Below are 133,095 nucleotides of genomic sequence, written 5' to 3'. Positions count from 1 at the left end.
CCCACACACTGCGCGGCCCGGCGGCTCCCGGGCAGGCTCCACGCTGACCATGCTGCCGCGCCCCCTGGCCGCCCTCCTGCTGGTGCTGCTGGGGCGCGGGGCGCGGGGGGAGAGCGGCGGGGACACCCCGCCCCGCGCGCCGCAGCTGGAGACCCTGGTGAGGGAGCGGAGCGGGGCGCTGGGCTCGTGTCTGAGCCCGCGGGGGGCGGGGAGAGACGGGGGGGACCCCGGGGCCGGAGCTGTGACCCCCCCCACTTTGCTCTCGCCCCGCAGGTGGCGCCCCCCGAGGACTGCGCGGCGCGCTCGGCGCTGGGGGACACGGTGCAGATCCACTACACGGTAAGGGGGGGTGCGGGGGGAGCCGCAGGACACGTCAGCACGGGGGGGCGGCTCCTCCCTCCCGGGGCGGGGCCGGCCACGGGAGGGCGCCGCCGAGCTCCACACGTGGCCGTGCCCGGGGTCCCGGGGCGGGGGGCGGGATGTGACTGAGCCCCCCCCCCGCCCCCCGGCTGGGGCAGGGGAAGTGAACCACCCCCGTCTCCAGGACATGGCGGAGGGGGTTGGCGGGAGTGCCCCTGTGTCTTGGCGGGGGGGGGTAGGTGGGTGGGAACGGGACCGTGCACAGTCTCTTGTGGGGGGGAGGACATTGCCCCCGTGTCTTTGGGGCGTGGGGATGGCAGGGGGACAGTGCCCCTGGGTCTTGGAGGGGGGAAACGGGACAGTGCCCCTGTGTCTGGGGGGGGACGGACGGGACAGTGCCCCTGTATTGGTGGGGGGGGGTTCTGCAAGTTGTGCCCCCTTCCCAGGAGCGGCAGAAGGCAGAACTCCAGCCCTTCTGCCACCTTTGCCACGTCTGCATCCCGCCCTGCGGTGCCCGCTCGTCCCCGCTGCCCCCCAGGGAGGCCTAGGGATGGTGCCGGTGTCTCCGGGGCAGGGCCCTTTGTGTGCGTCAGGGGTTCAGCAGCCTCCCCGCCACAGGGCCCTGTGCCTGGGTGCCCGGGCTGGGGGCTACCCGCGTGTGTCAATGTCCCCCCGCAGGGCAGCCTGGAGGATGGGCGGATCATCGACACCTCGCTCTCGCGGGACCCCCTGCAGGTGGAGCTGGGTAAAAGACAAGTGATCCCTGGTACGTTCGCCTGGGCCCCGATGGGCCTCCAGAGATCTGGGCTCTGTTCCTGCCTTTGCCATCGACTCCGTGCGTGCCCTTGGCCAAGTCACTTAAACTCTTTGGGCCTTTTCCCCCACCTGCGAGAAGCCATGCCCGGCTCCCGCCCTTTGCCATGTCTGCACAGAGCCGGAGCTCCTCGGGCCGGGACTTTGTCTCCATTTGTGCCGATGCAGCACCTGACGTGACAGGCCCCCTCCCCCTCTCAGTCAGGGCCTGTGCAGCGGTGGGGGCCCCCTGATCTTGGTTCGGTCCTGTGCAGTGATTTCCCCCCCCCCGATCTTGGTGGGGCCTGTGCAGTGCCCAGCAAGATGGGGGCCCCTGCTCTCAGTCAGGGCATGTACAGCACCCGGCGCGCCAGGGGCCTCTAGGCACTACTGGCATACTAATTGCAGTGGAAGGTGCAGGAGTCTCTTCTGGCTGGTTTCTGTTGGCAGGATCCGGTGCCCCATGGGCCCCCTGCACTGATCCGATCCAGCTGCCCCCTGGAACGCACTGACATGTTCCCCTGCCTGGCCACTCTGCAGCCATGCAGTGAGTCTGTGAAGGGGCCACTGGCCCTTGCTCTGGTGTTTGCATGACAGAATCTCTCTCCCCCCACCCAAGTCCAGCCCTTGTCGACGTTCAGCAGGGTCTGGGGGTGGCTGGGGGGGAGTATTGGGAATTCCCCAACTTGGCCCGGGCTCCGATTGGGAGGCTTCTCTTGTTACCCGGCGGAATGATCAGAACCTTCCAGACCCTTGGCTCCCACTTCCCTGGCACTCCGGCCTGCACTGTCACTGGCTCATTGTTGCAGCTTTCGGTGGCTTAACCCCTGGTGCCGTGAGCCTGCCGGAGCTCAGCGGGGTCGGGGGCTCGGAAGGGAGGCCTCCTGGGATAGGGGGTGGGAAGATGAGCGATCCCAAAGTGGCCCTGTCATCCAGGAGGGTGGGAAGCCTTTCAGAGAATCCCCCTGATCTGTCTGTTCTTCTGTGGTTTTTCCCTCCTCCCAGGCTTGGAGCAAAGCTTGCTAGACATGTGCGTTGGGTAAGTGAGGCCCTGGCTTGCTAGCAAGAGTGGTGTGGCTGGGGAGAGGCATCCTGGGTCAGTGCTCTCCGCCAAAGCAATAGACAAGATGGGGATCCTCGGCACTCCCCTTCTGCTCCCGGTATGGGCTTCCCATGGGGCTGGATCAGCAGAGTGGGCAGGGGGCTGGAGACACAAACATGGTAAAAATCAGGTCAGAGCCTAGGCGGGGGGCCCAGCTCTTTGCTGCATCTGCATTTTTCTCTCCAGGAAGCTGGGCCTGGGGCCTGGCTGTTGGTGTGTGCTCATCTCCTGGAGCAGGAAAGGGCTCTCTGCCTGCCCTCTGGGCTGGGCTGCCCGCTGGGGGCAGGGGCAAGGAGCTCCCTTCATGCGGACTGGGTTTCTGCAGCCAGGTGCACCTGGCTGGGATTTAGCCACAGGCCTGCAAGCACTTGGAGATGAGCATTCGGCTCTGACACTAGACCACCCAGGGCTGGACCGGGTCAGGGGCTGGATGTGAAACCTCGCAGGAAGCTGCTCTCAGTCACTGAGCCAGTGCCCCCCAACCACCTGCTGCTGGACGTGCTGCCTTGGAGAGGAGGCCCGAACGCGTTCTGTTTATTCAAACACCTCCAGGCCCATCTCCTCAGACATGGGCTGGTACCCTCAGCATCCTGCCCACCGCTCAGCTCTGTCGGTTACGTTCTACCCATGCCCAATTTCCGTTTGATGCGGCATTAGGCACTTCTGGTCCTGTGCTGTGGTCGCACTTCCCTGCTGGATGGGATGCTTTGGGCAGGGGATGCTGCGTGCAAACGGCAGGGCTGTGGCTATGCTGCCAAAGGGCAGAAGGTTGGGCCCTCGCTCTGATGTGCCTCTCCCTCTGCCTGGCAGGGAGAAGCGGAGGGTGATCATCCCGCCTCAGCTGGCTTATGGCAAGCGAGGATCCCCGCCTACTGTCCCAGGTAACTGCCGCCTCCTTGTCTACCCAGCCTCGCTGGACATGGGAACTTCCTTCATCGGCCTGAGTCTCAGAGCCATGCCCTGGTGTCGTGTCCCCCCACCCCCCCTCCAGGGCAGAGAGCACTAGGCTGCTGTTAGGTCCCCCCAGCCCTCTGGTTACCCAGCAACACCTGCTACAGATTCTGCTCCCTGGTGAATTCAGTGCCAGGCTGACGGACAGCCCCGGAGCTGGACCTTGTGCCCCACACGACCCGCCAAGGAGCGAGGGAGCTTCGCCCTGTAGCCCCTTCAGTCCTTGGCCTGCCTGGAGAGGCTGCCGGAGCTGACGTGGCAGGGCTGGGACTCCCCAGAGCTGCAGCTGCCTCTGGTTTGCTCTGGGTGGGGCAGCGTGTGGGTGCCCTGCTCCGGGGGAGCAGCGCTGTCTGGTGCCCTCCCAGAAGCTTGGGCACTGACCACATGCCCTGTGCCAGGACCACTCCCACCTCTGCCATGTGTGTGGGAGAGCCCAGCTCAGCTGTGCCCCCTCTCTCCCCAGCCGACGCCGTGCTGCAGTTCGACGTGGAGCTGGTTGGCCTCTCCCAGGCCAGCTACTGGCAGAAGCTGGCGAATGACGTGCTGCCCCTGCTCTGCATCGGGCTGATCCCGGCTCTGCTGGGCCTGATTGGCTACCACCTCTACCACAAGGCCAGCAGCTCCCGGGGGGCCAAGAAGAGGCTCAAGGAGGAGAAGAGAAACAAGGCCAAAAAGAAATAAACCTCCCCTCCCCACAGTGTCAGCACCTGCTCTGTGGCTGCTTTTGTCAGGGTCCCTGGGGAAGAGGGTGTGGGGGAAGCCCTTTGGTCCCCTCCTGAAGGGGGGGCTGGAGCAGCAGGACCAGCTTGAACCCTGCAGGGCCAAGCCAGCTCCCAGGACTTAGACAGGGCAGGAGAGTGAAGGCATCCTGCTCACAGTGGCCACCTGCCTGCCCTTTCCCAGGATCAGGCAATCCCAGGGCTGTGCTTCCCTGGGGCAGGGCCTGGCCTGGAGGCTGCAGAGCTGCACCAGGGTTACCAGCCTGGCTTGGCAACGCTGGGGTAGAGCCATGTGCCTGGATGGCCCTCGGCTCCCCTACACTTCCCTGTCAGGCGTCACCACTACGATCAGTTCAACCCTTTAATGGCAGCTTCCTATGGGCATGGAGTTTCCCCAGCAAGTGGGACAGCACCGCTGGGGAAGCGCTCGCCGCTCCTCACGGCCGACTCTCCCAGCTGCACGCACCAGGCACGAGCTGCCACCGCTCGCAGAGCGCAGTTCCCAGCATGGCCTGGGCTGGGCAGGTGGGCGGCTCACAGGATGTGTGGCACCTCATGGGCAGCCTCAATGACATTGTGAAGGGGCCGTTTGCAGTGGGCTTTGCCAGCGGGGCCCAGGCGCACGGGGCTTGGGGGCTGAGGATGAGCAGTGGATTGAGCTGGCTGAGCACCTCATCGCTCACCGAGATCCCAGTCCAGGTATTGCTTGAGGAGCAGGCGCAGCTTCTGGTTCTCCTGGCGCAGTGCTGCCTTCTCCCGCTCCAGAGACAGCTGCTCCAGCTTCACCTTGTTGTACCTTTGCCAGAAGTGCTCCAGGCCCAGGTAGTCCTGCATCAGCTGCAGTTGGAAAGGGCAGAGGGGAGTTGGGGGGGGGGGCAGTACTGGTTTGGGGGAAGCTCCCACAATACACCCCATCTAGTTCTGCTTGTCCCCTCAATTAAAGAGTGCACGGTTCTCAGCAACCTTCTCCCCAGCCACCCGGTGTGGCACACGCTCTCCACCAGCTATGCCAGCCTGCCCTTGGTGCCCCCAGCATCTGGGCCCCCGCCCTCCCTTTCAGCACCCTGATGGGGAGGGAGGGGCTCCAGGACCAGGCCAAATACTTTCACCCCTTACCCGGGCCAGCTGCTCCCCAGGCTTCTCCAGGGAGATTTGCTCCACCTCCTCCTGCTCCTCCCTGCTCAGCGAGGAGGCGTAGAATGGCAGCACCTTCTCCTCCTCGGTCTCCAGCTTCCGACACATCTCAGCCAGCCTCAGGGTGAGAGCTCTGCCTGTGGGGCAAGCGATGCCTTAGCGGGGCCGGTTGGGGACAGCTCGGCGAGCAGTGGAGAATGGCTGCGTGCTCTGGACACCAGGAAGGGACGCTTTTCCTGGAGGATGCTGGACTGTGTTGACAACCCAAAGGGATGGCAGGAGAAGTGTTTCCCTGGGGCCAGGAAGGGACAATGGGTTTGGGGGAAGCGAGTCTCCCATGAGCCGGGGCCGCAGGGCTGGGACTTGTCTGCTGTCTGTCCTGGACAGGGGCAGCTGTGAGCTGCATTTGGCCAGTGCTACTCCAGGTATGCATGGGAGGGCAGGACAGAGGCCCCCTCCTGCAGGGTTAAGGGAACTCCGGCCTTTACCTTTTCTATGATGCCCCTTAGCTTCTTCAGGGCAGTGCTGCTCTCCAGAGTGAGCTTGGCCAGGTTGCTCCTGGCCTTGGCCCTGGTCTGGTTCATCTGGCTCTTGAGCTTCTGCAGCTGCTTGAGCACGACCTCCTTCTCCTCTCGCACGTGCCGGTTCTGCTCCTCGGCCTCCCGCATGTGTGCCGTGATCTTGCCCTTCAGGATGCCAATGGAGTCCTGGCAGGGAAATGGTGCCCAGAGCAGTCAGTGAGGAGCTCAGCACACAGGGAATCCCATGACCCTCCAAGAAGGCCTGTTCCCTACAGCCAGGGCTTGGGGTGGGGCAGCCTCACTGACCTGAATTTTCAGCAGCTTCTTCATCTGCATCTCAATCTCCTTGGAGCTCTTCTCATCCTTCAGCTTGAGGGCCTCAAATGCAATCTTCCGGTCCTCTGTTGCCTCGGTGTAGTTCTTCAGCGCTTGCTGGAACCGCTTCCACAGCTCCTCCACTGTGCCCTCCAGCTGCACACGCAGATAGTGCTTCTCCTCTAGGTTCTGTGGGGAGACATATGTTAGCTCTTCAGCCACCCTGAGCCACCTGACTCCCCAGGCCAGCCATGCCTGCAGAGCCCACCCCAAGGGCAGGAACCCAAACCTCAGGAGGGGAGCTCCCTGCCTTTGGTCCCACTGAGACTGGGCAGCAGCCCCTAAGCTGGCAGTGGGAAGGACCTTGTGGTAGAGATGGACTCTTGCCCATACCCTGTGCCTTAGCAAGGCCTGCACACATAAGAGTGTGAAGAGGAGGGGCTCCTCACCAGAGTCAGCCACGAGCTGCTGGCTAAAGAACCAGAGGAAGGCTGGTGTCACCAAACCCCTCCCCTGCCCCAGGCTGGCATGGAGCAGCCTCAGCCCAGACCTTGTTCTTGACGTCGTCCCTGGTGCTCTGGAAGTCCAGCTTGGCCTCGTACTCGCTCTCACTGAAGTTCTGCTCCAGGGCCAGCAGCACGTCCTGCAGGTAGCGGCTCTCCTTGTCATGGTGCTCGATGATCATCCTCCTGGGGAAGCCGCAGGTGAGCCGCCAGGGCTGAGCCAGCATGGCACGCGGAGGGGAAGGGAGAGCAGCTGATAGTCCTTGGAGCTGATGGCTACGCAGAGAGCTTTGGGGAGCTGCTCTACAGTGGGGCTGCAGTTGGGGCTCAGCACAAGAGCCTCGTGGCCAGGGATGAGGGCTCATGGCTCTGGGGCACCATCAAGCTGCCTCCCCATCTCTGTGTTTATCACCTGCCTGCCTGTGTCCTCCCCCAAAGCAGGCAATCCTTCCCCCTGCCCCAGTACCTTTCTGTCTCAAACTCCTTCTTCAGGGCCTCCAGCTCAGTGTTGTAATCTTCATCCAGGTACCCGAGGCGGCACCGCTGGAGCTGCAGCAACTGGTCGATGTTGTGCAGGTGGCTGCACAGGGCATGAGTGTACTGCGCCTCTGCCTCAGACAGGTCCCTGGCCAGCGACTGTACGGACGACAGAGAACGCTTGGGCACTGCAGCGCCGGCCCCAGAGCCTCTGAGTGCAGCAGTGCAGAGCCTCTGAGTGCAGCTTCCCTGGCCCCAGCAAGCTCAGCGGTAGCAAGGGCTGCAGGGTGCATGGAACCCTGGTTTGAGGGTGTTTGCCCTCCTGCAGCACTTCCTCCCCTGGGGGGGGCATTGCTAGCCACTCTTCCAGCCCCGTTCATGGGCCCACAGAGCTACACCCCCCTCCCAGCTCATCCAGCTGGGACCCCCGCTGCTTACTCGGATGACGCTGTCCTTGCAGTCCACCACCCGCTCAAAGGTCTGGCTCAGGATCTCGATGTCCTTGCGCAGTTCTCTGGCCTTGACTTCCCGCAGCACTGTGCGCCATTGCAGGTTGATTTTATTCATGTTGAGGGTGCTGTTATGCTCCTCCTTCGCCAGCTTGTCCTGCGGGGTGGGTCACAAGGTTACAGGGGCTGGGTGGGAGCACAGGCCAACCACCTACAGGAGTGCTTCTCTAACTTTTCTACTGGTGACCCCTTTCACAGAGCAGTCCTCCGCGTGTAACTCCCCCTTATAAATAAAAACCCTTTTCTATAGATTTAACACCAGTATAAATGCTGGAGGCAAAGGGGGGTTTGGGGTAGAGGCTGACAGCTCACGACCCCCCATGTAATAATCTCGTGACCCCCTGAGGGGTCCCGACCTCCAGTTTGAGAACCCCTGACCTACAGGTATATAACTAGCTCAAGCGGAACCTGCAGGCCAAAGCGCTGGGCAAGCTCCAGAGACTTCGCCATCTCCCAGCAGCGTGCGACAGAAACTCTGAGATAGCGCGACTGGGTCTGCGTTACGAGGGGAGAGCCCGGCTCACGCGGGAGAACGAGGCACCAGAGCGACAGCTCCCTTGAGCACTGGGGTCGGGGGGGGGGAGTGTTTCAGAAGCAAAATTGTAGGATTTTGATTTTTGGCCTCAAAGTCGACATTTTTCTGTCAAAGGCTCCCCCCCCCCCCCCGCCCCGGCCACTTTCCTGCCCAGCTCCAGGATCCAGCTCGGCGCCCAGGGGGCAATTGGCAGCTGGCATGAAGCCGGGATGAACGGCCGGGCCCTGGAGCGGGGTGGCCCCGCCTGCGCCCCGGGCCTCGCCTTCAGGAACTGGGTGAGCATGTCCTCCTTCTTCTTGCTCAGCTCCTCCTCCGCCAGCATCTTCTGCTGCATCAGCAGCAACTGCTCCTCCTCGCTCAGGGGGGCCGCCTTGCGCCCCTTCTTCGGCATGGCTGCTGGGCTGGGGGGGAGCCCGGTGAGATGCTGCCAAGGGGGGTGCCCCCCACACAGCACAGGACCCTCCCTCCCCCTGCAGATGGCCCCCTCCCCCCAGGGGCCCCCTCTCCCCTTGGTGCCCCCCATGACTCCCTGCTCCCAGGGGGCCCCTCCCCCCATGGCCCCCCTCCCCCCCCTTGGTGCCCCCCATGGCCCCCCTCCCCCCATAGCCCCCTTTCCCCTTGGTGCCCCCCACGGCCCCCTCCCCCCATAGTCCCCTCCCCCCATGGCCCCCTCCCCCCATAGCCCTCTTTCCCCTTGGTGCCCCCCACGGCCCCCTCCCCCCATGGCCCCCTCCCCCCATAGCCCCCTTTCCCCTTGGTGCCCCCCATGGCTCCCTGCTCCCAGGGGGCCCCTCCCCCCATGGCCCCCTCCCCCCCTTGGTGCCCCCCATGCCCCCTCCCCCCATAGCCCCCTTTCCCCTTGGTGCCCCCCACGGCCCCCTCCCCCCATAGTCCCCTCCCCCCATGGCCCCCTCCCCCCATAGCCCTCTTTCCCCTTGGTGCCCCCCACGGCCCCCTCCCCCCATGGCCCCCTCCCCCCATAGCCCCCTTTCCCCTTGGTGCCCCCCATGGCTCCCTGCTCCCAGGGGGCCCCTCCCCCCATGGCCCCCTCCCCCCCTTGGTGCCCCCCACGGCTCCCTGCCCCCATAGCCCCCTCCCCCCTTGGTGCCCCCCCAGGGCCCCCCTCCCCCCACAACCCCCTGCCCCCAGGGGCCCCCCTCCCCCCTTGGTGCCCCCCAGGGGCCCCTCCCCGCGGTACCTCTTGCTCCTCCCACCCTGCAGCAAGTCGCGTCCCCCCGTCTCCTAGCAACAGCCGCTTCCGTTGGACGGGGCGGCCCCTGAGGCACCGGCGCTGACGAGCGGCCGCTCTGGGGAAGAGGGAGGGCCCCGGGCGGGAGAGAGCGACCCCTGCGCCTGGAGGACCCGGCGGGCGCGGCGACTGCGGGGAGCGCAGGGGAGGGGTTATTGGGGGGGAGGGGATAGTGGGGGGGTGGGGGGTGGGGAAGGGGATAGTGGGGGGAAGGGTTAGTGGGGGGAGGGGGTTGGGGAAGGGGATAGTGGGGGGAGGGGTTTGGGGAAGGGGATAGTGGGGGAAGGGTTAGTGGGGGGAGGGGTTTGGGGAAGGGGATAGTGGGGGGAGGGGGTTGGGGAAGGGGTTCGTGGGGGAGGGGGTTGGGGAAGGGGGATAGTGGGGGAAGGGTTAGTGGGGGGAGGGGATAGTGGGGGAAGGGTTAGTGGGGGGGAGGGGGTTGGGGAAGGGGTTAGTGGGGGAAGGGTTAGTGGGGGAAGGGTTAGTGGGGGAAGGGTTAGTGGGGGGAGGGGGTTGGGGAAGGGGTTAGTGGGGGAAGGGTTAGTGGGGGAAGGGTTAGTGGGGGAAGGGTTAGTGGGGGTTGTGGGTTGGGGAAGGGGATTGCAGGGGAGGGGTTCGTGGGGGAGGGGTTGGGGAAGGGGATAGTGGGGGGAGGGGGTTGGGGAAGGGGTTCGTGGGGGAGGGGGTTGGGGAAGGGGATAGTGGGGGAAGGGTTAGTGGGGGGAGGGTTAGTGGGGGAGGGGGGGTTGGGGAAGGGGATTTCAGGGGAGCGGGGGGAGGGGGTTGGGGAAGGGGATAGTGGGGGGGAGGGGGTTGGGGAAGGGGATAGTGGGGGAAGGGTTAGTGGGGGGAGGGGTTTGGGGAAGGGGGATAGTGGGGGGAGGGGGTTGGGGAAGGGGGTTCGTGGGGGAGGGGGTTGGGGAAGGGGATAGTGGGGGAAGGGTTAGTGGGGGGTGGCGGGGGGGGGAAGGGGATTTCAGGGGAGCGGGGGGAGGGGGCTGGGGAAGGGGATTGCAGGGGAGAGGGAGCGGGAGAGGGAGGAGGAAACACTTCCCTGACCCCTTGCACATGCAGCCTGGCCCCCCTGGCTCCAGGCCCCTTTCCCACCTGTGGGCGTCCCTGCACCTTGCAAGCCCGCCCTCCCCCCTGGACACACACTGTCCTGTCCAGCCCCCCTGGACATCCCTCCCCCACCTGCCACTCCCCTCGCATGCTGCCAGCCTCTTCCTGTTTTTGGGTGGAGCCTGTTCCCATGGTGGCGCTGGGAGCCCTGTACCCAGCTCTGGGGTGTCAGCATCAGCTGCTGCTGGAACCAGCCCAGTGCCAAGCCTTGCAGAGCACAGCTCCACATCCCGGGCAACTGCCCGCTCCACCATGGGCACAGAGGGCTCCCGGCCAGGGCAGACGCCAGCAGGGGCCAAGGATCCAAAAATATCAGTAATGTCCAGTTCCAGAGCTCCCTAGTGGGAAGGAGCCTGGGCTAGCGAGTCAGAGCAGGGAGCCAGGACTCCTGGGTTCTCTTCCCATGCTTTGGTAGGGGAATGCTGCCCAGTGGTTAGAGCAGAGGATTCTGTACCCTGCTCTGGGAAGGGAGCTGTGTCTAGTGGTTAGAACAGGGGCAGGAAACCAGGACTCCTGGGTTCTACTCAAGGCTCGGCCATTGACTCACGATGTAACCTTGGCGGAGGCTCATCTCCTCTCTCAAGGGGGGATCAGCGTCTCCTCGCGCCCTACAGAGATGTCTGTAAGGGCCCCCCAGCTAGGGTGACCAGACAGCAAATGTGGAAAATTGGGATGGGGGTGGGGGGTAATAGGAGCCTATATAAGAAAAAAGACCCCAAAGTCAGGACTGTCCCTGTAAAATCGGGAGATCCGGTCACCCTACCCCTGGCCATATGCGCCTCTCCACCCCCACCCACTGCCCTGTCCCAAGCAAGTGGATGCTTTGGCATTGCAGGTGCTTGACAAAGGACAGGCAGTAGAAAGCACAGTGCCCATGCAGAATGGGGCGGGGGTGTCTCATAGTGTGTGTGTGGGGGGGGGATTCAGGGCCCAGGCTGTCCTGCAGCTGAGAGCCATGAAGCCCAGAGGGAGGCAGGTGGGTTTGAGGCCGAACAATACTGGTGGCTGTCGCTGGCTGGCCCTGCAAAGCACTAGGAACCCACTCAGCCCCTTCTGCGCTGAGCCCCCGGCAGGCAGGGCTGGAGCTGGCAAACCAGGTGTCAGGCTGTGACGATGTGACGCAGCAGGGAGGGGGAAGTGTTGACCTGGGAATGTGCCCTGGGGATGGGAGACCTGAGAGCCTGTCACCTGAGCCAGGAGGGGGAGGGGGAGGTGGTAGATACGCTAGAGGGGAGGGATAGGATACAGAAGGACCTAGACAAATTGGAGGATTGGGCCAAAAGAAATCTGATGAGGTTCAATAAGGATAAGTGCAGGGTCCTGCACTTAGGATGGAAGAATCCAATGCACCGCTACAGACTAGGGACCCGAATGGCTAGGCAGCAGTTCTGCGGAAAAGGACCTAGGGGTGACAGTGGACGAGAAGCTGGATATGAGTCAGCAGTGTGCCCTTGTTGCCAAGAAGGCCAATGGCATTTGTGGGATGTATAAGTAGGGGCATAGCGAGCAGATCGAGGACGTGATCGTTCCCCCTCTATTCGACATTGGTGAGCCTCATCTGGAGTACTGTATCCAGTTTTGGGCCCCACACTACAAGAAGGATGTGGATAAATTGGAGAGAGTCCAGGGAAGGGCAACAAAAATGATTAGGGGCCTGGAACACATGGCTTATGGAGGAGAGGCTGAGGGAGCTGGATTGTTTAGCCTGCAGAATGAGAAGAATGGAGGGGGATTTGATAGCTGCTTTCAACTACCTGAAAGGGGGTTCCAAAGAGGATGGCTCTAGACTGTTCTCAGGGGTGGCAGATGACAGAACGAGGAGTAATGGTCTCAAGTTGCAGTGGGGGAGGTTTAGATTGGATATTAGGAAAAACTTTTTCACTAAGAGGGTGGTGAAACACTGGAATGCGTTACCTAGGGAGGTGGTGGAATCTCCTTCCTTAGAAGTTTTTAAGGTTAGGCTTGACAAAGCCCTGGCTGGGATGATTTAACTGGGAATTGGTCCTGCTTCGAGCAGGGGGTTGGACTAGATGACCTTCAGGGGTCCCTTCCAACCCTGATATTCTATGATTCTATGATTCTATGATTCTACACCTCTGCCCAGAAAGAAAAGGAGGACTTGTGGCATCTTAGAGACTAACCAATTTATTTGAGCATAAGCTTTCGTGAGCTACAGCTCACTTCATCGGATGCATACTGTGGAAACCGATGAAGTGAGCTAGCTCACGAAAGCTTATGCTCAAATAAATTGGTTAGTCTCTAAGGTGCCACAAGTCCTCCTTTTCTTTTTGTGAATACAGACTAACACGGCTGTTACTCTGAAACCTCTGCCCAGGAATGTGAAGAGAGGCCGCAGAAGGGAACCTGCTGGGTGGGTTTAGTTTCAGTTTGGGGCTGGCTGGGACGTGGAGTGAAGGGCAGACGGGGTTGTCTGTCTCACTGCCCCCCAAAATGGTCCTGGCTGAGGGGTCCTGTTCTCTGCACCTACAAGCTCTGTGTTAGACCATGTTCCTGTCATCTAATAAACCTCTGTTTTACTGGCTGGCTGAGAGTCCCGTCTGACTGCAGAGTTGGGGGGCAGGACCCTCTGGCTGCCCCAGGACCCCGCCTGGGTGGACTCGCTGTGGGAAGCGCACAGAGGGTCAGAGGATGCTGAATGCTCCGAGGTCAGACCCAGGAAGGTGGAAGCTGTGTGAGCTTCGTGTCCTGAAGACAGGCTGCTCACAGAAAGGAGACTTCCCCAGAGTCCTGACTGGCTTCATGGGGAGCAGTTCCAGAGCATCGCCCAGGGACTCTGTGACACAGGCATTCCCCTGCCAGGCAGCGAGCAGCCTTGAGTTCAGACTGGCTGGCTCATGGGGGTAGGGAATGGGGCACAGGGTCACTCCTGACCCCAGCCCCAGATCAGGAGTGACCCAAAGTCGTCCCTGTCTGGGGTGCGGAATGGTTTTGGAGGGTCTTAAGTGAGTTCCCACTTCGTAGGCACCCGCGTCACAGTCAGATCCTTCATGGTTAGTCACCTTGTCCACTGCCCCGGTGTAAAAGTCAAGCTGGGGAGACCAGTACACTGGGGCGTGGGGCAGCTCTGCTCTTGGCCCCACACCCCATCAATTCCCCCCCTCCCCCCAGGCTGGCTTGGTTCCTTGGTACGGGGACACCTTGCCCCATGGGTGGGGTAACCATGTAAATACACCTGCCCGGGGTGGGGGGGAGCGGGGGAATTGGGGTTATTCTTTTACTATTGTTTTAATATGGGGTGGGTTTTTTGCAGCACTGTTGTCATGGTAACTGGCGTGGGTTTAATTATATGAAGAGAGGCCAAATCCTCTCCCTCCCTGCATCGTTTTATGCCCTCGCCTCACCTGCCCCCCTTCCCCTGTTTGGGGCAGGTCCAATCCAGTCCGTTACAGAGTCTGGGCCGGGAAGGGAAGAACCAAGAGCTGACCTGTCGTTGAGGTGAGGGGTACTTGGATCCCACATCGGGATCTAGGGCAGGATCCCATCTCCCCATAGCTCCCAGCCAGCTCGCCTCCCAGAACACAGGGGACTGGAGCCTGAGCTGCCCCCTCCCCTCCATGGCTGTGCATGGCAAGGGCTCGCTCTCCAGCGTATCCGCATTTCCTCCTGCTGGGAAAAGCAGCGCAGGAAGCAGGAGTCCTGGAATTTCTTAGCCATTCTGTGCAATCTCTGGACTTCCCCCAGCCCCACCCCCAGCTGCATGGCTCACTCATGCCTCCCCCTCCTTTTTCCACCTTAGGCGCTTGCCATCGGTCCCAGCCAAGGAGCGGGCCTCATGGAGGGAGGGGGCATTTGAGGACCAAATGGCCAGGACTGGCACAGGCAACTCCATCCTGATCCCTCCAGGGTCTGGCTTGGCCTGGGCACCAGCGCCTCCTGCTGGGAGAGGGCCTGCAGCCCCCGCCTCTTTCCTGCTGACCTGCTGGACACGGGGGACTTTGGGGTCTTCACAGGGGCCTCATCAGCCCCCGCCTCTTTCCTGCTGACCTATGTTACTGAGCAGACAGGCAGCGGGGGCAAGACAGCAAACCAGGGCGTCCTGTCCCATGGCTGAGGAGCAGCCCTAAAATAACCACCCCCCTCCTGGCTACTCCAGTCCCAGTCTCTTCCAGCAAGAGGCGCTGTACGGATACAGACATGATAGCACAGGGCACGGGGTGCTAGGACAAGCCAGACCCTGATGTGTTCCAGGACGGCAGTTCCAGTGTCTAGACCAGGATCATTATGGCCTGGAAGAGACCCCATGGAAACAGTCAGGTTCAGATCTGTTCTTCTGGAGGCTGCAGAACAAAAGGTGCCACCCTGCCAGCCCCTAAGAGAGCCACTCCCCAGCGCCTGCCCCCAAGCTGCCAGCTGGGGATTCATTGCCAAGGGATTTGCCTGGCTGAGTAGCAGCAGCGCTGTTTACCACCCAGGCTGGAGAGTACCTGGCAGGCCCCAGGTATCTCGCTGTCCCTGCTTGTGCTAGGGGAAAGTCCCAGGTCCCCTTCCCAGCAGCCAGGCTCAATCACACGGAATCCGGGATTGGAAAATGCTTCCTCTTAGTCTGCCACAAAATAGCACGGAAGCCAAGAGCAGGAGCCAGCTTAAGTCCTGCTGCCTCCTAAAGGGCCTAGAGGCGCTTAGAATCATAGAATCATAGAATATCAGGGTTGGAAGGGACCCCAGAAGGTCATCTAGTCCAACCCCCTGCTCAAAGCAGGACCAATTCCCAGTTAAATCATCCCAGCCAGGGCTTTGTCAAGCCTGACCTTAAAAACCTCTAAGGAAGGAGATTCTACCACCTCCCTAGGTAACGCATTCCAGTGTTTCACCACCCTCTTAGTGAAAAAGTTTTTCCTAATATCCAATCTAAACCTCCCCCACTGCAACTTGAGACCATTACTCCTCGTTCTGTCATCTGCTACCATTGAGAACAGTCTAGAGCCATCCTCTTTGGAACCCCCTTTCAGGTAGTTGAAAGCAGCTATCAAATCCCCCCTCATTCTTCTCTTCTGCAGGCTAAACAATCCCAGCTCCCTCAGCCTCTCCTCATAACTCATGTGTTCCAGTCCCCTAATCATTTTTGTTGCCCTTCGCTGGACTCTCTCCAATTTATCCACATCCTTCTTGAAGTGTGGGGCCCAAAACTGGACACAGTACTCCAGATGAGGCCTCACCAATGTCGAATAGAGGGGAACGATCACGTCCCTCGATCTGCTCGCTATGCCCCTACTTATACATCCCAAAATGCCATTGGCCTTCTTGGCAACAAGGGCACACTGCTGACTCATATCCAGCTTCTCGTCCACTGTCACCCCTAGGTCCTTTTCTGCAGAACTGCTGCCTAGCCATTCGGTCCCTAGTCTGTAGCTGTGCATTGGGTTCTTCCGTCCTAAGTGCAGGACCCTGCACTTATCCTTATTGAACCTCATCAGATTCCTTTTGGCCCAATCTTCCAATTGGTCTAGGTCCTTCTGTATCCTATCCCTCCCCTCCAGCGTATCTACCACTCCTCCCAGTTTAGTATTTAGATTCCTGTTTCCATCCACAGAGCTGACTCCCTGGCTTCCTTCTAGCTGCATCAGCTCCATGTGCCTGCCCTGCCTGTCTGCCCCAGTCAGCCTTTCTGAGTGGTTCGTAAGTGCTTACCCAGCGCTGTTCAGCCGCCAGCCCAATGGGGAAACTGAGACACAGAGCTGGCTGCAAAGTGACTGACCTGTGATCACACAGCCAGCCAGTCCTGACTGCCAGTCCTCCACTCTAACCACTAGACAGCACTCTCCTCCCACTCCTAGGGCTAGAACCCAGGAGTCCTGACGCCTGCTTTACTCACATGTCCCCTACCAGAGCTGGGAACAGAATCCAGAAATCCTGACTCCCAGCACCCCTGCCAACTGCTAGACACCGCTCTCCTCCCAGAGCTGGAAGTAGACCCCAGGAGACCAGGCTCACAGATCTCCACACCCCACCCCGGACTCATTTCATGGTGACGTGCCTGGTGTGTGTGTTTGTGGTGGGGGTAGTTTTCCTTTCAGGCCATGAACAAATTGGCGATTAATCCCGAGAAGCGGGGGCGTGGGGTTGTTATCAGACCAGTGTCCGCTCTGACCTCCGCTGGGCAGGAAGGGCAGAGCGCTGAGTAATGGAGAGTTTGGAGCAGCGCCCGCGGGAAAGCCCAGATCCTTCCTCCAAGCTGCCCTGGACAGCCAGGCCTCCCTGCTGCATGGAGACTGCTGAGGGTGGCACAGAGTCCCCGTGGCTGGCTCCAGCACCTTGTGGACACCCAACAATGTGCAGAGCCGCATGCGCAGCCCGAGGAGCCGGGGTTCGGCTAGTCCGTGCTGCCACCCTGATTGCTCTGAGAGGCTTTCCCTGTTTGCCCACCAGTTCCCAGATGCTGCAAAGACAGAGGGGGTTCCAGCTCCCTGATTCTTCCCCTGCCCCTCTCTGGGCTCAGTCAGGTACCCCTCCCTGGAGCGAGTCTGCAGAGCTACCCCTGGCAGCTGCAGACTACCACAGGCAGGCTGGCACTTAGCATCATCTGGTGGGCTGAAGGGCTCCCAGGGAAATGCCACCACACAGCACAGGAGTCCTGTCACCCAGGCACAGAGCTGGCTTTGCAGCTGTGACTAGTGCAGGGTCCCCTCCATGGTGGAGGGAAGCTGGGGGCGGGGGGCATGGCCAGGTTTGCAGGATGGAGAGCGAGCTGGGAGCTGCTGCGGCTGAGCAGGAGGTTGGGCCCAGGCAGCCTGTGCCCAGCTCACAGCTGGGGCTGTGTGGAGCCCCTTCCCAAAGGGGAGATCTGACAACGCCCAGCCCCAGCAAGAGCCCCGGGTGCAGAGGACATTCCAGGGTGTCTCAGGAGTAGGGCGCATGTTGAGGGCAGGAGGGGGTTGGCTGGGTTTCTGCTGCCTGCCAGCTATTCCCTGGATAGGGGGCTGGGGCAGCCAGTCCCAGGATCAGGAAGCTGAGGCATGGCACAGGGGGTCCTAAGCAGTGCCCAAGGGGACCCAGGCTCTGAACAAAGGAGCTTGCCCCTGGCTACCCCAGTGCCCAGCCAAGAGGACCTGACGTTCACCCAGGGAGCTGTGTTGCAATTTCCATGTTAAGCTTTTAGCCAGGTCGGGGCTGTCCAGCATTTCCTAACAACCTAGCCTGCTGGGCAGATGGCCCTCAATGCGGTGAGCCGAGCCGTGGGGTGGGGCTGGTGGGATTGTGGGACACAGCCGGGACCCCCAGGAGACAGCAACAGAGCCTGCTGCTTTATCTGTCCTGGCACTGCTAATCACAACACAAACCGACACGGTTACCCTGGCAGAACGTCCTACTGCAGCCCAGTCTCAGAGGGTTGGGGGTGAATCGGGGTGGGGGGCCCTGCCGATGCTGCCAATTCAAGTCTGCCCCAAAACATGACATTTTTAAAATATATTTCACACGATTCAAAGAAAAACATCCAATAGAAACAGCTGGTTTGAAAGGAATAACCAGCCTGCGTCCCCCACCTCCCTGGCAAATATTGCGACACGAAGACCGAGGGACAATGGTGGCCTCTGCGTATGGTTGTTTGTAGTTACAGCTGCCGCACCCTGCCCCTCCCGGGGTAGTTGGCTCTCAAGGGCAGGTGACGTGATTCTGAGCCAGGGCTGGGTCTTGCAAAACCGCCGGATGGCAGGGTTGGGCTGGAGACGGGAATGGGCTTTGGGGATGAGAGGCCAGGCAGAGTTCTCCCCACTCCTCTCCTGTCACTGCCCCATCTCTTCCTGCCCCCGACCAGCTCCCTCCCAAACTCCTCTGCACGTGATCCCACTCGGTGCTCCTGCCGTCTCAGCCCCCATCTATCCCTTACATCCATGTGCCCCCCATTTCACACCTTTTCCCCCCCAAGTTCTCATGTTCTCCCTCTCCGCTACCCTAGGCCTCTGCAGCCCCTCAGTCAACCTCCCGCTCCCCCTCAAGAGCCTGCATTGAGGTCACGAAAGGGCTACTATCAATTTTAGGAATCCAGTATTGTCAACGGACACATCTGTCTACTCAGGTTGGTGAGCCATCCGCAAATAGATCATCCAGACCCAGAGGGTTTCAGCTGGACACAAGAACGTCCGTACTGGGTCAGACCAATGGTCTATCTAGTTCACTGTCCTGTCCTCTGACGATGGCTGGTGCCAGATGCTTCAGAAGGAATGAACAGAACAGGCCACTTATTGAGAGATCCATCCTATCGTCCAGTCCCAGCGTGTGACAAACAGAGACTTAGGGACACCCCCAGTCTGCGTCCCTGACCATCGTGGCTAATAGCCATTGAATCTGAGTGACTTTGCCCCTTTGATTTCTCTCTTGCAGGACTGTGAAAAGCAGTGGTTACAAAACACTGTTTGGCTGATGCCAGAATCTGGTGAGGTGCTGGGTGCTGAGCACCATGGAATCAGCGCCTGGCGTTTGAGGGGTGTTGACCCCCCCCATGTGCTGAGTCACCTCCCCTTACTGCAGGGTGACCAGACGGCACCTGTGGAAAATCAGTACGGGGGGGCGGGGGGTAATAGGCTTCTGCATAAGAAAAAGTCCCGAATATTGGGACATCTGGTCACCCTGCCTTACGGCCACCCAACGGGACCCGCAATCCGAGAATTTCCAGCCGGGAGGGCGGCCAGGCCAGCCAGGGAGGGAGGGAATCTCCCTGATTTCACTGGAACTATTTTTCTGCATCACGATTTGGGGGGAGAAGTGGGAACCCTTGCAGGCCCGTTAATTGGCTGGCAATTAAGTCAGTTAACAGCCCTCCCCAACAGCTCAGCTGCTGCCCCAGGCTCTGCCCCGCGCACCCCTGCCCGGGCCCGTCCCCAGGCGGCTCCCACCCGGGAAGGTGAGGCGGGGGGGGTGTCCTTCTAAGGGGGGGACCTCTGCCATTGGCTACCGGGCAAGAGCCCCGCCTGTCTGATTGGTTAAGGGGAGACCCGCCTCTGCCTGTGAGTGGCTGGGTAAATGCTATATAAAGGCAGCGCCGGTCCTTCCTCCCCAGTCCCCACTACTGCAGGGCTGCGTCGGTCGGAGCCTGGGGCCGGCGCTGAGCCCCCTGCGCTGGAGCGGAGCCGGGACGCCCGCCCCGCCGCTCGCCATGCGGGAGAGGAGGAGCCCCCAGCCGGCTGTGGCCAGGTGTAAGCTGGTCCTGGTGGGGGACGTGCAGTGCGGGAAAACGGCCATGCTGCAGGTGCTGGCGAAAGACTGCTACCCCGAGGTGAGGGCGCGGCCCCGGGGGCTCCGCGCGGGGCCTCGGCCCGGGGCTGGTCGCCCTAGGCGCTTCCACCCCCGGCGAACGGTCCTGGCACGCCTTTGCCCAGCCTCCCTGAGCCGTGCTCGGGGCCCCTCCAGCGCCCCGGGCACCGCTTTCCTAGGGGCCCGCTGGGAGCCTGGCAGGGGGTCTCTGCCCGCTGCCTGTGGCCCCTGTCGGCATGGGGCAATTGGCGGCCGCTTCTCCGCAGGAGAGGCCGGTGCGGGGGGGGGGGTTAATATGGCTCCCCCTCCCCGCACTGCACAGCGTAGCCTGCCAGGCTCTGGCTGGCTGCTGGGCTAGTGCGAGGGGTGGCTCTCCGGGTGCCCGGGCAGCACCCCCCATTGCCCGGGCTGGGGGCTCTGGGGGCCCGGCGGTGACGGGTGCCCGCTCTCCATCGCAGACCTACGTGCCCACGGTGTTCGAGAACTACACGGCCTGCCTGGAGACGGAGGAGCAGCGCGTGGAGCTGAGCCTCTGGGACACCTCGGGTAAGGAGCCCCCTGGCTGGGCTGGCGGCGGCGGGGGGGGGGTCCCCTGCAGATCCAGCCCTGGCCCCCAAGCCTGGGATTCGTTGGGTTCTGTGCAGGGGGCTCCTGGTGCAGGGTGTGGGGAGCGCCCACTGCAGGGGAGCGTGTGAGGAATTGAACAGGGAGCTCTTGGGGGAGGGGGTCGGTTTAAGGCATGAGACCCCCTGTGGGTTGCTTTAATTCTTTCAGTACGGGGGGGGGCGCTACCATTGCAGGGGTGGGTTTGGATTTGCCTTGTGCAGCCCCCCCTCCCCCTGCAAATCCTGCCTAAAGCCAGCTGCAGCAGCTCACTCGGCCCCCTGTTGACACTCCCCACTGTGGGGATGGGCTTTCCCTGGCATCTCAACACTGGGGGCTTGTCTGGTGGGAGGGGGGACCATGTGCCAGCTCGGACTGACCCCCTCCAAAGACAGAATCCAAATACAGTTGGAGAAACAGCAGTAGGTCTAAGAACTGCTGTCCCCCAGACTGCTCCCATCTGCCCGGGTCCCATGGAGACCCCTGCCCAGGGGCCCTGTAGCCCAGCTCCCCAAGCCCCTGGTGACCCCAGGCAGAGGCAAACCGCAGCCCACTGGGGGCTCCTGGCTCTGAGGACAGGGTGTGCTCCTCCCCTCAGTGAATCGCTGCAGCTTCCCTGTGGTTGCGGGGGTGGGAGGCAGGGGTATTACTGGGGGAAATCCTAGGTCAGGAGGCTCCTGATTGTTCTCTGGGGGAAGGGGGGGACAAATCCCCTAAATAAGGGGGGCAGGGGGTGGTGTGGGAGTTGGGGTGGGGGAGCCTTGGCTGACTCTGGAGGTTGGGAGGCCTCATAGGGGAGCCCCTGCAGCAGGGATGCAGCCCCCTCCCTTGCTGCTGCAGTATCTCCCCCCCTCCAGAGGGGGGGTCCCAGTCTTGCTTGGATCCCCCTTGTTGCTATGGCGATGTTCTGGTGCAGGGAGCAGGGCTGTTTGCTATTCTGAGCACAGAGCGTCTGGGCTGCAAAGCCCTTGGATGCTGCTTCTGGGGGTGGGGGAGGGCACCGGGCCTTCCCTCCCCTGTGCCCATGGGGTGGAGGAAGCACCGGTGCCATCCTTCTCCCCAGGGGTACATGGCCCCCTCCCCACCAGCCTGCATTCTGCCACCCCCGGCTCCCTGACACTGCTCGCTCTGGGGGGGGGAGGCGGCTGGTTATATAAACAGCTCCTGGACGCTTGGATCAGAGGAGCCTAGGATGCTGGGGTGGGGGAGAACTGGGGGCTGCAAGGGCCCTGGCTGCACAGCTGTATTCAGTGGGGGAGTCAGTCCCCCCCAGCTTCATATGTGGGGGGTAGGGAGGTGTGAGCGGACCAGGCAGCGCCCCCTGCCTGGGAGGGTCCTGCTCCCCCCATGGGACAGACCATGGGTGCTGGTGGATCCTTGATCACTGCAGCTTCCCCCTCCTGGCTCAGCGCCGGGTGAGGGGGTGACATGGACTCACCTGTGACCCCCTCCCACAGGGTCCCCATACTACGACAATGTACGCCCCCTCTGCTACAGTGACTCGGACGCCGTCCTGCTCTGCTTCGATGTGGGCCGTCCCGAGACCATGGACAGTGCCCTGAAGAAGGTGAGGACCCCCCACATCCCCTGCCTCTCCCTCTCCCCCATGACAGAACTGACCCCTGTGTAAAGCAGGGGGGGCCCGGGGGCAGCCAGCCCCCAGGCAGGGATGGGGTGTTGTGCTCCCAGCCAGGGGTGAAGAGAGCTGGTTACAAGACAAGGCACTGGCCCCTCATTGGCTCCTCCATGCGCCGGGCTGCACCACCAGGGTGGTCTGAGGGTCCTTCAGTGCAGGGCAGTTGGACACCATCCCCGGCCCCCTGGGGTCTCTGCACCCTGCTGGCCTCTGAGGCCCAGACACCCTGGGGTCTCTGATTGCAGGGGTAGGGTATTTTATAATGGGAGGGCTGGGCCCCTCTCATGAGGAGCCAAACACTCCTGTGCCCCCTGACCTGCTCTACAGCTGTGGGGGGGACAGAGGTTAACCCTTAGGGGTGAGCCCTTGATTTCCTTCTCCAAGACTTTCTGCTTGGCTTAAACACTTGGGGGGAGCCTCTTCTGCCCCACTGGCCAAGAGCAGTGTGCCCATGCCGCTCCCCTGGGCATCAGTGCTGCATGTCGTCCTGCTCCTTCCACTTCTGGTTGTGCTAGGGCAGGGTGGGGGGATGACCCTGGGTTTTAAACCCGGGGTGGGGGGGAATGGTTCTTTAAACCCCTTTGCCTTTTGTATAAAGGCTCAGACCTGGTGGTACTACCCAAAATGGACACCCTCCCCAGCCCAGTCATTCCTGGCTCCCCATCCTGTGCTCAGGCCTAATCCTGAGGGGGGAGGGGAGGTAGCTCTGACAGGGTGTTGGCTGCAGGGTCCAGCCATGGGGTGAGGATCCCACTGGGCTGAGCTGTGCTGTCACCAGGCCAGGGTGGCACTGTGGGACCCACACCCTTCCAGTGACAGGCACCCAGAGGGGCAGGGCAGCTGATAAGCCCTGTGGGCAGCAGCCAAGTCACCCCAGGGGACTCCCCTGCAGGCTCTAAGCCCAGTGATGTCAGCTCTAGGCGCCTGACTCACCCCAAGTTTCTCTACGCAGTGGAAGACAGAAATCCTGGACTACTGCCCCAGCACCCGTGTGCTGCTGATTGGCTGCAAGACGGATCTGCGGACTGACCTGAGCACCCTGATGGAGCTGTCCCACCAGAAGCAGGTGCCCATCTCCTATGAGCAGGTGAGTGGGCTCAGCTAGTCCCATCCTGTCCCCCGGCCAGGGATCCGCACAACCACAGTGCAGCCTGGGGGTGTCCCAGGGTCCAGTTCTGATCCATCCCCAGAGGGGCTGGCTTTCTGGTTCCAGCATGGCTGAAGCTCTGAACCAGTAACTCAGCTGAGCCTCAAATCCACCTGGGATGTGAGCCTAGCCAGCAGCTGCAGGCCTCAGTGCCCGGCTCCATCTGATGGCACTTTCCTTGGCTGGCTTACAGGGCTGCGCTGTGGCCAAGCAGTTGGGAGCAGAGAACTACCTGGAGTGCTCAGCCTTCACGTCGGAGAAGAGCGTGCACAGCATCTTCCGGACAGCATCCACCATCTGCCTGAGCAAGGCCAGCCCCCCGCCCCCCAAGAGCCCTGGGCGCAGCCTCTCCAAGAGACTCCTGCACCTGCCCAGCCGCTCCGAACTCATCTCTTCCACCTTCAAGAAGGAGAAGGCTAAAAGCTGCTCAATCATGTGAAGGGGCCAGGCCCCAGGGCAGGGACGGACGGACCGAACCCCCGACTCTTGCCTCTGGATGTTCTCGTGCCGATGCTGTGGAGGGGCTGCCTGAAGGCCCAGGCCAGATGGGAGGAGGGTGACACCTTGGCCCACAGAGAGGCCTTCAGTTCCCGACTGGCCTCAGCATCCCTGGGATCATCCCTTCACCATCCCAGCGCTTCGCACGCAGACTTGGCACATCTTCTCCGAGGAAGAGATGGAGGCGGGGTGACGAGAGGGCCCTCGGGCATCTCGCTGCAGAAGGACCTTGGCAAGCAGCTGCTCTCAACGACACCACCCCCCCACCCCTGGAGTCAGGAGGCCCCATCAGCAGGACCCATCCATTTAGTTGAATGCCCACGGGGTGTCTGGCTGCAACCCATCCCCTCCATCTGCTGCTTGTCTCCAGAGCTGGCTGCTTCCAACCTTGCCATTATCTGCCTCCCAGCGCGGGGGCAGCTCTGCCTTCGCCTGTCTCAGTGGGAAGGAGGCAACTGGTTTATAGACTTGTCTTGGGGGGTGCAACTGTTCAATGTTCAGTGTTATTAAAAAGCTTATTTATTATGGAGACTAGAATGGCTCAGCCATGTGGCAGGGGCTGCTGTGGTGTCTGTGAAACATCAGGTTGAAAACACCCCCCTCCCCCCACCACACACCTGGTACAACTAATGATTTGGCCCCAGAGGTGCCATCTCCTGCCACAGACAGGGTTGCTAAGGTGGGGAGGGACTTGCCCCAGCATGTGGGCAGACCAACAGAGCTAGGAGCAGAACCCAGGAGTCCTGGCTCCTAGCCTCTTGCTAACCACTAGTCCCTACTGTGGGGATCCAGGGGCCTTTGACGAGCAGCCCTCTCCCTCCAGAGCCACGTTACCTCCAGCAGGGCCACGGTGACACCCAGTTCCTGGCTCTACCTGGGTGAGCAAGCACAGAGCTGCATCTGGCTGGATACTCAGCCCCTGGCTGACACCCCGGGCAGCAAATGAGTCATGCTCCCAGCAGTGGGAGTCTTGAGGCAAAGTCCAGCCCCAACAGTAGGGGTAGGACAGGCCAGATCCCTGGGGGCCTGAGCAGTGGGTGCGGTACCCCCTTGGGGCAGAGACAAGATGAGACCTGGCTTCAAGGAAAGTGCAGGAGCCTGGTGCTGCACACAGCACCCTTGCTTCCCGCTCTCCTGCAGGGGCATCCCAGGAGGGCTGGGGCTGGGATGAATTTCAAGGGGTGGAGCGCGTTTCAAGCCCTGTTACCTGCTGGGGGGAGTATGCTGGCCGCAGGGCCCTCTCCTGAGCTGGGCTGAGCTCGCCTCTCGGTAGCGGAGGAGCAGGAGGGGATGTGATCACCCTGTAGGGAGCCACAGGGCCCAAAAGGGTTTGTTTGCCTGGCCCGGGGCAGAGCTGGGTGTGAGGGCACCAAGCTAAAGCTGGGCCCTTCCCCCTAGAAGGGGGGCGTCTTGGCATCTTTGGGCACTGCCTAGGGCTGCAGTGATGGGCGTTCTCTGGCCTTGGGGGATGGGGGTCAGATGAGATTATCTATGTGGCTCAGGTGAGGAGGGCAGGCCCCACCCAGGCGGTCCTGGAAGGCCTCCCCCAAAGGAAGAGCTCTGTGGAAGTGCCTGGCTGTGGAGGGGGGCGCGCAGGGGCTAGCGGGTTCCAGTCAGGCCAAGGGGGCAGCTAGGCAAGGCCAGCTGGGGCTTGCAGCAGCAGCTCCTCCTGGGGCATAGACTGGAGGGAGGTTGGGTTAGCCACGGCGGCCTGCCCCCTCAGCCCGGCAAGCCTTTGGGTCTGAGGGATGGAGGGTGTGCTGGGGAGCTGGGCGCATCCGGCCCTAGGAAGGGCCCTATGGCCCCTGGAGCTGAGACTGTGGGTGGCTAATGGATGGAGGGGCAGGGGAGCCCCTCCTTAGCCCAGCTCGAGGGTGGGGGCTGCTGTTGAGGCTCTGAACCACAGGCCCATGTTGGGCCAGGAGCCAGGGGTTGCCCCTCCGTGGTCAAGCTCTGGGGCTGCAGAACCGGCTGGCTCAAGAGAGGGCTGGGAGCCCAACCCTGGCCTGGCTGGGGGAGGGGCTTGAGGGGGCTGCCCCAGCTCCGGCCACCGTGTTGGGGAGCGTCCCGAGCGCCCAGGCGGGGAAAGGGCTCGGTGCCTCCCACAGGGCCCAGCAGCGGGGAGCCGAACCCACGGAGGCCGATTGGCTGCGGCAGAGCTGGGGGCGGGGGCAGCAGTGAGGGAGGAGGCAGCAGGGCAGGTGGGGACAGCAGTGGGGCTGGGGCAGTAGGGCAGGCTGGGGGCAGCAGTGCGGGAGGAGGCAGCAGGGCAGGCTGGGGGCAGCATTGGGGGAGGGGGCAGCAGTGGGGCTGGGGCAGTAGGGCAGGCTGGGGGCAGCAGTGCGGGAGGAGGCAGCAGGGCAGGCTGGGGGCAGCAGTGGGGCTGGGGGGGCGGGGGCAGCAGGGCAGGCTGGGGGCAGCAGTGGGGGAGGAGGCAGCAGGGCAGGTGGGGGCAGCAGTAGGGCAGGAGGAGGCAGCAGGGCAGGCTGGGGGCAGCAGTGGGGCTGGGGGGGCGGGGGCAGCAGGGCAGGCTGGGGGCAGCAGTGGGGGAGGAGGCAGCAGGGCAGGTGGGGGCAGCAGTAGGGCAGGAGGAGGCAGCAGGGCAGGCTGGGGGCAGCAGTGGGGGAGGAGGCAGCAGGGCAGGCTGGGGGCACCAGTGGGGGCGGGGGCAGCAGGGGGGCCGGGGGGGCTGGGGGCAGCAGTGGGGCGGGGGGCAGGCTGGGGGCAGCAGTGGGGGTGGGGGTAGCAGGGCAGGCTGGGGGCAGCAGTGGGGGCGGGGGCAGCAGGGGGCAGCAGTGGGGGCGGGGGTAGCAGGGCAGGCTGGGGGCAGCAGGGGAAGGAGGCAGCAGTGGGGGAGCAGGGCAGACTGGGGGCAGCAGTGGGGCTGGGGGGGCAGCAGGGCAGGCTGGGGGCAGCAGTGGGGGAGGAGGCAGCAGGGCAGGCTGGGGGCAGCAGTGGGGGTGGGGGTAGCAGTGCGGGAGCAGGGCAGGCTGGGGGCAGCAGTGGAGCTGGGGGGGGCAGCAGGGCAGGCTGGGGGCAGCAGTGGGCTGGGCAGTAGGAGGCGCTGTCTCGGACTCAGCCCCTGGAGGACGGGCGGGAACTACATTTCCCAGCATTCCAGCGGCGCGCCGCGCGGTGCCTGCTGGGAGCTGTGGTTGCGGCGGGGAAGCTCCGGCTGCCGGCCGGGACGGCCCGGACTCGCGTTCCCGGCATGCCGCGCGGCACCTCCGCCGCTCCGCGCAGGGCCCGGCGCGAGTCGCTAAGATGGCGGCTGCTGCGCAGGGGCTGTGAGGCCTAGTAGGATCCGGGAGGTGAGGGGGGCTCGGACTCCGGGGTTCTCAACCGGGGCGGGGGCGGGGGCGGGGGGGAGCCCGGACTCCGGGGTTCTCTCCCGGGGCGGGGGCGGGGGGGAGCCCGGACTCCGGGGTTCTCTCCCGGGGCGGGGGAGGGGGGGAGCCCGGACTCCGGGGTTCTCTCCCGGGGCGGGGGGGTTAACCCAGAATTAAAAGGGTCCACGCCCCGTGACCCGCCAAGGCCCCCCACTGCTCTGCCCAGCCCATAACATGGAGAGACCCTGGGCCCGTTCCCAGCCCCCCCCGCCCTGGGGCCAGCCCCCCATGCTGTGCCGCGTGTGAGTCTTGCCGGGGGGGCGGTGCTAGGCCTGAGGAGCCCAGGGGAGGTGGGTCCGAGCCAGGGGCTGGTCCCCCCCACTGCTAAGAGCTCTCCCTGCCCCGTCAGATGGCTGGGGAAGTGCCCGACAAGAAGGAGCGGGACCTGTCGCCCCCCAAGGAGGAGAGGAAACGCTCGCGCTCCCCGGACCGGGATCGCGACCGGAAGAGCTCCCCGTCCAAGGAGAGGAAGCGGCACCGGTCCCGGGAGAGGAGGCGGGGCAGCCGGTCCAGATCCCGCTCCAGGTCCAAGTCAGCAGAGAGGTGACAACCCCTGGGTGGGGCGGGGCGGGGGGGCATGCGGTCGCACCAGAAGGGGGTGCGGGGGGAAGGTGCAGGGTTTGCGGGAGGGGCTGGGGCTCTTTGTGGCTCTGATTTGGAGGAGGTTTGGGGGGGCTGCTGAGGAGGGGGTGGGGGGCTGCTCGTGGAGTTAGGCTGGGCTGTAACCGATTCCTGGGGCTCTGCCCTTGCAGGGACCGGAGACACAAAGAGCGTGAGCGCGAGCGGAATAAGAAGGATCGCGAGCGGGAGAAAGATGGACACCGGCGAGACAAGGACAGGAAACGCTCCAGGTAAATCCTCGTGCCCCCACTCCTCCTGCCAACGCCTGCGGTGTCACGGGAGTGTCTCTGGGAGTGCAGCCACCTCTGGGGCTCAGCACCATACAGCAGCACGGCACAGGCGTCTCTGTGTGTCCGGTTAAACCGGAAATGAGCAGAGTCCAATGGACCCTGCTGGGCTGAAGGGGGACGTTGGGGTTCTTGCTGTCACGCTGTGGAGCCTGTAACAAGGGTGAGTGGGGAAGGGCTCTGGTGTCCCTTCTCCTCCATGAGCAGCGTGATGGCTTCTGCCCCTGAGGTGGGGCGCTGATCAAGGTCCCCTACTGAGCCAGCAGCCCCACTTCCTGCTGCGTCTGGGCTTTGCCTGGCTATGGCCTGCTCTCAAAGGCTGGAGCTGGCCGGAGCTTGCTCAGCTGAGAGCCCAGCCCGAGTGGTCCTGCACCAGGAGGAAGCTGGGTGGTTTCCCAGGCCGTTTCAGAGTAAGGGGAAGCCATGGGGCCTCGTCTGTTCCTAGAGCCCTTGCCGTGATTGCCGAGTGTGGGACCAGGATCAGTGGGCTAATGGCCTCCAGCCCCACCGGATGCGGGGCAATGGAGGTGTCAAGCCGGGGTTGGGGGAGAGTTTGGTCGGGGGTGGAGCTAGAAGCGTGTCTCATGTCCATTTTTTCTCTCACTCAGAAGCTTGTCCCCGAGCCGAGGCAAAGACTCCAAATCACGGAGGGAGCGAGACTCACGGAGGGGGGAGGAGGAGGAGGACGTGGCGTTGAAGAAGGAGAAGGTGGGAGTGGGGGTGGGAAGGCAGGTAGAGCTCTGCCCGCCCCCCAAAGGGCTGAGGGGCCACAGGAGCTGTGCTGGGTGGTGGTGGTGGCTATCTGCCGGGGCTGGCTCCTTGCAGCGGGCAGGTGGCCCCCGCTCCTGCGCCTCGTTGGTCCTGATGTGCAGCCTCTGCGCTCTCCCTGTGTGCCTCCCCTGTGTCCCTCCCCTGGTCTCAGGCACAGTGACACCCCCCCACGGTAACAGTTGGGGCCCTCCCTCAAGCCTGGCTATTCCGTCCCTGTCCCCCAAGCGTTTCTGCTTTGGAGCCCAGGGCTGAGCATGGATCCCGGACAGGTCTCCCCAGAGACCCCGGGGGGCTACCCCCCAGAGACCCCGGGGGGCTACCCCTCTGTGGGTTGGGAGGTGTGTTCCCTGCACGAGCAGCCATAAGATTGATTCCCCGTCCCATCGCAGCCTCATGTCTGGCTCAGTCTCCTGGTATCTCGGATGGGCACGGTGCGTTCCAGGTTGGTGCAGGAACCCCCAAGCACTTAGACACTCCAGGGGTTTGCTTGCTGCCTCCCCCCCCGGCACAGCTTGGGGCAGCTGGGCTGAAGGGTGTGCCAGCGATCCTGGATGGGGACGGGGCAGGACGGGGGTTGGCTCTGGGGATGTTAACACCCTGTGTTTCCAGGCCCAGCCTCTGTCTCTGGAGGAGCTGCTGGCCAAGAAGAAAGCTGAAGAGGAGGCCGAGGCCAAGGTGAGAATATGTCCCCACCCCCACCCTAATTGTAGGGGCATCTTCCCCTCCCCCCACTGCTGTGGTGGGGCAGATGTGGCCCCCTTTCCCCTCTGGGTCCAGAGGCGGTTCGGGCACCAAGCAGTTAGTTCTCAGGCTGATTCCTGGTGGGTCTATTGCCCCCCAAAGTTGGCTGTGATGCCCCTGGGCTGGCAGCCTCACCAGAGCGGGCCAAAGGGTCCAAAGCCGCTCCTCTCCCCGCCCCCCTTCCAAGGCAGGCTGTGTGGGTGCTGGCCTATGCTGCCCTGGCTCTGGGGACAGGCCTGGTGCCATGCTCACTGCCCCCTCTGCCCTCCAGCCCAAGTTCCTGTCCAAGGCCGAGCGGGAGGCCGAGGCGCTGAAGCGGCGGCAGCAGGAGGTGGAGGAGCGGCAGAGGCTGCTGGAGGATGAGAGGAAGAAGAGGAAGCAGTTTCAGGATCTAGGGAGGAAGATGCTGGGTAAGTTCCCCTCTCCCCCAGGGTGCTCTGGGTGGCCCTCCTGCTGGGGGTGAGGCTGGGAAGGAGCACCCTTCCCCCTCCCCGGGTGTGTGATGTCCTGTGTCTGCCCCCCCTCCAGAGGACCCCCAGGAGCGCGAGCGCAGGGAGCGTCGGGAACGCATGGAGCGGGAGACCAATGGCAACGAGGATGAGGAGGGGAGACAGAAAATCCGTGAGGAGAAGGACAAGAGCAAGGAGCTGCACGCCATCAAGGTACCCGCCATGCCAGGGGCTCCTTGGGAGTCACAGCGCTGCCCCCACCCACTCAGGACTCGAGGGCCTGACAGTGCAGGAAGAAGGGTCTGGGGCCAGAATGGGGGTTGGGGGGCCAGGACTCCTGGGTTCTATCCTGGCCCTGGGAAGCTAGTGGTTATAGCAAGGGGTGAGGCTGGGATTCAGGACTCCTGAGGTCAGAGAGAATCCAGAGGGAAGGGAACCCAGATCAGTCCCTCCCCTTTTACAGGCCTCATTTTCCATGGGTTCAGTGGGACTGAGCCTCTTTTCTGGGGTAGGGCTGGGCTGGGGGCTGAGCTGGTGGGGCTGACGGCTGGGCTCCCCTCACAGGAGCGGTACCTGGGCGGGATCAAGAAGCGCAGACGCACCCGGCACTTGAATGACCGAAAGTTCGTCTTTGAATGGGACGCGTCAGAGGACACGTCCATCGACTACAACCCACTGTGAGTAGTGCGGGGCAGGGCAGATCGGACGATCGCTGCTGGATTGTGGCCCCCCTGCAGACTGGGGTCTGTAGGAGGCAGGAAGGGAGATGGAAGCACACAGAGGCTGTCTATACAGGGGTGGGGGGAAATATCTAGCGTTGCTGGGATGGGGGGGTAGTTAAATAGAGCAGGGAAGGCAAAGAGGCAGGACTCCTGGGTTCTTTTATCCATTCTGGGAGGGGAGTGGGATCTAGTGGTTGGAGTTGGGGGGGGTCAGAACTCCTGGGTCCAGGAGGGGAGTCAGGCTAGTGGTTAGCGCAGGGCACGGGAGAGTGTGGGAGTCAGGACGCAGCAGTCCCAGGGAGGGGGAACTCCCTGCCCCTGAGGGGTGTGAAATAGCAGGTTGGCTAGCTGCACTGTGGTAATGGGGACTAAGCCTGCTCTGAGGGGCGCCCCCGTCTGCCAGGGGGCACTGAGGGGGGCACACTGCGCTGAGATCTGCCAGGAGGTCCTGTGCCAGCAGGCTAGTTCTTCTCCCACAGGTACAAGGAGCGGCACCAGGTACAGCTGCTGGGCAGGGGCTTCATTGCCGGCATCGACCTGAAGCAGCAGAAGCGGGAGCAGTCACGCTTCTACGGGGACCTGATGGAGAAGAGGCGGACACTGGAGGAGAAGGAGCAGGAGGAGTGAGTGACCCACTGTGGGGTCAGGTTTGGGGGCCAGGATGCCAACACCTGCACACATGGCTTGGCTGGGGCTGGGTTACCCCTTCTCAGAATTGGCCATTGCTGGGCCGGAGATCCTGGGCTGGGTAGGTGCAGGGATGGGTTAGGGTTGTGCAGGGAAGGCTTGGGATGCTGGGATGCGGAGCCTCTGTGGGTCTTAGGGTGGCCCAGTGCATGCTGGGACGTGTAGTCTCTGGGCTGGTTGGCAGAGTTTGGGTGAGACCTGAGCTGCTCCCCTCCCTGGTGCCAGGGCCCGGCTGCGCAAGCTGCGGAAGAAGGAGGCCAAGCAGCGCTGGGATGATCGGCACTGGTCCCAGAAGAAACTGGACGAGATGACGGACAGGGACTGGCGTATCTTCCGTGAGGACTACAGCATCACCACCAAGGGGGGCAAGATTCCCAACCCCATCCGCTCCTGGAAGGACTCCTCCCTGCCCCCGCACATCCTGGAGGTGATAGACAAGTGTGGCTACAAGGTGAGAGCCGGGGCCTGCCCCGCAACCTCCTGGGTCAAGTGGTGACTGGCCCTTTGTTGATGGGGATCCAGATCTGAACTAGGCTCTTGTGGGTGCTCGGCCTGGTGGTGGGGGCTGGGTCCGGACCTAGGACTCTAGTCTCTGGTTGGGGCAGGGGGGAGTGCAAACAGGGAGCCAGGACTCCTGTGTTCAGTTCCAGCCCTCTGATCTCTCCTTGGTGAAGCCAGACTTGGGCACAGGGGTCCTTCTCCGTCCTAAGCGTCTCTGTTCTCCATCCATCCAGGAGCCCACCCCCATCCAGCGCCAGGCTATCCCCATTGGCCTGCAGAACCGCGACATCATCGGCGTGGCTGAGACCGGCAGCGGCAAGACGGCTGCCTTCCTGATCCCACTGCTGGTGTGGATTACGACACTGCCCAAGATCGACAGGTGAGGCCGACTGGCTGCTCTGCCTTCCCCAAACAGGGGAGGAGTGGCTGGCCCTGGTACACCAGGGGCCTGGGGGACAAGAGGGGCTTCCCAGGGTGTGGGAAAGGTTGGCTCATGGGGGGAATGGTCCCACATGTGCTCCGTCGCCTGCAGGATCGAGGAGTCGGACCAGGGCCCCTACGCCATCATCCTGGCCCCGACCCGTGAGCTGGCCCAGCAGATTGAGGAGGAGACCATCAAGTTTGGGAAGCCTCTGGGTATCCGCACAGTGGCTGTAATCGGGGGCATCTCCCGGGAGGACCAGGGCTTCCGGCTGCGCATGGGCTGTGAGGTGAGTCCCGAGGCTGCGGGGGGCGAGGGGCTGGGCTCTGCGGGCTCTGACCCTCCTGCCGCCCCCTGCAGATCGTCATCGCCACGCCCGGGCGGCTCATTGATGTGCTGGAGAACCGCTACTTGGTGCTGAGCCGCTGCACCTACGTGGTGCTGGACGAGGCGGACCGGATGATCGACATGGGCTTCGAGCCTGACGTGCAGAAGATCCTGGAGCACATGCCTGTCACCAACCAGAAGCCCGATACCGATGAGGCCGAGGACCCCGAGAAGATGCTGGCCAACTTCGAGTCGGGCAAGCACAAGTACAGACAGGTCAGCAGGGCTTGGACGCTGCAGCCAAGCACAAGCCCCAGGGAGGCTGGGGCCAAGGGGAGGGGGACAGACATGGGGCTGGGAGCCAGCTGCGGGGGGTGAGGTCCTGGGCCCCAAGTGGATGCTGTGTGAGCACAGACAGGCCAGTCGAGGGGCAATTCAGCCCTTTCTCCCCTGAGTCCCAGTGTGTCCTGGACCTGCCCAGCTGGGTCCCATACCCCTCACTGCCCAGGACCGGCCTGCAGGGAGGGGCGGCAGGGGAGCCCCCGGAAGCTGCTGCACTCACGGGCCCTCTCTTGCAGACTGTGATGTTCACGGCCACCATGCCCCCGGCGGTGGAGCGCCTGGCCCGCAGCTACCTGCGCCGCCCTGCCGTGGTCTACATCGGCTCAGCCGGCAAGCCACACGAACGCGTGGAGCAGAAGGTCTTCCTCATGTCCGAGGGGGAGAAGAGGTAGGAGGGTGGGGGCTCTTGCTGGAGCTGGGCTGCAGGGGCGGGCAGGGCAGGGCGTTGGGGTTCCTACGGGGGGCTGTCTGGCAGGGTCTGTCCTGGAGCACGGTGAAGAAATGGACGGCACTTTGGAGGGCAGCCTGGTGAGGCTTGGGAGGACTGTGGGGGCCTGAGCTTGTCCTGCCTGCTGACACCCCCCTCTCTGCCCCTCCCCAACAGGAAGAAGTTGCTGGCCATCCTGGAGCAGGGCTTCGACCCACCCATCATCATCTTCGTCAACCAGAAGAAGGGCTGCGACGTGCTGGCTAAGTCCCTGGAGAAGATGGGGGTATGTGCCAGCCCCTGAGAAGTGTCCATGTCGGCCCTGTGGGGCCAGGGCCGGGCTAAGCGGCTCTAGGGCCCCCTAGAGCCCCAAGTCCCAGCCCCTGCCCGTCTGGCAGAGCCCAGTGCTGCTCTGTGGGAAAACAGGGGTCACAGCGCCATGGGGCAGTGGATGGCAGGGGCTGGGTACGCAGCTGCTGCCGCTGTGCCAGCCCGTGGGCAGGAGGTGGCAGCACTGACTTGGGTTCAGTGGGGTGGGGTCAGGTCGACCCAGGTGATACTGGGTTTGGGTCAGAACCCAAAACTCGGCCTGACCAGCCCTCTATGGCCCGGGTTCCTGCTGCTGGCGCTTGGCCAGGTCGCCTTGAACTGGCAGCGAGTTACTGCCACCCCGTGGGAGGATCCTGCTCTGCAGCCCTCGGGTCGGAGCCCCGTCCAGCCCGCAGGGGCGCCTCCCGCATCCCTCTGCTGAGCCACAGGTGCCAGGGTCTGCCTCGGTGGCCTGGGGCCTGTGTGGGGGAAGGGTGCCCATTCCACATCCAGCCCCTTCCTCCTCTCCCCCACTGCCCGGCGGGCGGGCGGGCTGTGGAAGAGACGTCTGCAGGGCAGCGCGATCAGCTGGCAGGCTCCAAGCCTGGGGGCTGTTGGGTGCACGCTGACGGGTACCGTGTGATCCACCCCGTCTCCCAGGCTCTCCAGCTCTTCTGGAGCCTGCTGGTGAATTCTTCCATCCCTCCCGTTGGCCCCGTGCTGAGCTGTGGGCAGCCCTGCGGTCAGTTCCTGCCCCAGCCCTGCACTATGGTCTTCCCTCTCCCCCCCCCCCCCCCCCGCAGTACAACGCCTGCACCCTGCACGGTGGCAAAGGCCAGGAGCAGCGAGAATTCGCCCTTTCCAACCTGAAGGCCGGTGCCAAGGACATTCTGGTGGCCACGGACGTGGCTGGGCGCGGTATCGACATCCAGGACGTCTCCATGGTGGTGAACTACGACATGGCCAAGAACATCGAAGGTGAGTCCTGGCCTCGGGGACAGGGCGGTCCTTGAGGGAGGCTTCCCCTTGCCCCGCTGTGCAGACCCCTCTCTCCCCAGCTAAGCACAGTCGACCTGACTCAGCACTTCGATGGGCAATGGCCAGGGAGCTGCAGGGGGTGGGGGGCTCAGTGAGGGCTTTCCCCTCGCACCCAATGGTAGGGGCGCTCTGCTGCTGCACGCACCAGCTTTCAGAGGTGACAAACCAGAGGGTCGTTAAAGATCCCAGGGCAATTGATTAATCCTGACACCCTGCCTGAATTCCAGTGTGGGTGATCCTGTTCTGTCTTCCTAAAATCCTCCTCCCCCCGCCCCCGTGGCTGTGCTGCTATGGCCCACCCCAGAGGTGGCTGCATTTCAGTAGCAGGTGAGCAAGCTCTGTTTAATCAGCAGCCAAGCCCCACCCCAGAGGTGGCTGCATTTCAGTGGCAAATCACCATCTGACCGTGGTGCTTCTCTGCAGATTACATCCACCGTATTGGCCGTACGGGCCGAGCCGGCAAGAGTGGAGTGGCCATCACCTTCCTGACCAAGGAGGACTCCACGGTCTTCTACGACCTGAAGCAAGCCATCCTGGAGAGCCCGGTGTCGTCATGTCCCCCGGAGCTGGCCAACCACCCCGATGCCCAGCACAAGCCGGGCACCATCCTCACCAAGAAGAGACGGGAGGAGACCATCTTTGCGTGAGTCCCAGGGAGCCGCGGGACTTCGACAGCTGGGACCTGGCTGCCCAGTTTCCATCTACTGCCAGCCAGCAGACTTGGGGCACCAGGGGCTGCCTGGCCTTTGTAACCAGCCTCCCCCTTCAGCGGGGAGCTCTGCAGGTCGTCTGTGACCCCCAGCCCCTGGGTCGAAGCGGGACGGATGGAGGAAGAGCCCCTCTTTGGGGCAGCAACTCTGTCCCTGCATTCCCAGGCCTGAGCTTTAAACGGAGCCTGGAGCCCGAGCCAGGCCCCTCGTGCTGGGTCCTGGGGCTTCGCCGTCGGCAGCACTTGCCAGGAGAACCCCTGGGACCAAACTAGACCGGCTCTACTCCGGTCCCCTGCGGGGTGGGGCTCTGCCTGGCTCCTGATCCGGACCAAATCCGCGCACGGGACACACCTGACTCCCAGGAAGTGTCAGGGGCTGGATTCGCCCCCCTGCCCCGGGATCCCTGTGCAGCCACCAGCCAGCTCCTCCCTCCAGCTGTAGCCTCGACTCTCCCTATTTGCAGACTGGCTCCCCCCAGGGGCGACCCTGGCCCTGAGGGGGCAGAGCCCTCCACCCACTGGTTTTAAGGGGGTAAGACAAACCCTTTCCCCTGGATATGTGGACAGCGGAGTTGGGGAGCAGTGTGTGATCTGGCCCCTACCAGCTCCCAGGAGCTTCTGCTGGCACCTGTTGTCCTTTGGGGTGGAGTTGTTTTTTTTTTGGGCGGGGGGGGGGCGTTTTCCTGTGTGCCCATCAGCTGATGGGATGTGGCGGTTGGGCCCTTTTTTATGTATAAATTCTTGTTGAATCTGAAGTGAAAAGCAGGAATAAAGCTGCCGAGACGATGTGTGTTTGCAGGACGATGGCCATGCCCCCGCTCCCCCCCCTTCTCCCGCGTGCCTGGAGGGGGTGCCAAGGAAGAGCCAGACCTGATGTGGGAAGGGGACAGGGCAGGGCTGGTCTCAACCAGCTCCCACGCTGGTTCTCCACCTCTGCCTGCCGGGACCCCCGCCTTGCCCTCCAGCCCCCCAAGCCCCCAGAGGGAATGACAGGCCAGCCCTGGCCCCGACCCACAGAGCCCATAGAAGTGGGGGCTGCTGGATGCTTTAGTGGGATCCCTTGTGCTGCCAGGGCCACCTGCAAAGAGCTTTACCCCGCATGGGTGGGGGGTTGGAGACGGTCCTTGTTCCCCCTCAGTGAGTACCGGCTGGGGGGGTTCTGGCGCCGGCCCCTTGTCCCCCATCCCCCCGCCCCCTCGGTGAGCACGGGGGGGGGTTCTGGTGCCCGGCCCCTTGTCCCCCCCCCCCTTCGTGAGCACCGGGAGGGGGGTTCTGGTGCCTGGCCCCTTATTCTCTCCCCCACCTCGTTGGCGAGCACAGACTGGGGGGTTCTGGCACCTGGCCCCTTGTCCCATTCCCCTGCCCCCTGCTTGGTGAGCACAGGCCGGGGGTTCCGGCCCCTTGTCCCCCACCCCCTTGGTGAGCGCAGGCCGGGGGTTCCGGCCCCCTGCCCCCCACCCCCTTGGTGAGCGCAGGCCGGGGGTTCCGGCCCCCTGCCCCCCACCCCCTTGGTGAGCGCAGGCCGGGGGTTCCGGCCCCTTGTCCCCCACCCCCTTGGTGAGCGCAGGCCGGGGGTTCCGGCCCCTTGTCCCCCACCCCCTTGGTGAGCGCAGGCCGGGGGTTCCGGCCCCTTGTCCCCCACCCCCTTGGTGAGCGCAGGCCGGGGGTTCCGGCCCCTTGTCCCCCACCCCCTTGGTGAGCGCAGGCCGGGGGTTCCGGCCCCCTGCCCCCCACCCCCTTGGTGAGCGCAGGCCGGGGGTTCCGGCCCCTTGTCCCCCACCCCCTTGGTGAGCGCAGGCCGGGGGTTCTGATGTCCGGCCCCGGCTGGCGACACACAAACACAGTCTCTAAACTGCAAACGCTTCTTTGTTAAACAGGCTCCAGGTGCCAGGGCAGTAAGTGCTTCCTCTACACAAGCTGTAACAAACCCGTGGCGGCTCCGCGCTTCCCGGCCCCCCGCGGGCTCGCCTCAGCTGCCCCCGTAGCACAGCCCCCACGGCCCCAGCCGGGGGGCATCTCCCTCTGCCGCTAGTGGGTAGCACCTATGCCCCCCTCAGGCACACCATTCCCAGTCCATCCAGCGGAGGGCGGCGGAGTGCAGCATGGGCCTCTCTGGGCCGTGGCTGGGGGCTAGTGGTTACGGGGTGCGGGCGGTGGGGCCAAGCCCGGTGGATGTGGGGGGCAGGCTGAGGGGGAATCAGGGTTGAGCCCCACTGAAAGAGGGGAGGGGGGCAGGGTCCAGGCTGTTCATCCTCCCCTGCGGGTTTTGCACTTAGCAAATTGTGCCCTGTTTGCTGGACTGCCAGGCCCTGCTCCAGGGAGCCCAGCCTCGTGGCAGAGGGTAAGGGGGCCGCAGGGGCTTGGAGCAAGCGCTGCCAGCTCCACAGCTTCAGCCAGGGAAACTGAGGCCTGAAGCAGGGGCCTGACTGGCCCAGGCTCAGCCAGGGCATAGAACCCAGGTGCCTGGCTCCCAGCCCTCTCCTTTCACAGCTGGACAGGATGGGAACAGCGCCCTGGCAGGGGTCTGTGGGGTTTCCCTCCAGGGAGATTGTCTGAGCAGTGCCTAGCCGGGGGCCTGAGGACAGATGGCTTTTCCTTCCCCCAGTAGGTCAGGTGGGTACACCAGCTACCTGCGGGGCTGCATGCTGGGCAAGGGGGGCTGTGTTTGGGGGCAGACCGGGGCAGGTCAGCCAGTGCTGGGGCCAGGAGGCCAGGCTCCGTGGGCTCAGGGGGCTGGTCTGACAGTGGGGAGGGGTGGGGCGGGGCCGCGGCTCGCTGAGCCCAGTGCAGCCGGCGGGTGAGCCCAGGGCAGTGCCCGTCAGTAGCTGTCCTTGGCCCAGGGTCTGGTGCGTTGCCAGGGCCTGGCGTTGTGGTTCTGCTCGGCCTCGCGCTGCAGGAGCCGGTCCTGCGAGTCGTGCCCGTTGGCGCTGTGCAGGTCGCTGTGGTGCCGGTAGGCATCCGGGTACTCGTCCTCCAGGTGCTGGGAGCTGCGCGGCGAGGTGGCCACCCAGGGCTTGTGGGAGGTCTCGCTCGCCTCGTCCGAGTGCATCAGGGGGCCGTGCTCTCGGGGGGAGTGCTCGCCACCCCGCTCCCCCAGCAGCTGCTGGTTCTGGGGGGCAGAGATGCAAGGTCACGGCCCCCTTTCAGAGTGCAGGGGGCTCCAGGCTGTTGCAGGGCTCCCCCTGCCAAACAGCTTGGGGGGGGGAGGGCTTGTCTCACCTCGGGGGGGCAGTGGGAGCCCTGTCAGCCCCTGTGGGTCCTGAGTTTCAGGGAGCAGTGCAGAGGGGGGTGCAGCATGGCAAGGCGTTCTAGGGGGCCAGGTGGACTGCACCCAGCACTGTCCCGGCCCCCTTAGCCACAGGCAGAGAGCTCTGGGAGGGGGGCTGTGCCGTTGTCCCTCGCTCAACAAGGTACAACCACCTCTGGGATGTGGGGCAGCAGCTGGCAGGAAGGGACGTGGCCCCCGCCTGAGGACAGGGACAGGGGTGCCAGAGCCAGGGGAGGCTGGCTGGAGGCAGGGTGCTGCGGGCCGGGCTCTGGGCAGAGCCTGTGTGTGATGCCGGTGCCAACCCAGAGCCCTGGTACCTGCAGGCCCGGGATGGCGGCGGGCGGCGTGAGGAGGGGCTGGCTGCCCCGCGGGTGGTGTGTGGCTCCCCAGTATACCTCCAGGTACTCGGCCAGGTGCTCACAGGCATCCTCCAGCTGGTTCTCGTCCAGGATCACGTCGAAGAGCTCCTGGGGGTCAGGAAAGGGCCTGCTCAGGGGGCAGGCTGGGCTGGGAGGGGGGCCTGGAGCAGGCTGGCTGGCAGCCGCCGTGCCCTGGGGCCCTGCATGGGAACACCAGGCTCAACCTGGCTGCACGGCCCAGCCAGGGCTGTGAGTGTGGGGGGGCGGGGGGGTCCCACTTCCAGCCCTGCACTCACCGGCGGGCACTGCATCAGCTTGTCCGCTGCCATCATCTGCACATTGAGGTGCTTCACCTGCGACTTGCCCCGGGATTTGATCAGCCGCTGCAGCACCTGCCGGGGAGAGTGGGACTGTCACCATCCCCTGGGCCAGGCAGAGCCCCCCGCTCCCCCTGGGGAGCCCCCCCTTCAGGCGTGGATGGGAGCTCACTAAAGAAAGGCCGGGGGGGGCTGCTGTGCTGTGCTGCAGGGGCTCAGTACGACCCCCCCCAAACCCAGCATGGCCCTGATGGTGCAGCCCGGCCCCTAGGGGCTCCCCCACCCCCACTCACCTTGGGCGAGGTCACCTTGACGTAGACCACGATGGGGGCCAGCGAAGTCTTGGCCAGCTGGGCCGGGTGGTTGATGGTGTCGGCGTCCAGCACCACCAGTTGCAGGGCCTTGGCCAGCTCGAAGATGCGCTCGATCTCGCTCTGCACCTCGGCTGGGGGGTGGGGGGAGAGAGCGTGAACCCCCCCAGCCCTGCCAGGCTAGCACCCTTCCCTCCCGCCTCCCTCTGCCTTGCCGGCGGCTCCCCGCCCCCTCCTGCCCCAGCGTGGCCCCCCGCAGCATAGGGGAGCCGTGTGGCGCAGCTGGGGAGGGGTTTTGAGCTCTGGGTCCCAGAGGGGCCTGTCCTGGCCCAAGCAGCCCGTAGCCAATCTCTGCCCCCCAGACGCCGGGTCCCGGGGCGTCCGACGGAGGTGGGGGTGAGCCGTGTCCTTCGCTCAGGGAGCCGGGGCGTTGCGTCTGGAAGCCTCCAGTCTGACCTGGCTGGGGGCCCCTGGGGCAGGCTGCTGCCTCTCCGCCAGCCCCCCAGGTGTGCGTGTGTGTGGGGGGGGGGCTACCCCAGCTCTGCCCACAGCCCCCTGCCCACGCCCGACTCACCGATGCTGGAGCGGGTGGCAGAGCGCTCGATGATGGCGCGCTTGCCCGGGTTGTTGAGGACGGAGCGCTTGGCGAGGGACAAGTCGGCGGTGACGCGGGTGATGGAGATCCTGACGAGGGGGAGAGGGTGACAGGCAGGGCAGGGCCGTCCCCTGGGGGCCAGGGCAGCTCTGGCCCACACCCCCCCAGGGCCAGCTGGGCTCAGGGCTGCCCCGAGGGGGAGTCGAGCCCCCATGGCTTGGGGGTAGGGGGACGGACACCTCAGACGGGGGGGGTGTGGGGGGGGAGCTCACCTGCCATCGAACCTGTGCTTGAGGAAGTCGAAGAGCGCTTTCTGCATCATGTCCGTCACCTGGGGGGCAGAAAGACCCAGCGCGGTCAGCCAGACCCAGGGGTACAGCGGGTTCCCTACACCAGCCTGGTGCTCCAGCCCATAGAGGGGTCGTGCCCCTCCCCGGGGGCTGGGGGTCAGCGCAGGGCAAGTCCCGTGCCAGCCCTTCCTCCCGCACGGGCACGGCCGGGCAGCAGATGGCACCAGGGAAGGATGTGCCGGCTGGGACGGGAGGGAGATGGCGGCTGTGCCAGGGTGCTGCGGCCGTGCCATCTGCTCGCCGCGGTCACGTGGGCCAGCAATGGTGGGCAGCAGGGCTCCGGGGAGGGTGCGGAGGGACGAGCCCAGCCGAGGGCAGGTGCAGAGAAGGACAGAGCCACTGGGCCTGTGTGTGCATCCAGGCGTGTCTGGGGGCGACACTGCTGGACGGGGTCTGAACTGCTCCGCTGTGTGTCAAAGCCCCTCTCCTGCCGACAGCGGGCAGGGACTCTCCCTTAGCTGAATGGTGGGGCCTGGGCTTTGGGAGCAGGGGCGCTGTGCCAGGAGCTGAGCACGGCGTAAGGGGGGTGCCTGGGAGGCCTCCTTGCCGCATGGAGACCTCGGCATGGTCAGAGGGGTCCCTGCAGCTTATTGCCTGGGCCCTGCCCGCCCCCAGGCAATGGGGGCTCCTCTCCTTCCTTCTGCCTCCCCCCAGCGATGGGGCGTCTCCCCTTTCCTGAGCAGCAGGGCTCCCCCCAAACAATGGGGCTCCTGGTTCCCCTGCGGGGGCCCCCCAATCTCACCCAGTTCTCAGCCCATGTTCCCCTTTGCCAGACAACCCCTGCCCTTTCCAGCACCTGCTGGGCCGGGGGCGGGGCCATTGCTGGGGAATCCCCGGTGAGGCTCCACCCACGCCCCTCCTACCTCATATCCTTTCAGGGAGGGGCCCACCAGCACCACGGGTCTCATGGAGGGAACCACGTCGTAGGGCGGGATGTGCTCCACCTACGAGAGAGAGGGGTTGGGGGCAGGTGAGGGCCCCTGGGGGCAGGGGGAAACAGGCCCGGAGGCAAAGACAGAGGGACACTGGATGGCCAGTTTTGGAGGGGCCTTAGAACCAACCGGCTGGTGTTCATCAAAGATCCCCAGAGAACCCAGGTGTCCTGGCCAAATCCGCGCCCCTACAGGCCACTGAGGCTGGGCCTCCCTAACCCCACCCTGCGGCCTGAGTTGAGCATAGGGATCTCTCCTTCCCCTCTGGCGTGCTCTGCCCCAGAAGTGGCTGCATTCATTTCAGGCGTCCCCCACGTCAGCACCCACTCTGAGCCTGCAGGGTGTGTGCAGAGCGCCCGCTGCTGGCAACCAGGCAAAACCTGCCCTGACCACTCACCTGCTTTTGCTTCTGTTTAGCTTTTTGGAAAGGAAAGAAGAAACAGGGTTGGTGAAAGCAAAGTGGGAGCCGCAGAGAGCCAGGGGCTGGGGGAGACTGAGTGTGGGGACAGCGGGGTCAACCCGGAATCCCCCTGACTGCAGGGGGTCAGGCCGCAATCCTGAGCACAGGTCCCCCAGGGTCACTAGCTCGCCTGGCCAGCTTTGTGTTCAGCCCTCTCCCTCGGTGAGCTGAGTGGCAACTCCCCACTTCGCGCCTATCCCTGCAGGACCCAGCCCGTGATCCCCGCTGGCGGGGGCTGCCCAGGGTGCAACCAGGGCAGGGCCACAGCGCGGGTGAAGCCAGCGCCTCGCCCTAGAGGGGATCTAGGGGGCGTGGCAGCTGGCAGGGTTGGGCTCCTGGCGCTGGCCCCTCGGCCGCCCCAGGGGGTGAGTTCACAGGGGAGGAGGGATCAGCCCGTAGGGCCCCTCCAGCCTGGCCTATGTCCCCCCACACCTCCCACTTGGAGCTGGGTGGTGAGTGCGTGAGGGGGGAGGGCAGGCTGGGGGGTGGGCTGTGTGCAGAGGTGGGGGAGCTGGAGCTGAGTGGGAAGGGAGGGGGTTGGGAGATTGTGCTGAGGGGCAGGGGCTGTGCATGGGACCTGCCCACCGGCCTGCGCTGCAGCCGTTACCTAAGGACGGGGGAGGCGATCGCCGCTTGCTGGGGTCCCCGAGGCCGGAGGCGTTGCCAGATCTCCTGGGGAGAAGCCACAGTGAGTAGAGGGGAAGCCCCGGGAGGGGGAGGGGGTAAAGCCCCAAGAGGGGGGTAAAGCCCCAGAAGAGGGGTATCCACCGGGAGCTGTGTGTGTAATATGCCCACACAGTGAGCACCGTGTGCCATGCCCGCCCCCACGGCTAGTCCCGACACAGGGTAACAGCCTGCTACTGCTGCCTGCTAAGGGAGCTGCCCTTTAGCTCAACAGCAGAGCTCTGGGGCTGACGGTGCAGGGTGGCCGTTCTGCTGGTGGCTAGAGGGGGCCAGGCTGCTGGGGAGGGGGAAAGGCCCATAGAATCCCCCCCGCTGGCCCCTTTACCTGGCTTTCTGCTCCTGCTTCAGCCGTATGGCCTCCAGCCGCTGGGGACTGGGGATGAAAGCGACGTCCCCCCCCTCCTTCACTAGCCGCCCGATCCACCAGTCATTGCTGTATTTCTGGGGAGACACCCGCAGGAGCTGTTACGGGGGAGCGGGGGCAAGACCAAGCCCCCTGCCCTGGGACATAGTAGCTGGCCCTGGGCCCAGCCCTGAGGGAGCTGGTGGCAAAGCCAGCATCAGAACCCAGGCGTCCTGGCTCCCAGCCCCTCCCCCTCTAGCCCAACTCCATACTCACCTCCTTGATGTGCAGGAAGTCTTTGGCTTCGAAGTTGATGGCAGAGCCCTGCACGGGACACTCCTCATCCAGGGCTCCGCAGTAGCTGACATTTGTGCGTACGGCAAACGCTACCGGCTTGTGCTGGGGGAGAGCAGAGGGGCGGGGGTCAGTACTGGGCAGCTGGACGTCCATGCCCCCCCCACACACACACACCGTGCCATCTGCGGCCAGGAGCCGGCCAGCATCACACCATGGCCCCAGGGCCACGAGGGATCCCGCTTCCCTCTGACCCCCAGGCAAGGGCAACTGCAGGAGGCCAGGCTAGATGGGGCCCCTGGCCTGCCCCTGGGCAGTGGGAAGGAGAGGATGCCACGCTGGATGGGCCAAGGGGAGAGGGGCCGGACTCCAGGACCCTCACCTCTGTGATACTCCGTCATCTGGCTAAGCGTGTGCACACGTGTTTGTGTGTGTTCACCGCTGCCCCCTAGTGGCTGGCAGCAAAGCTGCCCAGCTGCGTGTGTCCAAGACCCTCGACTGCTACTGGAGCAGGCTGTGAGGAAGAGCCTAGAGGGCCCCAGGTTCGTGGTCCGGCACAGCCAGCAGCGCCCCTCCCGTGCAGAGCCAGGGCTGCCCCCGGCTTGGCCCCTGCCTGGCTACCTTGGCCCTCTCCAGCTGGTGTTGTGCCTGGTTCTCCACCTCGCGCTGGGCCGTCTCGCGCTCCTCCTCCAGGGACACGTCTGAGTCCAGGGACGGCCGGCTGGTGTAGGAATCGGCTGAGCCCTGCAGGGCAGGGGAGCCTGAGTGCCATCGCGGCAGGACAGGGAGCTCCCCGGCACAGCGAGGCGATAGCCCTGCGCCCAGACGCCTCCCCCACCTCTCAGCGTCCACCCAGATCTGTGCTCCCGCAGAGAGCCCTGACTCCCCCGGAGCCACCCTGGCATATCCCAGGGCAGTGGGTGCTGCTGACAGCCCCTCAGGTGATTAAAAATAACACCATGAAGCTGCCCCCCCCCCTCCAGTGGAGCAGCTAGTGTGAAATGCGGCTTGTAGCAGCGGATGCCCCCAGGCAATGGTCAGATGCGCTGGTACAAGTCACTTTCTGCACCAGCCCTGCACCAGACAGGGGAGATGCGGGGGGCCGCGGGGGGCTGGTGTGTCTGCACTGGGGGATGGGGAGCGTGGCGTAGGGGGATCCCCGGGCCAGCCACCCCAGGGCCGGGCGTGTCTCTTTAAGAGGCAGCAGGCACAAAGCAGCTGGTGGCATCAGACAGCCCTGCTGTGCCCCCCCCAGCTCAGGCTCCTGCCCTCCCCCAGCCCTGCTCACGGAGAGCAGCCTGGGCCAGGTGCAGCCCCGGGGCAGGGCGGGGAAATGGTCCCTTATCCCCCCTCCCCACCCTGCGGGGCGTCTCCTCCGCGCCTGGCCCGGGCTCCATCCCCAGATGGCAGAGGGAGCAAATCCCAGGCTCCAGCCTCTCCCCGCCCCCCGGGAGGGTGAAGTCAGCGGCAGGGCCATGCCAGCGAGTGGAGGGCGTGCCAGCACCCGCCTGGGGTAAACACTGAGCCGCTGTGGCTGCCAGCTCCCCTCGCTCCCCGCCTGCCAGGCCTACAGGGAGCGGGGGAGCGAATGAACAAACATGACGGCAGATCCCAGAGGTACCGGCTGGCTGGGGCGGGGGCCTGGGGGGACAGGGGTTGCCGCCCTGCCCATTGAGCGGAAGTTTAGGTGACTCCAAGCTCTCGTTCTGCAGCGACGTTAGACCCCGTCACTGTGTGTAGTGGGATTCTCTCTTTCAGTGCGAGTTACTTTGTGCGGCCCAGCACCGAATTCCAGCGGCCATTTCCTTGCCCTGTCACCCCGTTTTGGGCGGTCCCTGTGTAGCTCTTCACAGCCTGCTTTGGGCTTAACCATCGTCCCAGTGTACCCCTTGCCCCAGATCATTAATGAAGGTGTTGAACAGCCCTAGGCCCCGTACAGACTCCTGGGGTTCCCACTGGCCTATTCCTACCCTTCCACCAGTTAGTGACCCAGGAGAGGACCTTCCCTCGCATCCCATAGCTACGTAGTTTCCTTCAGAGCCTTTGAATGAGGGACCTCGTCAAAGTCAGTCTGAAAATCCAGATGCGCTAGCTGACTGGATCCCCCTTGTCCACATGCTTGTCAACTCCCTCAAAGAATTGTAATAGATCGGTGAGGCGCGATTTCCCGTGACACAAGACGGGTTGGCTCGTCCCCATCTCTGTGGCTGATCGTTCCTACCAGTTTGCCTGGGACTGAAGTTCGACTCACTGGCTTGTCATTGCCGGGATCCCCTCGGGAGCCCCTTTTACAAGTCAGCGTTGGATTTGCTCCCCTCCAGTCCTCGCCTGGGGCGGAGGCAGATTTCAGCGATCGGTTACCGTCGTTCGCAGTTCTGCAATTTTGGGTTTGAGTTCCTCCAGGCAGCCCTGTGAACGCCCCGGTCCCAGGGAGAGGCTGTGGGGTGAAACTCACTCCAGCCCCGATGTATTTCTACCCCGCTGGTCAACCCCATTATTCAGTGCAGGAGCCCTGCCCCCTGAGCCTGAGCTCTATGAACTCTCTGGCTCTGCATGGGAGGGAGAGGATAATGACTGGGGGGGAGACCTCACCATCTTTCACAGCCTGCTGGGCCAGAGGGCAGGGTCTGAGCAGGACAGGGCGTCAGACGAGGGACCAGAGGTGGGGCGGCCCCCCCATGCCAGCCAGAGACACCTTCCCTTCCTTTCCCAGCTGAGTGTGCCCCCCCCCCCCGGAAATACTGACCCTGCAGTGACCTTTAACCCTTTGCAAGCTGGGGACACAGACCCAGAGGACCTGCCAGGTCCCATGTCACCCACGCTCCTCACGGCCCGTGCCCAGGGCTCCGTGGCACCGCAGACCCTGGGAAATGCCGGGCAGCAGCAGCCTCACAGGGGGGCGGGTTTGTTGTTTCATCTGATTATCCGGCCCCCTGGCGTCAGCCCACGCACCTCAGAGCCAAGCAGATGTGCCTGAGGTGGGCACCCGATCCCCCGGGCAGCACCGAGCACGACCCAGCTACCTGCTGCCGAGTCACTCCAGCCCCATTCACCAGCCATGGCTAGCGCGGGACAGCCTGCCCCACTCCCCACAGACCCCTGCCCTGCCCCCTGCCCGGCCTCCCCCATGCCCCCGGCGCCCCTGGCTTCCCTGGCCCTGCCACTTCCCAACAGTATCCAGCCCCCCCAGCTTTCCCACCCCCCGTCCCCTGGAGCTCCCCCCCCATGCCTCGTGAACCCCTGGCCCTGTGTTACCCCAGTGCTGAGCTCCCCCCGTGAACCCCACAAGTTCCCAGCCCTGCCCAACCCCTCCCACCCCCTGGCCTAGGCAGCGTTGCTGGGGATAAACCCTGGTGTGCCCTGGGTGCACCAGGCAGGGGAAGGTGCAGAGGCTGCTGGGCTGAGCTGGAAGTGGGGGCGTACTCTGCCCCCCACCCCCTCGGCGGGAGCCGCCTGGTTAAATGAACGGCTCCTGCTGCGTCCCCAGAACAAAAGCAGAAGCTGCAGTGAAATATTTATAGGTCCCCAGCTCTGTTTCTGAAAAGCAGCTTCCCCTCCCCGGGAGCGACTCCAGCCACCCCTGTCCAGCTGCGTGAGCCAGGCTCAGCCTGACTGCCATAGGCACAGCTTGTCCCAGCACCCCCATTAGCCCCCCCACCCGTCTCCCCTCTTGCTCAGTGCCCCTCTGCCCCTGCCTGCCACATCCCCACCACACCCTGGCCTTCCCCTGCCCCGCTGGGATCCCGATCCCCAACCCCCTTCCTTGGCCCTGTGCTGCAGCCCCGGGGTCTAGCTGTGGGGGGCAGGGCATGTGGCTCTGTCCCGAGGGGGGCGCAGCCCCATGGCCTGGCTGGGTGGGCTCCAGGGTGCCCTCTGCAGGCGGGCGCAGCCAGGGGTCTCCCATACCCTGCAGCTCAGGCCGGCCGTGGGCTCTGCAGAGCTATGACCTAACTGGGGTCGTGGAGCAGCCCCTCTCTGCACAGAGCGACATTCCCCCCAGCTCAGGGCACAGCGCACCCCCTATGCCAGGCACCCCCCCAGCGTCCCTGCCCGCGACATTCCGACAAAGCCAAGAGCATCTCTAATGGCTTACAGCCCCCCCCCCAAAAAACTGGCACTCCCCTGCCAGGCGCAGAGACAAACCCCCTGCCCCATGTCGGGGGGGGGAGGGGCTGTAACCAGCAACACCCGCGCCTGCCAGCACAGCACCCCCACCCCATGCCAACACATAGGTGCCCATCCAGGACTCTGAGCCTCCCCCCAGGGTGCCAGCTGTTGCTCAGCAACCAGCCCCCCGCACCCGATCTCGCCACCTTACGGGAGCGCGGCTGGAAATGCCACCATGGCTATGGGGCTGTATAAATAACCGGAGGGTGGGCGGGGGGAGGCCTGCCAGAAACCCAGAGTCCCCAACCAAGAGCAGCACCCCCTGCGCTCCCAGCCCTGCGGGGAAGGGGCTCCCTGCCAGCCCCCCACAAAAAGCCGGCACCCCCACTCACCACCTCGGAGTCCTCGAAGCCATGGATACAGGAGTCGTCATACATGGAGGAGCCCAGGGCGTGTGGGGCTCAGAGAGCAGCAGGAGTGAGCGGAGGAGTGGGACGGACCCCCCAGGCGGGCCCAAACTGTATTGGCCCCACCCTGCTCGGCGGGGCGGGGGGAGCCAGGGGCTCTGGCTCCCGCCGGGCTGGCAAAACAACAGCAGTTGCCTGTGGGCTGGGGACAGGAGGGCTCAGCTGGGGGGGCTGGGGGCCTGCAGGTCCTGGGACCCAGCTACACCTGCCTGATGGGGCTGGTAGTGGCGGGGGGGGGGGGGGGGACAGCAGGAGCAGGGAGGGAGGGGGCGTGGCAGGGAGGAGCGAGAGGCAGAGAGCAGCTGAAGGGGAACAAAGAGCTGGTGCCAGGGAAGGAGGAGAGACAGGCAGGGGAGGGAGAGGCTGCAGGTTCACCACTGTGGCTACAGAGAGGAGGGCAAAGAGAAGGGGCTCCAGGGGCAGGGGTGACCCATATAATGTGGGGGGGGGAGTAAGGACATGCTTCTGTGCAAAGACCCCCCATGCACTAGTGCCAGGATCCGTGTCCCTCTGTGCACAGATTCACAGGCCCCCCATGCACTAGTGCCAGGATCCGTGTCCCTCTGTGCACAGATTTACAGTTCCCCCCATGCACTAGTGCCAGGATCCGTGTCCCTCTGTGCACAGATTCACAGTTCCCCCCGTGCACGAGTGCCAGGATCCGTGTCCCTCTGTGCACAGATTCACAGTCCCCCTGTGCACTAGTGCCAGGATCTGTGTCCCTCTGTGCACAGATTTACAGTCCCCCCATGCACGAGTGCCAGGATCCGTGTCCCTCTGTGCACAGATTTACAGTTCCCCCTGTGCACTAGTGCCAGGATCCATGTCCCTCTGTGCACAGATTCACAGTTCCCCCCGTGCACGAGTGCCAGGATCCGTGTCCCTCTGTGCACAGATTCACAGTTCCCCCCGTGCACTAGTGCCAGGATCCGTGTCCCTCTGTGCACAGATTTACAGTTCCCCCTGTGCACTAGTGCCAGGATCCGTGTCCCTCTGTGCACAGATTCACAGTCCCCCCATGCACGAGTGCCAGGATCCATGTCCCTCTGTGCACAGATTCACAGTCCCCCCATGCACGAGTGCCAGGATCCGTGTCCCTCTGTGCACAGATTTACAGTTCCCCCTGTGCACTAGTGCCAGGATCCATGTCCCTCTGTGCACAGATTCACAGTTCCCCCCGTGCACTAGTGCCAGGATCCGTGTCCCTCTGTGCACAGATTCACAGTTCCCCCCGTGCACTAGTGCCAGGATCCGTGTCCCTCTGTGCACAGATTTACAGTTCCCCCTGTGCACTAGTGCCAGGATCCGTGTCCCTCTGTGCACAGATTCACAGTCCCCCCATGCACGAGTGCCAGGATCCATGTCCCTCTGTGCACAGATTTACAGTCCCCCCATGCACTAGTGCCAGGATCCGTGTCCCTCTGTGCACAGATTCACAGTTCTCCCCATGCACTAGTGCCAGGATCTGTGTCCCTCTGTGCACAGATTCACAGTCCCCCTGTGCACTAGTGCCAGGATCCATGTCCCCCTGTACACAGATTCACGGTCCCCCCGTGCACTAGTGCCAGGATCTGTGTCCCCCTGTGCACAGATTCACGGTCCCCCCATGCACTAGTGCCAGGATCCGTGTCCCTCTGTGCACAGATTCACAGTCCCCCCATGCACGAGTGCCAGGATCCATGTCCCTCTGTGCACAGATTTACAGTCCCCCCATGCACTAGTGCCAGGATCCGTGTCCCTCTGTGCACAGATTCACAGTCCCCCTGTGCACTAGTGCCAGGATCCGTGTCCCCCTGTACACAGATTCACGGTCCCCCCGTGCACTAGTGCCAGGATCTGTGTCCCCCTGTGCACAGATTCACGGTCCCCCCATGCACTAGTGCCAGGATCCGTGTCCCTCTGTGCACAGACCTAGTCCCAGGATCCAGGCTCCCAGCCCCTGAGCTGCTCTCTCCGTGGAAATGGAAAGGTAATTACCATTTCCGAGCCAGCAGCAGATTTCTGCACAGGCCAGGGGAAGGGAAGGGGGCGGAGGGGAAAACCAGAGAGATGGAAATGATGGGGTGAGGGCTTCCATCCCGGAGAACACTCTGCACTTCTCAGTGAGCCGCCATTAGCCCCCCACCCCCAGAGAAACGCCCTGGGCCTTGCCCACACCCTGTTTACCCACCCAGCCGGAAGCACAAGCACCGGGAATCCCACGGCCCAGCCCCGCCCTGCCGTATCCCACAACCCAGGAGGCCGGCACATGCCCCCAGTGGGGGGGCTGCATCAGACTGGCATCCTCCATGGCACTGCAGCGGGGGGCGAGGGGCTCTGACAGTGGGTCTCACTTGGGCAGGCCCCACCCAGCTCCCAGCACAAAGAACATCGGGGCCCTGCACTGACCTTCCCCCCACCCTGCCCTGGCACCGCACACAGCCCCCGCCATGGGGCACCCCACGGCCTCCGGCCTTTCCAGCCAGGCTGCCCTTGTGCTGGGGGTGAGGGGAGTGGATGGGGCTGGCCCAGCCCAGCCCAGCGTTCCCGTGGCTGGGATTTGCCCATTGCCCCCCCCCGTGAGCCCTGGGGACACAGCTCCACAGCAGCACCTCCCCTGGGCGCTGGGGGCAAGCAGGGGGTGTGGAAGAAGAGAGAGAACCCCCCCCGCCATGCAGCACCCCTTGCACCCCCAGACTCCTGGGTCTGGGCCCACCAGCTAGGTGCCCCCTCCCTCCAGAAGTGACCCCTGGCAGCCGGGGAGAGGAAGGTGGGCAGGAACCTTGAACCCCAGCCAGATGCAGGGGGCTCCACCACCCTGCCCCCCACCACAAAAAGTCTCCCCTCCCAACCCCCCACTCAGCAGCAATTGTCTGTCACCCCCAGCTTCCCCTGGTCCCCCACAGCCCCCTCCCAATTCGCCTGTCCCCCCATCCCTCCCCCGGTTCCCCCAGTCTGAGGAGACCCGGAGGCACAGGGCGGGGGGGCAGGTCCGGGGAGAAGGGCGGGGGGGACCCGGGGTCACGGGGGGGGGACACGTTACCTCGTTCAGCAGGAAGGTTGCGCTGGAGTCAGAAAAAGACATAGACGGGGCCAGCGAGCCCGAGCCGAGCCCCCCGCCCCGAGCCGAGCCCCCCGCTCCCTGCGCCCGCAGCTCGGCTCTGCCCGGCCGCTCCCCGGGTGCGTGGCCGCCCCCCTCCGCCGGCTGCGCCCGCTCCGCGCCCCCCACCCCTCGCTCGCTGCTCCCTCCTCCCTCCCCTGCCCCCCCAGCCGCGTCCTCCCCCGCCCCTCCCTCCGCCACTGAGGGGCTCCGGCGCCCCATTAGCGGCTGGGTGGGGCTGAGGGCGGCCGCCCCCGGGAGGGGAGCACCTGGGGGGCGGGCTCTGCTGCCCAGCGAAGGGGGGGTCCGGCAGCTCGCACCCTGATTCCCCTCCCCAGCTGCTCACACTAACTGTGGGGGGGAAGGGCAGTACATCGTGGTCCACCCCCCCCCCCCCAAGCAGGACAGGACAAGGGCATCTCCCTGCCCCATGGGAGGGAACTCACTGCCCCAGCCCCGAACCTGCCCCGGAGCCAGGCCTCCCCCGTGCTCGCCTGGCTGCAGTGGGGTGACCCCGAACCCCCTGGCCTGTACCCCATTATCCATGGGGACAGTCTGCCTGCCGGGCTGGTGCGTGGCCCTGGGGTGCTTGCGAAGCAGTGTCCTGCTCCCCAAAGGGCTGGGGGGCGCTGGGGCCGTTTGCTCAGGGCGGCTGGCGCCGAGGGGGGCTGGGGCAATTTCATCTCTTGCCCTCCCCCCTTCAGAGCCAGGGGGCTGCTTACCCTGCTCCCAGTTCCGATGCTGAGTCACATTTAATAGGGACGAAATATTCCTTGGCTGTGGGAGAAGCCGCAGACAAGCTCCCCCCACGCACACACCGTAAACCAGGGGGCAGGAGAGGCCCCCACCACCCAAAAAGCTTCACCGGGTGGGAAGGGTGCACACCCAGCCTGTCCCAGCAGGGGGCGCTGCAGAGGGCGGGGCAGGTGCCCTGGCTATAGGGGGGTGCGCCCAGTTACTCTAGTCCCTGCCTGTCCCAGCAGGGGGTGCTGTAGGCGGCAGTGCGTGCAGGGGGGCTCTGGGCTACCCCAGCCCCTGGGGGAGTTGGTGCAGTGGGAAGCATGAGGGGGTGAGCGCCCAGGGGCCTGGCGCGGGGCTGGAGGGCGAAGGCTCCCCTTCCGCGTGGGGCTGAGCCCTCAGTCCCAGCCAGCCCCTCGGCTGCTTTCTCTGGCCCCTGCCCTGCTGGTCCTGTCGGCCTGGCTGGTGCCGCAGCCAGCTCTCCCACGTACCTCCATGCTGTGCCCGAACTCCAGCCCCTCGGCCCTCACCGCCCGGCTCCCAGTAGCCTCCTGCCGGGGGCGGGGGGGGGCGGCCCAAGCCTCGAGTAGCTGAGTCTGCAGCCCGAACCCTCTTTCAGGGTCAGTCCAACTCCCTCCTCCTGCCCCCAGCCGATGGTGCAGCCTCCACCCGCAGCCCTGCTCGACAGACACGCGGCGCAGCACGGCGAGGGTGCCGACCCGGACGCCGCCTGGGCCCACGCGCGCTGGGACCCCCGTTACCTCGTGGAGCAGGAAGACGCTGGAATTGGAGAGAGACATGCAAGGCAGCTGCTTCCCAGGAGGAGACGCACCGGCCGCCTCCTCACCCGGCGCCTGGCTCAGCAGCCCAGCCCCGCTCCAGGCTCTCGCAGGACACAGGCAGGAAGCCCAGCCCACGGGCTCCCACGGGACGGCTCCCCGGCCAGCACACGAGCTTCTCTCGGGATGGTGCACAAGCGTCTTGTGGAATGGTGCATGAGCAGCCCTGAGCTCGGGGACTCTTGTGGGACGGGGCGGGGGTGTCGCATGAGGGTGGGATGCGAGGGTGCCACGGGGCGGGGGCGTCATGTGGGACGGGGCGGGGGCCTGGGGCGGGGGCATCGCATGAGGGTGGGGTGCGAGGGTGCCATGGGGCGGGGGCGTCGCGTGGGACGGGGCGGGGGTGTCATGTGGGACAGGGCGGGGGCATCGCATGAGGGTGGGGTGCGAGGGTGCCATGGGGCGGGGGCGTCGCGTGGGACGGGGCGGGGGCGTCGTGTGGGACAGGGCGGGGGCATCGCATGAGGGTGGGGTGTGAGGGTGGCATGGGGCGGGGGCGACGCGTGGGACGGGGCAGGGGCCTGGGCCTGGGACGGGGGCATCGCATGAGGGTGGAGTGCGGGTGTGCCATGGGGCAGGGGCCTGGGATGTAGTGGTGGCATTGTGGGGGAGGGGGCGCGGGAGGGGGCAGGGGCGTCGTGGGGGAGGGGGCGTGGCCATCACAAAGGCCGTGGCTCCCTCCTCACCCCAGTCTGGGCCCAGCCACTCGGCTCTCCTCAGGCGGCCCAGCCTGGCACAATGTTAGCTCAAGGACCGAGAGAGCCAGAGCAGAGGCTCGCTCCCCGGGGGGCCAGGGGCTCTGGGGCTCCCCCTGCTCCAGGGCCTGTGCCCGCAATCAGCTGAGCCCCGAGCCAGGGATGGCGCAAGGCGTGCACTGATTCACCCACCCCACTGCCGCGCAGCTGGACGCTGGAGTACATGCTCCACGCCCCCTGCACCCCTGTTCTACCTCCCACTCCCCCCGGCCCCGCTGCTGGAGCCTCCCTCCTTTCCCGGCTGAGTAGCCCAGGCTCCCCCCACCCCACTGGGTTGCTCCCAAACCCCGTCACTAACCCCTCCCCAGGTGTGCTCTGGGATCACAAAGGTCAGAGGCCCTGGGCAGCTGCAGGGCCTGGTCAGGGGACCGCACAAGGGGCAGGGGAGCACCCAGCCCCTAGACCCCCATGGTCTGCAAGGGTGGGGCCAAGACAAAGCCTCCGGTCTGGTCTCCCCCAGGGGCCCTGGGTGGTGGGGTAGAACTGCTGTCCCCTGGCCCCCATCGAGAAGAGAGACGGTCCCCTAGCCCAGCCAGGGACCTCTCCGAGATGCTGCCAGGAGCCTGCCATGCAGAGACAGCCTCAGCTAAGCCGAGATCTAGGTCGGTCCCAGGTGAGCTCCCAGCCAGGCCTTGCTTGGAGCAGGGAACATCCCAATGGCTAGGGGACCACACCCATGCAGAGCCCTAGCCAGCAATGCCCCATCCTGCACTGTCTATTCCCCCCGCAGGGCACCCAGCGATGCCCCGTGCTCAGCCCCCAGACACGTCACTTCCACCTGCTAAGCTGGGCTGGGAGACGTTCCCAGGGACCCCCAATGCTGCCGGGGGTGGAGCTGGGGGGGGCTCCTCCCCTCCCAGTGCGACGCCTGGGGGTGCTGTGATGCTGGGGGAGCCTTTCCCATCAAACCCAAATCCCTGTGTCCTCGTGGCCCTCCAAGCTGCCCCAATCCCTTTGGGACCTGTCCCATTAGCCCTGGTGGCCTGGCCTCACTCCCCAAGCCTCTGGCTGTCCAGAACTGCCCCTGCCCGTTCAGCTGGCTCTGGGGCCAGCGATGCCAGGGACATGCCCCACCCCAGAGCCAGCACCAGCCTGATTTGCCTCCTTGCTCCAGGATTGTTTGAGCCACTGCCTCCATCCCCCTGGCCCCGCTCCCCACGCTGTCCCCCACATCCAGAGCAAACCCCCCAGCTTTCCTTCCCCAGCCCCGCCTGCCCGGCCCAGCCCAAGGGCTGGGTCCTTCTCAGCACTCCTGCTGCATTGACCCAGTTGTGAGACAAAGCAGCCTCCCAGGCGGGGGTGTCAAGCAGCGTGGGGGGGGGGCATCTTTCCATTTAGCTCTTGTGAAGCAGACTCATAAATAAGAGAGCAGGGAGCCCGCGGGCCTGGCCAGCCCTGCCACTAATGGATGTGCAGAGATGCCAGCGAGCAGCCCTAGGGACAGGAGGCGTCTTGGGTTTCCAGGAGAGGAGCGAGGGAGAGAGACTCCGGGCAGCTGGGAGTAGGGGGACTCCCCTTGACTCCAGTCAGGGGAGAGCAAATCCCCAGCACTGGCAACAGAATGCATGGGGAGGTGGGGGGTGGAGCGTCCCAGTGGGAGGTGCATGGCTAGGGGTGAGACCGACCCTCCCCCACCTCCAAATCTGTGTGTCTCAGCTACCAGGATTGGCCCCCTCCCTGACAGAAATTCTGGCATCCACCTGGCAGCCACTCATGTCAGCCACCTGGCAGCCCTGCTCTGCAGCTCCTAGAAAGAGACTCTCCTCCCACCTGAGGGAGTGGGGTCCAGTGGTTAGAGCAGGGGGGCTGGGATCCAGGACTCCTGGGTTCTAACCCCAGCTCTGGGAGGTGAGCGGGATCTAGTGGTCAGAACAGGGGGGCTGGGAGCCAGGACTCCTGGGTTCTCTCCCCAGGTCTGGGAGGGGAGCGGGATCTAGTGGTTAGAACAGGGAGTCTGGAAGCCAGGATATGACGCAGCAGGGAGGGTGGGGGAGCGTTGACCTGGGAATGTGGCAGGGGGGTTTCACTGGGGATGGGAGACCTGAGAGCCTGTCACCTGAGCCGGGGAGGGGGAGGTAACACCTCTGCCCCGGAAACTGGACAAAGGCCAGAGGAGAGAGCCTGCTGGAGGGGGTTTGGTCTCAGTTTGGTGCTGGAACGCAGGGAACCCCAAGGCTGGGGTCTAAGCTCCTTGCCCCCCAGAAGGACTTGACTGAGGGGTCCTGGTTGTACCCACAAGCTCTGGTTTAGACTGTGTTCCTATTGTCCAATAAACCTTCTGTTTTACTGGCTGGCTGAGAGTCTCAGTGAATCCCAGGAAGAGGGGTGCAGGGCCCGGATTCCCCCACCCTCCATGACACAGGGCTCCTGGGTTCTCTCCCCAGCTCTGGGAGGGGAGCGGGATCTAGTGGTTAGGGCACATGGGGTCTCACAGAGTGAACTGGGCTCTTTAAAACGCAGCTTCTCCAGCCCATCTGTGCCTCATTAGCAGCCTCTTGATGGGGCCTGAGGCTGGAAGAGCAGGGGTGCGTCTGGGCATCGGCATGAGCACGGGGACAGTATGGAGCCCTCTCCTGAGCAAGCTTGGACCCCTGGCAGGGTGGGGGGTTCTGGCTGGACAGGACTCTGGCTGGATTGGAGCAACAGCTCCATAGGGACAGGCAGGGATGAGGCAGAGCCCTGGGGTGCCCACAGGCTGCTGGAGATGAATGTGGCATCGAGGGATTGTTTGGGGACTCTGCGTATTATCAGTTAATAAACCCAGCCCCCAGGGAGGGGTATGATTGGCCACAGAAGAGCCCCAGGTGGAGCTATTGATTTAAGGTGCCCTGAAGAGGGGAAGCCGAAGCAGGATGCCTGCAGAGCGGCCTCTGGGCATGGGGGAGGGGCGGGTAGTCAGGCTCGTGGGTCCTATCCCTGGCTGTGTGATCTTGGGCAAGTAGTTTAGTTGCTCTGTGCCTCAGTTTCCCCACATGTACAATGGGAATGATGCTACTGGCACCGTTCATTCACTGATGTTCGCAAAGTGCTTTGGGATCATCCTTGAGAATGCACTGGGGAAGAACATAAGAACGGCCAGATCAGGTCAGATCAAAGGTCCATCCAGCCTGGTGGCCAATCCCAGGGGCCCCTGCTGGAATGACCAGAGCAGGTAACCATGGAGCGATCCATCCTCTGTCGCCCTGTGATAAAGTGGGACTGTTCTTAATGTTTCCTCTGAATAGAGTGGGGGTGCCTCAGTTTCCCCTAAGCAGTTCTTAAGTGTCTAGGGGGTGGGATAAGGGTGTATGATAATTGCAGAGCCCTAGAGGGCAGGTGTGTGCAGGAGTCTGGACACAGAGAATGGCCGACACCCTGTTTCCTGGCGACTGATGGCCTGGGCCCTTCCCCCCCTGCAAGGTGAGAGCTGAAGGTTTGGAAAACAAAGGAATCAGGTGACCTCCTGGCCCGGGAAAGGGGAAAGCCCAGAGGAGGAGGGGCTGGAGGGAGTTTCAGTTTGGGGCTGGCTGGGACATGGAGTAAAGTGCAGACGTGGTTGTCTGGCTCACTGCCCCCCAAAATGGACCCAGCTGAGGGGTCCTGTTCTCTGCACCTGCAAGCTCTGTGTTAGACCATGTTCCTGTCGTCTAAGAAACCTCTGTTTTACTGGCTGGCTGAGAGTCCCGTCTGACTGCGGAGTTGGGGGGCAGGACCCTCTGGCTGCCCCAGGACCCCGCCTGAGCGGCCTCGCTGTGGGAAGTGCAGGGAGGGGCAGAGGATGCTGAATGCTCCGAGGTCAGACCCAGGAAGGTGAAGCCGGGTGAGCTGTGTGTCCTGCAGACAGGCTGCTCCCAGAGAGGAGACTCCCCAGAGTCCTGCCTGGCTTCCTGGGGATCAGTTCCCGAGCATCGCCCCAGGACCCCGTGACACGCCCATTCCCAGCTCTGGCAGACAGAGGCTAGGGACCCCACCCCTCCTATCCTGGCGAGGAGCCATTGATGGACCTGTCCTCCAGGAACTGATCTAGGGCTGAGCATTGGTGGTTGTTAATTCGCCTGGTTAGAAAGGTGAGTGAGCAATGTGTCTGTCCCTGCGGGCTGACACCCCCCACCCCTGGCCCGCAGGGCCTGGCCTCCGCGTGTCGGAGCCACGAAGGGCACCTGGTGGGAGCTGAGCTCACACCTGAGTCACCCATCTGGCAGCCTGTGCCAAGCCAGGCCGGGCAACGGAGGCTCCCGGCCCCCTCTGAGCCAGCTGGCCCTCCGTCTCTCCACCATGTCGGCCTGGCCCTCCTTCACCCCCGGGCCAGCTGGCCTCTCCACCCGCACGTGGCACCCAGGGGCCCTTCGCTGCTGTAGGAAGCAGCTGGTGGCTCCAGAGTGGGGCACGGTGACCCCCACCCCTCCTTCCAAACGAGGCCAGCTCAGAGCCTCAGCCACCCCGCAGCGCGTCCGCGGCCCAGCACCCTGCCCCCAGGACGGCCCGTGGCGCGCTCCCCCAGGTCCCTGGAGCATCCCAGCATGCTGCGCCGAGCACTGCCTACCCCCGACCCCCGAGTGGTTCTGACCTGCCTGGGGATGGCCCGGGACCCGAGTCCTTCCCTCCCTTGCTGCCAGGGGAGCTGGAATTTCAGAGCTTTTCCGCCAGCTTCCCCTGACACAGCACTGCCTCTGTACATAGCTGGGCCTGGGGAGAGCTTCTTGCTGATGCTCCCAGGATCTGGGGGGGCGGGGACGGGCTGTCTCCTCCCGGCACCCGGGGTCCAGCGCAAAAGTTTCGCCCAGCACAGGGCTCCCGGCACTGCCGCAGCTCCCAGTTCCGCCCCCACATCCCAGCATCAGCGCCTGGCCCCGGCTTGAGGGATAAGCCATTGCTCATGTCTTTGGTAATGCGGGAAAGGGTGTTTGGCCAGTGGTGAGAGCTGGGGGCTGGGACTCCAGGGTTCTCTCTCTCCCTGGCTCGGGGCGGGGCGGGCCGGGGGGAGTGGGGTCTGGTGTTTAGAGCAGGCCACAGGGGGGCTGGAAGGAAACCTGCCTCTCCTAGTCAGAGGTGGATGGAAGCCAGGACTCCTGGGTTCTCCTGTTGCTGCTCTCCTCCCAAGGCCGGGCGGGAATGCGGGTGATAACTCGATGCTCCAATGGGAAAGGCAAAGAGCAGGTTTCCCCCCCCCAAATACAAACCCTGGGTGTGAGGGAGATGCCGGGCAGGGAGAACTGGGAGGCTGTGGGGAGGAAAATGCTGCCTATCCCCCTGCTCTATGCTGCTGCCCCCCCTGGATTTGTAGAGGGCCCGTGGGGGAGGGTCTTTGCTCAATGCACCAGATTCCGCCCTGGGCTCCCTGCTGTGACGGGGGGCGGCATTCCAGGGTTACACCGGTGCAGCTGAGAGTGGGGTCTGGCCCCGCGTCCGTCCGTCTGTCTCTGACACACGCCTGTGCCCGCCCTCCCCCTGCCCCGAAGCGGCAGGATCCCGCCACAGAGACGACAGGACTTGCTGGCTCCTACCTCTAGAAATATTTCAGAGCCCCCCTGCATTGGGCAGTATGCGGGCAAGTGGGAGGCGGGCTTGGGGGGGGAGCAGGGCCCCCTCCTGGCTCCCAGCCCCCCGGCAGGGGACAGGCTGGGGTGTCTCCCACCGCTGAACGGCTCTCAGAATTAGGGCATCTTGCGAGCGCTCCAGCAGCGTATGAATTATTGAGGAGCTGCCAGGCAGATTTGCAGAAACACCTTCCCCTGGGCACCTGCAAACCCACCCCCGCCCAGGCCAGCGTGGAAAACAGCAGCCTGGCATGGGGCCGCGGGTGCGGCTGCAGGGGAAGGGCAGCCAGGGACAGGAGTGACCCCAGCAGAGGGGAGGGGAGCAGCCCCCGATCTCACCACTTTCCCTCTGCCTGCTGACTCGCTGGGTCTGCTCCGGCGTGCCCTGGAGCCCAGGGCTGTCCCTTCTCATCTGGGGGGCGGGGGGGCACTTCGGCATGTATCTGTGTCTCTCTGCGGCCCTGCCTGGGGCGTGTGCACAAGATCGGAGCATGGAGGCAGGAGTCCTGGGGCAGCAGAGGGATCCGGGCCTCAGCCCCCTGCAGCTGCTGGGGGCGGTGGGGGGTATGTTTGTGTCACAGACGCCAGGACACGGGGGCGGGGGGAGCATGTGTCTGGTAGCGACAGCTGCTCTCACCATGCTGCAGCCTCGAAGCGGCTCCATGTGGGCGGCCGAGGGAGGCTGGCACCCGTGTGGAAAGGAGGGCCCCTGCCCGGTGCGTGTGTGAGTGCGGCCCCACCCCCGACACACTCCCCGGGGTTATGTGTGCAGCCCTGCACGTGGACGATACGCACGCCCAGGAGACCCAGCGCCGTACCCTCGCCTGGCTCCGCTCCTTGCCCACAACACGCCACTCGCACCAGCTCCCTGGCTTGGGGCCAGTCTATCGTCTCAAGCCGCAGGCCCAGCGGAGCGCCCAGGGGCTGCTCTCCATGGAGCATGACAGCACGGCAGGGCTCTGACCCCTGGGGAGGTTAGACCCCCTGGCACCTGCCCCCAAGAGTCCGTTCTAGCTCAGACATGGGCCCACGGTTTCAACTGGATACAGGATTCTTCTTTGCTTCCTGCCCTATGCTGCTGTTCAGCAGCTGCCACATCCCACCCCAGAGATGGCTGCATTTCAGTGCCAGGTGAGCACTGTCACGGAGTGTGGGGGAGTCCAGGCCCTGCACCCCTTTTCCTGGGATTCACTGAGACTCTCAGCCAGCCAGTAAAACAGAAGGTTTATTGGACAACAGGAACACAGTCCACAACAGAGCTTGTGGGTACCCCCAGGACCCCTCAGTCAAGTCCTTCTGGGGGAGCAGGGAGCTTAGACCCCAGCCCTGGGGTTCCCTGTGTTCCTCCACCCAGCCCCAAACTGAAACTAACCCCCCCCAGCAGGCTCCCTCCTGCAGCCTCTGTTCACATTCCCGGGCAGAGGTGTCACCTCCCCCTCCCCCTCCTGGCTCAGGTGACAGGCTCTCAGGTCTCCCCTCCCCAGGGCACATTCCTAAGTCAACACTCCCCCGTCCCTCTCCCCCCTTCGAGACTGAACTGAGCGGGGTCACTGTGACCAGTGTCCTGGGGAAGTTCGGGGCCCCTTCTCCGGGACAGCGCATCCGCTATCAGGTTGGCCCTTCCCTTCACGTGGACCACGTCCATGTCGTAATCCTGCAGGAGCAGGCTCCATCTCAGGAGTTTGGCGTTGGCTCCTTTCATCTGGAGCAGCCAGGTCAGGGGAGAGTGGTCGGTGTACACGGTGACGTGTCGCCCGAAGAGATAGGGCTCTAGTTTCTTGAGGGCCCACACCATGGCCAGGCACTCCTTCTCGATGGCCGCGTAGTGTTGCTCCCGGGGTAGCAGCTTCTTGCTCAGGTACACGATGGGGCGTCTCTCCCCCTTTTCATCCTCCTGCATTAACACCGCCCCCAGTCCCGTGTCGGAGGCGTCGGTGAACACCACAAAGGGCTTGTCAAAGTCTGGGTTTGCCAGAACTAGGCCACGGACCAGAGCCTCCTTCAGCGCCCGGCGAGCCTCCTGGCACTACTCGGTCCAGACCACCTTGTCTGGCTTCCCCTTCTTGCATAGCTCAGTGATGGGGGTGGCTATGGCACTAAAGTGGGGCACAAATCTTCGGTAGTATCCTGCCATCCCAATAAAGGCTTGGACCTGCTTTTTGGTGTGGGGAGCGGGCCAGTCTCTGATCACCTGTGACGAAGTGGGACTGTTCTTAATGTTTCCTCCGAATATTGTGGGGGTGCCTCAGTTTCCCCTAGGCAGTTCTTAAGTATCTAGGTGGTGGGGTAAGGGTGTATGATCGTTGCAGAGCCCTAGAGGGCAGGTGTGTGCAGGGGTCTGGACACAGAGAATGGCTGACACCCTGTTTCCTGGACACTGATGGCCTGGGCCCTTCCCCCCCACCCCCGCAAGGTGAAAGCTGAAGGGTTGGAGAACAAAGGAATCAGGTAACCACCTGGCCCAGGAAAGGAACAAAGCCCAGAGGAGGAGGGGCTGGAGGGAGTTTCAGTTTGGGGCTGGCTGGGACATGGAGTGAAGGGCAGACGTGGTTGTCTGGCTCACTGCCCCCCAAAATGGACCCAGCTGAGGGGTCCTGTTCTCCGCACCTACAAGCTCTGTGTTAGACCATGTTCCTGTCATCTAATAAACCTCTGTTTTACTGGCTGGCTGAGAGTCCCGTCTGACTGCGGAGTTGGGGTGCAGGACCCTCTGGCTGCCCCAGGACCCCGCCTGAGCGGACTCGCTGGGGGAACCACACAGAGGGGCAGAGGATGCTAAATGCTCTGAGGTCAGACCCAGGGAGGTGGAAGCTGTGTGAGCTTCGTGTCCTGAAGACAGGCTGCTCACAGAAAGGCGACTGCCCCAGAGTCCTGACTGGCTTCATGGGAAGCAGGTCCAGAGCATCATCCAGGGACTCCGTGACATCACCTCCACCTTGGCTGGTTCCGACTTTAGGCGGCCGCTCCCCACCCAATGGCCCAGGTAAGATACTTCAGCCATCCCCACCTTGCACTTCTCCGCTTTTACAGTCAGCCCAGCCCCCTGGAGTCAGTCCAGCACTTGTCTAACCTGGGACACGTGGTCCTCCCAGGTCTGGCTAAAGACACAGATGTCATCAATATACGCCACGGCAAAACTCTCCAACCCCCTCAGGAGCTGGTCCACTAGGCGCTGGAAGGTGGCCAGCGCTTCCTTGAGGCCGACAGGCAGGGTCAGGAACTCATAGAGCCCCAGAGGGGTGATAAAGGCCAATTTCAGCCGGGCATCTGCATCCAGCAGCACTTGCCAGTAGCCCTTTGTAAGGTCCATGGTGGTAAGGTACCGAGCTCCTCCCAGCTTGTCTAGGAGCTCGTCCGGCCTGGGCATGGGGTAGGCATCAGATACAGTGATGGCATTGAGCTTCCGATAGTCCACACAGAACCGGACCGACCCGTCCTTTTTGGGGACCAGCACCACCAGCGAGGTCTAAGGGCTGGCAGATGGCTGGAGCACCCCCAAAACCAGCATGTCCCGGACCTCTCTTTCCAGGTCCTGAGCAGTTTTCCCTGTGACTCGGAAGGGGGAGCATCTTATCGGCGGGTGCAACCCTCTCTGCACCCGGTGGACAGTCAGATTAGTGTGTCCAGGCTGGTTGGAGAACAGCTGTCGGTACAGATGCAGCACCCCCTTGATCTCAGCTTGCTGGGCAGCGGTTAGCTGATCCGAGAGGGGAATTGTGTCCAGGGGGGAACCAGCTCCGGTCCCAGGGAATAGATCTACTAAAGGGTCATCTCCCTGCTCCTCCCACTGTCCACACACGGCCAACACCACATTCCCCCTGGCATAATATGGCTTCATCATATTCACATGGTACACCCGGCGGTGGTGCGCCCGGTTCGACAGCTCCACCACGTAGTTTACCTCATTGAGCTGCTTGACGACCTTGAAAGGGCCCTCCCAGGCGGCCTGTAGTTTGTTCTTTCTCACAGAGATGAGAACCATCACCGGATCCCCGGTGGCGTAGGCACGGGCCTGTGCCGTGCGGTCATACCAGACCTTCTGCTTCCTCTGGGCTCTGGCCAGATTCTCCCTGGCCAGGCCCATGAGTTCAGCCAGTCTCTCTCGGAAGATCAGGACATACTCCACCACTGACTCTCCATCGGGAGTGGCCTTCCCCTCCCACTCGTCTCTCATCAGGTCCAGGGGGCCCCTCACCCTCCTGCCATATAACAGTTCGGAAGGCGAAAATCCGGTCGACTCCTCGGGCACCTCCCTGTACGCGAACAGCAGGTGAGGTAAGTACTTGTCCCAGTCCTGCGGGTGCTGGTCCATAAAGGTTTTCAGCATCATCTTTAGCGTCCCGTTGAACCTCTCCACCAGCCCACTGGACTGGGAGTGATAAGCTGAGGCCCAGTCGTGCCGGACCCCACATTTCAACGAAGTCAACGAATGGCTATGCAGGTTGTGTCGGAGAGAAGGCTTTGGATTCTTTGACCATTGGATGGTGTTCCAAGAAGGAGTGCTAGGCAGAGACGGGCTCCACCTAACAAAGAAAGGGAAGAGCATCTTCGCAAGCAGGCTGGCTAACCTAGTGAGGAGGGCTTTAAACTAGCTTCACCAGGGGAAGGAGACCAAAGCCCTGAGGTAAGTGGGGAAGTGGGATATCGGGAGGAGGCACGAGCAGGAGCGCATGAGAGGGGAGGGCTCCTGCCTCATACTGAGAAAGAGGAGCGATCAGCAGGTTACCTCAAGTGCCTATATACAAATGCACGAAGCCTGGGAAACAAGCAGGGAGAACTGGAAGTCCTGGCACGGTCAAGGAATTATGATGTGATTGGAATAACAGAGACTTGGTGGGATAACTCACATGACTGGAGCACTGTCATGGATGGATATAAGCTGTTCAGGAAGGACAGGCAGGGCAGAAAAGGGGGGGGGGAGTTGCACTGTATGTAAGGGAGCAGTATGACTGCTCAGAGCTCAAGTATGAAACTGTAGAAAAACCTGAGAGTCTCTGGATTAAGTTTAGAAGCGTGAGCAACAAGGGTGATGTTGTGGTGGGAGTCTGCTATAGACCACCAGACCAGGGGGATGAGGTGGACGAGGCTTTCTTCCAGCAGCTTGCAGAAGTTACTAGATCGCAGGCCCTGGTTCTCATGGGAGACTTCAATCACCCTGATATCTGCCGGGAGAGCAATACAGCGGTGCACACACAATCCATGAAGTTTTTGGAAAATGTAGGGGACAATTTCCTGGTGCAAGTGCTGGAGGAACCAACTAGGGGCAGAGCTCTTCTTGACCTGCTGCTCACGAACTGGGAAGAATTAGTAGGGGAAGCTAAAGTGGATGGGAACCTGGGATGGAACATGAAATGGTCAAGTTCAGGATCCTAACACAAGGAAGAAAGGAGAGCAGCAGAATACAAACCCTAGACTTCAGAAAAGCAGACTTTGACTCCCTCAGGGAACTGATGGGCAAGATCCCCTGGGAGAATAACATGAGGGGGAAAGGAGTCCAGGAGAGCTGGCTGTATTTTAAAGAATCCTTATTGAGGTTACAGGGACAAACCATCCCGATGTGTCGAAAGAATAGTAAATATGGCAGGCGACCAGCTTGGCTTAACAGTGAAATCCTTGCTACTCTTAAATACAAAAAAGAAGCTTACAAGAAGTGGAAGATTGGACAAATGACCAGGGATGAGTATAAAAATATTGCTCGGGCTTGCAGGAGTGAAATCAGGAAGGCCAAATCACACCTGGAGTTGCAGCTAGCAAGAGATGTTAAGAGCAACAAGAAGGGTTTCTTCAGGTATGTTAGCAACAAGAAGAAAGTCAAGGAGAATGTGGGCCCCTTACTGATTGAGGGAGGCTACCGAGTGACAGAGGATGTGGAAAAAGCTAATGTACTCAATGCTTTTTTTGCCTCTGTCTTCACTAACAAGGTCAGCTCCCAGACTACTGCACTAGGCAGCACAGCATAGGGAGAAGGTGACCAGCCCTCTGTGGAGAAAGAAGTGGTTCGGGACTATTTAAAAAAGCTGTCCATGAGCACAAGTCCATGGAGCCAGATGCACTGCATCCCAGGGTGCTAAAGCAGTTGGCGGATGTGATTGCAGAGCCATTGGCCCTTATCTTTGAAAACTCATGGCGACTGGGGGAGGTCCCAGATGACTGGAAAAAGGCTAATGTAGTGCCAATCTTTAAAAAAGGGAAGAAGGAGGATCCTGGGAACTACAGGCCAGTCAGCCTCACCTCAGTCCCCGGAAAAACATGGAGCAGGTCCTCAAGGAATCAATTCTGAAGCACTTAGAGGAGAGGAAAGTGAGCAGGAACAGTCAGCATGGATTCACCAAGGGCAAGTCATGCCTGACTAATCTAATTGCCTTCTATGATGAGATAACTCGCTCTGTGGATGAGGGGAAAGCAGTGGACATGTTGTTCCTTGACTTTAGCAAAACTTTTGACACGGTCTCCCACAGTATTCTTGCCAGCAAGTTAAAGAATTCTGGGCTGGATGAATGGACTATAAGGTGGATAGAAAGCTGGCTAGATTGTCGGGCTCAACGGGTAGTGATCAATGGCTCCATGTCTAGTTGGCAGCCGGTATCAAGTGGAGTGCCCCAGGGGTCGGTCCTCGGGCTGGTTTTGTTCAATATCTTCATTCATGATCTGGAGGACGGTGTGGATTGCACCCTCAGCAAGTTTGCAGATGACATTAAACTGGGAGGAGAGGTAGACACGCTGGAGAGTAGGGATAGGATACAGAGGGACCTAGACAAATTAGAGGATTGGGCCAAAAGAAATCTGATGAGGTTCAACAAGGACAAGTGCAGAATCCTGCACTTAGGACGGAAGAATCCCATGCACCGCTACAGACTAGGGAACGAAGGGCTAGGCAGCAGTTCTGCAGAAAAGGATCTAGGGGTTACAGTGGACAAGAAGCTGGATATGAGTCAGCAGTGTGCCCTTGTTGCCAAGAAGGCCAATGGCATTTTGGGCTGTATAAGTAGGGGCATTGCCAGCAGATCGAGGGATGTGATCGTTCCCTTCTATTCAACATTGGTGAGGCCTCATCTGGAGTACTGTGTCCAGTTTTGGGCCCCACACTACAAGAAGGATGTGGAAAAATTGGAAAGAGTCCAGCGGAGGGCAACAAAAATGATTAGTGGACTGGAACACATGACTTATGAGGAGAGGCTGAGGGAACTGGGGATGTTCAGTTTTCAGAAGAGAAGAATGAGGGGGGATTTGATAGCTGCTTTCAACTACCTGAAAGGGGGTTCGAAAGAGGATGGCTCTAGACTGTTCTCAGTGGTAGAAGATGACAGAACAAGGAGTAATGGTCTCAAGTTGCAGTGGGGGAGATTTAGGTTGGATATTAGGAAAAACTTCTTCACTATGAGGGTGGTGAAACACTGGAATGGGTTACCTAGGGAGGTGGTGGAATCTCCTTCCCTAGAAGTTTTTAAGGTCAGGCTTGACAAAGCCCTGCCTGGGATGATTTAGTCAGGGATCGGTCCTGCTTTGAGCAGGGGGTTGGAATAGATGACCTCCTGAGGTCCCTTCCAACCCTGATATTCTATGATTCTATGATTCTCCCACAAGCACCGGAGCAGGGCTGACATGAAGTTGGAGCCTTGGTCTGTCAAGACTTCCTTGGGGAATCCCACTCGGCTGAAAATGGTCAGGAGCGCATCGGCCACGGTGTCTGCTTCAATGGAAGCTAAGGGCACTGCCTCGGGGTAGCGGGTGGCAAAATCTACCACCCCCAGAATGTATTTCTTCCCCGACTGGGTCGTCTTGCTGAGAGGCCCCACGATGTCCATGGCCACCTTCTGGAAAGGCTCCTCTATGATGGGCAAAGGTCTCAAAGCCGCTTTCCCCTTGTCCCAGGCCTTCCCCACCCTCTGACAGGGGTCGCAGGATCGGCAATACTGCCGGACCGTGGTAAAGACCCCAGGCCAGTAAAAGTTCTGTAGCAACCTCTGCCGGGTGCGTCGGATTCCCTGGTGCCCTGCGAGGGGGATGTCATGGGCCAGGTACAGTGGCTTGCGGCGATACTTCTGGGGGACCACCAGCTGCCTCCTGATCCCACAGGACTCTACTTCCCTTGTGGGAGCCCATTCTCGGTACAGGAACCCCTTCTCCCACAGGAACCTCTCCTGGCAGCCTCTCCTCATGGTCCGTCCCACCCTGAGGTCGGCCAGGTCCCTGAGCTTCCGCAAGGAGGGATCTTTCCTCAACTCGGCCTGGAACTCAGCGGCTGGGGAAGGGATGGGGCCCGGTTCCCCCTCAGTGACCAGGTCTGAGGCCTCAGCCTCTCTGAGCCGTGCCCCTCGGCGCTCCCTCCCCACCAGGGTAGGGTCCTGCGCCTCCGGTGTGGTACCCTCCCCGAGGTCAGGGTGCAGTGCCCCTCGCCGGCTCTGGCTACGGGTCAGAACCAGGGCAGTCTGGGGCTTGCTTGGCCAGTCCTCTAGGTCTCCCCCCATCAAAACGTCAGTGGGCAAATAGTGGTGTACCCCCACATCCTTGGGGCCCTCCTTGGCCCCCCATTTCAGGTGTACCCTTGCTGTAGGCACCTTGAATGGGGTCCCACCCCCCCCCATCAGGGTCAGGTAGGTGTTGGGCACCACCCGATCTGGGGCCACCACCTCAGGCCGGGCCAGCGTCACCTCCGCGCCCGTATCCCAGTATCCATTGACCTTCCTCCCATCCACCTCCAGGGGAACAAGGCACTCTCTCCGGAGGGACAGCCCCGCGCCCACCCTGTAAACCGAGGACCCTGAGTCCAGAGCCTCCAGCCCTCTGGCGGAGTTGGCCTGGGGTACTCTTCCCTCCGGGGCAGGTGGTAAACTGGTAGGCCCCCTTTCCTGGGTCGTCTGCCCCTCATCCAGCTGAGTCCCTACCCAGTTAACCCTGGGTAGGTTGGGTCTGCTCAGTTTGTCCCTGAGCCCGGGGCACTGGGACCGTACGTGGCCTCTCTGGCCACAGTGATAGCAGCTCAGGTCACGTTGGTCCCCTCGAGCGGGTCGGAGGGGCCCGACGCCAGGCGTTCCCCTTGGGAGGGGGTTCTCCCTATTTCCCCGCTGGGAGGCCCCCTGGTGACTCTCTCTCTGCATCGGGGGGGGCCTGTTCTTTTGGGACTCCTCCCAGCTACCCCCTGACCGACTGTTCACAAACTCGTCGGCCAGCTGCCCTGCGTGCTGGGGGTTCTCGAGCTTTTTGTCCACCAGCCACAGCCTCAGGTCGGAAGGGCACTGATCATACAGTTGCTCCAGTACGATTAGGTCAAGCAGGTCCCCTTTAGCTTGAGCCCCAGCTGTCCACTTGCGGGCATACTCCTGCATCCGGTTGACCAGTTGTAGGTAGGTGACCTCAGGCGTTTTACGCCGACTCCGGAACCTTCTCCGGTACATCTCGGGGGTCAGCCCAAACTCACGGAGCAGGGCCTGTTTGAACAGTTCATAGTCCCCTGCCTCCGGCCCTGTCATTCGGCTGTACACCTCCACGGCTTTGGGGTCCAGTAAGGGGGTGAGGAACTGGAGCCTGTCCGCAGGGTCAACCCTGTGCAGCTCACAGGCATTCTCAAAGGCCGTCAGGAAGCTATCTATGTCCTCCCCCTCCTTCCGCTGGGCCAGGAAGCACTTACCAAAACTCCTTGCAGTCTTGGGTCCCCCCGCACTCACCGCAGCCGGGGCCCCACTGCTCCTCAGCCTGGCCAGCTCCAGTTCATGCTGTCTTTGTTTCTCCTTCTCCTCCTGCTCATGCCTACATTGCCTCTCCTTCTCCTGACATTCCCTCTCCTTCTCCTCCTGCTCATGCTTATGTTGTTTTTCATGATCCTCCAGCTCCCTCATTGTCATCTCCCTCTCCCATTCTAGCCGCATCTGCTCCAGGGATGGGGAGCTCCGCTGGGAGGATCCCCTGCTGGCTGCCAGGGCCAGGGTGCCCTCGGTATTCGCTGGGCTTCTCCCAACCCCTCCCCCAGGCCTAGATAGGAAGGGTCTCGGGATGTCCTGGGCACCAGTCTGACCCCTCCCAGCCCGGTCAGGCCCCAGGGCCCACGCTGCGTCCCCCAGGCGGCTTCCCTCAGGGACAGGGATCGGGTCATCCAAGCGATCCCTCTCCTCCAGCTGGGCAATCAGCTGTTCCTTGGTGGACCTCACGATGCGCGGCCCCCTCTGCCTGCACAGCTCCACCAGGTCGCTCTTCAGGCGTTTAGCGTACATCTCCCTGCTGGCCCCTCGCAGGCCGGGCAGCTTTATACGGTTTCCAGGGAAAACCCCTCATGTGCCAGTCCTTCTTGAGGTCACCACCTCTTTGCCAGGGTCGAGCTGCAGACTCCTCCGCCCCTGGGACCGCTCGCTGCAATCCCCAGGGGAACCCTGTTACTGCAAAAGTCCTTCTCTCTGGTCACACACTCCCAGGGGTTAACCACCCCCCGAAACCGTCTCTCTCTGAATCTTCAGCACGCCCGGTCCCCGTCAATCCCCCTTCGTTTTACTGCTTGTGACGATGTGACTCAGCAGCAGTCTGACCCCTCCCAGCCCGGTCAGGCCCCAGGGCCCACGCTGCGTCTGCCGGGCGGCTTCCCTCAGGGACAGGGATCAGGTCATCCAAGCGATCCCTCTCCTCCAGCTGGGCAATCAGCTGTTCCTTGGTGGACCTCCCGATGCGCAGCCCCCTCTGCCTGCACAGCTCCACCAGGTCGCTCTTCAGGCGTTTAGCGTACATCTCCCTGCTGGCCCCTCGCAGGCCGGGCAGCTTCCCACGGTTTCCAGGAAAAGCCCCTCGTGTGCCAGTCCTTCTCGAGGTCACCACCTCTTTGCCAGGGTCGAGCTGCAGATTCCTCCGCCCCTGGGACCGCTCGCTGCAATCCCCCGGGGGACCCTGTTACTGCAAAAGTCTTTCTCTCTGGTCACACATTCCCAGGGGTTAACCGCCCCCCGAAACCGTCTCTCTCTGAATCTTCAGCACGCCTGGTCCCCGTCAATTCCCCTTCGTTTTACTGCTCCCCAGTCACTTACTGCAGGAAGCGCCGTTCACGGGGTGCAGTAGATCCCACCGCTGCCACCAGTTGTCACGGAGTGTGGGGGAGTCCAGGCCCTGCACCCCTCTTCCTGGGATCCACTGAGACTCTCAGCCAGCCAGTAAAACAGAAGGTTTATTGGACAACAGGAACACAGTCCAAAAACAGAGCTTGTGGGTACAACCAGGACCCCTCAATCACGTCCTTCTGGGGGAGCAGGGAGCTTAGACCCCATCCCTGGGGTTCCCTGTGTTCCTCCACCCAGCCCCAAACTGAAACTAAACTCACCCAGCAGGTTCCCTGCTGCAGCCCCTGTTCACATTCCTGGGCAGAGGTGTCACCTCCCCCTCCCCCTCCTGGCTCAGGGGACAGGCTCTCAGGTCTCCCCTCCCCAGGGCACATTCCCAGGTCAACACTCCCCCCCTCCCTGCTGAGTCACATCGTCACACTGCTCCCCAGTCACTTACTGCAGGAAGCGCCGTTCACGGGGTGCAGAACATCCCACCGCTGCCACCAGTTGTCACGGAGTGTGGGGGAGTCCAGGCCCTGCACCCCTCTTCCTGGGATTCACTGAGACTCTCAGCCAGCCAGTAAAACAGAAGGTTTATTGGACAACAGGAACACAGTCCAAAACAGAGCTTATGGGTACACCCAGGACCCCTCAGTCAAGTCCTTCTGGGGGAGCAGGGAGCTAAGACCCCAGCCCTGGGGCTCCCTGCGTTCCTCCACCCAGCACCAAACTGAAACTAAACCCCCCCAGCAGGCTCCCTCCTGCAGCCTCTGTTCACATTCCTGGGCAGAGGTGTCACCTCCCCCTCCTGGTGACAGGCTCTCAGGTCTCCCATCCCCAAGGCACATTCCCAGGTCAACACTCCCCCCTCCCTGCTGCGTCACATCGTCACAAGCACCCCCTGAACGGAGGGGTGCGAGGACCATGCCTGTAGGGCCCACAGCTCTCTGTGCCCCAAGCTGCCTGCCTGGAGGTTGCCTCCGCCCGGGCTTTAGGAGGCTGCTGGCTGCAGTGCCAGGCTGCCGTGGGGCAGGTCCATCCCTCTGGTGCAGCGAGGGCCCTAGGGCAAGAGGTGCAGGGTGCCAGCTGCCCCACCCAGGATGGCAGGGCCCCCCTGCCCACTCTATGTCCCTGGAGTGTGGGGATCACCCCGGAGGGCCTCCTGGGACCTGAGCTGCAATAACGCCCCATCCCCAGGGCTCTGAGTGCTCCTTGCCCCCTTCCTCTCCACCTGCTCCCCCAGCCCACTTCCCCCATCAGTGCCCCGGCCTCCTGCCCCGGTAGGCACCAACAAGGTCTCCATTACAGAATTCCCTCCTCTCGCCCCAGTCTCCACCCCTGCCCTGGGCTCTCCCCAGGAACCCCCTGGCCGGATTCCCACCTGCCTCTTGAGGAAGCTGGCAGTGGGGTCCGAGGTGATGCTGCCAGCCAAGTGCTTGAAGTGGCTCTCGTGTTTCTGGGGGTCTGTGGGGAGACGGGATGACAGACCTGGGGGGGCCGCAGAGGTCTGGAGCCCAGCGGTCTCCCGGAGCAGGAGGCAGGCCCCGTGGGCTGGGACGGTGTCAGGCTGCTCCAGCTCTGGGGCCTTGGCCGGTTCCTGGGTTTTCCCTCCAGCAGGCAGGGCTGGAAAACCCACTGGGAGCTCAAGGGGAGCTGAGATTCTCTGAGCATCTGGGGCTTGGGCCAGGCGGGAACAGGGCGCTGTGTGCTGGGGAACAGGCCGGCCCAGACTAGCATGGGGAAGGAATGGTACATGGCTTGGAGGGAGGGGGGTGCTCAGGGCCCTGGGGGGTGGGGCAGGCCTGGGGGGGTCACTCCCTGGTGGGGGAGGTGTCCCTGAGGCTGGGCTTGGCCATTGAGGGGCCCCCCCAAACGGCAGGGCAAGGAGCAGCAGCACTGGCCACCCTGCTGCCCCCCCAGCCTTGGCCCTGCGGCCCCTCTGCTGAGTGGGCAGGGGGCAGCCAGTGCTGCCGCCCCTCACCACTGCGGTGGGGCTGGCGCGTGTGCCAGGGGCCTGCCTGGCCGTGCCTGGCTTCCAGCAGCCCCTGCCCCCTCGGCTCTGCCCACGGGGCATGCTGAGCACCAGCTGCCGACCTGATAGGGGGAGCTCCCGTGCGAGGCAGCTGGGCAGGACATGTCCCGTTCCGGACCCCACCCCAAGACAGCCAGGGCCCCCCAGCAGGGGAAGGCCCCATGTCCCATTCCCACAGCCCCCAAGACACTGCCAGGCTCCATCCCCAGTTCCCCCACCTTGGCCCTCCCTCTCCTGGGGCGGTGGGCAGCCGGTGGGTGCAGGTGGGTGCTCGCTCACCGTCACATGCCAGGCTGGGCCCAGCTAAGGACCAAGAAGCTGGCTGGGGCATGCCCTGGGGGGGAATGGAGACTCAGGGTGGGGAGTGGGACCCTCTGCGCGCCCCCCACCTTGGCCCACAGCCTGCAGCCCGGGCTGCAGAGAGTTAAATGCCCAAGCGGGGGGCAGGGGACTCTGCTCACCTGAAAGGCTGGCGGGGAGGCGGCTGCTGCAAGCTCGCCCGGGCTTGACATCTCTGGCGGCACCGGGCAGTGGGGCGGCCAGGGGGCAGGGGAAGGGGAAGGCAGCGCTCCAGGGTCACCGACTCGGTCACTGGCTCTGCCTCCCTCTCAGCATCACATCCCGTCTGCCGCTGCCAGCTCCCCTTCTCCCCGTGCCCATCACCGTGGTGTCAGAGCTTTGCCCTCCCCCCAGCCAGCCCAGGGACCCCTGAGCGTCGCCCTGGCAGACCGAGCGGGGGGACTCCTGGATGGGGGGACCCTGAGCTGGGCCCTGGCTGGCAGATGGTAGCTCCTGGCCTCTGCTGGGCTCCCAGAACCACATGGGCCCAGCCAGGCGAAGGTGCCTTTTTGCAGAGCATCTTCCAGCGGGGCCTGTTTCCAGTTAGGTGTGGGGCGAGAGCTGGGCGGGGAGTGGGCCAGGGGCCGGGGACCAGCCAAGGAGCTGGCCAGACTGAGCCTTTCGGGGGACACATCCATTTGTTCGTTCATTCTTCACCCCCTGCCTCCTGCCTGTGCAGAGAGCCCCCTGCGTCCCTGCCCAGGCTGCTCTCCCGGCTGTGGCCAGGGCTGCGGGATACTGAGCCATCTGGGAGGTGACGCTCCTGAAGGCAGAGCATGTACGGCAGTGCCGGAACTGGAGCCAGCTCCCATGTGTGTGGGGCAGGCATGGGGCGGGGGGGGCTGGGGCAGGGGGATGGGGAGGGAGGGTCTCTTTGGATGAGCAATTGAGCAAAGCAAAGGGTCACATGATGCCAGGGCATTGGTGGAGAAAAGCTGCCCGGAGGGACTGAGGACAGGAAGGGGGTGCGTGTGTGTGTGTGCATGGCCATGTTGTGTGGTCGTGTGTCACACACACAGGAGTGTCCCTGTGTGAGTGTGCAAAGCAGGGCTTTGCTTTTGTACAGACTTGGGCAGGCGTGTGTGCGGTGGGGAGCGTGTTCATGGGGGGGGGTTTGCATGTGTACCGTGGTGCTTAGTGACCGGCACAGACCTGCAGAGCCCATGTGTTCTCCGTGACACCTGCCCCTGCTGGGCTCTGGGCAGCCCCTGCTCCCACGGGGAGCCCCTCAGGCCTGGCAGGGCCTTTCCCCACCTGCTGTTACCACCACCCTGAGACCGGATCCAGGGCTGGTCTCGGGGGGTTCGCTGCGCTGCAGCTGCCTGCAGGCCAAGGCTGGGCTGGGTCGCTCCTGGCGCCCGGCGTCCAGCTTCTCCCAGGACCCTCCCTTGTGGCGGTCGCTGTTCTAGGAACGCCGTCGGGACGCTCAGCGCCCGCTGCCGGCTGTCGCCTTCTCGGGGCTCCCCATCATCCTGGGTGTCCTCGTGCTTGTACCTCAAAGGGGCACCCCTACCCCAGCCGGTCCCGGCCTTGCGCCCCGGTGGGGCTGGTAGCAGCTGGGAGACACCACCAGAGGGCGCAGGAAGCTTTGAAATCAGCGGTCAGACCCTGCTGCCGTGGGGCCCGTGCAATGCTGCCCCTCTGCCTGGCATGCACCCCCCCATGCCGCCATGCCGCCAGGGCCCCCGGCACAGCCAGGCCATGGAGTGGGTCTGCCCAGCACTGCAGCTCGGGGCCGCTCCTTAGAGCCAAATGGGAGCAGAGCCCTCTGCCGCTGGTCCCAGCTGCCCTCCCAGGGTGGGGCCCAGCTCTGGGGAAGTCTGGGGTCTGGCCACCCCTCCAGGCTTGGAAACGCACAAGTCACGCGTGCACGTGGTCACACACAGTCATGCCTGTGTGCAAACACACACACACGCATGCACACCCACGCCATCCCCCCCTTGGAGGCGGCGAAGGACCCTGGGGCAGCAGTTCCAGCTGTCGGATTTGGGAGGGGCAGCTGCTGCCGCAGGCTGCTGGTGTCCCAAAGCCCATGCACAGTGGAGTCAGGCGCGTGAGCCCCATTTCGCAGCTGGGGAAACTGAGGCACATAGAGGGTGTTAAGTGACTTGTCTAAGGTTGAACAGCAAGGCAGGGAATAGAACCCAGGCATCCGGGCTCCCGGTTGTCTGCTTTGATCACTAGACCCCACTTCCCTCCCTGAAGGAGCCTTGGAGGAGATGCTGAAGACCCTGTCTCCCGTCCAGCACCCGCTGGGTTCCCCCAGGGCCCCCTCTGGTGCTGGCCCCTCCCCCCATCACATCCTGGAACATTGTCTTTTTTTGCCTGTGAACTTTCACCCCCCATTCCACGGGTTGCCATGGCAACTTTGTTTACAGCATAATTTGGATCAATCAAATCGGAGGCAGAGCCGGTGACAGGTCTGTTGCTAGGCGATGGGAAGCCCAATGGAAGTTGGGTGCTGATAACCTCAGTGTTATTCTTGGTGCCCAGGGGGCTGGGCGTGGCGGGGGGGGCGTATGGGGGTGGGCACCTGGGGAGGCTCAGACTGGGGCTGACCCACTGAGAAACACCCCGCTCTGAAGGGCCTGGATTCACAGCTGGCAGCAAGGCCCAGCTAGTCCATCCCTGGCCCCTCCCCCAGGGGGCGCTGCGGGGAGCAGGGCAGGAGTGCTGGTGGGGGGGAGGGGAGCTCCCGGCCTCTCTGTGCCTTAGTTTCCCTGTCTGTAACGGGAGGGCTTCCAGCTCGCGCTGTGTGATTCTGATCCAGATCTGGATCCGGCAGAGCGCAGGGCCGTTTGGCCGCCCTGAGCTGGGTGGATTTCAGAGCAACCCGGGCATAGTGCAGCTTTGCCTCTGAACCTTTCCCAACCACGTCTAAAGTAAATAGGGCCAGATTCAGGAAATCTGGAGTCACCCAGTGACTGCAGCGTGCTCAGGGCGGGATTCTGAGCTCAGTTGCCCCGGAGTAAATCCGGAGTCACCTCCCTGACATGGATCCCAGTGCAGGGCCTGCCCTGGGGGTCGGGGCTGGATGCTGCAGGTGGCTGTAACTGGCTCATCAGGCTGAGGGATCTGATACGAGGGGAGGATTTGCCATTGGTCCTGGCTAGTGCTTTTCTGTTTTGTTTTGTTTTGTTTTGTTTTGTTTTGTTGGTGACGTCTTCGCACTTTGCTCCTCTCTGGTGCTGGACCCAGCCGCTCCATATCACTCCTGTGTCCCTTCCTGGCTCCGGGCACCATGGCGTCTGGCAACCGAAACTGCAGGGACATAGTAACACCTGGATGGCAGGACTCCTGCATTCTTGCCTCAGCTCTGCTGCTGATTCACCGCATGACCTTGGGCAAGTCACGGCACCTTCCCCTGCCTCAGTTTACCCCTTGACAATGGGAATGGTTGTATCCACCTCCTTGTGCAGGGGGGAAGCTTAGTTAATAAGTGTTGGGTGCTTGGAGATGTGTTAGCTTATCACTACTCTGGAACCTGGCAATGAAAATATCATTGTAATAATTAATCCCAGAGAGCTTTACAAAGGTAAGGAGCTGAGCTGTGTGCAGGAATTGCCTCGCCTACTGCTGAAATGCAGCCTCTTCTAGGGTGGGCCACAGCAGCTGTTTAACCGCTCACAGCAACAGCTTCCGACAGGGAGTGGGAAAGAATTCCAGGTGCACCTGGAACAAAGGGCACTGTGTCTGCCCAGGACAGTGGGCCCAGTATGTCTCCTCTTGGAAAAGGTGCCACAGGATTGTTAATGGTGGCAATGCACACACAGAGATCCAGGTCTGGCAGGGTAGGGGGTCTAGTGGCTTAGAACATAGGCCATGGAGCCCGGACTCCTGGGTTCTATTCCCTGTTGTCTTGTGGGGAAGCCCGTTGGTTTTTCATTTTCCTGTTGGGGTCCTGAAAGGGTTAATGTCACCCACGTGGTTCCCCTGCCCTGATCCCATGCACCAGAATCTGATGCAATGGAAATTTAGGAAGGAAGGAAGGAAGGAAGGAAGGGAAAGAAATACATAAATACATAAATAAATAAATAACGGCGTCCAAAGGGCCCAGCTCCGGGAATCGCTCCCGTAGCAGCCTGGCAGCTCGAAGAAGTGCATGTAAGAAGATTTTCACAGCCTTATCTGTGGAAATGCCAATCTGCACGGAGCAGGGAGTGCGGGGCGGGGGATAGCGAGGCACCGGGATGGGCTGAGCCCTAGAAATTGGTGCCAACCCCCAGAGCGACACGGCACGGCAAGGCGGAGACCTCCCGGCACCCAGGAGCTGCCGGAATTCGTCGGTAATTAATCATTAAGCCTGTCTCCCGCGAGGATCTGGGCTGGATTCAGGCTCTAGGGCCAGGCTGCTGCATGCAGGCCTCATTAATGCCGGGGCAGATCCGGAGCAGTGCAGGGGAGCAGAACCAGGCCGGTTTCCCTCTGACCTGCACGACTAGGACCGAGTTAATAAATAACAGCTCCACACTGGGGAGCCAGGACTGGGAGCAGGGCGCTGCCCCAGAACTAGGGCACCCTCCCCGAGGCGTTCCCCAAAGACTGGCTTCATGCCTGGGGAACAAGGTGGGCCCTTGCTCCATGGATATTACAGGGGTGCATTCACCTGGGGATGGGGGCTGTTATAGGGTTCCCCTGTTTGGGGCAGGGGGCCCATCAGTGGGTTAGATCCTGACACTGTATATTACAGGGGTCTTCTGGGTTGTGGGCATGGGGGTTATTGGGGTTCTCCCATTAATAGATATAACAGAGGTCTCTGGGTTGGGGGCATGGGGGTTATTGGGGTTTCCCATTAATAGATATAACAGAGGTCTCTGGGTTGGGGGCATGGGGGTTATTGGGGTTTTCCCATTAATAGATATAACAGAGGTCTCTGGGTTGGGGGCATGGGGGTTATTGGGGTTTTCCCATTAATAGATATAACAGAGGTCTCTGGGTTGGGGGCATGGGGGTTATGTATCTAATGCAGCACCCTAAGGACCCCGCAGGGCAGTGGGTGCGTTGGGCTCCAGCACACACCAGGTGCTGGCCCCTGTACAAACTGGGAGAGCTGATCTTTCCCTTGGCATCTCAGCTCCGCAGGGTGTTTGTGGGCTCTGTGTGCGTGTACACGTGTTGCTGGCTTGGTGCGTGTGTGTATATATATGTGTGTGTTGCTGGCTGGCTGTGTGTTGCGGTGTGTACCCGTGTTGTGTTGCTGGCTGTGTGTTGCTGTGTGTACACGTGTGTGTGTTGCTGGCTGTGTGTGTGTACACGTGTGTGTAGACGTGAGTGCTGTGGGCTGTGTGTGTGTTGCTGGCTGGCTGTGTGTTGCTGTGTGTACACGTGTTGTGGCTGGCTGTGTGTTGCTGTGTGTACACGTGTGTGTGTTGCTGGCTGTGTGTGTGTACACGTGTGTGTGTAGATGTGAGTGCTGTGGGCTGTGTGTGTGTTGCTGGCTGGCTGTGTGTTGCTGTGTGTACACGTGTGTGTGTTGCTGGCTGTGTGTGTGTACAAGTGTGTGTGTAGATGTGAGTGCTGTGGGCTGTGTGTGTGTTGCTGGCTGGCTGTGTGTTGCGGTGTGTACCCGTGTTGTGGCTGGCTGTGTGTTGCTGTGTGTACACGTGTGTGTGTTGCTGGCTGTGTGTGTGTACACGTGTGTGTAGACGTGAGTGCTGTGGGCTGTGTGTGTGTTGCTGGCTGGCTGTGTGTTGCGGTGTGTACCCGTGTTGGGTTGCTGGCTGTGTGTTGCTGTGTGTACACGTGTGTGTGTTGCTGGCTGTGTGTGTGTACACGTGTGTGTAGACGTGAGTGCTGTGGGCTGTGTGTGTGTTGCTGGCTGGCTGTGTGTTGCGGTGTGTACCCGTGTTGTGGCTGGCTGTGTGTTGCTGTGTGTACACGTGTGTGTGTTGCTGGCTGGTTGTGTGTTGCTCTGTGCACACGCGTGTGTGTTGCAGCCTCCGTGTGTGTGCGCGCGCCTCCCCCCAGGGAAATATTCCGCGGCCCCCGCATCCCATCGCGGCGGGGGCGGGGGGAGGCAAAAGGGCCCCTGCGCCTTTAAGGCCGCCTGGCTGCGAGCCCCGCGCGGAGCGCACCGAGCGCCGGGAGCGGGGCGAGCGGCTGGATCCGGGCTGCAGGGCGTTTACCCCGGACAGCGACGGGAGGGCCCGGCCGGCCCGGCCCAGCCCAGCCCGGCCCGGCCCGGCCCAGCCCACAGCGCCATGGAGCGCGGCCCGGCCAGCGAGTAGCCGGGGCCGGGATCAGCCCGCGGGGCCGGGGCGCTGCCTGGCTCCCCGCGGCAGCGGGATCGGCCGGGCGCAGGACGCGCGGTGAGCGGCGGGGTTCGTGCCTTGCCCCGGGGCGCTGCAGCCTGGGGCGGGGGCTCCGGGCCGGGCTGGGCGAGGGGCTGCCCGGGGCGGGGGCCCGCAGGGCAGAGGCGCAGGCCGCGCTGTCTGGAGAGGGGCGCGCTGGCGGGGCCCTGGCCGCAGGAGCCGGGCGAGCCGGGCGCGGGGAGGGGGCCCGGCGCGGGGAGGGGCGGTGCAGCCCGGCGAGGCACCTGCAGAGCGGGGTGGGCAGGAGCGGCTCTCCCGGGGCCGCGGGGGCCAGGGGTGTCCGCGCCCCCGGGGAAGCTCGCAGGAGCCGGGCCCCGGGGTTAATCTCGGGGGGCAGACGGGGCCGCTCTCCCCAGGACTGGCCACGGGGCCTGCGGAGTGGAGCCAGCTTGTTTGCGGGTTGGGGTGACGGGGGGGGGTCATAGCTGCCTGTGTAAAACAAATAGCGGGTCTGTGCCCATAATCTCCGGACACCCTAGCGCTCCCGCCCCCCCCCCCCCCCGCAGCAGCGCTGGTTTAAGTTTTGCCCTTCATCTCTGGGCCACGCTCCGGTGCCATCAGTGGTCCTGAGCCAAGCAGGTGCAGCTGGGGTCCCTACTTGGCCGGGTGACCCCTGGGGAGCCCAGTGGCCCCGCAGGCGCCTCAGTGGGAGGCACAGACCCCCATGCTGCAAGGCCCTGCGCCAAGAAAGGTGAGGGCTGAGGCGTAGAACCGGGATCCTGACCTGCCTGGGAGGGGCCACCAGAGGACCCCGTGCCTGGGAGTCGGGGTTCTAACCCCGGTGTCCTGGCCAGGTTCTGCTTTCCTAAAATCCCCCTGTGGGTTGTTGCTCCCTTCCTGTCCTGAGGTGTTGTATGGCTGTTAATCAGCTGCCACCTCTCATCCCAGAGGTGGCTGCATCTTGGTGCTGGGTGAAGGACCTCTGCAAGATGCTCTGAGGTCTCTGGCCGGAAGGGGGTGTCGGGGGCCAGGAGCTGTTCCCTGGGGAGGGTTGTGCCTTGTCCCCGCAGGAACGGGGAGTGATGTCATGGCGCTGATGCTGGCTCCCGGGATGTAGATAAGGGCCTTGTAGGAGGAGACGGAATAACTCTCTGAAGAGGCTGGAGCTAAATGGGCGCGCGGGCTTGGCCGCCATTCAAGACAAATAGAGTTTGAAAGCAGAAGATTATTCGAGTTTTGCTGCATATTGAATTACCCAGGCTGAGCTGGGGGAGGGGCCTTGGGGCCGCAATAAAGGGCTCTGGTGGGTGGCCCTGTCACATGCAGGGCAAGTCCCTAACAGCCCTGGGGATCGTGAGCCCGAGAAGTCCAGGGCTGGGATAGCAGGGGGCTGCGGGTCGGGACTGAGGGGCACCGGTGGAGCTGGGAGTGGGGAGCCCAGGGCTGGGGTGCATGGTCAGTTTAAAACACTGGGGCAGCTCTGACATGATCAGACTCGGAGCAGGATCCTCTGCGGGGCTGGAGCCAGGCTCGTGGCCTCCCGTGGTCGCCAGGTCCCCTCACGCCACCTGTTCTCTCCCCCGGGGTGGAGTGCTGGAGTGGGAGGCAACTCTTGCTCCGTTCGAAGGGTTCCAGGGAGTTACCCACAGGGACCCCTTGCCCCAAGCTGAGATGCAGCCACCCCTGGGCTGGGGCACAGGGGCTGTTTAACAGCCACACAGGAGTTCAGAGTGGAGTGTGAACAGAGATCCTGCGTGTGATTGAGGCTGCTGCAGGGCTGTGTGTGTGTGTTGCATCCCCTTGACTGCCTTGGGACCCCCCGGTGCTGAGCTGTGGGGATCTCTGCGCTGTGTCCCAGCCCTGGGCTGGGTGTCTGGCCAGGAGCTGGACAGTGGGGGATAGGAGGCCTGGGCGATGGTGGGGCCGTGTCTGTCTGTCTCTGCTGGTGGCTCCAGGGGGTGAGGTTGGCACAGGGGGAGGGGCTGGGGTGGCCCCTTTGTCGGTGGCTGGGATACTGAGCTTACCTCTGCTTTCAGGTGCCTGTCCCAGCCTGCCCCGTGCCCAGCTGGACGTGAGGTGGAGCCAGGTCGCTGGGCTGGGGCACTGCCCTCCTGCCGACTTGTTGGGTTAAATGCCGGCTCGTCCCATGCCAGCTCGGTGCTCCTGGCACAGAGCAGCCACCCAGGTGAGTTTTCCTGGGAGATTAAATTTGGGGAATCCTGCCCCCAGACTGTGGGTTGGAATTTGGGAGTGGGGGGAAGCAGGGCATGTACAGACCCCCTCTGTGCCAGCCTAGGGTCTTCCTGGGGGTCTCACTGCACCCCCACAGGCAGCTTGTCTTCCTTGTGGATCCTTGGGCTGGAGTCTCCTAGCAACACCCTCCCCCCGAAGCCTCCTGCTTGTTCCCCCCCCCCCCCAACCCCTGGGTGCCCACCTGCCATATGCTCAGTGCTGGCATCTCCTGTGCCCCCTCAGTACTGATGCCCCCCACCCCTGCCTCCTGACCCTTCATCATCCCTGGGCACCGGTACCCCCGGGTGTCCCTTTGGCACTGATGTCCCCCCCATGCCCGTCCCCCCAGGTGCTAATGCCCCCCTCTCCTTGGCGCCCACAGCATGTCGTGGTTTAGCGGCATTCTGGTGCCCAAGGTGGACGAGCGGAAGACGGCATGGGGGGAGCGCAACGGGAAGGGGCAGCGTCCGCGCTCTTCGCTCTGCAGCCCACGCTACATGAGCTGCCTGCAGGACCCCGAGCTGGAGCGGGGCGCCCACCCGCGGGCTGGCCTGGGCCTGACCTGCTCCTGGCAGGAGGACCACTACAGCAAGAAGGGCCTGGCGGGGGGCGCCGGCGACCTGGGGCTGAAGTCGGTGGACCTGGGCTTTGAGGACGGCGAGGCCAAGGGGCCGAAGGCGGCAGAGGCGGGGGCCAGGCCGGGGGAGCGGCTGTCGGCGGGCGAGTGCTGGCAGCACCTCCTGCAGGTTTTCCGCTCCAAGCGCTTCCAGTCGGCCAAGCTGGAGCGTCTCTACCAGCGGTACTTCTTCCAGATGAACCAGAGCAGCCTGACGGTGCTGATGGGGGTGCTGGTGCTGGTGTGCGGCGTGATGCTGCTCTTCCACTGCGCCCCCGGCACCCCCCGGGTGCCCTACGCCGCCGCGCTGGCCGTGGCCACCGCCCTCTTCCTGGCCCTCATGGTGCTGTGCAGCCGTAGCGCCTTCCCCCAGGACTCCATGTGGGTGGTGAGCTACCTGGTGCTGGCCGCGCTGGGCGGGGTGCAGGCCCTGGGCACCCTCATGGCCGCGCCCCGCAGCGCCTCCGAGGGCGTCTGGTGGAGCGTCTTCTTCATCTACATCACCTACACCCTGCTGCCCGTCCGCATGCGGGCCGCCGTGGGGGCGGGCGCCCTGCTCTCCGCCCTGCACCTGCTCATCACCTGGCACCTCAACGCCAGCGACCCCTTCCTCTGGAAGCAGGTATGGGGGCGGGGCCTGGCTTTGGGGGCGGGGCCTGGCTTTGCGGGCTGCGGGGGTGTTGCTCTGCTGGGGAGATGGGGCTCGAGGAGGGAATATTTGGGCTTGGGGGAGCAACTGCCTCCCACGTGTGGGCTGAGGGTGTGCCCAGCAGTGGTGGCTCCCTCCCGGCAGTGGGTTTGTGTGTGTGGTGGGGGGAGCGTCTCGACACCCGTGGGCCTGAGCCAGTCCTGCTACCGGGTCACCTGGATGCAGGACAATGGGGGGCTGGGTGTGGGGCTGGGTGTGGAGGGGGATGTTTGTCTCGGGGGGGAATGATTAACCCAGAAGGACCCTGCTTCCCGCCTTCATCTCTGTGCCTGGGCTCTGGGGGGGGCCGGCGGGGCCCAGCGCTGGCTTCTCTCCCCAGTGGGGCTGGTGTGAGTCCAGCCCCACTCCCGTCTGACTGGGGGCCCAGTGCCCTTCCCCCCATCCCCCAACCCATCCCGGGCAGGCTTGCCAGAGATGCCAAGGAGTGAATGGGCCACAGGGGCTGCCCCCCCGTCTCCCCACAAGGCCCCTGTGGGGCTGGGCTGAGGCTTGTGGGGGTCGAGGGGAGCTCTCCTTGCTGCCATGCTCTGTGCATGGACCCCCCCACCCCCCGCCCCGGGTGGGGAGGGGGAGGGGAACCGTGGGAGTCAGGGCCTGGCGCTAGCAGCCAGCGGCAAATCCGAGGGGGGTGTGTGTGTGGGGGGGTGAGTTCTGCAGTGCCCCCACCCTTAGGGGTGGGCCCCTGCTGTCTTGGGGGGGATGCTGCTCCCACACTCCCATTAGGCAGGTGGTTTCCATGGCAATACACGTGTGGGGGGGACAGCTTCTGATTAGAACCATATGTTTCTGCAGAGTGATGCAGCCCCCCCCACCAGGGGTGTGGGGGTGAGGGGAGGGACCGTGTGGGGGGGCAAGTAAATATGGGGCCTGGAGGGGGCCAGTGGCCAGAGCTGAGGACAAGCAGCCAGGAGCTCTCCTCCCCCAGCCCCTCTGGGCCCTTGGACCCCCAGGGCCCTGTTCCATTGCCCCATTAGTACCCCCTTGGGAAGGATGGGACCCTCAGTGTGACCTGCATGCCCCCCCACCCCAGGGCTCCTGGAATGGGGTTGTCCCCCTCCCCCCCATGCTCCACTTAGACCCCATCTCCCTACACGCTGTGTCACTTTCTCAGTGGGCGGCAGAGCTCAGGAGTGGGGGGCCCCTGTCTGTCCTCTGTGCGGGGGAACTGGGGTTCAGGGAGGGGTGGGCTGGGGGGCTGTATGTCTTCCCATGGCTGCCCTGTCCCCAACCATAGGAGAGTTTAATCAGTCTAATCACTGATGAACGTGCCCCTTCCCCTCGGTTGTTTTCCCCAGGGAAGTTTCTCCCCCCAGCAAACCTCCCCAGGGGTGCTGGGGACAGGGAATCTGTCTGGGGGTTCGGTGTGGTCACTGAGGCTGCCGTGCCCAGCTGAGTGGGTGGACTGTCCTCGCTCTGCTGCTCACATCATGTGGTGGGGAGTTTCACAGGCCGTATCATTTGTGAAAATCTTTTACGTGTAAATTTTAATTCTATATTATAGTTTAATTTCTTGCAGGCAAACACTGCCTCCTGCCCCATTTCACCCCCTCCCCAATTTAAGCGCTAACTCCTGTCCCCCTTTGCCACCCCCTGAGCACCGCCTCCTGCTGCCCCCTTCCCCTGGGGCGGGATGTGCATAGGACCATCCCTTGTCTCCTCTCCAGAGGTGGGGGGAGGGACACAAAGCCTTCTATTGTGGGCCGGGGGTTTTCTCGGGAGGGCTAGGGGTGCACACTGGACAAAGCCCTCTATTGTGGGGGCTGGGAGGAGACTGTCTGTGGGAGGATGGGAGTGGGGCATGAGGCCCCGAGGGCAGAGGGAACAGGATGGTGGGGTGAGGGTGAGTTTCAATCCCGAGGGGGGGGGTGTGACCCTGACCCCACCCAGAGCCAAAGGCCTCCCCTGCCCCCCAGGAGGGACCACAGAGCCCAGAACACAACTAATGGGGGGACAATGCATGATCAACATGGGCGGGGGGGGGGGAGGAACAGCCCCAGCCAGTGCCCCCTGCTCCGCGAAGGAGGGTCAAGGGTGGTAGACGCTGCCTGGGGGAACTCTGCTCGAGTGTCCCCCTCTGGCCTGGTGGTGGCTGGCCGGGGGCAGGCTGACGAGGGTCCCGTGGCTGTGGATGGGGTGTGGATAGACGAGGAGACGTGGGGAGCCTGGGGTGCGCTCTGGGGTGCCTGGCGGCAGGGTCTCCCTCTCGCTGAGTGCCTGGCCTATGGGGGAGATGCCAGCCAGTGTCCCCAGGCTGGGGGCCCTGGGGTGGGACACCAGGGAGGGGTGGGTGGGGTGGGGTGGAGCATGCCTGTGTGCACCTCTGAAGGTGGCTGGGAGCCAGGCAGCTCTTGGGGCAGGGTCCCCATCACAAGCTCTAGAGAGCTGGGCCAGAGGGGCACAGGGACCCACCTGTGGTACGTGAGAGAGGCTGGGGAGGGGGCTGTGGACCCCTGTCCTGGACCCGCTGCGGGCATGGGACTCGAAGCCCCTTTTGTCTGGGCATTGGGGTGGGGGTTGCTTTCACCGGATGCCAGGGTCCTGTTGCACCATCCGCCCAGACAGTTCAACCTTTCTTCATTTTCGGACCCCTAAAGGATTTTGAATGGAGGTACGGACCCTTGGGAAATCGTAGATACGGTCTGTGGCCCCTCAGCCTCCCCAGGAGGGGCAGGTGCCGCTGACCCCGCCGGAAGGGAAGTAGAGCTCGGAGCACAGGGGGGCCTGGGGAAGGTCAGGGCGTTGTGGTGCCCTGGAGCTGCTCCCCCCCCCTCCACCCCCGGCCAGGTCCTCTTGTTGGCTGTACTTAGAGGATCCCACGGCCTCCTGGACTCTGTGCGGTCGCAGAGGGGAGTGAAGGAGCCACTCTCACATCTCCTCCCTGTGGGCTTTCCCCGTCCCCCTTTCTACCAGTCTAGGTCTGAACCAGCCACTCCTACGATGCGGCCAGGGCTGGGGTGGGACGTGGGAGCTGCAGCTGGGGTGTGTGAGAGAGGAAGGAGGGCCCTGAATTGGCTGAGGGGCGGGGGTGGCTTTAACATGCCCCCTTCGTGCAGGGCACTGTGGTAAATAGGAACTCCCCTTGGAAGGAATGATGGGCAGTGGGTGGGTAAGGGGTCCTGGGGGCAGTGTGCCAGCAGGGTGAGCATGCGAGGGACACAGAGCACTGGGGAGGGGTAAGTGTGCACGGCTCTCGGAGGGGGTCACACTGCAAGGGGTGCAGCGTTGGGGAGGTCCAGGGGGATGGTTTTCCTCACCTGTCCCCCGCCTGTGGGGGGTGGCACCGCGGAGCCCCCAGGATCAACCAGTCTCTGAAAAGGCACCTGACAGGGCCGGTCCTGTAGTGTGTTGCGGGGAGTTGGGGCAGGGTGCCCAGGGGAGCCAACGTCCCAGGGCCACGGGTGTGGGGCGGGAGGTGCTTTCACTGGCTGGCTCTTGGGAGTCCCCCTGGGGGGGCCCAGTTATTTTTGTCTGCTCTGCAGGGAGCTGCGTTCCCAGGCCCTGTTGACCGGCTGCCCGGTAGCCCTGGGGGCTGGGCTCCCCCCTCGCTCTGGGAACCTGGCACACTTTCCACGCTGCAAAGTGAACCAGTGATTTGAGTGCCTGGTGGAGGGCAGGGCCGTGCCCTGTGCAGTCACCGCGGGGGGTAGTTTGAGTGCCCGGCAGCCAGTTCTGTGGATGTGTGTGTCGGGGGGGGGGCCCCCCCGCGGGATACAAATTCCAATGTAGCAGGCAATGCCTCAATCCTTTTACTCCAGTAAAAATCCCATTTGGGGCTGGGTCAGACCCTCTCCACAACCCCCCCCTCCCGCTCCAGGATTGGGGCCCAAACCCCAGAGTCTAGAACGGTTCATGGGGAGGGGGGTGAAAGTTACATTTCCCGCCCCCCCCCCCCATTGTCCTGCATGGAGCCAATCAACGGGTTCGAAAGCAAAGTGCAGCTGGTAGGGACTCGGGCACTGGGGGCGGGGGGGGGAGCTGGAGTCCTGCCTCTCTGAGCCGGGGCTGTCTGGGTGTGAGGTGGGGGGTGGTCTAGACCCATCAGGCCCTGGGCTGAGGGTGGCCCCTCCCCCCGGTCCGTGGCCGGGCTGGGGCTGGCTCACAAGTTGCTGTGTTCATCTGGACGGGATGCGATTGTGCTGACCCCGCACCGCCCGGCTATAAATAGACCTGGCTGGGGGCCCTGGGGGGGAGGGGTCTGGGAGAACCATGGCAAATGTGTAGCTCCTGCTAAATCCATCTCCGCTCCCCCCCCCCGTCCCCACCCCCTGCAGCTTCCTCCCGCTTCCGAAGCAGCCAGCAAGCCCTCGCTGAGAGCTCCCTGCCCCCAATGCCCCATCCCTGCTGGGAAGAGTGGGGGGCTCGGGCTAGGCGACAGGACGGGGGTATCTGCAGGACAGAGAAGGGCGGGGGATGGGGGTCCTGTAAATCCCACCACTGTCCCCAGCCCCGTGGGTCCTGGGGATGCGGCTGGCCAGCACCCAGCAGCCCCGTGGGGATTGTGGGGTACAGTCAGCCAACCCCCAGCTCTGCCTCCCACAGTGAGTGGAGCTCTCCTGGATTGGGCTGTGCCCCGCCTTGGAGCGGGAGCAGAGAGATGTGGCGAGTTGGAGGGGCGAACGCCTGTCACGGGGGGTGGGAAAGGGCAGCAGAGACCGGGCTTCTAGTACAGGGCACTGCTGCGAGGAAGCTTGCAGCGAAGGGAAGGTAGGATGCACTCGCCCTGGTGCTCAGAGTATGCGGTTGTAAGGGAGCCCCTGCCCCCCTCTCGCCTCATTAAGGGGGGCTGAGCCCCACTGCTCCAGCCCCAGATCTCTGGCGGTCACCCCTGAACCTGCCCCCTCTCCCTGCCAGCCTGCACCCCCCCCCCGAGGTGATGGGTGGGTTGGGGGCGCTGTGTCCTGTTCGGGGGGGGGGGGGGGGGGCATGTGTTTACAGGGAGGTGGGGTGGGGAGGGGAGGGGGGGCTTTCTGGGCTGGGTGGTCGGTACTGACCCCCTCTCGACCCCAGCTCAGCGCCAACATCCTGATCTTCCTCTGCACCAACATCATCGGGATCTGCACCCACTACCCGGCCGAGGTGTCTCAGCGCCAGGCCTTCCAGGAGACCCGCGGCTACATCCAGGCCCGGCTGCACCTGCAGCGGGAGAACCGGCAGCAGGTGGGTGGGGCGGGGGGTCAGGGCAGCAGCCCCGCACTGTGCTGGGGGGGTCGTTGACCGGCGCCAATGGGGGTTCGGCTGGGAGTCGAGGCTTATAAATGGGTCACGAGGTCTGGGGTGCTCTCGCGGGGGGTGCCGTACGGCAGGCATTGGCGGGCGTTGTCCCGCTCGGCGTGGCGCTGGGCCCAGTCGCTGCGGGGGGTCAGCGCGAGGCAGGCCGGAGGACAGCAGCAGGAACGAGCCGAGGGTTCGAACCCCCGGCCTGGGAGGAACGGTTCACGCTGGGCCCTGGGAGTCTGGGGCGAGGGAGAGCCGGGGGGACCTGCGAACTCTGCAGATCCGTTGGGCTGACGGGCATCGATTGTTCTCTGTGGCCACTGAAGGGGTCTGTGGTTTGGGGCTGGGGTGACAGTGACGGGGGTGTGATTTAGGAGGTTTGGGGGTGCCAGTGACGGATGTGGTTTCGGGGGGCACAGAGGGTCTAGTTTGGGAGTGTTAGTGATTGGGGTGTGGTTTGGGGGGCACAGAGGGGTGTGGTTTGGGGGGTGTCAGTGATGGGGCTGGTTTGGGGGTACAGCCCCTGGTTTGGAGGGCACAGAGGTTTGGTTCGGGGGTCTTGGTGATAGGGCTGGTTTAGGGGCATGGAGGGGTCTGGTTTGGGGTTGACAGGGCTGGTTTGGGGGGCATGAAGGGATCAGGTTTGAGGGGCACAGAGGTCTGATTTGGGGGTATGGTTTGGGGGACGGCGGGGAGCGTGGGGTTTGGGGGTGTTGGTGGTGTGGTTTGGGGGGTGTGGGGTTTGGAGACGGCGGTGGGGTTTGAGGGATGGCGGGGTGGGGGTGTGGGGTTTGGGGGTGTCGGTGACGGGGGTGTGGTTTGGGTGCAGGAGCGCCTCCTGCTGTCGGTGCTGCCCCAGCACGTTGCCATGGAGATGAAGGAGGACATCAACACCAAGAAGGAGGACATGATGTTCCACAAAATCTACATCCAGAAGCACGACAACGTCAGGTGTGGGGGGACCCCCCCAGGCACGGGTGGGGGGAGCCATGTCTGGGGGGGGGGCTCCTCGGCACCTACGAGAATTGCTCTGGGTAACGGGGGCCTGGCCTGGGCCCCTGCAAGGGGGACCCGTTGGCGGCAGGGTTGGGGGGACCTGTGGGGCGCTGGGGGTGGGAGCGTGGGGCAGGCAGAGCTCTGCCTTGGGGAGCAGCCCCTGGGCATGGCAGGGTGAGGACCTGCCTTGAGGATGCTTGGCTGAGGCAGTGGGTATTGGGGGGGCCCTGGGGGGCACAGGGAAGGGGGTCGGAGGTGTAGGCGCTTGGGACCCAGCCAGCTGAGGCCCGGGGGAGCGTCTGACCCGCTGGGGCCCTGTCTCTGCTCACTCTCCCTCCCCTGCAGCATCCTGTTTGCAGACATCGAGGGCTTCACCAGCCTGGCCTCCCAGTGCACGGCCCAGGAGCTGGTCATGACGCTCAACGAGCTGTTTGCGCGCTTTGACAAGCTGGCCTCGGTGAGCGCGGGCATGTCTGGCCCGGCCCGGCCGTGCCCAGGCGTCGTGGGGTGCTTCGTGTTCTGGGGGGCGGCAAGCCTGGTGGCCCAGGAGGGGGTGGGGCCCTGTCTGGGGGCGGGTGGGGTCAGCAGAGAGCAGGGCAGAGGGCTGGCTGGGCGCAAGGTGGGGGGCCGACTGGGCGTGGCTGGTCGGGGACAGGCAGGAGCAGGGCGGGGGGCTGACTGGGTGTGATCGGCTGGGGGCAGGGTTGGGGGGCAGGCAGGGGTAGGGCTGGCAGGGTGGTGGGCGGGGTCTGCCCATGGGCTGGCATCACTGGGCAGACCCCATGAGGTCCCCTCCCTTCTGAGCCCCGCTCTGTCCCTCTCCCAGGAGAACCACTGTCTGCGGATCAAGATCCTCGGTGACTGCTACTACTGTGTGTCGGGGCTGCCGGAGGCCCGGGGGGACCACGCTCACTGCTGCGTGGAGATGGGGGTCGACATGATAGAAGCCATCTCGTGAGTTGGGGGGGAGCCTCAGGCCCATCCGGAACAGCCGAGCGGCGTGCCGCTCACATCGTCACGCCTATGTGCTTGTGCACCGCACGAGCCCCCAGCCTCCCACGTGGTACGCACAGGCACCTGCGGTGCACACTGGCCGTTGGTGCCGGGCACGCTTGCCGTACGTGCAACACGCACCATGCCCCCGCTCCCTCCGTTGCCGCACACGCGCGACACCCAAGCCGTGTGCCCCGGGTGCTCGCTCTCCGCTCACGCGAGCGCTCCCCCTTGTGCGGCGGGCCCAGGGCCGGCCCCGCCCCGCTGCTCACGAGGGGGTTGATGACTCACGTCACCTGCCCCGGGCCCGTCTGTCTCTCACCGGCCTGGCATGGGCCTGACTGGCCGTCGTTCTCTCCGGCTGCGCCTGCTCCCTCGGGCTCCGGGGCCCCCCTCCGGCGCCGCGGGGGTTGGGCGGGGCAGGTCTGACGCTGCCTCTGCCCCCCCAGGCTGGTGCGCGAGGTGACGGGGGTGAACGTGAACATGCGGGTGGGCATTCACAGCGGGCGCGTGCACTGCGGGGTGCTGGGGCTACGCAAGTGGCAGTTCGACGTCTGGTCCAACGACGTGACTTTGGCCAACCACATGGAAGCCGGAGGCAAAGCCGGGTGAGTGGGGGATGGGGGCGGGTCAGGCTGGGGCAGCCCCTAGACGGGAGCCCCCCCCCGCTCTCGGGGAACAGCCTGCTCAGCGGGGGGCACTCTCCCCGCAGTCAGTGGTGGCCCCTCTGTGGCGCCAGGGGGTGCTGTGCTGCAGGGGGCAGGCGGGGGGCTCTGGGGGGCGCCCGGGGCTCAGTGGGATGCTGGGGGCAGGCGGGGGGCTCTGGGGGGCGCCTGGGGCTCAGTGGGATGCTGGGGGCAGGCGGGGGGCTCTGGGGGGCGCCTGGGGCTCAGTGGGGCACTGGGGGCAGGCGGGGGGCTCTGGGGGGTGCCTGGGGCTCAGTGGGGCGCTGGGGGCAGGCGGGGGGCTCTGGGGGGCGCCTGGGGCTCAGTGCGGCGCTGGGGGCAGGCGGGGGGCTCTGGGGGGCGCCAGGGGGTGCTGTGCTGCAGTGGGCAGGCGGGGGGCTCAGGGGGGCGCCTGGGGCTCAGTGGGATGCTGGGGGCAGGCGGGGGGCTCAGGGGGGCGCCTGGGGCTCAGTGGGATGCTGGGGGCAGGCGGGGGGCTCAGGGGGGCGCCTGGGGCTCAGTGGGATGCTGGGGGCAGGCGGGGGGCTCAGGGGGGCGCCTGGGGCTCAGTGGGATGCTGGGGGCAGGCGGGGGGCTCAGGGGGGCGCCTGGGGCTCAGTGGGATGCTGGGGGCAGGTGCAGGCTCAGTGGGGGGCGCCTGGGGCTCAGTGGGATGCTGGGGGCAGGTGCAGGCTCAGTGGGGGGCTGGCCCCTGTGGGAAGCTGGGGGCAGGCGGGGGACTCTGGGGGGGCTGGCCCCAGTGCGGCACTAGGAGGCTGCACTGCAGGGGTCTTGGTAGGGGGCACTCTCCTCGCAGGGTTTAGCAGCTGCTCTGTCCTGCCTCCGTGGGTGGGGGGGACTCTCACACCAGGGGTGCGGCAGGTTAGACGGGGAACCTGGGTGGGGCGGGACAACACACGACTCTCGGGCTCAGTGTCCTGCCCCCCCCCGCCGCCCCAGGCGCATCCACATTACATGGGCAACGCTGCAGTATCTGAATGGGGACTACGAGGTGGAGCCCGGCCATGGGGGCGAGCGTAATGCCTACCTCAAGGAACACAACATCGAGACCTTCCTCATCGTGGGCTGCAGCCAGAAGCGCGTGAGTCCAGGAGCTGGGCTCAGGGTGGGGGCGATGCATCCCCGGCTCCTGGGGCAACCAGCACAGGGGGCCGCCTCCCTGGGGTGTGAGCATTCGGGGCAAGCAGCTGGGGCTGGGGGGGTGGATACTTGGGGCAGGGCAGGAGGGGTGGGGCTGACTCTCTCGTGGGTGCTGGGTGGGTGGGCACTTGGGGCGGGGGAGGGTGCTGGGTGGGGGAGGTGCCCCCGCTGTGCCCCCTCACCCTGTGCCCTCCTCTCCCCGAGCAGAAGGAGGAGAAGGCCATCCTGGCCAAGCTGCAGCGGGCACGGGCCAACTCCACGGAGGGGCTGGTGCCGCGCTGGGTGCCCGACCGCAACTTCTCCCGCACCAAGGACTCCAAGGCCTTCCGGCAGATGGTGAGTGGGGCGGGGGGTGCTGGGGGTTCTTCCTCTGCTCAGGGGCGAAGGAAGGAAGGAAGGAAGAGAGTCTCTGTCAGCTGGAGTCTGGGCCTGGCCGTGTGTGTGTGGGGGGGGGCACATGCTGGCCAAGGGGGGTTCTTGTTGCTCTGCATGTCAGGGGTTCCCCTCACCACGGCGGGGAGCATGTGGGAGTGGGAGGGTGGCAGGGACAGGGTGTGGGGCCCCCTCCAGGGCTCACTCAGTCCTGTCTGGAGGGGGGAGCTCCCCCCACTCCTATCAGCCAGTGTGCCCCCCCTCACTCCTGCGGTTTGAATCGGGTTTCCCCAGCTCTCTTCCTGCCCCGCCCCCTGGGGGCTGAGCGGGGCCGGGGGGGGGCAGTTCATCCTCATGGCGCATGTGCGGCTGGTTGCTATGGAATGGCTTGTTCGCATGGTTGCTATGCTGCAGTTTGTTGTCATGACGCCGGGCGCCCGGGCACAGCTGGGCTCTGGTGTGGCCCCGGGCGCCAGGGCCCAGTCTGCGGCGGTTCCCCAGCCGGTTGCTCTGGTTCGGTGCGTCGGCGGGGTGCCGGTCGCTATGGCGCAGTCCATCATCGGTTGCCATGGCGTGGCTCACTGTCCACCTGGAGTGGGGTTGCCATGGCGCAGCTGGACGTGGTTGCACCGCTGGTTACCATGGCGCGGTTGCCTGGCTGGGCAGTGAGGCGGGGCAGGCCATCAGGCCACGTGAGCCCGTCCCCGGGCCAAGCCATGGGGCCAGTGTCCGGAGGTGGGTAAATGGGGCCTGGGAGCCGCCCGGGGACACTCCTGCTGGTCCAGCCAGGCTGTGGAGGGGGGAGGGGCAGAGCCCCTAGATCCTTCCTGCCTCACATACCCCCCCCCCCCCCGCGGGGGCTGCCCAGCTCCCTATCCATGGCAGGCAGCCTGGCCTTGTGGCTGGAGACCCGGACTCCTGGGTCCTGTCCCTGGTGCTCTGCCCCTGCACTGCTGTGTGACCTCAGGCAAGTCCTCAGTGCCTCGGTTTCCCCTCCCGCCCCCTGCCTGTACACAGCACAATGCCGAGGGGGCGGGGCACTCTGCTGAGTGGCAGCGAGAGCTGGGGAGCAAGGGTGGGGATCAGTAAGAAGGATTGGGGTGGGGCTAGTGCCTGGGGGGCTGTAGCTGGGGCCTAGGCGGGGAATTTCCCAGCCCTGCCTGTCTGGGAGCAGGAGCTCCTCACTCCCTGCCGGTGCCGTGGCGGGCAGGGACCTTGGGGGCTGCTGTGCCGCCCCCAGGAGGGGGGGAGTGATGCCCTGAATCTCCCCTAACACCCTCTCTCCCTGTCTGCAGGGCATTGAGGACACCGGCAAAGACAAGTAAGTGGACACGGCCCCTGGAGGGGGTCCCCTTACTGCAGGGCCCAGGAACCGCCGGCCCGGAGTCTGGGTTGGGGCAAGTGTGCCTGGTGCAGACGGCCCCGGGCTGGGGCACGGTCCTGGCTCCATGCCAGGGGGGAAGGTGCCCCAAAGGGGGGGAGGTCACTGTGACGAAGTGGGCCTGTTCTTAATGTTTCCTCCGAATATTGTGGGGGTGCCTCAGTTTCCCCTATGCAGTTCTTAAGTATCTAGGGGGTGGGGTAAGGGTGTATGATCATTGCAAAGCCCTAGAGGGCAGGTGTGGGCAGGGGTCTGGACACAGAGAATGGCCAACACCCTGTTTCCTGGCAACTGATGGCCTGGGCCCTTCCCCCCCCCCCCCCCCCGCAAGGTGAGAGCTTAAGGGTTGGAGAACAAAGGAATCAGGTGACCACCTGGCCCGGGAAAGGAACAAAGCCCAGAGGAGGAGGGGCTGGAGGGAGTTTCAGTTTGGGGCTGGCTGGGACATGGAGTGAAGTGCAGACGTGGTTGTCTGGCTCACTGCCCCCCAAAATGGACCCAGCTGAGGGGTCCCGTTCTCTGCACCTGCAAGCTCTGTTTTAGACCATGTTCCTGTCATCTAATAAACCTTCTGTTTTACTGGCTGGCTGAGAGTCACGTCTGACTGCAGAGTTGGGGTGCAGGACCCTCTGGCTTCCCCAGGAGCCCTACCTGAGTGGACTCGCTGGGGGGAAGCGCACGGAGGGGCAGAGGATGCTGAATGCTCCGAGGTCAGACCCAGGAAGGTGGAAGCTGTGTGAGCTGTGTGTCCTGAAGACAGGCTGCTCACAGAAAGGCGACTGCCCCAGAGTCCTGACTGGCTTCATGGGGAGCAGTTCCAGAGCATCGCCCAGGGACTCCGTGACAGTCACAGCCCTGCAAAGTGCAGCAAAAGAAGGGGTGGGCTCAGGGGAGGAGGGGAGTGGGCAGCGGGGGGGCTCCTGGCATGAAGGCGGGCAGGGAGGCCAAAATGATCACACACCCCTCCCGTGACCCTGCAGCCGCAGTGCACAGGAGGCCCTGAACCCCGAGGACGAGGTGGACGAGTTCCTGGGCCGGGCCATCGACGCCCGCAGCATCGACCAGCTGCGCAAGGATCATGTCAAGAAATTCCTGCTGACCTTCCAGACGCCGGAGCTGGAGAAGAAGGTACCGGGGCCCGCTGTCCCTCCTCGCATCCTGCCCCAGAGTGGGGGCCCTCAGTTGCCTCCCCCCCATCCTGCCCTTCGGCCCCCAGCCCCTGCCTTGCCCCTTCTGCTCCTCCCCCATCCTCTGCACTTGCTCCCCGTCTCTGCCCGCCTCCCCTCACCCCCACCGAGGGCTCAGAGAGACACCCCCCGCCCCCCCCCCCCGTGCCATAACAAATTGCCCTCCCACCACAGCATGGCTGGGTCCCCTCCCCCCCCCGCAGCAGTAACCCTGCCCCCTCTCCCCACAGTACTCCAAGAAGGTGGACGATCGCTTTGGGGGCTACGTGGCCTGCACGCTGCTCGTCTTCTGCTTCATCTGCTTCATCCAGATTGTGATGTTCCCACGGTAAGTCCAGCCCCCAGCCCGTGCCCTCCTGCAGCGCTGGAAGCCCACCGCCCCGCCCAGTGTGGTCCCAGAGCAGGCCTGGCTGCAGCATCTCCCCCCTGCCCCTCTTGCACCTACTGGGCCCAGGCATCCTGTGCCGCGTCGGGCCAGAGGCTGGCGGGAGGCTCACGGCGCCCCTCTCTCCACAGCTCCCCACTGATGCTCGGCGTCTACATCAGCATCTTCGTCATCCTGGCCAACATCCTCTTCATCTGTGCTGTCTATTCCTGCATCAGCGTGAGTATCAGCTGGGGGTGTGGGCCTGTGGTCTGCTCCCTCAGCATGAGTATCGGCCGCGTGTGCGTGGGCACCCCCCCCCACTCGGTCGGCGTGTCTGCCCCCTGCGTGGGCACCCCCCCCCCGCTCGGTCGGCGTGCAGGCCAGCTCCCTGAACCCAGGGGAGCGTAACGAGCTCCCTGGGGTGCTGAGCCCTCCGGAGGCTGCCTGGGGGTGGTGGTGCGGGGGGAGGGGAGGACATGCTGTGGAGGGGGTGTCACGGCGTCCCCGGGCGATGCTCTGGAACTGCTCCCCATGAAGCCAAGCGGGACTCTGGGGAAGTCTCCTCTCTGGGAGCAGCCTGTCTGCAGGACACACAGCTCACCCGGCTCCACCTTCCTGGGTCTGACCTCGGAGCCTTCAGCCTCCTCTGCCCCTCTGTGGGCTTCCCACTGCAAGTCCGCTCAGGCGGTGTCCTGGGGGGGCCAGAGGGTCCTGCCCCCCAACTCCGCAGTCAGACGGGACTCTCAGCCAGCCAGTAACACAGAAGATTTATTAGATGACAGGAACATGGTCTAACACAGAGCTTGTAGGAGCAGAGAACAGGACCCCTCAGCTGGGTCCATTTTGGGGGACAGTGAGCCAGACAACCCCGTCTGCCCTTCACTCCATGTCCCCAGCCAGCCCCAAACTGAAACTCCCTCCAGCCCCCCCTCCTCTGGGCTTTGTCCCTGTCCCGGGCCAGGAGGTCCACCGGATTCCTTTGTTCTCCAACCCTTTAGCTCTCACCTTGCAGGGCGGAAGGGCCCAGGCCACCAGTGGCCAGGAAACAGGGTGTCGGCCATTCTCTGTGTCCAGACCCCTGCACACACCTGCCCTCTAGGGCTCTGCAACGATCATACACCCTTACCCCACCCCCTAGAGACTTAAGAACTGCCTAGGGGAAACTGAGGCACCCCCACACTATTCAGAGGAAACATTAAGAACAGTCCCACTTCGTCACAAGGGGTGCATGCATGCAGGCGGGCCGGGGCCCTGTCCTGTTGAGGGGCAGGGCATGTGGGGAGGTGGCTCCTCTCAGGCCAGATTGATTGGGGCTGTTGTGTGAGGCCGGAACCCCTTTCTCAGCTCTTTCTTCCCCCACCCCAGCTCTTCCCCACAGCCCTGCAGCGGGTTTCCCGGAAGATTGTCCACTCCCGCACCCACAGCACCTTCATTGCCGTCTTCACCATCCTCCTCGTCTTCATCTCGGCCTTTGTCAACATGGTACAGCCCTGCGGGGGACCTGCCGGGGGGGGGCGCAGGAGAGAGTGGGAGCTGTGGGGATGGGGGACCTCACTGGGGGGGGGTGCAGTGTAAGGTGGTGGTGTGGGAGGGCGTAGTACAGAGTGGGAGCTGGGGGGACCCCGCAGGAGGGACGTGAACAGCTTCTAGTTTGTGTCCTGGGGGGAGGAGATAAATGACCAAGCTGGGGCACCCTAGGCACCGTCCGAGATGACCGCCCCCAAGAGACCTGTTCCTTGGCTCTGGGGTGCTGCTTTCCAAGCCCCTGCCCCTGGAGGAGGGGTCACGGGGTCCCATCACCCCCTCTGGTCTCTCCGCAGTTTGCTTGCAGCCACGTGCCCCTGCGGGACTGCGCTGCCCGCACCCTCAATGTCACACCCGAGGCCGTGGGGCCCTGCCAGCTCCATGCCCTCAACTACTCGCTGGGTTCGGACGTGCCCCCTTGTGATGGGGACATCCCGGCCTGCAACTTCCCTGAGGTGAGAGCCCCCTGGGAGCAGGGAGGGACAGTGGGCCATGCAGGGGTATGGCTATGGGGGTGCTGCGAGGGCACAGTTGGGGCGGGAAGTGATGCGGGGGGAGCTGCTGGGGCGGGGGGGGGGAGTGCCCCCTCCCCCTGACCTGGTGAGGATGGGTCCTTGGGGCGGGGTACAGAGGGGGCCCCCTCAGGCTGTGGATGGGGGTGAGGATGGGAGTCTGGGGTGGGGGTGTTGGGCCCTAGAGGAGTCTCCCTGGATGTGTGGACACTACAATGTAAGCCCAGGGTTGAACTCAGGACTCAAGCCTGACAACCCCCCTCCAGTTCCGTCTACACACACAAGTGGTGCTGACCCAGGGTGCCGCGGCGGGAGCTGTGGTTCCGGCCCTGTTGCTTTGCAGTGTAGACGTGGTCCCTCTGGCCTTGTGCTCTGGGCATCAGCCAAAAGGATCCAACTTTCGGTGTCCTCTGCACAGTCCCGTTTCCCCCTCGAGCTGGGGCGAGAGCGGCTACCTTTTTGGGAGGGCGCTGGGGCGGCTGGGCTGTGGGCGGCTGGCCCGGCCCCGTCTCGTGGGGTAGACCCAGCGTTCACCATTCCCACCCTGGGTTAACGCACCTGGAGGGCCCTGGCCCTGGGCTCCTGCTGCAGCATGGCTGGACCCCGGGCGCCCTGACGCCTCCCTGCCTCCCCAGTACTTTAACTACAGCATCGTGCTGAGCCTGCTGGCCTGCTCCGTCTTCCTGCACATCAGCAGCATCGGGAAGCTGGGGCTCATGCTGGCCATCGAGGGCATCTACCTGGTGCTGGCCGAGGGGCCCGAGGCGCCGCTGTTCGACAACTACGACCTGCTGGTCATGGCCAACGCCCTGTGAGTGTCTGTCGTCGTCCATCCCCCCACTTCCGTCGTCGTCCATCCCCCGGGGCCCCCTGTGATATTTCTCTGTGCACCCAGGACTGAGAGTCACCTGCCTCCAGTGAGCGGGAGCCTTGCTTGTGCATGTCTGGTGCCAGCTCCCCGATCCCCCCACCCTGTCGCCGCCCAGACTCTCCTCTGGGCTCTCCTGTACCAGCCAATGCCCCCCCAGCCCCTTCTCCCCCAGACACAGGCAGAAGCCCGCGCCAGTCTGAACGAATCAGCACAGGTCAGCCTCTCGCTCCACACCCCAGCGCTGGGATCTGAGTACGGGGGTCTCGTCAGAGTCTGGAGATGGCAGCATTCATGAGTGAGGAGAATGGAGACCAGAGGGCTGCAGATCAAAGCCAAGCCTGCTTCCTGGCCACCGACTCCACCCAGCCAGCCCTCTGTGGCCCCCCCGTCCCTCGCGGCCTTCCAGCCAAGGCTGGCTGAGGGCCCGTTTCCAGAAATGCAGTCACGCTGCCGATAGTGTCCTGGGCCAGGATCGAGGAGCATCTCCCTCGCCTGCTCCCTCTGTCCCCCAAATTCACTGTCCCCACAGTCAGGATCACCCGCCCCACCCTTGACTTAGGGTGTCAGTGACTCTCCGTGGTGGGAACTGACATGATTAACTGGCTCGCAGACCGAGCCAGGTGAGCAAACGTCTTTCCTCTGGCAGAAACCCTGTTTGTCGGCTCTGCCCAGGCCAGCCTTTAACTTGCTCTGCTCCGCTGACGCCCGGCATGTCTGTCTCACGAGGGCAGCAGCGGCCGGCGTGACCCGGCCTTCGTTTCACACCTCACGTGATACTCTTTAGTGACTCGGAATGTAGGGCCCAGGGTCGGGATATTCCTGTAACCCTGGCCATTGGTGGGGTTTATGGGTCACAGCCCCCCAACCCCAAGAGGGCCTGGGCTCTGCTCCCTCAGATGCCCCCAAGAGCCCAGCCAGAATCCTGGGGGTACCTTGTCCCTGTCCCTCACTGGGCCCCACCCATCTACCACTGGGGGTTCTGGACTGTGCCCCCCACCCCGGCAGGGCCGTGGTGGTCAGCTCGCTCTCCCCTCCCCCACCCCCCCAAAATCTGTAACTGCTGTCTCTTCTCTCTGCTAGTCCGGCCTTCAACGAGACCCAGTGGGGCCCAGGATGGTGAGTAGGGAGGCGGGCCCAGAGGGGAGCTGGCATAAGGGGCCCTGGGGATTGGGGTGGGGCCTGGGTCAGGCGAGGGACCTGTGGGGGCATTATGTGGGGATTGGGACGGGGATATTACAGGGATTTGGGGCCTGGGGTAGGTAAGGGGGTATTACTGGGGGGCCGGGGCAGGCAAAGGGTCTGTGTGGTATTATTATCGGGGGGTTGGGTCTGTGGCAGTTGAGGATTCTGGGGTCCCCCAGGCCTTTGCTGCAGTGCCCTGTGGGGTACGGATGATGGTCAGCGGGTCCCTGGCTGGGGGTAGTGAGTGCTCTGGGGATTCCCCCCCCCCTCCTCCCGGCCTCGTGTGCCCTGTGGTCTCTCTGCCCGCAGCTTGGGAGGGTGGTTGCTTTGGGGTCCCCGGTGCCTTGCTGCAGCCTGACACCCCCCCCGCCCCGTGCCCCCAGCCTGGCGGAGGGGAAGGTGGCGCTGAAGTACATGACCCCTGTGATCCTGGCCGTCTTCGCCCTGGCGCTCTATTTGCACGCTCAGCAGGTGGAGTCCACGGCCCGACTTGACTTCCTCTGGAAGCTGCAGGTAAGGAAGGGCTGGGGCCCTGGGGGGTGGGGGGAGAGGTGTCTGCTTTCCCCCATGGAAGAAGGAGCTGGGGACAGGGCGTCCCTGGGGTGGGGATCTGCCCCCCACCACAAAGAGGGGTGTCCCTGGGGCGAGAGGGGCAGCATGTCCTGAAGGCTGGCACATGCCCTCGTGTTGCACGCTCGCAGGATCCTGCTCTTCTCACCCCTCGCACAAGGCTGGCCAGCCCCTTCCCCTGCTGACGCCCTTGCACGTCCTGCTCCGTGCTTGTCGGAGAACGAGAGCTGTGTGCGTGCTGGGAATGCTGGCTGCTCCCAAATCTCCCTCGGGGCAGAGCTGGGGGGCTCAGTTTGGTGCTCCACGCGCTGGAGCATTGCTGGGGAGGCCTCCGGATCGTTTTCGGTGCTGCCCCCCTCAAGGGGCAGAGCTTGGGGGGTCCCAAGGCAGGGCTGGGGGGCAGGTTGGGGGAGGAACCAGTGCCCCAGGGAGGGGGGGCAGGGTGGTGCCCCCACCGGCGGGGCCAGTCTGGCAGCAGGCCCTGACGCCGGCGCCCCCCACAGGCCACGGGCGAGAAGGAGGAGATGGAGGAGCTCCAGGCCTACAACCGGCGCCTTTTGCACAACATCCTGCCCAAGGACGTGGCCGCACACTTCCTGGCACGAGAGCGCTGCAACGACGAGCTCTACTACCAGTCGTGCGAGTGCGTGGCCGTCATGTTCGCCTCCATCAGCAACTTCTCCGAGTTCTACGTGGAGCTGGAGGCCAACAACGAGGGGGTGGAGTGCCTGAGGCTGCTCAACGAGATCATCGCCGACTTTGACGAGGTGCTGGGCGGGGGGCAGCCCCCAGGGACCATGGGGGGGGGGCGGGGGCAGCAGCAATGTGGGCTTTGGGGGGGTGGGGGGGTGGCGACAATGGGGCCCCTGAGGACCCAACTCTGCCCTTGGGGGGCCATGGCTCAGGCCCAGCCCTCGGGGCGGGGTGGGTGGGGCCACAGCCCGGGAGCAGCTCATGGGGCGAGGGTCATGGCGGCAGCAGCAGGGCCCCAGTTCTGAGGGGGACACGACCCTCCCTAGCACCCCTGGGGCAAGGGAGCACAGTGCAGGGTCCCCGAGGAGCGTCGTGCATGGAGGGGGGGGGCGCCCAGCCCCCCCTGTAGCTGCTGCCCCCTCCCCTGTCAGATCATCAGCGAGACGCAGTACCGGCAGCTGGAGAAGATCAAGACGATCGGCAGCACCTACATGGCGGCCTCGGGGCTGAACGACAGCACATACGACCGGGAGGGCCGGACGCACATCACCGCGCTGGCCGACTACGCCATGCGCCTCATGGAGCAGATGACGTACATCAACGAGCACTCCTTCAACAACTTCCAGATGAAGATCGGTGAGCGGGGGCAGGGCCTCTGCCAGGGTGGGGGCGCGCGTGAGCCACCCCTCTCCCCAGCTCGTCACTGGCCGCTCCTGGGTGCTTCCCCGTGGACGCGCAAGAGAGTAGGCATGTCCATGCGTGTGTGAGGACACGCTATCGTGTGTGCAAACGATCATGTGAACACACTCCTTGTACAGCCCTGAGCTCCCTGCCCTCCTGAGCCCACCGCCCGCGCAGGCTCCTGGGACGTGGGGGCTGAGCCAGATGGGCTGGGGGGAGCCCGGGGCCATGAGCTCTGACCCTCCCTCTCTCCCTGCAGGGCTGAACATCGGGCCGGTGGTAGCGGGTGTCATCGGGGCCCGGAAGCCCCAGTACGACATCTGGGGGAACACTGTGAACGTCTCCAGCCGCATGGACAGCACAGGGGTCCCTGACCGCATCCAGGTGAGAGCTGAGCCGGTCCTGGAGCCCGGCTGCCACCCCGCCCTGGACCATAGCGTCCGGGTCGTTCCCGGCCAGCTGTGTGAGTGCAGCAGGGCTGGTGGGGAGGCAGCGTCCGGGAACGTTTTCGGGGAAGGGGGGAATTTTCCAGCCTGCCGGGGTGGGGGTGGGGCATCACTCGGTACCTGCAGAGGGAGAAGCCAGCCAGAGGGGGATGGTACTGACTCCCGACCCCCCCACCCCGACCCCCTCCAAACACTAGTGGGGGAAGGGGCAGGACTGAGCCGCTGCAGATGTGCTGGTGCATTCTGGGTGTCCCTGATGTGATGGGAGGCCTGCGCTGTGGGATCCTTGTCCCCGTTTTCCAAGGGAGGCTGGGCCTGGCCCAGGTTCTAGAGCCAGAACCCAGGTGTCCAGCATACAAGCGGGAGCCAGGACTCACCAGTCTGCTTGGCCTCAGTCGACAAGGGCGGGGGCAGTGAAGGAACCCCCCCGCCCCCCTGCCTGAGGCACTAGGGTGCTGAGCACAACCCACAGGGTCCCCCATCCCCATGGAGTCCTCTCCCGCCCCCCCCGATCGGCCTCAGGCCGTTACCGCCTGAGTGGAGTTGGAGTCCAGGGATCCCCCAGGTCCCACTCGGCCCCCACAGCCCAGCTCATGGCCTCGGGCTGGGGAGAGCGGTGACCTTTCAGGAGCTGGAGACTGAGGTCAACTTGCCTGCTCGGAGCGTGGCCCCGCCTGGGGGAGCGGAGGCGGCTAGCTGCCCCACAGGGCTAGGAGCCAAAGGGCCCAGGGTCACTAGCAAAGGCAAACCCTTAGCATGGCAGGCGGGTCTGAGCCTCCCCCTGGGACCGCGGGGGAGCTGATACGCTGGTGTGTGATGTCTCTCTGCCCAGGGTAGCCGAGGGCACCATTCTGCCCGGGCCCCCTATGGGGTCCTGGTCTCACCGTCTGCTCTCTCTTCTTCTCCTCCTCCTCCCGCAGGTGACAACTGACCTGTACCAGGTGCTGGCGGCCAAGGGCTACCAACTGGAGTGCCGGGGGCTGGTCAAGGTCAAGGGCAAAGGGGAGATGACCACCTACTTTCTGAACGCCGGCCCTCCCCGCAGTTAGCGCCAGCCGCGGCCTTTGGCGAGAAGGACCCAGCGTGCCAGAGGGGCTGGACAGGGCTGACGCAGGTCAGACCTGGGCCAGGCTGAGCCGAGCTATTGGGAACCAACCCAGCCTGGATGCCCCCCTGGCCTTGGGTCCATTTCATTTGTGGGGTCTTGTAAATGGCTCCAAATTTCAACACCAAACCGAAGAGGGAAAGGGCTGCCGCCCCGAGCCAGCTGGGGAGGTCTGCACCACCAGGCCTGTGTGGCAGGGCGGGGCGTTGGAGGGCCCCCCCCGGGGGCATTGAAGAAATATTTTTACAGCAGACTTTTTATTTATTTATTGAGCTCCAGAGCCAGCATGTTGGGGGGGCTGCCCAGGGCGCTCCATGCTGGGGCTGGCCCCGGGCCCCTCTCTTCCTTTCCAGTGACTGACAATGACCCTGGGGAAGACAAACCTGCCCCCGCCCACAGTCGACCAAAGAAGAGGGCTGAGGGGGGGCGCCTGTTGGCTGGGCAGGGGACCCTGCTGTTGTCTGAGCACTTGCCTGCCTGTGCCGGGAGATGCCTTGGGGGCTGCTTGCCGTGTTTGGGGTGGAGGGGATCATCCCCTGCTGGTGGTGCTGGGGGCAGACTGGGTTGAGGGGGAGGGTTTTTAATAGATTTATATTTGAAGACTCTCTCCTCTTCACCCCCACCCGCTCGCTGTGACTTTCACCAGTTCCGAGACCCGTGCCAGGGGGAAAAGCCGGTGGGGGTGGCACTGGATGGTTCTTATTTGCCAAAATTGTCTCCTGTTGCTGGGGGGGAGGCAAATGTCTCCTGGGGAGAAGGGGCTAAATGTGCGTGTGTGTGTGGGGGGGTGTTTGAGTAGCTCTCAAGGGGTGGGGGCCTGTAGGTGCATGGTGGGGGTGGGCAGGGATTGACTCCCAGAGGTTGGTGACACCAAAGAGGACGTGTCTCTGGGTCCATGGGGCTGCGGCGGGGCTGGGGGCAGGAGCTGAGCCCCCTCCCTTGGGCATCCCCTCCCTGCTGTGCTGGGGAGGCTGGCGTGGGGGTATATGCCTGTGGGTTCCTCTGGCTGCCTGCTCCTGCCTGGGTCAGTGCTTTCATCTGGCTTGGGACCAGGGCCTCCTTCAGTGTCTCCTGCCAGGTCTCAAAGTTGGGAGGTCTCTTCTCCAGCTGGGACCCCTTCCCACCAAAGCATTGGTACCCCCTCAGCCTCCTCCGCGGGCCAAGCTGCCCATGTGCCAAATTCCCAAGTGCCACGCAGCCCGTCCTGGCTCCGGTTCTGTTCCCCTGCCGCTCCTCCCTGCCCCCCCTCGGGCTTGCCCCTGTGCTCCCTAACCTCCCTACATTGCTCCCCTCCCCCCATGGGCTCCTAGGCAGTAGGACCTGTTGTTATTTAAAGAGACTGCAGCTGGCTGGTGAGCCAGATCCCCCCACCCTGAGCATGGGGGGCAGCTGCAGCTGGGAAATTTCTCCCTTAGCCTTATCTGAACAAACACTTCCCCCAGATCCCTAGGGTCACTGGTTTCTGCCACACTTGGCCTATGCCCCCAGGGAGGGTCAGTTTACAGCCTGGTCCCCAGGGGACAGGAATTCCCCAGGTGAGGTGCTGCCCCCTACCCTGTGGCTCCAGATGCAGGTGGGAGAGGGGGGGTGTCTCCCCCCTAGATAAAACTTGAAAATAAAACGTGGAGGCTCAGAATTTGCCTGGCCATGGCACTCCTGGGTCCCTGACTCCACGGAGCTGAGCCGGTGGGTGCCTGCTGACCCGGCTGGGAGGCTTCCTGCATAATGACTTCAGTCCCCTTCCCCCCCACCCAAGAGCCTTACTGAGCAGCTCCAGAGTGGTGGGCTGAGTGCCTGGCGCTCGCAGGTATGGGGCAGGAGGGTGGGTCCAGGCCCCAGGCTGGGGGGGTTATTAAATAACTGGGCATTTTCAGCCCCCTTCCCCCCCATGCATCTTTTTCCATGGAAAGGCCGGGGCCTCTGGGAGTTTTAATCAGCTCGTTCCTGAGGCAGCAAAACCCCTGCTTGGGCTCAAGGCCACGTGCCCCAGTGTGGGGCTGGGCTCAGCTGCAGCCTGGGGGCAAGGGATTGGTAACTACGGGGTGGGGGGTGAGGTCAGGGCAATGCTTCCCCTGCCACTGCTCTGCCCCTTCCCTCCCCAACAACGCTGCTCCCGTGGGGGCAGGAAAAGTCACCCAGGGACAGCTGATCAGTCCTGCCCACCACAAAGGGGGGGGCATAAGGCTTTCATGGACTCACAGGTCATGCCCCCTCTTGCAGTCTGTGGGGGGGGGAACCCCCTTCATGCACCCCTGGGCCCCTTTCCGCTGGCTCTGGGCGGGTCTGTCCCGGAGGCTCTGACTCAAGGTTGTCATGCTGCCAGCATGCCCTTTGACCCGGGGGCAGCCAGGTCTCCCCGGAGTTGGAAGGCCCCTCTCCCTGGCGTTGGGCCTGCCCAGGCCAAGCCTGGAGTAGTGGGATCTCTCCATGCCGGGGTGGGAACCGCCTGGCTCCCTCGGGGCTGGAACTGTTTTAAATGCAAAAAAGAAGTGATTTCTGGGTTTGATTTTTTTTAGCAGTTTTGGGGTGTTTTTATTTCTGTGACTGTGTCTGGGGAGTTTTAATCTGACGTCGGAGCCAGGCGAGCTTGGTCCGGGCCCAAAGCCGCGGGGTCTCTGCTCCTCCCTGGGCTGCCCCTGCCGGAGGGGTGGGGGGGGCGTGGCAGCTTTGGACTGAAGCCCCCGCTGTGGGAGGCGCCGTTGCTGTGTCAGGGGAGGGGGGACGTGGCACTTATTTGGCAATGCAGATTAAAGGTACTTTTTTCTTGTGTGTACATATAAATTATATATAAAACTCACTTTCTATAACAACTGCTGTGTCCTGGCCGTGTCCCGTCCCCAGGGGCTGCTGTGTCTGTGGGCAGTGGGCAAGCACAGAGCACGGGGAGGCGGGGGCCATGGAGCCTTTGAATTTGTGCACTTTGACAGGGTTACTTTGAGGGCCTGGTGGGCGCTTGGCTGGGGTGGCTCTGTGTGGTGGTGAAATGGGACAATTCCACAGACCCTGGCCTGGCTGGGCCGGAAGGGGCCCCCATGGCAGGGTTGGAGCATAGGGCATTGGGATGGGTTCTCACTACTGGGGGTGCACTGCTGGCTCTGAGCCGGGTTTCCAGGGGCGTTGAGCACATGGGGGGAGCTGGGAGTGTTTAGCACCCTCGGGAACGGCTGTGAGCACGGCTCTCTGTCTCTGAGAGCTCTTGCCACAGGGCTCAGGGACAGTAGTGGGGGGTGAGGGGACTCGGAGCTGGGTGGGGGGCTCTCAATCTGCTATGTTGCCCTGCCAGAACCTTGCTGGACGGGGTCTCCCCTCCCCCCCCCCCACTGGCACCCCTTGGCTCCTGCTGCTGCTGGGTGCAAAGGCGACAGGCAGCCGCACCCTGCCTCGCCCGAACAGCCAGCACGGTAGGATCAGACGCCAGGGCACTGCTAGGCTGGGGCTGCGGGGGGAGCCCGGCTGGCAGGGAAGTGGCTGTGCTCGGCCCCGGGGCCTGTAGCTTTACCAGCTCTTTGGGGAGAGGCGGGCTGGTTTATTCGGTGTGTTGAGGATGCTGGTGACAAGCAGAGATGAGCACTGAGGGGGTCAGGCCTCGTCCCCCCTTGGCCTCGTGCTGTCAGTGACCCCTGGGAAGAGCGGGCGCCCCAGGTTAGTAGCTGCAGGAGGGGCCGGGCCGAGCCAGGTGCGAAGGGAAGCACACGGCCGTGCTGGGGGGGAGATCAGCCCGCACTCACGCAGCTCCGCCTGTCACCAGCCCGGCCCTTTGTCTCCTGGTTTCAGGGGGGAGGACAGGTGGGCAGAGGGCGGCTGAGGCCAGCATGACTGGTGCTGGCAGAGCACCGAAGGGGCACGGGGGCTGTGCTGCTCGCTGAAGGGGCTGGGCACAGCTCACCTGCTCTTGGACTTGGCTGCTACCCATCCCTCCAGCACGCTCCCCCACCCTTACGGCCTACTCTTGTGCACACCCGTGTGCTGGGGGGGTTGCCCCTGTGCAAGGGAGCCTGGCGAGGCCTTGGGGATGGGGTGGAGAGGGCCCCCTGGAACACCTCTGCCTATCTAGCCCATACACGTTCTCACCCTGGTACATGGGCTCCTGCTACTTGGGCACCAGCGGCTGTGCCCACCACCTGTCCTGTGTGGACCATTCTCTTCCGTTCTCCGCCGGGGCCGCAGGGGATTGTGCCTGCAGGCAGGGCAGGGGCTGGTTTTGGAAGGGTTTTGTTTGTACGTCCATACTGCTCTGTGTTTATGGTAGAGAACGCGCCTGGCACAGAGGCTGGGGAGGTTCCCAGGGCATTCATCCCAGTCTAGTACCAGCCACGAGCGTGCTCTGGCTCCCACGCAGCCATGGCAGGCCCTGTGCTGGGAAGCTCCCTCGTGCCCGAGAAGCGGAGCTCTCACCCACAGCTGGCGCACAGGGTGGGGGGACACAGTGCACCGACATTACCCAAGCTGGGGGTAGCACTAGGAATGGAACCCAGGAGTCCTGTCCCCACAGGCCTTGCGTGTGCCAAACAGGGCAAACCGCAGGAGCGCTGGGAAGAACATGGTCTGGCCCTGGCACCTGGGGCTGGGTTCTGTAGCAGGCCTCAGTCTCCTTGCCCCCTCTGTGCCATAAGAATTAACCCACCAGCCCCACTCCCTCCCCCACCGTAGTCCTTCTACCCCTTGCCCAGGCCGAAAGGGAGGCCCCAGCGCCTAGCTCCTCCCCATGAAATCACCGTCCTGGGCCCAATCAGCTCGATTGCTTTATTGCCCCGGTGCCCGCCGGGCCCAAGCACCCGGTGCCGCTCCATGTCCATGGAAGGCCAGATGTGCCCGGCAGTGGGGCCCACTGGGGCGCTCAGAACAGGCTGAAATGGGGGTTGCTCAGGCCCATGCTGTCCACGAACCTAAGGCAGGGAAAGGAGCCGTCAGATGCCCGCCCCGGCCCAGGTAGCTCCCGTGCATGAGGAGGCAGCGCTGGGCTGCTCGGGCTGTGACAGGAGGGGTGCACCCCGGGGCCGTGGGCACTGCAGGAGCCCCCAGGGCAGGGAGGGGGGTTCCCTCTCTGTGGGGCCTGCACAGTGCCGTGCTGCAGCACCTGCTTTGAGGACCCTGCGGTCAGGCGGGGCTGCGGCATCAGGCGGGGCTCTGCATTTGTGGCCAGGACCTGGGGAGAAACCCTCCCCCCATCGGAGCTCTGTCCTGGCGCCCAGAACCTGTGAAGGAGGGAGGGGAAGGGAGAGGAAGCAGTAGGGGCTCAGGGTGGGGGGCCGCCCTGTCTGGCTGGCAGCCGCTGATTCAGGGCCTCCTTTGTTGGGGGGGCTGAGCTTGGGCCCCATTTCCAGAGCACCCTCTAGAGCCCCGTGTATCCAGCCCCCCGGGGAACTGCTGTTGGGAATGTGGCTGCAAGGGACTCGGGGGGACCCAGCGCCCGGCCTTGCCCCCCACCCGCCAGTTGATTTGGGTCCCTTTGTACGGCGCGTGGGAGCGGCGAGGGAGCTCCTGGCTGCGGGGGGCCTGTGGGGGGCAGCACCTGGAGCCGCCCCGTGCCAGCCTTGAACTTTGGCCGCTTCGGCGCAGGGTCCTTGTCTCTGGGACACCGGGCCGGGAGCGGAGCCGATGGTGCCCTGCTGCCCCCCAGTGGCTGCTGGCTGGGCCAGGCTTGTGCCTGGCAGGACAAAACGGGCAGGGACCCGTGCCAGGACCAGCCGCCATGGGCACGGCTCGCATGTGCTGGGTGCGGGTGCCCTTGGAGCCAGGGCTCTGGTAAGTTGGGTGCTGCGCTCAAGGCTCCACCGGCCTGCCCAGGCCTTGGCCCCAGCGCCAAGTGGTGCGAGATGCCCCTGTGGTGACTCCCGCCCGCTTTGCACGGGGGCGATGGGCTGTGCAAGGAGCAGTGCCGGGGAGACTCGAACCTGCTTGCTGCTCCGTGGGTCCAGGGTTGCTTTTCGGGCATCTGCAAAGCGTGGGGGGGTCTGAGGCGGCAGGTGATGTCTCCGAACCAGGGGTGACGGAGACCAAAGCGGCTTGTGGGTGCTGGGGGAGGGGCGGGATTTCAGGGGCCTCTTGCTGGCTGTGGAGTTTTCAGTTGCCTGCGTCTGGAGTTGTTCAGGGCTTTGTTTGTTTAGGTTGGGCTCTCGGAGGGTGCCCTGCTCCCCAGCCTGACCCCTGCGAAGCTGGGGCCTGAGGATCCAGAAGTGACCCAAACCTGAGTCTTCAACTGAGTGACATGTGACAAATGCCCCATCGACCCCCTGCCTCGGCCTGGTGGAGCTGCGGGGACCCTCCTACGCTCGCCCCACAGGGTGATCGGGCCCCTGGCGGAGCTGGAGTTCGGCGCTGGCTGGGCTCCTGCTCTGGCCTGCGATGGCTGCTCTCCTACCTTCGTAACTGGCTGGCTCCCCTCACCCGCTGTGTCCGACTGGCCGGAGGCGAGGCTGCTCTCACTCATTGCCCTGCCACAGGTGAACTCTGCTCCTGCCAGGTGCTGAGCGCCCTCTGATCCTGGGGCTATTACCATCTGGGAGAGGGGCCTCACTAAGCGAACTGGGGGTGGGTGCTGTGCCACGAGCCTGGGTCAGACACTGGGATGGCAGGGCGAGGGGCTACCCCCTCCCCCTGCACCTCCCCTTCCCCATGTCCGTCCCCTCTGCCTCCGGCACTACGATCTCACCTGGTCATGGGGCTCCTTATCCGGGGGTGCCGTGGCACCGTCATCCAGGGGGTGACCTCCTCTGCGCGGACCGTGGGATCCCTGGGCAGCCACCAGCCGCTGTCCTCTGCACAGGTCACTGGGACCCTGAAGATTTGGTTGGGGGCTATAATCAGACAGACGGGAGAGTCCAGGCTGTTAGGGAGGGCAACCAGCTTCCTGGGGTCGCTGTTGCTTGCTAGGGGAGGGGGCAGCTGGGGCACCCTGCCCTGAGCACAGCAGAACACCACTCCTTCCCAGCAGTAGCTGGGGATGAAAACCCCCTTGCCCGGCATCTCTCACAGCTCCACCTGTCCCTGTTATTTCATTATTTGTCCCCGGATTTATTTGGTGTCCAGGTCCCGTGGATCCCCCTCTTAGGCTGGGGGGGATCCACGGGACCCGCCCACTTCCCGGACCCCAATAGGATCTCTCACAGCTCCAAGTGCTTTGCAAAGGCCAATGAACCGAACCGCGTCTCCTGCCGGCATGGGGGGTGGGGGTTAGTTTCGTTCTCCCAACGTGTAACATGGGGAAGGGACTTGCCCAAGGTCACTCAGGGAGGCTGTGGCAGAGGCCAGCCTAGAACCCAGGCGTCCAGACTCCATGTTCCCTCTTTTGTCATGCCTAGACCCCACTGTTCACTTACATCTCTGGAGCTGATTCTTCTTCACGGCCTCTTGATAGCGCTTGTAGCTCCCCTGGTGCACTGTGCCGTCAAAATGCCCCGGGCCGATCGGCGGGAGCTTTGCGTGAAACAATCCCCCTTTGAGCGGCTTTGGCTCTGAGTGGAAGGACAAGAAGGAAACTTAAAACCAAGCCCAGAAGATGGTACCAGAGCCTAGTGGGGGGGGGGGGGGCTTTGAGGTAGACACCTGTCCTCCAAGAACTGGACTCAGACCCGTTAACCTCGTTTCACACCCGGGCTGTTAGCTGGCCATCAGCAGTGGATGAGATTCAGTCACTGCTGCCCTGAGGGGGTTTGAACCCAGCCCTTCTGCAGGCTCAAAAAGCCAGCGAGGACAGTGATTCCTGCAGGGAGACCTGTCCAGCCCTCATCTGGCAAGATAGTGCTTGGAACATGAGGCCAGAGGCAACTTAAAGGGGCTGGAAGAGACTCTCCGGCCCTCACCCATGAGGCTGGGATGCAGAGGGACTGGGAGATGGAGGGACGGCTGGAATGCTGTCGAGTGATGTGGTTTAGGGGGGTTGTATTGTAGGTTAATCCAAATACCACCCCATGGGGTGACTGGAGAAAGGTTTTTAGTAACTGACACATGCCAGAAGCAGAACATTGTACCCCTCCCGCTCCACTGGGACACCCCTCCTGGGGACCAGGGGTCAGAGGTTTTCAACCATCGCCCAAGGAAAAGCCTCACGTTTGTTGCCCCCACAAAGAGCCACAGTCTACTCTCCAAGGCGCTTGGCCCAGCAACGAGCCGTGTCTGTTTCGAATGCACCCATCACTGTAACACCTGGGCTCTCGTCTTACCTGTTGCGTCAGGCTTTTCTAACTCTAGCCTTCTCTCCCAAAAGGGCTCCTGGTACCCCAGGAATGTCAGCCCGAAGAAAGCCATGTCCGAAACCGCCCACTTCCTCCCTGTTCGGTCACCAAAGGCACTTTGCGGCTGCAGCCCTCCAGCCGCTGGCAGGCTCTGCCTTCAAGCAACAGTTGATTCTGTTGCCATAGAGATGCCTCCCCCCCCCCCGCCCACGTGGAATGTGGGTTTGTGAGGCTGTAATGGGAGAGGGTCATGATGTGACGAAGTGGGGCTGTTCTTAATGTTTCCTCTGAATACTGTAGGGGTGCCTCGGTTTCCCCTAGGCATTTCCTAAGTCTCTAGGTGGTGGGATAAGGGGGTGTAATTGTTGCAGAGCACAGGGCCAGGGTACATAAATGGCGACACTCTGTCTCCTGGCAACTGATGCCCTGGGCCCTTCCCCCCTGCAAGGTGAGAGCTAAAGGGTTGGAGAACAAAGGGATCTGGTGACCTCCTGGCCCGGGAAAGGGACAAAGCCCAGAGGAGGAGGGGCTGGAGAGAGTTTCAGTTTGGGGCTGGCTGGGAACGAGGAGTGAAGGGCAGACGTGGTTGTCTGGCTCACTGCCCCCCAGAATGGACCCGGCTGACAGGTCCCGTTCTCTGCACCTACAAGCTCTGTGTTAGACCATGTTCCTGTCGTCTAATAAACCTTCTGTGTTACTGGCTGGCTGAGAGTCCCGTCTGACTGCGGAGTTGGGGGGCAGGACCCTCTGGCTTCCCCAGGACCCCACCTGGGCAGACTTGCTGGGGGAAGTGCACGGAGGGGCAGAGGATGCTGAATGCTCCGAGGAAGGTGGAAGCTGTGTGAGCTGTGTGTCCTGCAGACAGGCTGCTCACAGAAAGGAGACTTCCCCAGAGTCCTGCCTGGCTTTGTAGGGAGCAGTTCCAGAGCATCCCCCGGGGACTCCGTGACACGTGACAACAGCCTGCTGGCTGGGTTGGTTTTGTATTGTTTTGGGGTATTAATTCTGGGGTAACTGAGACCAAACTCCAGGAAGGGGTTAAACGGGAGAGGGCTGGCCCCTCCAAAACCCTCTCCAGCTCAGGGAGTTTTGCTCACATGGTGTTTGTCTAATGGGGAAGTCCTGGCAACATGATTATACCTGCGCTCCAGCCGCTTAGCTCAGGGGCAGAAAATAGGATTCGGAGCCACCTCTAGCCCGTTGCTTTTAATCCAATGCGGATTGAGAAGGACTAGGAGTCATTCCAATCTGACGGCTGCCTGATGGCTCCAAGGAAAATAACCTGGTGCCCATCCAGTTCTATGAAAAAGCTGTGTCATTAGGAGCCATGAAACAGTTCTCAGGGACCTTGCAGCGGCCTTAGTTCTATAGGCATAGGGTCACTTTGTCCTTCAGCCTGCTGAGGATAGATTATCTCTGGGATGGGCCAGTCAGCAACACTGATCTTTAGAAATAAGAGTCTGGAGTCCTTGGTCACAAATTAATTCCCTCTCTCTCTGGTGCTGCCCACCCACTCCAGGGGTGTCTGTATTTTGGTTTCAGAGTAGCAGCTGTGTTAGTCTGTATTCGCAAAAAGAACAGGAGGACTTGTGGCACCTTAGAGGCTAACCAATTTATTTGAGCATAAGCTTTCGTGAGCTACAGCTCACTTCATCGGATGCATGCTGTGGAAAATACAGTGGGGAGATTTATATACACAGAGAACAGGAAACAATGGGTGTTACCATACACACTGTAAGAAGAGTGATCACTTAAAATGAGCTTACACCAGCAGGAGGAGTGGAGGAAACCTTTTGTAGTGATAATCAAGGTGGGCCATTTCCAGCAGTTGACAAGAGCGTCTGAGGAACAGTTGGGGGGGGGGGGGAATAAACATGGGGAAATAGTTTTACTTTGTGTAATGACCCATCCACTCCCAGTCTCTATTCAAGCCTAAGTTAATGGTATCCAGTTTGCAAATTAACTCCAATTCAGCAGTCTCTCATTGGAGTCTGTTTTTGAAGTCTTTTTGTTGTAATATTGCGACTTTTAGGTCTGTAATCGAATGACCAGAGAGATTGAAGTGTTCTCTGACTGGTTTATGAATGTTATAATTCTTGACATCTGATTTGTGTCCTTTTATTCTTTTACGTATTTTGGTGTTGCAGGGTGTGCGTGCGTGTGGGCCAAAGCGTCTGGTATCCTGCTATCTGTGGCATTTCTCAGGCACTTGGAGATGTTTGGTGTCTAGATTATAAGAACTTCAGGGTGCAGATTGTCTCTTTTATATGTTCATACAGTGCACAGCACAATGGGGGCCCTGTCCCCCACTAAGGTTTTGGGGCACAACCATCATACCAACATTTAATAGTAGAAGGGAATGCTAGAGGAATCTTATGATACAAGGAAGAATCCAACTTTCCCAGCAGTCTTCCTTGTCCCCTGTTATTTTGTGCTGGACCTCTGTTGTAAACTAACATGGGTAACATAGGAATTGCATAGCTCAGCATGTTGTGGTCCATTTAATCCAGCATCCTGTCTCCAACAGGGGCAGGTTTCAGGGGCAGAAGGGCAAGAAACCTTGAAGTGAGGAGTTGTAGAATAACCCTCCCCTAAGGAAAGTGCCGTCCTCCCCCTGTCACGGAGTGGAGGGTTCATCCCCATAAGCAGGGGCATTTCTGTCTCTTGTAAAATAGACAGAAACTCTCGTGGCTGTGCATATTCCCATTGGTCATATAAATGGCTGCTCCTTTTAAGTCACCCTGCTAAGCTTTTGTCCTCAGTTATATTCTGTGGCAGTGAGTACTACTACTTGTGCTTTGTAGAAAGCGATGTCTCATCAGATTTAAATGTCCTTGGTTGTCACCCTTCCCCTGTAATAGGAGATGGCACACCCAAGTTCCTTCTCCAACGTGTACTTTAAAACTTTCCGTCATGTCTCTTCTCTCTTCACTTAGTCCCAGACCTTTCAACCCCTTTCTGTATGAGTTTTCTCCAGGTCTGTAATCATCCGCATTGCCTCTCTCTGAATCCCCTACATTGCCTCCTGTCAGAAAAAGATATAGGAGAAACACCACATCCCAGGCAAGGGCCCCCCAGGTGGAGGGTGCTATGTTATTTTCTGCCCCATTCCTTAGGACCCCTTTTATCTTGTTTGCTTCTCTGAACACTGCTGTGCATTGAGGAGAGGGGCAGCTCACCCATGAGGGTTTACTGTGGATGGAGAGCCAGCCACTGGTATATGAGTAAGGGGTGGAAGCTGGGTTCTGGGCTGGTGGGAATCAGACAGGCTGGGCTAAAGCCAGCTGTGATTGTCCATGGGGTGGCCTGGGGTCACAGGTGGGTTATAGGGGTTCTGGGGGTGGGGTCACAAGTGGGGTTACAGGGTTGTGGGGGGTGGGGGTCACAGGTAGGGTTATTGGGGTCATGGGGCTGGGGTCACAGGTGAGGTTATAGGGGTCATTGGTGGGGTCACAGGTCATGAGACTCACAGGTGGGGTTATCGGGGTCATGGGTCATGGGGGTGGGGTCACAGGTGAGGTTATGGGGTCATTGGTGGGGTCACAGGTCATGAGACTCACAGGTGGGGTTATCGGGGTCATGGGTCATGGGGGTGGGGTCACAGGTGAGGTTATGGGGTCATTGGTGGGGTCACAGGTCATGAGGGTCACAGGTGGGGTTATCGGGGTCATGGGTCATGGGGGTGGGGTCACAGGTGAGGTTATGGGGTCATTGGTAGGGTCACAGGTCATGAGGGTCACGGGGGAGTTACAGGGGTCATGGGGGTGGGGTCACGGGGGAGGTTATAGGGGTCATTGGTGGGGTCACGGGGCCGGGGGTCAGGCTGGCCGGAAGGGTCAGAGTCCACCCAGCCTCCTCTCCCCACCCAGCTACGTGCTTCCCTCAGCTCCAGGCTCCCGCGCATGCCCAGTTCTGCTCCCTCAGCGCCCCAAGATCGTACGCATGCGCAGTGCGGGCCGAAGCATGGGCCTAGCAGCCGCCTGCGCCCAAGCCGGCCTCGGCTCGTCCTCCTGAAGGGGGGGGGGGGCACGTGCCGGCCGCATGCGCAGTGCGGCCCCCCTCGGGCCTCCAGCGCTGGCTCGGAGCGCCGCGGGGCCCCGGCCGCGCTCAGGGGCGCATGCGCCCGCGCGCCCGCGACGTCGGCGCGTGCGTGCGTGCGTGCGCGCCCGGCGCGGCGTGCGCGCGCCCCGCGGATCGCCATGGAGGCCTCGGCGAGCGCAGGGGCCGGCGGCGGCGGCGGCGCGGGGCGGCGCTGGTACTTCAGCCGGGAGCAGCTGGAGCGCAGCCCGTCCCGGCGCGCCGGGCTCGACCCGGACAAGGAGCTCTCCTACCGGCAGCAGGCGGCCAACCTGCTCCAGGACATGGGCCAGCGCCTCAACGTGTATCCGCGCCGGGCGGGCTAGGCCGCGAAGCCTGGGGCTCGCGTAGCGCGGCCGGCCGGCCGGCCGGCGGGCGGGCGGGCGGGCGCCGGGGCGGGCGCTGCGCGGGGCGAGGCGCTTCCCGGTCCCACGCGGGGTTCCCTGCGGCGGTTCCCAGGGGTCCCTTGATGCCCGGTACATATGGGCCCCTCCCCGGTCGCTATAATCCAGCCCCCCTCCCCCCCTCCCGGTGCCCAGGCGGGGGCAGCTCGCACGGGTGAGGCCGCGTGTGTGGAAACCTACCCCGCAGAGCCGCCGGGCACGGGGGGCGGCTGCGAGCCCGGCCCCGGGGCGGGCCGCGCGGCTGCCGGCTCAGGGCCTTCAGCAAGGCGAAGCGGGGGCAGGCGCCCCTTCCAGGCGGCTTTTCCCTAACCTTACGCCTTCAGCTCTCAGCTGACCATCAACACCGCCATCGTGTACATGCACCGGTTCTACATGGTTCAGTCCTTCACCCAGTTTCATCGCAACGTAGGTATCGCTCGGACTCTCGCCTTCCCCGGCCCGGAAACCCTGGTGCGATGTTCGTTAGCGGCATTTCCCCGCCAGCGTCTCGGGGGAGCTGTGGCCAGGGCACAAGAGTGGGAGTCGAGAGATCTGGGCTCTCTTTCTCCCTGCTGTGCGGCCTTGAGTGCATCACTTCTTTGTGCCTTCCTTGACTCAGCTGTAAAATAGAAGTAACCCTGATCTACCGGGGAGGGGAGGTTGTGAGCTTCAGCTGATCTCTTTGGGCAAAAGCTGTAATGGAATTGACAGTAGTTATACTTTTGTCACAGCGAATGTTCTTTGGACCTTTAAAAGATCTTTCTTGTTATGTGAATGTTCTCTCTAGTCAGCCTTAGAAATTGACTTTTTGTAGCTTTAATCCTGAACGTTTAGGGACTTTTTAAAAAAAAAAAAAAAAAAAAAAAAAGGGGGGGGCGGGAGGGCATAACATTTTCCTACTACAGACATCTTAATGGGATACCAGAAGAGCATTTCCTCAAATCTGCATCTCCACCTTATCTCTGTATCTGAGGCCTGGAGGAAATCAGTAAATACAATGGTTTCGGAGCTCTAAGATTGCGCAGACCCCATCTGGACGCTAACACTGTAGGCTTGTGACTATTTGAACGAGGAGACCATTTTTGTTTTTTGTTTTTCTCTCTCCATGAAGTCTGTGGCACCAGCAGCCCTGTTCTTGGCAGCCAAGGTGGAGGAACAGCCTCGTAAGCTGGAGCATGTAATCAAGGTAGCGCATGCATGCCTGCATCCTCAGGACACCCCTCCAGACACTAGAAGTGAGGTAAGTGGCCAGACACCAGCAGAATGATTTCCATGCTCGAGAGGGAGGGATGAGAACATCCTCAAAGGGTACTGCATCCTGAAATGTAGAATTCTGGTAATATAAGTAACTTGTGGGGCTAAAGCATCTCATTAACTCCAGTATATAACCATCTGTTCTGTAAATGAGTGGTTACATTGCAGAATGTAGCTTTCAAATCAACCACTATTGTACAGCACAATTTTCAGGCTTCGTCAAAGCAGATGACTTGTCTCTTCTGCTCTGTGATCTCTCCTGTTTCCCTCCGCTATGCCGGTGTGAACGAAAGAATCGGATGTGCCACGTAATTGTGTCTGTATTAGAGGCTTCTGAGTAGGGAGTGGACATATCTGTCAGAGTTAAATAGCACTTGTAGCAAAGCAGAAAATGGTGTGTGCAGTTCAATCCTCTCTCCACCCACCTAATGGTGGGATTGTTAAAAATGTTTCCATTTTCCCCATCTCTCATGACAGCCCTTCATAACTGGAACTGAGTGGCCAACCCTGCTGAAAGGGGGAAGCTTTATCCAGGATCCAAAGCTTGTAGGAAAAAATTTGATTAAAAGGTTAAATTTTAACCCACACTGTTCATGTTGACATGTCCCTTTGTGTTTAAAACTCTCTTATGGAGAGAGAGAGACTAAAGCATATAGCAGCAGCAGCAACCCATGTCAAATGAACACTAGCAGGGGAATGTATCCATCCAGCACTCTGCTTTCTCTCTTTTGGGAGGGAATCTGTGCCAGTTTCCTCTAGTACTGAGTGGGATAAAGATTCCCCCTTGATTTTTATTTTTTATTTTTTTTGGCCTCCCTGAGAGAGAGAGTTAGAAATGTGCAGGCTTTATACAGCGTGCCTCATCGTGAGTAACCTGCCTGTCCTCTCAACCCCAGGCTTACCTGCAGCAAGCTCAAGACCTGGTCATTCTAGAGAGCATTATACTGCAGACCCTGGGTAAGTTTTTCAAAGCGGACGGGCTTCCACTCGAATCCCAGACCCAGGAGGGTTCCGCAGAGCGGAGAGTCTAACCCCCCAGTCTTCTCCACAGCTGGAGGGCAGATGCACAGCTGGCCAATGGGAGAGCAAGAGTCCAGGCAACCACCTTTTTTCACACCACCACTTTCTTCTCATACACGTGTTTTCAGGGTTCACTTACTTTATTTTGAGTTGATAACAGCTTAAACATGCAGAGTTTGACTCGTTTCTATCCCCAGCAGGTTTTGTTCTGCTTGGATGCCAGTTGCTCTGGGTACAAGTGTTATAAATTGTAACAGTGTGGTACTCTGTCTCCTATCCCAGCCACTGGATTAATCCGCTCTGGGGTAGCGAAGGGAGCCTAGAATGAATGTTCATGTTTTGATCAGGTTGCTTCTAGCATTAGTTTTCTTTGGAGGTTTTTTTTTAATGTAGCCCTTTACGTCTAGGATTTGGCATTTCCTATGGCTCTACTAGACACCTGAGTGGTGGAGGCTTCTGTTGATTAAGAAAAAGCCAAGCGAATCTTCTATTTTTTTGTTTTGTTTTATTTTTAAAAAACAATCTTTCCTGATTCATTCAGGAAACGACTAAGTCAGGAGACGACTAAGGGGGCATACGATAGAGGTCTATAAAATCATGGCTGGTGTGGAGAAAGTAAATAGGGAAGTGTTATTTACTCCTTCTCATAACACAAGAACTAGGGGTCACCAAATGAAATTAACAGGCAGCAGATTTAAAACAAACAAAAGGAAGTATTTTTTCACACAATGCACAGTCAGCCTGTGGAACTCCTTTACAGAGGATGTTGTGAAGGCCAAGACTTCACAGATGTTAAGTGGCTTGCCCAGTTACACAGCAGGGTAGCTCTGGAGTCAGCATTTGACATGTAGAATTCCTGGCTCCTTGTCCTGTGCTCAGTCCTCCCAGTTGCCTCTTCTAGAATCCCAGTTCTGCCATGACTATGCTGGTGAGAGAAGTAAATGGACAGAAGCGGATGCTCAGCACGTGGGCTGTCATTTTTAAAAACAACTTACAAAACTAAATGGAAAACTGAAGCAAGGATTTCACTTCATCTGACATTCATGCTACAGGCTCCCTCAAATAGAAGACACCTGCTTCCTTATGGTGCTTTGGGTGGCACAAATTCCTTTGAGCAGATGCTAGTTTTCTTTCTTCCTTCCTTCCAGCTGCTGCAAGAGGCTTTGTCCTACTTAAAATCCGTAATAGGTGTTTTGCTTCCAGTGAAGTCTCTTCAGCAGTAAGCAATTTAGCTGCTTGGAAACCAGTGACCTTCAGGATTTGTGACTGGACAGCTTGATCCTTCTGTTTTATTCCTGCTTGCCTCTGAGCAGAAAGTGTGAGCTTTTAGTGCAGAGGGGAAGCTGAGTTGCCTTTCCAGGAGCAGGAGGCATGTGCGATATTTAAAACCGTGAGGATGCTGTGTTTGTTACCTAATGGTCACATGTCTCTGCCATTCTTTCAGGGTTCGAGATCACTATTGATCACCCCCATACACACGTGGTGAAGTGCACGCAGCTAGTGCGAGGTAAGAGACCTAAAGTGTGCTGTTGAACGCTTGCCACCTTCCATCACAGAGGTGGCTGTATTACCGAGCTAGGTGACATGGTTCCTCTAGAGAGCTCAGAGTTGAAATCATGTGGGATGTTTTGGTTGAAAGGGCTGTATAAGCAGGAGGTGGTAGCATTCATTAACAGTGAATTACCCAGACACTACACAGAGTGTGTGTGTCATTCAATCTAACATTGAAGTAAAGATGCTGCAGTGGCAAATGGGTGCGGGAACGGGTATAATTTTGAGTTGCTGTAAAGCACAACACAGTGGTTTTGTTAAATGCAGGTTTTGTGTTGCTATGGGGCAGAACTGAAACAAATCAGACCAGCAGGATCTTTCATATCCAGTTCTGTGCTTGCTGCGGCCACTCCCTGTAGAAGCCTGTACTTCTAACAGACTAGTACTGTGGAAGTCTCTGCCAAAGTGTTCAAGCTAACTCTTGTTTTTTCCTTTCCCTTTCCAGCCAGCAAGGATTTGGCACAAACTTCCTACTTCATGGCGACCAACAGGTTGTTACTTTTGAATTGATTCCTATGTTTTTAGCAGAGGGTTTTATCGGGGGGTGGGGGGAAATGCCATTTGGACATTCTGGAGTATTATCTAGTGAGTTTGGGGCGTGTGGGGGGGTATTGCTTAGTGCTGTACAACAGAAGAAAGGGTCCCTGTCCCATGGAGCAATCTACAGCGGATAAGGGGACAGCTCCTGGACAGTGCACACTTCTGTTTGGGTAGTTAGAAGAAGAAATGGATTTTAAAGAGTATTTGAAGGAAGTGCTCATTCGCATTACTGAAGTGCCTGGGAGCCCTGTCATGGACTAGGAATTCATGGCGCTAGGCACTGTCCAAACAGAACCAAATGATGCCTCCTGCCCCAGAGAGCCTTGCAATTGACAAGACAGCAGGTGGATGCAGATAGATGGGGGAATGTGAGGAAGCAGTGAGAGATTTGGCAGAGTGCTATGCAGTGGTCTAATGCTAGACATTTATTCCTGAAGAGAGGGACTTAGAAAAGAACTAAGGCAGTTTGGCTTCTTTCTCTTAAAAGATCTTGAGGTGACTTCAGATTTTCAAATAAGGATTGAAAAATTAACTCCAAGTACCAATAAGAGGCCCAAACTGGAAGCTCGTAAAAAATGGAAATTCTTGCAGCCATTACTTCATGCAAACGCATGGAATCAGGTTCAGTGAAAGGTTGTTTAACTTCAACCATGTGTATTGGAGACACCTAGGTTTCATTCTGGAGGGGATGTTGAGATGTTGGAGAAAAGCAGGGCAATATCGTGGAAAACGTAAAAGGCAGAGACATGCCCTTGGGTATGCAGGTGTCTGCATCAGAAAGGACTGGTTCAGCAGGTGAACTTGGGCTTAGGCTTGGTATACTTAAGTCTTGCCCGCATAGCTCTGTTGGTTAGGAGTGTGGGGGGCGGGAACCATACCTCTAAGTGACATAGTTTTGCTGGCATAGCTTATTTGGGGAACTGTATAAGCTGCATCTCCATTAGGGTGACTTGTGGTCTGGCTATGCCAATAGTCCGTTTCTAGTGGAGATAAGGCCGCAGTTGGAAAAGCTGCTTCCATTCCCTGCTGTGCCACTGATTGATTGTGTGACGCACACACACCTTGGGCAAGTCCCCCTCTGTCCTGCCATTCTATTAAATGGAAGTAATTCTCTTCCACCTCTGCTCCAAGGATCTCTGCTGAACTGGTTTTTAATCCTGATCTGGGAACTTTTTTAAATGACACATTTCAGACATGAACTTACTGAACAATAAACACAAAGGAGATGCTACAGTATGGTAGTTCTAGTGATTTGAGGATATGTACTATCAACCATAAATCATTCTGTAAAATGGTAACTCTTAAGGGCAGGTTCACTGGCACACCAGAACAGTGCAAAGCAGCTAAAACCCACTGGCTAATTAAACTGATTACAGTGGCTTTGCATCACCAGAGCAGCACATAGCAACCCTAATATACTGGCAGATCTGGCTCTTAATTGGCAATTGACTTAATTCAGGTTTCAGAGGGTAGTCGTGTTAGTCTGTATCAGCAAAAACAATGAGGATTCCTTGTGGCACCTTAGAGACTAACAAATTTATTTGGGCGTAAGATTTTAGCCCACAAAAGCCACTTCATCGGATGCATGGAGTGAAAATACAGGAGCAGGTATAAATACATGAAAGGATGGGGGGTTCCTTTACCAAGTTAGAGGTCAGTCTAACGAGGTAAATCAATTAACAGCAGGATACCAAGGGAGGAAAATTCTCTTTTGAAGTGGTAAGAGAGTGGCCTATTACAGGCAGTTGACAAGAAGGTGTGAGTAACAGTAGGGAGAAATTAGTATTGGGGAAATTAAGTTTAGGTTTTGTAATGACCCAACCACTCCCAGTCTCTGTTCAGGCCTAATCTGATGGTATCCAGTGTGCAAATTAATTCCAGTTCTGCAGCTTCACGTTGGAGTTTGGTTTTGAAGTTTTTTTTTGTTGAAGAATTGCCACTTCTAGGTCTGTTTGTTGAGTGACCAGAGGTTTAGAGGCTTGTGTTTAGTGAGCCCAGTTTCTGTGAAAGGAGTGGGGCATGGGTCCCCTGTCCATGAGGCCCAGTGTCGATGCTTTCCAAGTTTCCTAGACACTGTTTTCTTGATGCCCAAAGCAACAGTGACAGCTGGGCCAAGTAATAGACCAGGGGAAACTCTTGACAGGAGACCAGGCTCCCTTGTAGATCTTTGAGGCATCAACCAGTGGATTTAGGCCATGGCACTTGGCTGTGGAAGTAGAGGCGTGACTGGTGGAGTTATCTGTCACAATGACCTCATTTAAGTTACCTGGACCTGCTTGGGGCTAATACAACAATCATAACCGTGAATTGCAGTGATGGTTAACGACATCGCTTACTTTACAACTGAAATTTGTACAAAAGTAGGCCATGCTCTAGATTTATTTTTAAGTAAAACAAAGGTTTGGAGAGTCCATTCTGAGAAGATCATTCAGAACGAAGACGACCAACATATACTAAATCTCCTACAGGACTCAGCTTTTAATATATTTTAACAACCATTAGATTAATCTAGGGAATTCTCAGGAAACTAATCTTGTATTTTGAGTGGGTGCTGTAAAGTTGGGGCAAATACAATGTATTTTTCATACAAAGCACAGGTTGAACCCCTGTGAAATGGAGATCAACCTTAACTGTGAAGATGTAACTGGCACCTCCAAATTGTTCTATGAAGTGGATTTGAGGCTTTGTTTGCCATGTCGGGGGGGATGTGTGCAGGGGGGTTGAGGCCCAGTCCAGTGCTGCAGTGTCTCTCTGAGTTGGCAGTTGTTAATCCCCCAGCTCCATTGACATTCAGAAGCTGTGTGGTTTGAGGAAGCCAAGGTTTGAGAGAGGGAGGCAGGAGTGGAAGTCTGTGGGCTTTATTGTTTGAACTGTTGGTTGTTGGGTCTCTCATGATGGTGCATGTGTCATTACCGATCACGTTAACTTCGCAGGAGTTTTGCTTGGGTTGGGAATCGGCATTTTCCAGCCATGTGAATTTGCTTCAGCAGAAGAAATGGAGCTGTCTGAATCTCTCCTTAGGTTGAGCAGAGCCCACTTCCAAGCCAAGAACCCAGCTGCCCACTGCTTCTCTCGGGTTCTGATGTTGGGCCTCAGGGGACTTGGGCTGAAGTCCAGCATAACTTAACTTTTTTTTTCACCTGCAATAGGCAATGGGCCCCAGAGCCCAGAGTTGGGAGGAGCTTGTGGAGAAGCCTGAAAATGAATTGGTTTGAGCAGCACAGGGAAGTAACAAGTGACTTGGCAGTGCATAGAGACGCCTTGACAACAAGGGATGTCTTGGGGGAGGAATTGTCCTTTTCCCTTCAGGAACATTCCCACCATGCCCACCTCTTCCGCAGTGTCTGTTCAGCGGGGGATTGTGTGTGCTGAGGTTCAGGCCTGGGAGTTCATGGCTTTCTGTTTCTCTCTCCCTGCTGGTGACGTCAGCCTGCACCTGACCACCTTCAGCCTGCAGTACACCCCTCCCGTTGTGGCCTGCGTCTGTATCCACCTGGCTTGTAAGTGGTCCAACTGGGAGATCCCAGTCTCCACGGACGGGAAGCACTGGTGGGAATACGTTGATGGCACTGTAACTCTGGAGCTCTTAGACGGTAAGTTTTGGAGCAAGGTCCCCCCCAGAAAGGCACTCTTATTATCTTGGCATCTATTCCTGGGTCTGCCATTCAGACACAGCCACTGACCAATTCATGGACTTCAAGGGCTTCTGATCTTGCCAGGGTTTTCAGTGTGGCAGCTTCTTTGGTGCAATAGAGACAGTAGAAGTCATGGAGTGGGATGAGCTTAACTAGTCAGTGCTACTACTTCACTGTATTTCCCTTCCTGAAATAGCTCTATCTCATCATGAATAGCTCCACCCATCAGTGAGCAGCGGGCTGCTGGCTTGTGGCTGCTCTGCGTCCTCCCTCTGACCCTCTTGTCTGTGTTTTGTGTGTCCCCTTTGCAGAGCTGACTCATGAATTCCTGCAGATTCTTGAGAAAACTCCCAACCGGCTCAAACGCATCCGCAACTGGCGGGTAAGAATTTCCTCTCTTGGGCTGCTGTCCACTGCTCTGGCTCTGAGTCTCCTGTCTGGCCTCTGGGCTGGGCTGTCTGTAGTACTGACAGTGCTCAGGGGAAGGAGGGGCACTTCAATATTAAGGTTTAACAGACCGTACATTTCTGTTTTCATTCGTCTTGAATAAACTCATTGATGAGCTCGCTGTTCTCCTAGCCAGGGCTTGACAAACCCACTCCTTCAGGAGGTGTGTAACACCTCCCCGTCCATGGGCGAGAGGAGAGGGCTGGGTGCCACTTTCTGTGGCCTCTAAGCTTTGCTTTAAACCTGTATGTTTGAAGCCATGAGGGCTACACAAACATAAGAATGGCCATACTGGGTCAGACCAAAGGTCCGTTTAGCCCAGTATCCTGTCTTCCGATGCCAAGGGGCCCCAGAGGGAATGAACAGAACAGGGAATCATCAAGTGACCCATCCCCGTCTCCCATTCCCAGCTTCTGGCAAACAGAGGCTAGAGACACCATCCCTGCCCAACCTATCCTGCATGAATTTATCTAGTTCTTTTTTGAACCCTGTTATGGTCTTGGCCTTCACAACATCCTCTGGCAAGGAGTTCCACAGGTTGAATGTGCATTGTGTGAAGAAATACTTCCTTTTATTTGTTTTAAATCTGCTGCCTATTAATTTCATTTGGTGACCCCCTAGTTCTTCTGTTATAAGTAGTAGTAAATAACACTTCCTTATTTACTTTCTCCACACCTGTCATGATTTTATAAACCTCTATCATATCCCCCCTTAGCCATCTTTTCCCAGCTGAAAAGCAGCAGTCTTATTAATCTCTCCTCATATGACAGCCCTATTCATACCTGTAATCATTTTTGTTGTCCTCTTCTGAACCTTTTCCAATTCCAGTATATCTTTTTTGAGATGGGTCGACCACATCTGCACGCAGTATTCAAGATGTGGGTGTTCCGTGGATTTATATAGGGACAATATTATAATTTCTGTCTTATTTTCTATCCCTTTCTTAATGATTCCCAACATTCTATTAGATGTTTTTTGACTGCTGCTGCACATTGAGTGGATGTTTTCAGAGAACTATCCACAATGACTCAAAGATCTTTCTTGAATGGTAACAGTTAATTTAGATCCCATCATTTTATATGTATAGTTGAGATTGTTTTCCAATGTGCATTACTTTGAATTTATCAACTGATCGATTTTTCTGATTGAATTTCATCTGCCATTTTGTTGCCCAGTCACCCAGCTTTGTGAGATCCTTTTGTAGCTCTTCGCAATCTGCCTGGGACTTAACTATTTTGAGTAGTTTTGTCATCTGCAAATTTTGTCATCTCACTGTCTACTCCTTTTTCCGGATTGTTTATGAATATGTTTAAATAGGACTGGGCCCAGTACAGATCCTTGGGGGACACCACTATTTACCTCTCTCCATTCTGAAAACTGACCATTTATTCCTACCCTTTGTATCCTGTCTTTTAACCGGTTACCGATCCCTGAGAAACCTTCCTTCCTTATCCCATGACTGCTTACTTTACTTAATAATCTTCGGTGAGGGACTTTGTCAAAGGCTTTCTGAAAATCTAAGTACACTGTATCCACTGGATCCCCTTTGTCAACATGCTTGTTGACCCCCTCAAAGAATTCTAGGAGATTGGTGAGGCATGATTTCCCTTGACAAAAACCATGCTGACTCTTCAACAAATTATGTTAATTTATATGTCTGACAATTTTGTTCTTTTCTATAGTTTCAACCAGTTTGCCCGGCGCTGAGGTCAGGCTCACCGGTTTTTGTCATTGCCGGGGTCCCCTCTGGAGCCCTTTTTAAGAATTGGCATCAACCACCTTAAATTTGCCCTGCCTTTAAACAATAGAGGTGTGAACTGTCCAAAGCCCTAACCCGCAGCCAAGTGCTAGTTGCCTAGGGCCTCTCACCCCAGGGCATGCTGCTCTCTGCTGCTGTCTGTATTTGTAAACATGTGGTCTCTTCTGGGGCAAAAATGTGTTTTGCAAAAAGAATTCTCCCCCAGGCTGGTGCTGAAGCGGGTGAGAGATGTACAACTTGTTGCAGGACCATTTAGTGTGATAGCCCCAATATGAGGGAAGCTGCGTGATCATGAGCACCTTAGTTTTGCTACTTACTCTGCACAGTGGCAGTTCTCCCTTTTTCTCCCTGAGTGGGTAACAGGGCCTGTGTCAGTGACAAAGCCACTGAGGTACAAATGTCCTTTCTTGCTGCTTTATTTCAGGCCTCCCAAGCAGCCAAGAAATCCAAAGCAGACGACCAAGGAGAAGATGAGTGCCTCTCGGAGCAAACTATTCTCAGCATGATCTCCAGGAACAATTCTGACATGAACATTGCAGGCTTAATGAGTATGTCAACTTCCTCGACTGCAGGAGCCGGGCCTCCCCTCCCAGATGGAGAGGACTCTCCCACTGATCTGAGCAGTATGGATATGTTTCAGTCAGAGCACTGGATGTCCCACCATCCTCCACACAAGCTAGAGGCTGGCCAGGTTCACAGGACTAACGAAAGCTCAGCAGCCACTGAGCAGGATGGCGCTGCTTACCAGAAGCAGAGCAGCAAGAGCGCGCCCTCAGCAAAGGTGTCGCTGAAAGAGTACCGCGCCAAGCATGCTGAAGAGCTGGCCGCACAGAAGCGGCAGCTGGAGAACATGGAGGCCAATGTGCGGTCTCAGTATGCCTATGCTGCACAGAATCTCCTGGTCCAGCAGCAGAGGGAGAGGGAAGTCCAGCAGGAGAACAACCCCTCCCCAGTCCTGAAGATTCCCACCGGCAGCTCCGAAAGCGCAGAGCGCCCTCCTCTGGAGAAGAGCGACAAGGCCTCCGCCCTGAAGCTGAGGATTCCTGTGGCAGGGGGAGGAGGGGACAGACAACTCTCCTCGAAACCAGAGGAGATCAAAATGCGCATCAAGGTGCCGACTGCCTCAGATCGGCACAGCTCCTCAGACGAGAGCAGCGGGAAGAGCCGGGAGCACAAGGAGAAACACAAGGCCCACTTGTCCAACCACCACCATCACAATCATCACTCGCACAAACACTTGCATGTGCAGCCTGCAGCTGGGGCCAGCGGTGCCGGGGGCAAGCGACCAGGAGACTCTAAACACAGCAGCCAGCAGGGCAGCCTGGCCCATAAAAGCTTCAGCTTGTCTGGGTCCTCTCGGAAAAGGCCTCTCCTGGAAGAGGCGTCTGCTGCTGCACATGAGCACCAGCCAAAAATCAGTAAGAGCTCCAAAGCTGCTGGCATGCAGTTTTCTTTTGCCCACCTCCCCGGGGCTACCCAGCTTCCTGGGCACAGCTTGGATACAGCTGGCGTCCCCTTCCCCCAGGCCGGCAAAGCCAGGGGGACCCATGGGAAATCGGACAAAGGCCCCACCGGTGCTAATGGGCACAACACAAACCAGGCCATTGACTACCAGGATACAGTCAACATGCTGCACTCGCTGCTGAGCGCCCAGGGTATGCAGCCCACCCAGCCCCCAGCTTTCGACTTTGCCCACTCGTATGGCGAGTACTTGAATCCAAGGGCCGCTGGGAGCTCCAGAGCTGCCAACACGGACAAGCCCCGACCACCCCCACTGCCCTCAGAACCCCCTCCCCCCCTCCCTCCTCTGCCCAAGTAAAGTCCTTTTTACTACTGAGTTTGTATAGACATGCCTGGAATCTGGGCCACCCCCTTCAGGGGAGGGGCAGGGTGGTCTGACCCCACTGCCTCACAAAACTATTTTATTATTATTATTATTATTTTATTATTTTTATTGGTCTTAGAGTGCGGAGTCCTCCAAGCTGTGAAAGGATAAGAAATGTCCTTCCTTCTCCTCACTCTCCCCATCAGAATCCCACTGGGCTGCAGGGGCCTGCCCCCTCTGGGAACAGAGGCCCCTCTGGGCGTTGCAGTGGGGGCGGGGATGTGGGGGTACCTAAAACGTGTCGCAGAATCTCTTAAAGACATTTTTAAAATAATTTAAACAGTAAGTTATATCTGTTCATAGTATTTTGTTCACTTTAATTTTGTGAAGCTGGCAGGTGATGTAAAGTGCCCTAGCACTGCTGCAGGGGCTGGGGGAGGGAGCTTGTGTGAAGGGCTTGCATGGCTTGTCCTCGGCTCGTTTGAGCACTGAGTGGTGTAGAGAAGGTGGTCAGGAGCTGACCTGTAAGAAGAGGGCCATGAATGGAAGCAGCATGGTCTGGTGGTGATGGAGCCAGGCAATTCCAGCTTGGGGCATTACCTGGGCTGAGTCACTTCAGTTTCCTCCTTTGTGAAATAAGGTTGGTGCTGACCACCTCCTCCCCCTTGCAAAGGGCTTTACCCACCAGTTGGTATTGGCTCTGTCCCTCCTTCCTCTGGAGGGGAGGATCCCTGTGCACCTCAGTATCACTGGGAGGCAAGGGCAGTTCCCTACCAGATTGTGCTGGTTCCATTGAAAAGTCCCCACTGCTGTGACTGACTCAGTCTGCCATGTGCCAGTAATGAGGGGGGTTACAGGGTCAGAGTGATGGGAGTCTGGCTGGCTGTTGCACAAAGGGGCCGCTGAAATGCGGATGGGTCTGCCGCCTAGAGCAGCAGCAAGGTGCCATCCGGGATCTCGCTCCAGTCTCCTGTGGGGGGGAAGCATGATAGCGGAGGTGAGATTGGGGATGGGGGAAGGTGCTGTGCCCAGGAGGGTGGTGAAACAGAATTGTGATTGGGGGTGCTTCAAAGTGTATTTCAGTCACATTATGGAATGAGATTCTTCATATTTGTTACAAAGAAAAAAATACTGCAAAAAAGTGAACTGTTTTGAAATAGTCCTTTGTAGGGGGCTGAGGTTGAATGTGAAAGGACCAGTCAGGCCAGTGTGTGACTTGAGTTTTCACTGCAAAAGGGGCTGGGACCCCCACTTGGGCTGACATTCCTGTGGGGGTTGGGAATCTCTGTATTTCCCCGAGCCAGCTGGGGCCAGAGTTGCTGCCTGTGTATTTCTGCCCGTTCAGTTGCCCATAAAGACAAGCGGTCACGTGCTTGGAGCTGGCTTGAGTTCTGGGGGCTGTAATTGGGAGCCCCCCACAGGTGGCAGTGGCTGGAAAGAGATCTAGTCATTTCTGCCTAATGCAGAATCCTCCTTGCATTTGCCCAAGTCTCTTGGAATCTGACCATTTAACCCCTCACCCACTGGCTAACACTAGTTCTGTTGCAGAGTATGTGCGCCAAAGATGCAGCGCAGACATCTCCTAGGATCTGAGGCAGCTGCTGGGGACAGGTCACAGTCCGGGTTTTTAATGGCATGCTCTCAAAATCCACAAGTCCTCTGTAAAGCTTGGGCTGGATTCTGCACTTACTCTGGTGTCAGTCTGGGGGAAATTGCTGAAGTCAATCCAGACTGACACAAGTTTTACCCAGAGGAGAGTCTGACCCAGTGCATCTGGCTGATGTAACGCAGAAGCACCAAGATACAGATGAGCTGAGGGGGGGACTCTAGGATCAACCTACCTGTGTCTCCAGTTAGCATTGTTAGAGCAGTTGACTTTCTGCTGTCTAGAAAAGTCCATCCTGCATCTGTGTGGCCTGGACCGGAGGGCACCACTTAGGGGTAGCTCGCTGAGGGACCCCTGTGGCTGCTTTGCTGCTGCTCTCTCCCAGAATGTGGACCCAGAGCTTCTAGGGAAGCAGGGGAGCCCTAGCTAGTTTTGGGCAAGCATTTTTGTTTCATTTACTCATCTCCCCAAGAAGCTGGAGGTTTTCTCTTGTGGCACAGGTTATAATTTTCCAGATTTCCAGTAAACTGTCTTCACATGCTTTTGGGAAACTCAATGTCCCCTGCATTGAACTCTGCCTGTCTTTTTTTAACTTTCTGTTTAACCTGGAACTGCACTGTCCCCGGCCAGGAAGACTCTCTCAGTGCAGGGCTGTCGTCTGGTTTTGCGTGCAAAACTTTTATTCCCTTTTTACATATGTAACGCTGAGACTCCCAGCAGGGATTTGGTCTTTGCTTAACCTGCAGCTTTTGTGGCACACTAGCTGTCTCTTTAACCAAGCCATTAATGAGGCTTTCTTTTAATCACGGACATAGGCACTTTCTAGCTCTGCCCTTTCGCTTTTAGGGATTTTTAGCTTACTGATTCAGATGCAGCCTCCTCTGCAGGGGTTGGATGGAGCAGACCCTTCATAGGGTTCAACAGACTGGGGTTTCTCTGGGGGGTGTCTTGTCAGTTTCTGGAAAATGTTTGTTTTTTTTTTAAATGGCTACATTTCTTAAACTTCCAGCTGCAAAGCTAACCCTGGGGTTTATGCACTGCCCTTAGCCCGCTGCCATAAACAAGTACAGCTGATGACCAGGCTTCTGGAATTCCGTTCCCATTTGGACCCCTCAATGGAAAGGCCAGTCTTTCAAGAGTGCTCAGTGCCCACCAGCGCCCACAGAGATCACCCAGGAAGCTAGAATCCTGGTTTGGTGGATTGTGTAAAACTTCAAGCTGTCTTAAAAAAATGGAGGGGGGAAAACCCAACTGTTTAAATTATCTCCTTCACAACAGGTGTGAGCTTGCGAATCTTGCATAGTTTGTGGTATGTATGGGGCACAGGCCTTGTGGGTATTTTTCCCGTGTGGTGGATCCTATTTTAAAGGATGGGGTTTGGGTTAAGATTGTGGGGGACAAATTCTGGGGGAAGAAAAATCTTTGTTCTCTAGGTTTCTTTCCCTGTGTGATTTTAAAAAAAAATTTTTCATAAGAGAAAGTATAAAAAGGTAAATGATTTATCAGGGGTTTCCTTTTTAAGATATAATAAGAGTTTGGCTTGAATCATGGGGGAACTTTCTTCTGGTATCCCTGTCCAAAATGCATCTCACATCCCATATGGAAAAAGAGCACAATGCACTGAGTAGAGAAATCACTTGTGTTGCAGGCACTCTTAAATGCATGAATTCAGTGTCTGCTTTACCATCTAAAATTGCCTCTAGGTTTTATCCAGAATGCTTGGTGTGCTCATGTAATAGAGCAGAGAATCTGACTTCCCATATGCTATGGGCCCAGCTTGGGTGTGATGGGAAGAGTGGGCATTAGTGGATCAGGAAATTGAAGTAGATGACCCTGACTGAAACTCATTTGGCATTCTGTGCTTTGGTATGAGCTGACTTTCCTCCTGGCAGTGGAAAGAATGGCATGGGTGTAAGTCACTGGATGTTGGAGGTGGGGTGGAGGTTGCTCCACCTTAAGTACTTGATGGTTGCTTTTCCTGCATTGCCTCTCCTCTGGGTAAGTAATCTGGCTTCTGCCATATCTGTGCAAAGGAGGCTACTCTGCCACTGTCACCGGATGTGCAATGTACAGTGCTGCTGAAATTAGCAGACACTTTCCATGGATGTTCCAATCTTTTCTTCCACATTCAATTTGTCCCCATATTTCTTGAGAAGGCGGGGAGTAAAATATAGGGTCTGTGAAACCTCTGCAGTGAGGGAAGGAAGCTCTGCCCGAACTTTCCACAGCACAGATAACCTCCTGCAGTCATGACTCTGCTCTCTTTCACATAGACACTAAGCAAACATGGATTGTGAAGATAGCAGCCCTGCACCCTGGTCGCAGTCCAACATGCTTTTCCCCTCTGAGGAGGTGTATGGTCTAAAATTCTTCATTCCTTTGTTTGGGGAAGTGATGGGAGGGAAGGATGACTGCAGGGGGGAGAGAGAAAGGGCAATTTAATCCTATTCTGAAGTGTTACAAATATTTAAACTTTGGACATTTTTTAAAAAGAGAGACAAGTTTGCTACAATTCCATTGTAAACTCATTTCCCTTCCAGACATGGCTATGCTGGCTGTCTGGGAGGGGCACAACTGGCTTGAGCCTTCACTGCCACCCCGCTATTGGGATGCGAAAGGAACGCTTGACAGCATTCAAAGTACTGGTGCTTCACAACACCTTTGACTACTGGCGGTCTGTACAGAGTGAGGGCTGGGGGGTGATAAACTGCACCATTCCTAAGCTTTCTCCTTTCTGTGATTATATGAAACTCTGATTGGATTCAATTTTTTTTTTTTAAACCCACATTAAGCCAAAGAGCCCAATCAATGCGTTTTCTGATCTCTCAATCTCTCACTCAGGGTCTGCCTTGTGGTTGCAAACTGACCAATTCGGGTTTTTCCCTTCCCTTCCACTGCTGCTGTTGCCTGTCTCCTGATACCTACTGCATTGTTTCTCTCCCCCCCGCCCCCCATACAAAATGTGAAGAGCTTCCTGTGCACAAACCAGCAGGAAGCTGGATAACTAATGGGGCTACAGGTGTTGGCGATCTTGCTGTCAAGTATGTTTCTCTCTGTATTTATCCACATCAATAAAAGTTAAAGGCAAAGGAGTCAATGAATTCAGCTGCTGCTTGGTTTTTTTTAACTGATAATTACAAAGGGAAAATAGGCTCAGCCTGAGGTTAAGGTGCAGACTTTAGAAGGGGGAGACCTAGGTTTTATTCCTGAGTCTGCCCCAGACTTTGTTGCTATTCCTCCGTTTCCCATACTGAAAGTGGGGAGTGGAGTGTCAGCCTCCCACCTTGAAGGCTGAGGTAGTGAGGGGTTGGCCATGCTGGCTGGCTGGGGAAGTGTCATGTGTTAAGACTCCTGGAGAAAAAGATGGTGAGTAAACTACAAGAGGCAAAACCCTACCCAATCTCATCTGTTCTGTGTATAGAAAAAGAGGAAGTCCCCAACTGCCACTAATGGCACTAGTGTGCTCTTCGCCTCTTGCTGTGCATAATTCATGGCAATGAAAGCTCTGAACAGTGAAGGCTGGATATCTAGCCAAGAAAAGGAACTCCAGTGTGCCAAGCTTGACAGTGAATTTATAGTCTAGGAGGAATGGCTCAACCCTAGCTTGTGCGGTGGACAGCTGGAATTTGCTTCCCTCCCAGTGACTCTGAATCATAGAATATCAGGGTTGGAAGGGACCTCAGGAGGTCATCTAGTCCAGCCCCCTGCTCAAAGCTGGACCAATCCCCAACTAAATCATCCCAGCCAGGGCTTTGTGAAGCCTGACCTGAAAAACCTCAAATGAAGGAGATTCCACCACCTCCCTAGGTGACCCATTCCAGTGCTTCACCACCCTCCTTGTGACAAAGATTTTCCTAATATCCAACCTAAACCTCCCCGTTGCAACTTGAGATCATTACTCCTTGTTCTGTCCTCTGATAATGGTCCAAGACAGGGTATTTTGTCTAGCTAGGCATGCTATTCATAGCCGCATGATACGAAGTAAAGATGGTTGCTCTGAAGCCTGCCTAGCTTGGCTGTGAAGTCGCTGCTTTCCTGATAGCATCTTAGTACCTCTGTGAAAGGATGTGCTGGTCTTAATCCACAAAGCTAACCTGTCCTGCTTCTGAAATTTTCCCCCCTGCCCCCCCTTTTGCGAGGGCTAGCTGGGTCCATGGTACTGGTTCTTTGGCCTTGGGTGTCCAGGTTCTTCAGTGCCAAGTGGAGGCTAGTAACCTCCTTTTTAATGGGGGATGGAAGAGACCCTGGAGCCCAGGAGGAGCCAGCTGGAGATTCGCCACTTGTTTCTGCACTCGATCCTGCTGTCTGAGGCCATGCTGTACAGACGCGCACCCTGGCCTCAGGGCAGGGCCTGGTGCACTCTGGCTGCAGGCACGGGCAGCCTCTGCCTAGTGAGAAGGGGTGGCTGTGACTCAACCCTAGCGCCCTGAAAAAAGGGAAGGGGCTTGGCAGACAGACTTACCCTTTGTGCCTGGAAGGGTCCCTACAGGGAAGGAGTCAAAAGCCCTGTCACTGCACCAGCTGATTGTCCTCCCACCTCTGGAGGCTGGGGAGAAGGGGAACTGAGGCCCAGAGACGCTGACCTGCCCCCAGCTAAGAATTGACCCTGGCTCGGCCAAGTCTGACCACGGGGCTGTGGGCCTCCTCTTCTCTTCCTCTCCCTGGCATGCCCTCCTGGAGGGCTCTGGTACAGCCCCGGCCTTGGGGCTGGGCTGCTTCACCACCACCCCACCTCTTCTGGGCGTTTTTAGGGACTGGCAGTGACATAGGATTGTTCTGCTTAAAAATGCACCCTCCTCTCCCCTGCCAGCCCAGCCCCCTCTCCTCCCTCCCCATAGCCATACCCCCCCGACCAGCCCCACCCCATACACACCCTCCTCCCCCCGCCAGCCCAGCCCCCTCTCCTCCCTCCCGCCATACCCCCGACCAGCCCCACCCCATACACACCCTCCTCTCCCCTGCCAGCCCAGCTCCCTCTCCTCCCTCCCCATAGCCATACCCCCCGACCAGCCCCACCCCATACACACCCTCCTCCCCCCGCCAGCCCAGCCCCCTCTCCTCCCTCCCATAGCCATACCCCCCGACCAGCCCCACCCCATACACACCCTCCTCCCCCCGCCAGCCCAGCCCCCTCTCCTCCCTCCCGCCATACCCCCCCGACCAGCCCCA

General features: G+C 61.4%; 8 protein-coding genes across 17 annotated transcripts in view; 5 read left to right on the top strand and 3 right to left on the bottom strand.

Moving 5' to 3' along the window:
* The window catches only part of FKBP11 (FKBP prolyl isomerase 11), a 3,976-nt gene extending 68 nt beyond the window's left edge, over window positions 1-3,908 (top strand). Inside the window, exons 1-6 of one of the 2 annotated variants that reach the window (XM_073318797.2) lie at window positions 1-157; window positions 274-339; window positions 1,039-1,126; window positions 2,158-2,191; window positions 3,065-3,135; window positions 3,669-3,908. The exon at window positions 1-157 is cut by the window's left edge and continues 68 nt beyond it. In XM_073318797.2, coding sequence (XP_073174898.1) covers window positions 50-157; window positions 274-339; window positions 1,039-1,126; window positions 2,158-2,191; window positions 3,065-3,135; window positions 3,669-3,886 — 585 coding nt within the window. In that variant the 5' untranslated portion in view covers window positions 1-49 and the 3' untranslated portion in view covers window positions 3,887-3,908. The remainder of the gene's footprint in view (window positions 158-273; window positions 340-1,038; window positions 1,127-2,157; window positions 2,192-3,064; window positions 3,136-3,668) is intronic. The other variant, XM_073318795.2, reaches the window with a different exon arrangement.
* Window positions 3,909-4,373: 465 nt separating this feature from the next.
* On the bottom strand, window positions 4,374-9,199 carry DRC2 (dynein regulatory complex subunit 2). The gene is given in 11 exon segments (XM_078849506.1): window positions 4,374-4,512; window positions 4,515-4,616; window positions 4,618-4,761; window positions 5,041-5,192; window positions 5,546-5,765; window positions 5,886-6,083; window positions 6,445-6,583; window positions 6,864-7,033; window positions 7,313-7,480; window positions 8,181-8,319; window positions 9,117-9,199. Coding segments are annotated over 10 exon segments (1,476 nt in total). The 5' UTR covers window positions 8,310-8,319; window positions 9,117-9,199; the 3' UTR covers window positions 4,374-4,458.
* Window positions 9,200-19,312: 10,113 nt separating this feature from the next.
* RND1 (Rho family GTPase 1) lies at window positions 19,313-23,912 on the top strand. Its single transcript, XM_073318808.2, has 5 exons — window positions 19,313-19,521; window positions 19,958-20,045; window positions 21,560-21,669; window positions 22,691-22,825; window positions 23,079-23,912. Exons 1-5 carry the CDS (start codon window positions 19,402-19,404, stop codon window positions 23,322-23,324), a joined length of 699 nt encoding a protein of 232 aa, XP_073174909.1. The 5' UTR covers window positions 19,313-19,401; the 3' UTR covers window positions 23,325-23,912.
* A 2,676-nt stretch (window positions 23,913-26,588) lies between these two features.
* On the top strand, window positions 26,589-35,910 carry DDX23 (DEAD-box helicase 23). Its single transcript, XM_073318285.1, has 17 exons — window positions 26,589-26,694; window positions 27,122-27,315; window positions 27,525-27,623; window positions 28,289-28,388; window positions 29,061-29,126; window positions 29,464-29,602; window positions 29,721-29,854; window positions 30,206-30,318; window positions 30,843-30,986; window positions 31,276-31,501; window positions 31,785-31,930; window positions 32,084-32,261; window positions 32,333-32,575; window positions 32,878-33,029; window positions 33,246-33,354; window positions 34,181-34,355; window positions 34,839-35,910. The coding sequence occupies exons 2-17, from the start codon at window positions 27,122-27,124 to the stop codon at window positions 35,060-35,062; spliced, it is 2,442 nt and encodes an 813-aa protein (XP_073174386.1). The 5' UTR covers window positions 26,589-26,694; the 3' UTR covers window positions 35,063-35,910.
* Window positions 35,911-36,972: 1,062 nt separating this feature from the next.
* CACNB3 (calcium voltage-gated channel auxiliary subunit beta 3) lies at window positions 36,973-52,387 on the bottom strand. 4 transcript variants are annotated; one of them, XM_073318637.1, is made up of 13 exons: window positions 52,190-52,387; window positions 43,659-43,781; window positions 43,020-43,142; window positions 42,726-42,841; window positions 42,324-42,388; window positions 41,654-41,673; window positions 41,188-41,268; window positions 40,247-40,305; window positions 39,954-40,063; window positions 39,362-39,513; window positions 39,048-39,143; window positions 38,710-38,859; window positions 36,973-38,233 (listed from the first exon to the last, which is right to left on the bottom strand). In XM_073318637.1, exons 1-13 carry the CDS (start codon window positions 52,226-52,228, stop codon window positions 37,943-37,945), a joined length of 1,425 nt encoding a protein of 474 aa, XP_073174738.1. In that variant the 5' UTR covers window positions 52,229-52,387; the 3' UTR covers window positions 36,973-37,942. The 4 variants fall into 4 exon arrangements, with proteins under 4 accessions (XP_073174738.1, XP_073174737.1, XP_073174736.1 ...); XM_073318636.1 differs by lacking the exon at window positions 52,190-52,387 and adding an exon at window positions 50,634-50,748; XM_073318635.2 differs by lacking the exon at window positions 52,190-52,387 and adding an exon at window positions 47,537-48,528.
* A 4,443-nt stretch (window positions 52,388-56,830) lies between these two features.
* Window positions 56,831-104,465, top strand: ADCY6 (adenylate cyclase 6). Of its 3 annotated transcripts, none has more exons than XM_073318324.2 (23): window positions 56,831-57,068; window positions 80,215-80,363; window positions 80,793-81,648; window positions 86,743-86,892; window positions 87,779-87,900; window positions 88,291-88,402; window positions 88,772-88,899; window positions 89,388-89,546; window positions 90,564-90,705; window positions 90,972-91,100; window positions 92,432-92,457; window positions 93,498-93,645; window positions 93,935-94,032; window positions 94,221-94,308; window positions 95,437-95,553; window positions 95,892-96,050; window positions 96,743-96,918; window positions 98,059-98,094; window positions 98,544-98,673; window positions 99,234-99,497; window positions 99,855-100,059; window positions 100,364-100,488; window positions 101,471-104,465. In XM_073318324.2, exons 3-23 carry the CDS (start codon window positions 80,794-80,796, stop codon window positions 101,597-101,599), a joined length of 3,498 nt encoding a protein of 1,165 aa, XP_073174425.1. In that variant the 5' UTR covers window positions 56,831-57,068; window positions 80,215-80,363; window position 80,793; the 3' UTR covers window positions 101,600-104,465. The 3 variants fall into 3 exon arrangements, with proteins under 3 accessions (XP_073174425.1, XP_073174424.1, XP_073174423.1); XM_073318323.2 differs by lacking the exon at window positions 56,831-57,068 and adding an exon at window positions 76,062-76,213; XM_073318322.2 differs by lacking the exon at window positions 56,831-57,068 and adding an exon at window positions 77,942-78,235.
* Window positions 104,466-106,384: 1,919 nt separating this feature from the next.
* Window positions 106,385-109,998, bottom strand: SPMIP11 (sperm microtubule inner protein 11). Of its 3 annotated transcripts, XM_073318784.1 has the most exons (5): window positions 109,818-109,998; window positions 108,975-109,109; window positions 108,308-108,452; window positions 107,550-107,707; window positions 106,385-106,541 (listed from the first exon to the last, which is right to left on the bottom strand). In XM_073318784.1, the coding sequence occupies exons 1-5, from the start codon at window positions 109,900-109,902 to the stop codon at window positions 106,519-106,521; spliced, it is 546 nt and encodes a 181-aa protein (XP_073174885.1). In that variant the 5' UTR covers window positions 109,903-109,998; the 3' UTR covers window positions 106,385-106,518. The 3 variants fall into 3 exon arrangements, with proteins under 3 accessions (XP_073174885.1, XP_073174886.1, XP_073174887.1); XM_073318785.2 differs by lacking the exon at window positions 107,550-107,707; XM_073318786.2 differs by lacking the exon at window positions 106,385-106,541 and having other exon boundaries at window positions 107,606-107,732.
* Window positions 109,999-113,997: 3,999 nt separating this feature from the next.
* Window positions 113,998-131,027, top strand: CCNT1 (cyclin T1). 2 transcript variants are annotated; one of them, XM_073319124.2, is made up of 9 exons: window positions 114,006-114,210; window positions 114,634-114,715; window positions 115,401-115,529; window positions 116,440-116,500; window positions 118,008-118,070; window positions 118,560-118,605; window positions 122,084-122,247; window positions 122,601-122,671; window positions 124,920-131,027. In XM_073319124.2, exons 1-9 carry the CDS (start codon window positions 114,029-114,031, stop codon window positions 126,312-126,314), a joined length of 2,193 nt encoding a protein of 730 aa, XP_073175225.1. In that variant the 5' UTR covers window positions 114,006-114,028; the 3' UTR covers window positions 126,315-131,027. The 2 variants fall into 2 exon arrangements, with proteins under 2 accessions (XP_073175226.1, XP_073175225.1); XM_073319125.1 differs by lacking the exons at window positions 122,601-122,671; window positions 124,920-131,027 and having other exon boundaries at window positions 113,998-114,210; window positions 121,804-122,108.
* The last annotated feature ends 2,068 nt before the right edge of the window (window positions 131,028-133,095 follow it).

This window comes from Lepidochelys kempii, chromosome 20, assembly GCF_965140285.1.
Source record: "Lepidochelys kempii isolate rLepKem1 chromosome 20, rLepKem1.hap1, whole genome shotgun sequence".
Lineage (NCBI taxonomy): Eukaryota > Metazoa > Chordata > Testudines > Cheloniidae > Lepidochelys > Lepidochelys kempii.
This window is presented reverse-complemented; position numbering and strand designations above follow the sequence as displayed.

Excerpts from the sequence above, each read along its gene's own strand:
- RND1 (XM_073318808.2), top strand. The coding sequence starts at position 19,402 with ATGCGGGAGAGGAGGAGCCCCCAGCCGGCTGTGGCCAGGTGTAAGCTG. Across the intron at positions 19,522-19,957 it reads CGAAAGACTGCTACCCCGAG|ACCTACGTGCCCACGGTGTT; the intron begins GTGAGGGCGCGG and ends TCTCCATCGCAG. Across the intron at positions 20,046-21,559 it reads GAGCCTCTGGGACACCTCGG|GGTCCCCATACTACGACAAT; the intron begins GTAAGGAGCCCC and ends CCCCTCCCACAG.
- DDX23 (XM_073318285.1), top strand. The coding sequence starts at position 27,122 with ATGGCTGGGGAAGTGCCCGACAAGAAGGAGCGGGACCTGTCGCCCCCC. Across the intron at positions 27,316-27,524 it reads AGGTCCAAGTCAGCAGAGAG|GGACCGGAGACACAAAGAGC; the intron begins GTGACAACCCCT and ends CTGCCCTTGCAG. Across the intron at positions 33,355-34,180 it reads AGTCCCTGGAGAAGATGGGG|TACAACGCCTGCACCCTGCA; the intron begins GTATGTGCCAGC and ends CCCCCCCCGCAG.
- CACNB3 (XM_073318635.2), bottom strand. The coding sequence starts at position 47,581 with ATGTATGACGACTCCTGTATCCATGGCTTCGAGGACTCCGAGGTG. Across the intron at positions 43,782-47,536 it reads GCTTCGAGGACTCCGAGGTG|GGCTCAGCCGATTCCTACAC; the intron begins GTGAGTGGGGGT and ends CCTGCCCTGCAG. Across the intron at positions 40,306-41,187 it reads CCTCCCTGAAAGGATATGAG|GTGACGGACATGATGCAGAA; the intron begins GTAGGAGGGGCG and ends TCTGCCCCCCAG.
- ADCY6 (XM_073318324.2), top strand. The coding sequence starts at position 80,794 with ATGTCGTGGTTTAGCGGCATTCTGGTGCCCAAGGTGGACGAGCGGAAG. Across the intron at positions 81,649-86,742 it reads ACCCCTTCCTCTGGAAGCAG|CTCAGCGCCAACATCCTGAT; the intron begins GTATGGGGGCGG and ends TCTCGACCCCAG. Across the intron at positions 92,458-93,497 it reads GAGGACACCGGCAAAGACAA|CCGCAGTGCACAGGAGGCCC; the intron begins GTAAGTGGACAC and ends GTGACCCTGCAG.
- SPMIP11 (XM_073318784.1), bottom strand. The coding sequence starts at position 109,902 with ATGGCTTTCTTCGGGCTGACATTCCTGGGGTACCAGGAGCCCTTTTGG. Across the intron at positions 108,453-108,974 it reads GAAGAATCAGCTCCAGAGAT|CCCCCAACCAAATCTTCAGG; the intron begins GTAAGTGAACAG and ends GTCTGATTATAG. Across the intron at positions 106,542-107,549 it reads ACCCACGGAGCAGCAAGCAG|GTTCGTGGACAGCATGGGCC; the intron begins GTTCGAGTCTCC and ends TCCCTGCCTTAG.
- CCNT1 (XM_073319124.2), top strand. The coding sequence starts at position 114,029 with ATGGAGGCCTCGGCGAGCGCAGGGGCCGGCGGCGGCGGCGGCGCGGGG. Across the intron at positions 114,716-115,400 it reads TCACCCAGTTTCATCGCAAC|TCTGTGGCACCAGCAGCCCT; the intron begins GTAGGTATCGCT and ends CTCTCCATGAAG. Across the intron at positions 115,530-116,439 it reads CTCCAGACACTAGAAGTGAG|GCTTACCTGCAGCAAGCTCA; the intron begins GTAAGTGGCCAG and ends TCTCAACCCCAG.